This window comes from Pinus tabuliformis, chromosome 2_1 (genome assembly GCF_031772625.1).
Source record: "Pinus tabuliformis cultivar Carrire ecotype Pingquan chromosome 2_1, CPIR1, whole genome shotgun sequence".
Lineage (NCBI taxonomy): Eukaryota > Viridiplantae > Streptophyta > Pinopsida > Pinales > Pinaceae > Pinus > Pinus tabuliformis.
This window is the reverse complement of record NC_142299.1, coordinates 180507422-180643593: the sequence shown is the minus strand read 5'-3', so window position 1 is coordinate 180643593 and position 136172 is coordinate 180507422. Positions and strand designations below refer to the sequence as shown.

The 136172-nt window shown below is 40.0% G+C and overlaps 3 protein-coding genes across 3 annotated transcripts; all 3 read right to left on the bottom strand.

The window, feature by feature from the left end:
* Positions 1-22717: 22717 nt before the first annotated feature.
* LOC149199307 (uncharacterized) lies at positions 22718-25230 on the bottom strand. The gene is made up of 4 exons (XM_089402376.1): positions 25095-25230; positions 24356-24964; positions 23687-24250; positions 22718-23473 (listed from the first exon to the last, which is right to left on the bottom strand). Exons 1-4 carry the CDS (start codon positions 25158-25160, stop codon positions 22895-22897), a joined length of 1818 nt encoding a protein of 605 aa, XP_089258502.1. The 5' UTR covers positions 25161-25230; the 3' UTR covers positions 22718-22894.
* Positions 25231-26191: 961 nt separating this feature from the next.
* Positions 26192-120451, bottom strand: LOC149199305 (uncharacterized). The gene is made up of 6 exons (XM_089402375.1): positions 119357-120451; positions 119146-119253; positions 118709-119019; positions 27647-27804; positions 26567-27561; positions 26192-26480 (listed from the first exon to the last, which is right to left on the bottom strand). The coding sequence occupies exons 1-6, from the start codon at positions 120275-120277 to the stop codon at positions 26202-26204; spliced, it is 2772 nt and encodes a 923-aa protein (XP_089258501.1). The 5' UTR covers positions 120278-120451; the 3' UTR covers positions 26192-26201.
* LOC149199306 (uncharacterized) lies at positions 93668-94999 on the bottom strand. The gene is made up of 2 exons (XM_089399385.1): positions 94594-94999; positions 93668-94433 (listed from the first exon to the last, which is right to left on the bottom strand). Exons 1-2 carry the CDS (start codon positions 94949-94951, stop codon positions 93796-93798), a joined length of 996 nt encoding a protein of 331 aa, XP_089255511.1. The 5' UTR covers positions 94952-94999; the 3' UTR covers positions 93668-93795.
* Positions 120452-136172: the final 15721 nt, after the last annotated feature.

Genomic DNA, 136172 nt, shown 5'->3' with positions numbered 1-136172 from the left:
AGAAAATACTCATGGAAATTACGACATAAAAGATTGGAGGAATCCAATAGTGGAAGATTACAATCACTCCTTGCATCAATTAGAAGAGCATAAGTTCTCCTAAGAAATATTATATCTCCAAAATGTTCGTAGCAAAAAGGTCCTGGCGAATGTGTCATGAGGGTGTATTTATAGAGTGAGGGTGACTCATGGCCTACCCTTGACTCTTGAGCTTCCTCATGACTCTTCATCTACCCGATGACCCTTGGTCTCCCTCATGACCTTTCGTATTCCAAAAATGTCTTATTCTACCAAAGTACATACATCACAAAAATAAGCTATTAACCTAATTCATCAATTTAACAATAGCAAGTTCTGGGATGTCTAGATTGAGTTGTTTTGTCAAATAGGTGTGCCATAGGTTGTATTCTGCTACGATGGGAGTGATCTGCGATTGGTCTTCATCATGTCTATGTAGGCACTCGAGTGCATCTGGGATGAGGGTGGTCCATTTGGCATTCACCTGGTTATTCAAGGTCACCATTTTGGTGTAAATCCTTACTGGTTCTATGTGACATAATGTGTGATATTTTCTTTGGTGACTGGAATTTCCTTTGCACATGCTGCATGTTTATATGTATCCACAAAAACCTGTACTTCCTTTGAGATATCTTCTTGCCTCCTCACTTTCCCTACTTCTCCGATAGAAGGAATGCCATGAAGTTGGATCATATATTCTAGGCCACTGAAAAGATTCCTATAGGAAGCTAATACCCTGTCCACATCTTTGGTCAATTTGTCTTTCGATTGAATCTTGATGTGGAGTTGAACCTTGGCATTCTTCATGGTGATCCAATCTTTCTTAGGGACCACCGTTGGTGCTCCTAGGTACTTAGCAGACCATTCATGTATTTTATCTAGAGCAATCATAACCTCCTTTAGGATTGTGACTCATTCCTTTATGTGAGCTTGTATTGCCAAGATTGGGGCCACTATGTGATGCAGTTTAGACATATCTTCATAGACCATCGCCATGGCTTCCCCAAGGGTATCAACTTCTGCTTTGATCATTGCCTAAAATTCTATTGTGCTTGAGTGAACTAAACAGAGAGCTGCATTCTCTTCCTCTACTCTCTTTCTCTCTTGCTTTGCAGCGATGGCCATTTGTTCAGACGCGTAAAGCCTATTCTAAAGGTCTATGATCTTCCTACTCATCCAGGCTGCATTGTGTTCTATTTCAGCAACGAAAGTTGTCCCGGCTGAGGCGATCATTTCTGAGTTCACTGTGATGTTGGGCACAATCTCCTTGGCCATGGTGACTGATAAGGGCTCAGTTGGATTCCTGGTAGAATACTTTTTCCTTTCTTGCACAATTTTGAGGCTGACTTCGTCGAAGGTGAGCCTTGTGAGATCTAGGACCTCCTCTTCTTTTCCTTCCGAGAACCCCAGTTATTGCAAGGGAAGGTGCCCGCCAGTGAGGGGAGTAGAAGGAGGCACATCCAATGGAGGCATCTCACTTCACTCTGTATCTAGCTCGGCTGTTTTACTAGTCTCTCCTTGCTCGATTCCCCTAGTTTCCTTTTCTTTGCTCTTCCTTAGTTCTTCCTCCTGCTTCTTTCTTTCTTGATCTGCGAGTGCTTGTTGCCTCTTGAGCTCGTCTTCCATATTTTTTAACTCCTGCTCCAATATATTTTTCTCCTCTTCTTCCCTAGCCTTGCGCTCCTCCTCCTGTTTTTTCTTCTTTGCCTCTTCTTGAACCCTTCTTTCCTCCTGCAACTTTTCTTGTAGTTTTTTCTCCTTTTCCTTCTCTTCTTGTCGCCTCCTCTTCTCGATTTGGCCTTGCTCACTAGAATCTTGAGACTTTTTGATCTCTTGCTCTCTTCTTCTCTTAAGCTCCTGTTGTTTTCTTACCAGGGTGGCATTTCTCCATTCCAACGTTTCATTGACATCCTCTTCTTTGGGGTCGCTCAAAATATCTTCAACCTCTTTCCCCTTTTGCTTGTTGAATCCCCCCGTGGCGCTCTATGTCTCCTGCTATTTTTTCTTAATGGTGGAGGCTCTTTCTTTAAGATTAACATTTTCCTGGGAATCCTCAAGGAGCTCCTCATCTCTGGCTTGCTGCTCACTCGAACTAAGTTCCCTCGTGGCGTTATACCAATTCTTCACCCCATCTTCATGATCTTGTCTGGTGTGCGAATATAACCAACTGAACTTTGCTTTCTTGCAGTGATTGGCCATGACTCTCTCAGGATCACACATCCTATAGTTGAGACTTACGAAATGATTGCCCTTTAATGCTTCAGCCTCTGCTTCTACTTCTTTGAATTTTTCCACTACATATGCTCTAATGGTGAGAGGGAAGGCAGGCCATGGTTTCTTCTTTCCTTTGTTCAATACCTTTGAAAAGCCCTGTGTCATTTGGTAGCAGACTTCTCATAGGAGTGTCTTGTCCATTACGAACCTAGGTAGGGCATGGGGGGCTTTATGGGTATTGAACACTCTGATGAATGTTCCCTCTTGGATGGGGAACCAATGTGCCACCTTGATCACTGTCTCCATAGCCCTCTTTGACATGCATGGTGGTTCCTCACCAAATAGTAGTTGGTATAGCAGGGCGATAAAAGATTTTGAAATCACATATAATATACCTCTGTAGGTAGTGTCCCAGAAAACCTTGTAGTGGTGGTGCACGAGGTCAGTCGCTGATGTATCCCAATTATAGATCCAACCCTCAAATTGGCATCTTGTGTAGACAATGTCTAGGAGGTACAAAGCCATGTAAAATTTTGGAGGTTGTTCTGGTTGTGGGTGCTTAGCTGCAACTATTTTTGTTTTCAAAGACGAGGCCAGGATGTTTTCCCAATTGAAAATAGTTCCCCGTGTGGCGACATGCATGAGAGGCACCCAGGTGCCATAGAATACGTTGCAACCTGCCTTACCATACAAGCGGCACATCATAGCAGAAATTAATTGAAATTCCTTCCGTAACCCCTCTGTCTTGTATGTCTGATCTGATCTAACCCTGAACTTTGATGGGTCCTGCTACCACTCCCTCAGGATATCTTTGACTGGGGTTACGAAACCTTGGAGCCACTTGGTATTGAAGGTCTCCTGTTTCTCCAGGAGTCTGTAGTAGGTGGAAATGTCTGCAGAGGAGATTGCAGCCAAGGATGCTCTAGTATGGTCTCTTACCATCCATGAATCCGTATCTATATTTTGCAGGATCCAGTCAATAGTCTCTGTGCATGGCAAGATCGGCGGGGTGTGATGCTATCTGGTGCAGCCTCAACCTTTTGACATTTAGGTATATTGGGAAATCCTATTGGCTTTCCTCTATGGCTGGATTTGCAAACTCTTCGTAGATGTCGTACCAGGAGAGTTTCGTGGTTTTACTAATGTTGCAAGTTGTATCCCCATAGATGCGTGGCTCCTCGTCCTGGTAGATCTCCCATGAACTACTTCCTGAACCCCTGCGAGTGGCCTCAGTAGTTGGGGGAGCCATCTCATCTTCAAAGGAGGAGATGGATATGCACTCAAGGTCCACGTCACCTGGCATGTCAAAAATAAAATCCCACGATGAGAGCGACAGCATGAAAATCAAGTAAAAATTACCTAAATGAAATCAACTTTAAAAGTTGGCAAGAGGGTTTTCTAGCAGGTCGCAAAGGGAGCTAGGTCGCATGGTCGTGAGACAAAGAGTGTGACTTAGCATAAGAGTCGCAGGTTTCATAGTCACATGGTCGCACAGTCGCTAGGTCACATAGTAGCACAGTTGCTAGGTCACTGGTCGCTAGGTCACACAGTCACTAGGTCGTTAGGTCGCAAGGGTCGCTAGGTCGTAGGGGTCGCGCAGTCACTAGGTTGTGTGAAAAGTGGTATCACGACCGTGGGCCGTGCGACCTAGGTTTTGGGCAGGCCAAGGAGGAAGATTTGAGGCTTTGGGGAGGTCTGGACTTCTTCTGGGCCAGATGGCCAGGCCTACTAGAAAAGCAAGGATGATCAGGGTCGAAGAATTGTACTGAGGGGGTCAAGAAAGGTTGAATAGAGCCAGGGAAATTGCTTCTTTGGTTTGAGGTTAAAAACCTAAGCAAGAGGGGATAAAAATCCCTCTGAGGTGGAAGGTTGGGAAGGCACGAAATGACACATGGTTAAAAAAATGATTACCGGGAAGGTGAAAGGTCGCCTACCTGAAGAAAATACACGCGCACCCAAGTCGCAAGCTTCTTCATCTTTCGTGCGAACAAAGGAGTCATTACAATGAATGGGGTGACCTCCTTATTTATAGTTTTGGTCGCACGTGTGAAGTTCACATGGGTCTAAAGTGTGACCTTGCGACCTGGTGTTTGTGAGGTTGCAAGGGTCACATGGTTGCATCGAGGGGTAAGTGAGACCTATGTGACCTTTGCGACTTATGTGAACTTGCGACTTGGTGGTCGCGAGGTCGCAAGGGTCACATGGTCACATCGAGGGGTAAGTGCGACCTATGCGACCTTTGCGACCTTTGTGAATATGTGACCTTGTGACCTGGTGCTCGCGATGTCGCAAGGGTCACATTGTCGCATCGAGGGGTAAGTGCGACCTATGCGACTTGTGGGTCACAACAATCACAACAGTCACAAGTGTTTGACATAGTCGCATCCCGAAGTTGCGACTGACTTACTTAAACAGGATCTTGCGACTTAGCTTCACTTATCCAGAAAACTTAGGTTTTTATGGGGTTCTTCTGGTCTAGCGAACTTTTGAGTAGATCTCAAAGGTGCAGGAAGTCTTGCACGATACAGGGGCTCCAAAAATTTTAAGGATTTCAGAATTTTTGGAGGGGTTGTTGCAGCAGCTACAATAGGTTCATAATCCCTTGGGGTTTTAGCATTAATCCCTTGGGTTTATAATATCAATCCCATGGGTTTATTATTCCCTTTCCTTTATAATATCAATCATGGTCAACCATGGTCAAATGTCACATTATGACAAAGATTGTCTCAATATGAAAATCAACCATGGTTAACCATGGTCCAATGTCGCATTGTGACAAAGATTGTCTCGATATGAAAATCAATCATTGCCAAACATGATCAACCATGGTCGAACATCACATTGTGACAAGGATTGGCTCAATATGGAAATCAACCATGGTCAACCATGCTTATTTTAGGGTTTATAATATTTATCTTAGGGTTTATATACCTTGGGTTTATAATTTTAATCCCTTGGGTTTATTATTCTTGTAATGCCCTACTTGAAACTATCATGTTAATTTTGATTAGAGTTTAATTAACCTAAAAATATTGACTTATAACCAGCTTAGATCCGTTTAACACCAGATCTATCATGCACTGAGAGGAATCGAATCCCTCAAGGTGCAAACCTTCTTTTCGATGTGTAGAACTTGAGGAAAGGTTTTCACCTCTGTTGGCTTGTTGGGGCCTGACCCAGGTTTAGAAGTGTTTTAGCCAAACAAATCCTGCACTACTGGCCCTTTCGGCAACAATCCGCAGAGTGTAGACTGAAGTCTCACATGAGGTAGTATGGGAGGGTGCTGGAACCAGGTTTCCGCACCCTTGGGATGTCTTGATGTGGTCTGGATGGGGTCGTGAACCATTCTATGACCTCGCGCTACTTTGCACTGCTATCAGGCTTCCACGTAGATCTGTGCCTATGTGCTTTGTTATTAACGAGTTTATTATAGATCTGATGTACTCCTCAAGGTCTTTAAGCAAACAATTAATAGTAACCACCAGTGCGCACAATTATAGACATGCATAAATTCAGAATATAAGCAACAGATAGATTCGTGATAAAGCACACAATGATTCAGGAGTTATTATCTTTATTTATCTTCTCTTCAGTACAACCAGATCTGCCGTGCACACTCAACTGCAGGGGTCTGTGCACACAGCTGCGGACTCTACCAGGCCTCTGCACACACAGCTGCAGAGCCTCTATCTATCTACCAACACCCTTGACTCGGACTTACAGACGCAGAGAGAATATTGCCTTCACAAACCCATAACATTAAGATCCAAAAAAAAACTGACTTCTAACCTTAGAGCCTTGCTCTATTTATACATTCCCATGGTCCGCGGACCATGGGCAGGCCAACTCACTTTCTATTTTCTTACATTATTTTCAGGTGAACAACCCTTTGACTTGACTCATTACAATTCGTGCTCCGCACACCTTGCGGAGCCTTTACCATACTATTACCCAAAATTGTGGGCTTTGAGCCCCAAAACCATTACACGGGGCCTTCGCTACCCAACAGGCCCCCAACACAATCATCGTGACTCGTCGCGAGTCACTTGGCTGGTGCATCAATCTTCACATGGAGGTCATCCAGCAACTTCTGCACCTCGCTTATGCTCACCACAAAGTCTTCCACCATCTGCTTTACCCGTTCTATGCGAGCCACTGATGTATCAGTATCAGTTTCAGTTGCTTGTCCAGGTTCATATACTGCCTGCATGTGTGCTAACTTTCGCTCGATGGTGGTGGAAACCGCGAATGCCTCATCAAGCCAAGGTTGGATGTGTTCTTTAATCATTGCTTCCTTCTACCAAGTGGCATCAACTTGTATCTTGAGAGCCTGGGCCTCCCTCATCTTGGCCAAGCGCTGCGTAATAGCAACCGTCTACGCGGTCCCCCTGACATTATCATAGGCTAGTTGTAACTCCCTTGCTTCTGTTTCCAACCGCTGTAAGGTTGGGTCTTCCTGTAGTGAAGTGACCGTAATAAGTGACTGATCCAACAAGATGACGCATTCCTGCATGGCGCATGCTCTTTTTTCCTGCCCGGACTGAATGATGCCTTTCCGCTACTCTGTGACCTCTAGTGGTGTAGAGGGTTGTGATTTTAGTTTCAGTTCTGCGATCTGCAAGCTGAGGGCCAACTGGATCCTTTCTACTTCATCCTTTACTTCACAGGACCTACTGGCCAACTTGTGGATCCGTATGCTGTGTTGTTGGGAAAAGTATCTAATACGGAATGACCCTATCCCACTCTAAGGGTGATAGTACCTCAGCAACAACTGAATGCAAAGCTATTCAAGACTACTTCTTTATGAGATGAGAGAGAGAAGAGAAGGATGATCTACTAACCGTTATCTTGCGCTAATAGTCGATCCAATCCTCACTCCTTGCTGCTTGCTCCTAGCTCCTTGCTCTTTCACCGGCCCAGCTACACAAAGATCCTGTAAAAGCACAAGAAAAGGAAACTACAAGAAGCATACATCCATAACTGATTTAAGGATTAGAATAAATCAAATATACAAGCATCAATACGCCACAAAGATACATGCATATAGAAGAACCTCAAATACTTTATTAATGGAAGAAGTAAAGTTCTGAGAGTGTTACAACCATAATAGGCCCAATCCAGCAACACCTCCCAGCAGAAAGAAATCTCCTCTTCACCTCCTTCAAAGCAATCACCCAATAGTTCTATACACAAACCAACAGCACTTCCTTACTTGCACAAAATTCCAGCCCCCCTAGACCTCATGAGAGAGCTCTATATATAGGGTTTTGGAGAAAGGATGAGTCATCTTGAGACTGGCATGAAGCTGACTAGTGTCCTCTCCCACTTTAGTTAATCTTCAGTTCTTGAGTCCACTTGGAGATTCTTGCTTCCACTTGGAGATCAAGACCCTCTGACTCATCACAAGGCGAATTCCTTGACCCAAGTGTCAGTTTGGAAGCTTCCTGGGCAATTGACACCTTGCAGAATGACTGTGCCACTTGGCCAATCTCGCCCAGCGCAGGTAGCCTTCATTAGTTTTGACATTCAGCGCAGGTACAGAGTGGAGCAGTTGACATTCAGCGCAGATGCTCAGTGGAGCAGCTGACATGATCCAGAAATAGCCTGTTTTTGAGTGTTTTCAGGTGGAGAACTGATTTTCAGTGCTGTGGTTTGCTGACCTTGTTCCTCTAAGGGTAAGAACAACATGTTTAGGGACTTTGGATCCCTCATATTATTGACATTTCATGCTCCATGCTGTTAGGCACAAAAATGTCTATAACATGCTGATAGGTAAATCTGCTACAATCTCTAGCTCAAGGGCATGGCAACACGCTTCCCTGACAATTTTCTCCAACTGCCGATTTTGTGCAACCGCATCATCGCATTGTAGGCTTAACTGCTCAATGTTAATTCACTAATCACTGATTACCTACACCGTACATCCTTCCCTAGCGCAAAACTACTTTGTTACGCCGTCCTGAAGCTAGTATAAGCTCTCGTGGGGGAGGGCAGCCAAATTTAATCCAAGCCCCGTAAGCCGGCCTACGACATCTCTGTCCGCCGCATTGTCTGTTGTTAATGCTCCTACTGGGAGTGTGATAGCATTAGCCATTTTGGCCTACAACAGCTGCTCAGTTGCTGACATACCCGTAGCTCCATGGGTAGCGACTATTCCCGGCTATAGGGTCCGTGCTCCGAGTTCCTGCAGCTGCGCGCTGAGCGCCCCCAACACAGTCTTTTGCTCTGTCATGGCCTCGTCGAGCATTTCCCAAGTGACTTCGCGAACTATATCCCCTATGTCATATAGGTCACCTTCGGTTAATGTGATAAGTTCCCCCTCCAACTTGGATGCCTTGGTCTTCTTCCATGCCTTCGATCGTTCTGTCACATGTGGTCGTTTTAAGGGGGAACAGGTGGTGGATGGCACTCCTCCTTCCATCCCTGTATCCATTTCCAGCTCTGTGGTTACCTTCAGGCCGCTTTCAACCTCTGTCATAGCAGCCCCTCCTGTTGTCGCCTTGCATGTGGAAGCCTGCGCTGCCTCTCGGGACGCCCGTACTTCCGCAGTGTCCTGTTCGTTTCTCTTTTGTTGTGATAAGCACTTGGCCTCAGCATTCTGTTTTTGAATGGTGATCTCATCGCGTCCCACCGCATCTGGTCCATGCCACTCTGGTGGCCAAGTATCCAACACCACAAAAATAGCCTTGTCGATGGCAATGAAGGGAAGTGTGGTCCATGTCTTCTCTGGATCCTTGCATGCCCGAATGTATACATGGTGCATATCCACCTTAAACTCGGCTACGTTCTTCACACTGTCATATACCTCGGTAGATAGACGGGGTTGTTGGTTGATACACTGTCATATGCTCGCGTCCATCAGTATACAGAAAATCTTGACTTCTCAGATTCTTGCGGCATCCCTCGTCGCCTAGAGTGACGTGTATCTTGCGGCCTCTGGCCAATCCTGGTCCAGGGAAGGAAACTGACTATCCTCGGGTAATTCACTTGTAACCAATAGGATGGATAAAAGCAACCATGCATAGTGGAAGGTCTTACCCTCCTCCTGGGCCTCCCTGCAGTTGGTCAGGAATTTGTCACAGAGGAATTGCACCCAATTGAAGCATTCCCCTTCTGCGCATTGCTCAGCTAACACGATGACTACTGCTAGGACCTCGTTGCCTCGGCATTTCCTCATCACTTTTCCTGCCAGCAATTGCGTAGCAATGCGAACCGCTTTATCCTGAATACTATCAATAGTATAACCTCTCTGTTTTTTCTCCAATTTGTATTTCTTTCTCAAGGCTTCCGTCATCATCAATTCGCCACTCATACCAACTATTTCCGCGGGGTCCCTTCCTTCATAGGGAAGCTGAGAGATCTTATGAATGAGCTCCACCATGATGGGGATGGGTTTGTCTATCCATAAGTACCCATCATATACCAGACATAGTAGTTTCCTGATGACCAATATTGTAAAGGGGGGCCGATGAAAATGTGGAATTGATAGGAGGCAGAGCAGCACATCCTCCTCCACCTTTCGCAGCCATTCCTGCGGTTGTAGTGGCGTAACAACCCCCTTCGTGCTTTTCTCCATCAGTTCACTGGTTTCCAAATGGAGAAACTTCTCAGTATCCAGAAGGTCCCAATCTTCAAATTTCATAGTAGGGATGTGGCCGATCTCCGTTCCTTTGAACATAACCCCTTTAGGGAGAGCCGGGGTAATGAGTATGTTTTCAACGACATCCAAATCTTTAGGTACCTTGGCCCTCCCTTTCCTTGGAGGAACATACTTAGGCCACTTTGCTGGAGCCCGTACTGGCTGGATATCTTCTTCCATCTCTTCTTCTGGTTCTATTTCTTCGACAAAGGTCGGAGGATCCTCTTCCTCTTCATTGCTCTCAATAGTAACGGTTTTTCCTTTTTCCTCCATTGACAATTTGTCAAATCACGGATTTCATGGAGACATCCGGACTGGTCCTGCTATCTGTAGGTTCTTCTTGGTCCGCGGCATCCAAGGTGATTTAGGGATCTCAGCTATACTCCCATCCTGTGGCAGAGGGTTTTGCGTCGCCTCCTTGGTTATGGCTGACATCTTAATTAGGGTCTCCTGCATATCCTTCGGCAATGCTTTAAACCACGGACTTTCTCTCAAGTGTGCCTCATCCATCTTGTTCATGTTTGCTTGATAACAGCATGACGTAATATGCAAGGTGCTAAGGGTTATTTGGGGACAAGCCATCTGTGCTTTATATGCATCTTTGAATTTAAATTCAACCGTTCCCTCCATTCGTGAATCATTAATGTGATTTTGGAGGCAAATCCATTCAGCCCTGTGTCTTAATGGCCCGTCGCCTGCTCCTCAGTGTCTTAAATGGGACATCTTGTCATGAACAGTATCTGCAACAGTCACCTTCCATCCTTCCCATGTGGCAGCGCAATCCCTAGTACGCGAACACATTCTATGCTTCCTACTGGCCCTGCGTGCCACATCCGAATCACGCACCCTTCCTACAAACTTCTTTATAGTCTCGCGCCATCTTCCAACTGTGTGGAGCATTGAGACTATGCCTCCTACATATAGTCAGGTGGTCACACCCCTCGTGCGAGACTTCCTCTTCCCTACTAGCCCAGGCTATGGGCACCCCTCACGTACCTTTGAGTCAAGTAGCGCGTCGCGTTCTGTGCTCCTTCGTTCAGTAGGGTGCGGGCACAACCATGATAGCAAGGTGATAGCTCGTTCTCGTATAGTAGGAGGGTTGACCAGGTCCGATCCCATTATTCTCACATTTGCGCAGCCTGTTTGTGCAACTCCGATTTTTATTTTGGCAATTTCTTTGTCCAGCCTCGCACTTTTCCTCCTTAGCCTTGCTCCTTCTTCCTCAAGTTTGCAAAGTCTCAAGCTGTCGTGCCGAATGGATTCCTGCAACTGCCGGATCCCTTTGTTCAGGTCCTCTCGTTCAGTTCGAACTGCAGGGGCAGTGGTCATGGAAATTTTCTTCACTTTCCTGGTTTCATCGCGTCTGACCGCGGGTAGAGTTATCTTCGCACACCCTGTTTTGTTTATGGTCTTATTGGCCCAGCGAACCCCTCTCACGTGCAAATTCTATTGGGGCGATGGTTGTACAGCATACATCCGTACCCTCCGTAGTAGGCGGGTGCCTGAACCGCTTCGTCATGGCTGCCTTGGCTGCGGTCACCGCAGAGATCCTCCAACCCGTACATGCATCCACCTTCAACCTTTGCGCCCATTCCTCCTCATCTTCCTAGGTGCACACCACACTGGTGTGATTATCGCACGTAGCACTCCCTTCGGTGCACCCTGCTGCTTTCGCTCTATGAGTGAAGTTCCACAGTGGTTGGCAAAGTCCTCCTCATTTGTTGTGCCATCGTCCACTGATCACTTTCTTACCTCGGTTGTCATGCGTCGCAGTGATCTAATCATCATGTTATAATTGAGCATTGTGACTTTGTGCAATCATTTCTGCCACCGTTTTATCTCCTCATCTGAATTCGATGTGTAGGAACTATCGTGCTCCCATGAGACTTTGTCGTCCGTTGTGGGATTCACCCAATCTTGGTCTTGCGCTGTTATCTGGTAGATGCAGACTAGTTCATCGTCGCTGTCCTCGTCGTGGACCGGTTCGGTGTAGTGCACTCCTTCGGCTAGGTCCAGTGGAACGATAACATGGAGTGACTTTTCTCGAATGTCATCTTTCGTCTTTTTAAGTTGATGACCCCATTCATGTCGATGGCCCAATCTATTCCTAGCACTGCAGGGTATGGATTACTATCATCAACAATTTCTATTACCTCAAAGTCTGTCTGTGTACTTACACCTTCAATGTCTACTGTCACCCCTTGCAATCTTCCCATCGGTAAGATCTTTTGCTGGTTGGCCATCCGTAGTTGAATAAGAGACCACTGTAGGGCGGGCCTACCCATGCATTCCCACGTTTGCTTAGGCAATACATTCGCATCTGACCCAAAATCCAGGATGACCTGATCCATCTCATACTCACCGATTTGTGTTGTCATTCACATTTCCCGCCCAATGCATAGAGCATGTTTTCCCATTTTCCGGATTATGCGTGGCTCCCCTGATCCTGCGCACCTAGTGATCAACTCTTGTAGTCCTTTAACTACCTTATTATCGCGTAGCAGCTTCATACATGTCTCTAAAAAGGTAGTAAGCATAGAGGGATCCATTCCCGGCTCAATTGGATCCCTACTACCTGGAGTAGAGACTTCCATGAAGCTCTTCTGAGCTTCCTTAGATGTCCCCTTCACATGTTCCTTCCCAAAGTCAGGTTCCTTTTTAGGAGCATCGCGACCCTTCACATCTTCTCCGGGCTATTTCCTCACCTCTCCCCCTGTAGTTGCACCGCTCCTCAGTACCATGTTTATGCTAGGATCCTCTTCGCGTGGTTCAGACCTCATTATTTGGATATTTTGAGTTGGAGTAGGCTGTAGTACCCCCTTTTCATGCATTTGGGCAATCAACGTCGGGAAATCTACCATTTCATGGTCAAACTTCTCACAGTATGGACACGATACTCTCGTCAAGTTAGTACAATCTTGAGCGTAGTGCCCCGGCCCTCCATAATTATAACAAATCAGTTGTCTGTGCCCTCGTCTAGGTCCCATTCCTCCCCTTCCTTGTTCGCGTCCTTTGAATCCACTGTGTGGCCCCGCGGTTGGGTCGAAACCCTGCGTCTCAGTCTACATTCGGTAGGCTGGGGTCCTCTCCATCATTAGCTCGTAGCTTCGACAAGTTCACTCGTCGTGACCCACTGATCTACAAAAGTTGCAATACAGCTGTTGCGGGGTCTAGGTATACTTTTGCAACAGGTGACAGTTGTTTGTTGTGTGCTTTCCTCCTACTTGACAAATCACGCACTAGAGTGTGGGCACCGCACTTGGCCCTGCTTGTACCTCCAGTCTTAATGGCATCGGCCCTCCTCCCGCCAGATAGTTTGCGAATACGGGGCAGTGATCCTTGTCGTGACCTTGGCCTTTGCATTTGATACACCACACTTCTTCACATGCCTCCAGTTGGGGCACCCTATCTTGCTTCAAACTTTGCATCTCCAAGCATAGGTTTTGTAGTTGCGCATGGATTTGCTGAACTCCCAACCCCGGATCCTGTATTGGAGTTTCATGCAACCTCATCGTTGTCTCTAATGCTTCAGCTTGGGTTGAGATCTTTTGTTGTGACAACGTCGTCCTCAGATGTGGTGTCAAAGACGCCACAAACCACGCGTAGTGCTATGCATCTGTCAGCGTCATGTTAGCCTCGCAGATTGTACTCTTATATCTCTGATCCAGATCCCACGGGGTTTCACCAGGTAGCATCACGATCTCCTTGAACCCGATGATCAACTGCGTCTCTGATTTTGGCCAGATAAATTCTTTGTTCAATGCATCCTGGATCACTGTTATTCCTGCATTCAGGTGATTGCTGGAGTACTTTATATACCACGTCAACGGGCAATCCTGTAGCGCACTTACCAGAGTGGCCCTTTTGATGTTATCATCTGTAACACCTTGGGCTTCCCATACAGCCTTTACCACAAACCAGAACTGATCTGGTTCCTCATTTCCTACGCCTCTAAATACAGGAAACTTAATTGCACTTGCCATTCCAACCCTCGGTAGTGGCAGAGGTGGGGTAGGTGAAGATGGTTTTGATGTAGGTGAAGTAGGTGATGGCGTGGATGGCGGTGGTATTAGTGGAATGCACTGCTTTATCAATCGAACTGCGCTTCTTGGAGAGAACCCTGCGAGCTCCTCCTCGCTTTCTCGTGAAAGTGAAATTAGAGGGTTGTTTTCTAATCCTTCGGTCCCTCGGTAGCCTCTTTCACTCCTCGTTACCCCAGACATCAATGGATGTGCATAACTCGTTTTTCACATAACATCATTTTAATCCAAGTATTCAACAATTTAATGTACTTACCCCGCGGTCCTTGGAGAAAGCACCTTTCTGCTTTACTGTAACTCACAGTTGTGTCTATTGCGAATTCGGTGATAAACACTCCTATTATTCGATCCAACTAGTGATCTACTGCCCATGCGATTTTATCTTCAAATGCTTCCAGCCTACGCACCAACTCTAGAGTCCATGCGATGGGTTGATCTAGTCTGCACCTTCCCTAACTACCAGCTAGCCTCACGATCCACTCATACAGTTCTGTCGAGAAGGACGCGAAGAAGATCTCGTGGATCTCTGTGTATATGTAGCAATCCAGCCACCTTTCCTCAGATATTCGCGGATTTCTGTTTTCCTGTACCATGAACTCGTGAAGCTTCTGATCCAACCAATCTTCAAGTTCTTTCTTTGTAGGGTTCCAGTGTTCCGACATCAGACATCCCTTAGGCAGATCCCGGTCCCGAAAAAGGAACCATTTGTTGGCTTATTGGGGCCTGACCCAGGTTTATAAGTGTTTTAGCCGAACAAATCCTGCACTACCAGCCCTTTCAGCAACAATCTGCGGAGCGCGGACTGAAGTCTCACCTGAGGTAGTACGGGAGGGTGGTGGAACCAGGTTTCCGCACCCTTGGGATGTCTTGATGTGGTCTGGATGGGGTCGTGAACTGTTCTGTGCCCTCACGCTACTTTGCACTGCTATCAGGCTTCCGCGTAGATCCACGCCTATGTGCTTTGTTATTAACGAGTTTATTATAGATCTAATCTACTCCTCAAGGTCTTTAAGCAAACATTTAACAGTAACCACCAGTGCGCGCAATTATAAACATGCATAAATTCAGAATATAAGCAACAGATAGATTCGCGATAAAGCACACAATGATTCACGAATTCTTATCTTTATTTATCTTCTCTTGAGTACAACCAGATCCGCCCTACGCACTTAGCTGTAGGGGTCCACACACATAGCTGCAGACTCTACCAAGCCTTTGCACACACAGCTATAGAGCCTCTATCTATCTACCAACACCCTTGACTCGTACTTACAGACACAGAGAGAATATTGCCTTCACAAACCCATAACACTAAGATCCAAAACAAAAACTGACTTCTAACCTTAGAGCCTTGCTCTATTTATACATTCCCATGGTCTGTGGACCATGGGCAGGCTGACTCACTTTCTATTTTCTTACATTATTTTCGGGTAGACAACCCTTTGACTTGACTCATTACAATTCGTGCTCCGCGCACCTTGCGGAGCCTTTACCATACTATTACCCAAAATTGTGGGATTTGAGCCCCAAAACCGTAACGCGGGGCCTCTGCTACCCAACAACCTCGAGGGATTTGATCCCTCTCGATGCATGATAGATACGATTTTAGATGGATCTAAGCTGGTTCCAGTTGAGGGCAACAATGTCACATTTTTAGATTATCATTATTATGTATATTCCTAAGATAAAATTAAAAGTTCACAATATGTTTTCTTTTCTTGGAATGACCATATCATTCTCTTCTTTATTTTGGTATGTGTGTACGTCTGTGTTTGGATACTTTGAGTGGTTTGTGTCTTTGTGTTTGGATTTGGATGGTAATGTTTGTGAATTTTACAGTTGTTGTATTATAATCTTATATGTGTATGTAATTGTTTATTAGTAACTAGTTGGTGATGAAGAAGGGAGACAATCTTGTCAATAGTTTGCAAGAGGATTAATATTGCACATCTATTTCATTTAATTTTAGGTATCACAACTTTTGACAACTAATTAATTCTAACAGTGTTCCTCCAAAAATTACAAAATATATCTTGAAGGGTAGTTTTAATAATTTACTACATCAAGATTACTCTTGAAATAATTTTTTTCTTTGTTTATGATTGAAATAATTTATTTCCTTCAAGGATATTTTGATGATTTTTTTTTATCTATAGTTTATTTTGCAAAGTCAAGAAATAATGTATTTTTGATTTTTTTTAATGGGTGGCCAAATTTATAAAAAATTACATTATTTGTTTCTCCAAACAATTATCACAACTCCTTCAAGAATATTTTGATTTGTTTTGATGTTTATAAATATACATTTTCCTCTTATAAATATTTTGAATACATTGTTGTATGCAATTACTCTATTAGTAATTTTGAATATATTTTGAATATACGTAATTGTCTATTAGTAATTAGTTGGTGATGAAGAAGGGAGACGATCTTGTCAAGGATTAATTTGCACTTTGCAGGAGGATTTATTATGCATGTCTTTTTCATTTTAATTCTAGGTATCACAACTTTTGACAGCTAATTATTTCTTAATAGTGTCCCTCTACGTATTACTAAATATATCTTGAAAAATATTTTTTTTAATAATCTACAACCTCAATCTTAACAACATCTAATGCATATAATGCAAACAATCAAATAGGATTAGAAAACAAAATCTACACTGAAATCAATGCATCTAATGAAAGAAATCAAATGAGATTAGAAATCAACATCTACACTGAAATCAATGCATCTAGTGCAAGAAATCAAATAGAATTAGAAATCCACATCTACATTGAAATCCATGCATCTAGTGCAAGCAGTCAAATAGGATTAGAAATCCACATCTACACTTAAATCCATGCATCTAGTTCAAGCAATGAAATAGGATTAGAAATCCACGTCTACACTGAAATCAATGCATCTAGTGAAAGCAATCAAATATAATTAGAAACCAACATCTACACTGAAATCAATGCATATAGTGCAAGAAATCAGATAGGATTAGAAATCAACATTTACACTGAAATCAATGCATATAGTGCAAGAAATCAGATAGGATTAGAAATCAACATTTACACTGAAATCAATGCATCTAGTGCAAGAAATCTTCTTCCCTCTCCCCCCATCCATCTAATCTTGAAAAATATTTTTAATAATTTATAGTCTCAAGATTAACAACATATAATCCATCTAATGCAAGAAATCAAATAGGATTAGAAAACATCTACATTGAAATCAATACATATAATGCAAGTAATCAAATAAGATCAGAAACCAACATCTACATTGAAATCAATACATCTAGTGCAAGCAATCAAATATAATTAGAAATCAACATCTACACTAAAATAAATGCATCTAGCACAAGCAATCAAATAGATTAGAAATCACCATCTACACTGAAATAAATGCATCTAGAGAAAGCAATCAAATAGGATTAGAAATCAACATCTAAACTGAAATCAATGCATCTAGTGCAGGCAATCAAATATAATTAGAAATCAACATCTAAACTTAAATCAATGCATCTAGTGCAAACAATCAAATAGGATTATAAATTGTCATCTACACTGAAATCAATACATATAGTACAATAAATATTATTCCCTCTCTCCCCCCTCCATATATATCTATATATCCCTCCATCTCCCCTTCTTTGTCTCTCTATCTCACCCCCAAACATACACACACACTCTCTCCATATCTATCTATCTCTCCCTCCCTCTCTCTATCTCTCTCTTCTTCCCTCTCTTCACCTCCCATATATATCTCTATCTCCTCTATCTCTCCTTTGTCTCTCTATGTCACCCCCAAAACATACACATGCTTTCTCCATATCTATATATCTCTCCCTCCCTCTTCCTCTCCCTCTCTCTTCCCTTCACTCTCTCTCCCCCTCATCTCTCTCTCTTCCCTCCTGCTCTCCTCTCTCTCTCTCTATCTCCCTTATCACTCCCTCTCTCTCTCTCTCCACATTTCTCTCTCTAGGTATTTCTTCTTACATCCCTCTCTCTTTCCCTCCAACTCCATCTCTCTCTCCCTCCCTGTCTCCTTCTCTCTTCCTTCATCTCTCTCCCTTTCTCTCTCACCTCCCTCTGCCTCTCTCTCTCTCTTCACCCTCCAACCTTGTCACTATCTCCCTCCCTCTCTCCTTCTCTCTCCTTCTCTTCCCCCTTCCTTCCATATCTCCTTCTTTGTCTCTCTATCTCACCCCAAAACATACACACTCTCTCTACATCTTTCCCTTGTCACCCCCCCTCTCTCTCTCCACTCTTCTCTCTCTATGTCTTTCACCTTCATTTTATCTCCATATCTCCCTTGTCACTCCCTCTATCTCTCCACCTCTATCACTTTATGTCTTTGTTCTTCCCTACATAAATACATCTAGAGTTAATATATATCATGATATATTAATATATATTATAATATAACAAATTGAATATCATATTAAATTTAATATTGTATTAATCCAAAGTTATTAAATTTAATAATATTAATATTAGATTTAATAATGTTTTTTATGGCATGATAACAAAAATTATAATAAAACTACATCAAATTAATAATTTCAAATATTAGAACTTTGATGTGGAAATATTTATGTCTTTAAAGACTTTAATATATCCATAGGATATGGTTTTTCCCTCCAAAGATTCATTTTACAAATATTTAATCAAAAAAAATATTAAAAGGTTTTGGAGCAGGATTTTCGATTCTTTTTGTTGAATTAACCTTTTTCCTTTGATTTAAGAGATGTTATTAGCTTTAGTAAATCTGAGTAAATATGTTTAATATTTTACCTAATTTACAATTTTAATGTGGTAAATTTTTTTGTTAAAGGTAAATTTATGATCCATTGAAATTCACGTATATGATAAAAGAACTATTAAATGCATGAGATAATTTATTATCCATTCAAATTATATATAATAATACATAGTTATATTTTAATAATTAATCTTAGTCCATTAATAAGATTAAAAAGTTATATATAATTTAATGTTCAAGTTAATGTTTTGGCCGACATTAGTAAAAAATATTTTTATTATTTTTTTAGGACGTGACATACTTACACATCAGGGTCATATTGGGCTGTAGAATGTGCCTCTAGGTTCAATTATTAAGTAATACCTACACTTGTGAATCTATAACTTTATTTTACTAATATGATTTATTATTATTTATTATTATTCAATTATTAATCAATTCCCAATGTGTCTTCTCAAATTTACTTTTGGATAAGATATGGTTTTCTCCAATTTATTTCTAAATTAAATACTCATATTTCAATTCTTAAGGTGTCTTCTCAATGTTACTTTTGGATAGGATATGGTCTTCTCCAATTTATTTCTCAATTAAATATTTGTATTTCAATTCTCAAGGTGTCTCCTCAAATTTATTTTGGGATAATATATGGAAAGGAAAGTCAAGGTCATTAAATAAAAGGATGGGGGGTATTCATGGCATTAATGGTATTTGGTTCAAGTGGATGAGAGAAAGAGAAGGAGGATGAGAGGAGAAGGGGGATCTTTGTTCTTTATTTTGGCATTGGAGGATTTTATTTGGAGGAGGAAGGTAAAGAAGGAGAAGGAAGAGAATAAAGAGAAAAATGAGAGAACTTAAACTTGGATCTATTTGGAGAGTGGTGGTTTTAACTTGGACACACTACAACTGGTTGGACTTGGACTCAGAGGGCTAGGGAACCTATGGACATTCTCTGGGCTAGGAAATCATTCCTAGTTGGCTAGGAGGTAAATTTGATTAAGTAGCCCAACATGAGAATCCTAACAGAGTCAAGAGCATCCCAACAAAGTCATCGAATCAAGTATTCTTCATTTAGTCACTTTATTTATGTAAATTGTTAAAAGTTATGCATGTTGTAGAATTAAAATAATATATGTTCATGCTTATGATGTTTTATAAACCTGAAATTTTCCTTGTTCTAAAATTTTGTGAAATTTATTTGATTGTTCTCAAAATTTGGGAAATTTAATTGAATGATTATATCAATAGTTAAAGGCCCTATGGTTGGGTCCTCACAATTCCCTTGGGTTTATAATATCAATCCCTTGGGTTTATTAATCTAAGAGTTCATATTCCTAGGGTATAATATTATTCACTTAGGTTTATAATCTCAACCACTCATAGCCAACCATGGTCAAATGTCACATTGTGACAAATATTGTCTCAATATTAGAATCAACCATGGTCAACCATGGTCCAATGTCACATTGTGACAAAGATTCTCTCGATTTTAAAATAAATCATGGTCAGCCATGGTCGAACGTCACATTGGGACAGGGATTGTCTCAATATGAAAATTAAACATGGTCAACCAGGGCCAACCATGTTTATTTTAGGGTTCATGTTCATAGGGTTTAATATTATTCCCTTGGTTTTATAATATTAATATGAAGGGACTATAATAATTATCCATTGGGTTTAATATTATTCCCTTCCATTTATAATATTACTCCTTAAGGTTTATACTATAAATCCTTTGGGTTTAATATTTATTAATATATAATAATATATTAATATTTATTAATACAATATTTTCTTAATAAATAATTAATATATTAATACTTAATATTAGGTTTTATACTATAGGTTTTATAATTACGACTTTTAATATTGGCTTTGACATCATGGTTTATAATATTAAGTTTATAATATAGCATATATGAAAATCAACCATGGTAAAACATGGTCAATGATGTTTATTTTAGGGTTTATATACCTACGGCTATAATATTAATCCCTTGGGTTTATTATTCCCTTGGGTTTATAATATTAATCTGTTGGTTTTATTAATCTATGGGTCCATTTTCCTTGGGTTTATAATACCTTGGGATTTTAGAATTAATCCCTTGGGTTTATAATATCAATCCCTTGGTCCAACGTTACATTATGACAACCATGGTCATCCATGGTCAACCATGGCCCAACATCACATTGTGACAAATATTGTCTCAATATGAAAATCAACCATGGTCAACCAATTTCCAACGTCGCATTGTGCCAAATGTTGTCTCAATATGAAAATCAATCATGGTCAACCATAGTCCAACGTCGCATTGTGACAAAGATTATGTCAATATGAAAATCAACTGTTTATTATTTCCCTGGGTTTATTATTCCCTTGGGTTTATAATATTAATCCCTTGGGTTTATTAATCTAAGGGTTCATATTCCTAGGGTATAACATTTTTCATAGGATTTATAATATTAATCTTTGGGTTTAATATAAATCCATTGGGTTTATAATCATGGCCAACCATAGTCCAACGTCACAATGTGACAAGGATTTTTTCAATATGAAAAGCAACCATGTTCCAACGTTGCATTGTGACAAATATTGTCTCAATATGAAAATCAATCATCATCAACCATGATTGCTTTAGGGTTTATAATGTTTATCTTAGGGTTTATATACCTTGAGTTTATATTATTGATCCCTTGGGTTTAATATTATTTCCTTGGGTTTATAATCCCTTGGGTTTATTAATCTAAGGGTTCATATTCGTAGGGTGTAATGTTATTCATAAATTTTTTAATATTCATAGGGAAAAATAAATCTTATTCATATTCTATTATCAAACTTATGTATCACTTTTGTAATGATGATTTATAAGAATAAAAAAAAATTGTGATAATGTCCCCTTTATAGAATACTCTTCTAATCAAATTTGATTAGTTAAGAACTAATAAACATCTTTGAGACAATTTAGGCCATTTTTTGGGTGAATTTTGAACAATTATGTATCAACAAAAACATCTTGAAAGTCTTTTGTCTAGCCTAGGGTGATGGTAGAGATGTGATTCATAAAGACATGCCTTTATCTTAGTTTGATAATAATAGTGAACTCATGTTCTTATTAAAAAAAATCAATTGCTTAAGTGCCCTAATAAGAAAGCCTTATTGGAAATATAGTTCAATTCTTAGTGATCAACACAACATTGAAATTTTGGGTTCCAAGAGGAAATGGAAAACTTTCTAAATGACACATACTTCCTTTTGAATTGTTTTATAATTCCTTTAAATTGCATTTAGCTTCCTATTAACATAAGATTATCAATATTATTAGGATGCAATTTTGTTAATATATTCCAATAGCAGTATTAGATTTATTTATCTAGATAAGAAATATCATGCTTCATGCCGGATAGATTAAAATATGCCCTTTCATAGGTTTTTGCTTCAAGGTTTCAATGGTGGTATAATATGGTCTAGTCCATTGAATCTTTACCCCTTTTATTAAAAGGAGAACTACTCGTTGGGAGATGTGGCCATAGCCTCATATTAACTTATGACAGTAGTTTGTGTATAAAAAAACTATAGATACATAAAACATATGTTGGCGTAGGATGTGATATAAGCAAAGGCACCCTAAGGAGTAGTGAAGTTCATTCTGTACATCTTTCATGAGAAACCAATAGTTAATTTTTCTTGGATAATACATTGGAATATATAAGATCTTAAAACATGTAACTCTTTAGGTTATCCATGTTGGGAAAAGGCTAATTGTCATTCTGATACAACTAGTTAAAAATATGGAAATCAATGCATAATTTAAAAAATTTTATTCTTTTTTCCATAGTTTAAAACTAGTTTGGGATTAATGGGTATTTGGTTTGCTTGAATAGATTTATGTCTTATTTCAAAGAAATAATGTGTTTGATTATGATTCTCTTATACTTTTAACTCGCCACAACACATCCTTGAATTAACAATAAAAATTAATGATAAGAAAGAATGTTATTATAGTGAAAAAATGAGAAAACATATTGAAAATAATAAATAAAATGTAGCTCATTTATAATACATAGCATTAAATACATCATCTTTGTTCACAATACTGACCTTCCTAGCCTTTTACAATGTCAAAATTATAGTGAGCTCGGGAGGCTTCTCTCCAAGCTTTTTGAGCATAGGAATAAAATCTTAAATAAAAATAAATAATTTGTTTCTTTAGGTCCGATAGACCAAAGTTTGGTCTCAGCGGACATCATCATCATCATCATCATCTAACTCAAACAATGCTTGTTCTTTTTCCTCCTTGGAGCCCTTGATTAAGACTTGCATCAATCTCTTGGCTTTCTCTTCCATACTCTCTGAATATAGGGAAATCATATCTTGCCCATTTTCTATAATTATTTCCCCATCTTTATCTATTAATATCATCCATGGAATGTAATAATCAATAGAGTTAAAGATTCTTTTCAGCTTGGCATTGTCATCTCTTTTAGACACTTCTTCTTTTAAAGAATGAAAGTGTGTCCAAAATCTTATAGCCTCATGTTCCAATAAATTTAACAAAGGCATCTCCTCCATCTCAACTTTTAGCATTTCAGGATTTTGCAGTGGACAATGTTGAACATAAGTGGCATCGGTGAGGTTTGATGTTTTTGTCTCTTTGAAGTCAAATCCAGTGATATAAATTATATGAATGTCATCAATAAACTCTATTAACACATTCCTTAAAAAAAATGTAAACTCCTTCATAGATATCCCTTTTTCAGAGCCATCTCCACCAAATAAGCATATCATTTTTTGTTGAAGCAATACCTCTTTTACCTTTCAAAATAAGGAAAAAAAATTAATCTTAAAACAATAATAAATCATCTATTTAAATTTTTTTAACTTATTATTTTTAATAATAATATTAAAAAAACAAATATAAATTAAATACTAATCTTTAATTTATCATCCCCTCCCCCACAAAAAAATTATATAACAAGACAACCTTTAATCTATCAAAATTTAAACAAACAATGATGGACTACTCACCTTATGCCATACGCTTTCTTGATTGTAGAAAAGAAGCTCTAAAGCAGACGTAGTCTCCATTTGAGACCACTCTTCCTCCTCTAATTCTTTAATTCTGTCCACGGTAAAGGGATAAGCCTTTGGCCCCCACCTATCTAGCAAAGGCAGTACAGGTTTATCAGCTGTAAAGACTTTCCCATTTGGTTCTATTACCGTGATTATACTCATGTACATTATTGCATACTCCTCTTCCCATAATTCCCATCCTTGGTCCGGTAGACTCCCTTTAATGAGGAAATACTTCACTGCTCTGCTTAACATCCATGGATTTTGAAGGACCAACCACGGAGCATCTCCTGAGAACTGCTCAAACATCTCCAATTTTATATTTGTATTTGGGTGCACAAGTGGAATTGATATAACTTCTAAATTCAATGCCTCTTTCTTTGTGTTATACAGTTCCATCAAAGACCCCAAACGAATATCATAACAGATGTCAAGAGGCCTGATGTCTAACAAAATCCTTTTTCCTTTCAATTCTTCCACTCCGCAGCTACAAGGTTTGGAGTTTTCATTTGAAGCGCCCTACAATTATCAATGTCAACAAAATAAAGTAGAGAGAGTCAATAATATGACGCGAAAATTCTGTTTTAAAAAAATATATATATAACAAAAGTCAGAACTTAATACCTTCTTTCGAAAGATGTGAGCGCTTTCCCCCTTTCCAGTCGGAAACAATTCTCTTAACAACTCTATATTACTCTCTCCACTTCTTGCTTCAAGTTCCTTCAACCTCTCGTAACTTCTACACTCACCCAACAAAAATTCCTCCACTTCACGGCCTGTCAAAGGTTTCCAGCAAGGACGATAATCCTTCTCGTCTCCCGCCATCTTCGTTCTCATCTCAAAATAAGCGTTCAGATCATCTCGAGATACTCCTCGCCGTAGATCTGCAACATATAACACAGAGAGCACTTTCCCGAACACAGCAACAGTGCGATCGTCCCCCTTCCTATGGCCCACAATTTTACCCTTGACTTTCATTGGCAACTCATTAAAATTGTTGCCCATATAAATTATTTCAAATTTTGTTTGTATTTCATCTATCGTTTCTTCAAATAAAGGCCACGGGAAATCGTAATCAAAATCGTCATGGAAATCAAAGATGACAAGAAAGAGGGAGTCTGCAGAAAGATGGTGAGACAGATGGAATGGCTCTCCTTCTCCATTACTGAGAAGGCTGTCGAATTCTGTTAACAACTCCTTTTCTAGAGTCGCCTTCCGGTCCTCTGACAAATCCTGAACAGAAATCTGAAATCAGTACAACGTAAAAACGATACAAAATCTATATTCATTTTAAAAGTTCACATAAAATACATGCAATAACACGATCGGTATATCAATATGGATGGATGGATGTTATGTTAACCTGTCCTGTCAACACTGTTAATGGATTTCCTTCTCTTTCAATTTCTCCCCATCTCTTCACCAACATTTCGCTTTGCTGCGATGTTTACCAACTGTAATGTTTTTATCTTCACCACCTTGTCCATCTCTTTCCCTTCCAACGAGACGCAATCTTCTAGATATAATCGTCGCAATGAGGCAAGACACTGAAAACAATCAGGGAGTGCTTTCAAACTGTGGCACCCACTCAAGTCTAAAACTTCCAAGGAGTCGAGGCAGTGGAAGTCATTACACAAATCTTCAAGGTTTTTGCACCCCCTTAAATCCAGGTCCCTTAAATTTACTAATTCTCCAAATCTGTCTGGAAGCTTCTTTAAATTGCTACACTGCTTCAATGAAAGATCCCTGATAAAGGAGAGGTTGCAGAACCCATTAGGTAGTTCTTTTAAGCTTGAACAGCCTGACATATCCAGTGAGGAGGCCAACGACTTCAGCTCTCCAATGCTTTCTGGAATACTTCTTAATTGGCTGCATTCCTCCAAATCTAATTCAGCAAGTGATGTTAAGTTTCCTAAACCATGAGGGAGATCTAGTAACCTTTCGCAATAGGATAGATCCAATAATTTCAATGCTGTGAGTTTCTCAAAATTACTAGGAAGCACTTGTAGATTCTCGCAACCCTGCAAATTGAGTTTTTGCAGAGAAATCAATGATCCAAAATCTTCAGGCAATTGCATTATACTCGAACAGTACTCCATTCTGATTACTCTTAAAGATTGGAGCTTTGAAATTGAGGCTGGTAACTCCTGTATAGATGTGCAATTTGAAAGTGTGAGTTCTTGCAAACCACGTACTAGATCACCCAGGTCTTCCGGCAATTTTTTCAACGCTACAAAGTGGGTCAATCTAAGTATCCGCAAATTCCCGAGATGCTGAAGATCTCCGGAAGAGATTTCGAAGGCATGAGAATGTGACCTTCCATCAAACTCCATGTACCTAACACTCGACGGAATCTGCAAATTATTTGTGACAAACATAATCAAATTGAACCATTAAAAATAATAAAACTATCTCACACACGAATTCATTTTTTGAAGAAAATTGAGGAAAGAGATATTGGACTAAATATTTAAAAGAGACTTGCCTCGAGAAAATTCAAATCCCTTGGTTCATACTTCAAATATTTCAATCCCTTTGACTGGGACACATCAAAGGGAAGATGGGGAACTGCAGCTTGTAGAAAAACCAACTCTTTAAATGTTTGACTACATTTGCCCTCTAATTTTATCAAGTTCCCCAATGCAAGAACTCTTATCGAACTGCACAACAACTCCAATTTTGATGCTGATATATCTAATAGATCTTTATTATTTTCGCTCAGCCATATACCTTTGATCTCTGGAATTTTCTGCATGATATTATTAAACAGAATTGAGTAGTTATCATAATGATAGAGACATATTATGGAACAAAATTAATTTCATGATTTGATACCTTCTTATTTAGCAGCTCCTCAACTTTCTTTCCACTGGTGAATGTGAATCTCACTCCCTCTGTCTTTTTTAGACCGATTGACAAAATGACATCGTGTACAACAACAACCCCATTTGTGCCTCTGCTGACAAGTGATCTATTTTCCAGCATTTTCAATTCAATCTCTCCCACAATATCTGCCACTGTGTCCCAGTCCCATCCTTTAAAAAAGGAGCAAATGTCCAGAAATGGATCTCTGGATATCTCAGGGAGATAGTCGTATGCAAATAGGTAGGAGTCTATTTTCCCAATTTCAGTGTCCCATTTTTCTTTCTCTTTCATCAATATTCTGTAAGCTTTTTGCTTATCCTCTTCTCCTCGTATGAATCCTCCTACCAGTTCCAAAAGTTTTGGAATTCCGCCATATGACTGTACAATCTGATTCAATTGGGTAGATTTTAGTTGGTTGTCTTTGTCATCCGTTCCAGCATAGATTTCTCTCCCCAAAAGCTGCATAGCTTCTGTGTGATGAAGGCCTTTCGTAGCATAGGGTATTGTTTCCACTTTTAACCCTCTGCGCACATCTCTATCACGTGCAGTGAGAAGCAGCCTCACCTTCTTGGCCTTTTCCATATCCTTGGGCAAAAGCTGCCCAAGCTCCTCTTGCCCCAAAACATTATCTATGTAGATAAACGCGGGCACTTTCTCTAACATCCTGCCCACTTCTCGCTGTCCATCCTGCCAACTTCTAATAACTGGAACCTTCTCTCCTTGTTCCATCAAATCTTCTAAGATCAATCTCTGCAACTTAACTATCTTTGGCGTTGAATCGATATTTTCGAAGAGTTGAACTTTAGAATATTTACATCCTTTAATGTCAGCGAACGAAAAGACGGCATCTGCAAGGGTGGTCTTACCTATTCCGCCGAATCCATGCACTATAATTGCAATGGCTTTTTTGTCACTTGCCAATTCCAAAAGATCGATAATTTCTTTTACCGACTCCTCTATTCCAACTGTTTCAACGGCATTAATCATCAGATGCATGTTTGTGGGAAGAACGAATTTAAAATAAACAAATTATTTCAATCATATATTCACCTGCATGATCCGGATATCCTCTGGAGAGAGGGGCTTTCTCGCGGCCAATGGCATCTAAAATACAAATACCCATCTGGGTATTAATTTGCCTGTACATACCATCTATGTCTCGTCTAAAATTATCCAGATCCTCCTTGTTTACTGGGGCTTTGAAAAACCTGTAATAAGTCAAGGAAAGTCCATTAAAACACTGGATTCTGCCTATTGGACATGGTCATCCATTAATTATGGAACACGTGGACTTTTTTTTTATAGATGACGTGATGTAAATTTTAATGATGAGTAAAGGTTTGAGTTGTAATGTGCAGGTTATTGTATTATAATTTTTTGAGCAGGTTTGTCTCTATCAAATATTTTCGTATAACATTTTATATTTTTAAGTTTTATATTAATAAATTATTATTTTTTTATCATTATAAAATGTAGTGTTCCAAAACGTGGAGTATTAAGAAATGGATTATGTGATTAGTCTGGAAAACCACTCAAGAACCTGATGGATAACGAAAGCTTGAAATCTTTTTTTTTCAAATTTATTTAAATAATAAAAAATAATTTAATTCACAAAATTAAAATTAAAAGTTTATTTTTTTAATATTTTATATTAACAAATAATAATTATTTTTTTTAATATTTTATATTAACAAATAATAAATGAAGTGTGAAGTTGTTTAGTGATAGAGTAAATTGGTTGGGAGATAAAAATCTCGGGATTTTTTGTCCTAAAAAGTTTGATGGTAAGAGTGTTTGAATTTTGTTTTTGAGGGTGGAAATAGATTCAGCACCATCAAAAATCCTAAAACACCCAAAATGTTGAAGCTTGAAATTTGTACTTGGCATTTCCAAAAAAATTACCCTATTTTACCAAAATCTGGCCTAAAAAGCCATTGTTTTCTAGGCCAATTTACTTCATTTTTAGACTACTTTATTTATTTAATACATTGTTTTTTCTTTTCATGTTAATTATAGTTTTTTATTTTTATTATTTTTTAAATTTCTAATCCACAAATATTCACTCAAATCATTATTTTAGTTTTTTACTTTTATGTTATCTTTTGAGTAATATTTTTGTTCCTTATTTTCAATTTAAATATAGTTTTTTACTTTTATGTTATTTTTTGAGTAATATTTTTGTTCCTTATTTTCAATTTAAATATCTTTTATCAATCATTACTTTATTTTTAATAATTGTTCTCAATAAGCTAATGTGGATTTTCATAGTTGTTCATATTGTTAGAGATTTTTGGGACTAAAATTGTGATATAGAATATGAAGAAATATAACCATTGATGAAAAAATAATTTTGAAGAGATAAAATTCAAAGGAGGGTCAATGGTCAAAGTGTTAATTTTCACATTGCTCTATGTCGTTTCAATTACTTTTAGCCCAATTCAATTCTTCAATTAGCAATCTTTTCAATAAGAATTAATCTTTCCAATCATTAACAGTAATTGAACATAGAACAACAAATGCAATGATAAAGGAGACAATCAACACATCAACAAGAGACATCAGGTTTGGTCAAAGACTAGGGGAAAACCCCACAAGGGGGAAAACCCTTTGAAAATTATTCTTCTATTATATTGTCATAAAATGTTCAACAAAGAGTACAATGAGCCCTATACAAAATCATCTAACAAAATAACCAATAACATTCAAAATTATGTTTCGAGCATCAATATATATCAAACACAACTTTTCTAGTTTGCAGTCAAATTTAGCCCTAAAGCCCAACCGCATGGAGGAAGAGGTGTGCATGCGGCTAGGACCTTCCAATTGCACCCTTGGGCCTGTTAGCCTGCAGTTATAGCCGAAAATTTCCTTTGACGAGCCTGCAGTGGTGACCGAAAACCCTAGAACATGTGCGAGCTTCAGACCCTGTATTTTTGGACCTATGTGAACCTCTTTCGTCAACCCAACCTTAGACCTGTGCAAACAAATCAATGAAGAAGAGAAGAAGATGATGCTTGGTGATGTCCAAATGAGCTTGAGGTCACTTTTATTTATAGGCTTCCAAGGGTGACCAATTTCCTGTTAGGGCCGACCTATCCAAATGTGCATATGTGGGATTTTCTTCATAAGAACACTTTCCCTGGTCCAAATTGAGTGCTTCAATAGTAAAAAATGGTCCTCTCGAAAAGAGGAATCTAATCCCATGGTTGGAATTTATCACTAAGTTGCAAAATTAACACTCCCTCTCAGCGAGGGACAAGTCCAAATTGAGTGCTTCAATAGTAAAAAATGGTCCTCTCAAAAAGAGGAATCTAGTCCCATGGTTGGAATTTATCACTAAGTTGCAAAATTAACACTCCCTCTCAGCTAGGGACAAATTCCAACTGCATCATGTCATGTGTATCACGTCGTCATATCATGTCCCATCTCTGCTCAACTCTATCTGCTGAAACATTATCAAATATGAAAAAGAAAAATTTGGGAGCATTAGCTACCACTCTCTATAACGTTAGAGAGCATATCGCAATCTGAGAACAATATCAAGGAGCACATCTCAACTTGAAACTACATCGAGGAACATATCTCAATCCTGAATCGCATGGGGGAGAAAAACACCTTCAACCCCATATCTAGCTATAGGTGATATAGGGGAGCACATCTCAACCCATCCTATTGCCAACTGATATTCCCAACAATGACCCTCAAGGGTCATGTAGTATAACACCTGCATCATAATCAACTTGGGTTGTACACCCCAAAGTACACTCTCAACCCATTGGCTAAATACGGAGTAGTAATCCCAACAAGCCTAGTTTGTGGGTATGATGCTAACTGGGGTATATTATGCAAAGACCAAGATAGGGCAGAAACAACTCTAGCCCTATGTAACAGATAGGGGAGCAACATATACGAACCTTTTGTCCAAAGATCCCTCAACCCTAGGAGCCCTCTATCTCAATTCCTCACACTAGGAGCTCAGGCAGCGGGGAAGAGTCAGCTCGGTGTTCTTGATCAGTGATGCCCCTTATCAGAAGGGGTCATATCCATTAGTCCAAGCTACTCTCTGAAGACCAAGAACTTCCCTTTCAGAAAAGCCTTGGTGAGAATATCTACAATCTACTCATTTGTCGATATATGATGGTGTCTAATGGCTCCTCTATGCACCATGTCTCGAATGTAATGATATTGAATCTCTATGTGCTTGGACTTGTCATGAAATACATGATTATTTGTGAGAAATATCCCACTCTTGTTGTTGCAATATATCATTGTAGTGTCTAGGACCTGCTCATATAGCTCTCCAAAGAGCTTCCTCAACCAAACTGCTTTGTAGCTAGCCATGCTAGCGGCAATGTACTCTGCCTCGACGGGTACTCAATGCTACAAAATTTTGCTTCCTGCTCATCCTAGATACCATGGAAGATCCAAGACTAAAACAACATCCAGATGTACTCTTCATGTCGACAATGTTTCCTTCCTAGTCAACATTGATATATCCATGAAATCGAACATCTTTGGCAAAATATCTCAAACCAAGGGTGATCATCCCATGCAAATATCTCAAAATGTGTTTGACAGTGATCCAATGTGCATGGAGAGGCTCGGTCATGAATTGACACAATTTGTTTACTGCATAGCATATATCTAGATGGATGTTCACTAAGAACATCAAAGCCCTAATCAATTGTCTATACTTGAATGGATTCACCAAATTAGGTCCTGCAGCTTCTCCACATAATTTCTTGAAATTCATTTCCATCGGTGTGGGAAAGGACTTGCATTTTGTCATTCCAAATCTCTCCAACAGCTTCATGACATATTTTCCTTGTGAAAGGAAAATCTCACCATGCCTTTGCCACACCTCAAGGCCTAGAAAGTAGTGCATGAGTCCAAATTCCTTCATCTCGAATTCAAAGGCTAGCTCCCTCTTACACTCTATCATTAGGGGCTCACTACCTATCAAGAATATATCGTCAACATATAAAACCAAAATCAACGACATACTTTGGACTACTTTGAAGTATAGGTTGGGATCAACATTGCTTCTTGTGAATCCCAGCTTCACCAAATAATTGTCTATGTGGGTGTACCATGCTTTGGGGGCTTGTTTCAAACCATACAATGCCTTCTTCAACTTGAAAACATGTGTCTTTCGATCCTCTACTTCAAATCCTTGTGGCTTATCAATGTACAATTCTTCCTGTAACATGCCATGGAGGAATGTTGTCTTCACGTCCATTTGATGAAGGCTCCATCCTTGACTAGCAGCAAGAGAAACTATCAAACGAATGGTTGTATATTGAGCCACAAGTGAAAATATATAATCATAATCTTCTCCCTCTTTCTGGGAGAATCCTCAGGCTACGAACCTTGCTTTATATTTCTCAATGCTGCCATCAACTCCATGTTTAATCTTGAATAACCACTTTGAAGTCACCACGTATTTCCCATCCAATATCAACACAACATCCCATACATCATTCTTCATAATTTATTCATATTCTTTGGCCATAGCATCCTTCCAAACTTTTTCTTTCATGGCTTCTTCAAAGGTGGTAGGTTCGACTTGAATCATAATACTCATGGCTGCAACATATCCCGGGTATCTGCATGGATTCTTCCTTTCTCTAAATGATATTTGAACGAGAACTCATCTTTCATCATCATGTAATCTATCATGGAGCCAAAGTGGCCTTTTCCTGGAAGAAAGATCACATGGAGGATCTAAGGGGTCCATGGGCTCCATGGGATCATCAAAAATATTTGTCTCAGATTCAGGCACGAAAGGACCATCTAGAATATCCATATCATCATTCTTCTTCTCAAGAGGAGGAGTCGAAGGAAGGTCCCTTACTTTCCTAAGGGAAACATCTTCATTGAATGTTACATCCCTACTAATTTCAACCTTCCTTTTGTTGAACGGTAACTAGTTTCGGTATTTGTCAATGTAATTTTGATCTTTGTACTTGTCAAGAAAAAGAATTACTATTTTTATAAATTATATGAATGAGTTTCTTGCTCATTCCATAGGTCTAGGAAAGTCAAAGAGTCAAAAGAAAATTGAAGAGCTCTTCATGAGACTATGTGTAATGTATATGGGACAAACCGAATGTCTAGAAAAACCCTCCAAGACAAGCACAATCCTCAGGATGAAGTTGGCTACCAAATGAACTAAATAAAAGTCATGTCAGACTGCAAATAGAGACACATATGTTCACACTGACAGGTTGGCTTAATATGTGGGTCAAACCACTATAAATAGGCGTGTAAGTTCAGAATTAAAGTCAATAAATTTCAGACATCTCTCTGCAAGTCAGATCTCTGAAATCTCGGACAAGTATAGGGGTCTGCAATCCACATTATAGAAGGACACATTTTCGGATGTCTCTGAAACAGTCTCAGTGTAGGAAGATCTAGGTGTAGGAAGATCTCGGTGCAGGAAGAATACTATCACAGTCTTAGTGGATATCAACAGTCTTTGCATATATGTGATGAGAAGGATCTTAGTATTACTGTCTCAGCATGGTTAAGGATCACGATGATCCCACAGTAGAACACACAGTGTCGGCATATTTGTTATGAAGAGGATGATACACTCTTGACATACTCACAGTCAAAGTCTCATTGTAATGATAAGAACCTCGGTGATCCTATAGTAATGTTCTCTGTCTTGGCATACATTCTAAGTACAACTATACTCTCATAGAAGTAATCATGTAAATATAGTCATGATCTCGATGAAGACAAGGTTAGAGACCTAGTTGACATGGTGATGATCTCAGTGAAGGTGCAGCAATCATCTAGTTGAAGGTGCAGCAATGGTACTACTGTAATGCAATAATGATGACCTTAGTGAAATAGCAGTGATGAAGATGATCTCAGTAGTAACAAAGGAAGAGGATTGGTGTCTTGGTCTTGGAGTGGCATAGAGGGTGAAGTATAATGGTCTTGGTGTTTGTCAATTAGAATCTCTATAAGAAGAATTATGTGCGGGTTTTTCTCTCCAAGAGGGAGAGATTTTGGACTTGGCAGAATGCCTACTTCTTGTGTTCTTGTCTCTTTGTTTTGGTAGTAGTTTGATGAAGTAAACACACACACTCAGAATAAGAAGAAGATTAAGATAAGATAAATAGTAAAATCATTTCACAAATTGTTATCAAGTATAGAAGAATCTATCTAATGCTAACTTCCCTAGATTCTTCAACACCTTTGACCAAGAATATATATTCTAAAATCTTTAGAATTTTCACAATATCCAACAAATGTACCTTTTCTTCCCATGGCTTCCAGCTTGTTTCTTTTGTCCTTTGGCACATGGAAATATATATGGCATCTAAAGATATGGAGATGGCCAACATCAGGCTTGACACTTGTGAACACTTCTTCAGGGGTCTTGTTGTCCAATGCTTTATGAGGCACCCTATTTTGAACCTATACAGAAACATTTGTTGCTTCTCCCCAAAGGAACTTTGGCAAATTTTGATCGTGGAGCATGGCATGAGCAGCTTCTACAATAGACCTGTTCTTTCTTTCAACTACTCCATTTTGTTCAGGAGTATAAGGAACAATTGTATCTTTCTTGATATCTTCCTTCTTGCAATAATTGATGAACTCATTCGAAATGTACTCTCCACCATTGTCAAACCTGAATATCTTGATTTTCTTCCCTGTTGATTTTCGACCAAAGCTTTGAACTCATTGAACATTTTGAAGGCTTCATCCTTGTGCTTCAAATAATATATGCATGTCTTTCTTGAGAAGTCATCGATGAAGGTGATGTAGTAGAGATTTCCACCAATAGAATGTAAAGGCATCAAACCACATATGATCTGAAATTGGAGGAGAACTTCTCCTTCCTAAAAAGTGATCATTCTTCTTGACGTTTTGCAAGGAAAAAATGAGTCTTATGAAAAAACAGATTTTCAAACGTATCTTCAAGGACTATAAGTTAGTTTTTCATGTAAACTTAAAACATAAGCAACATCTCATCTAACTCATATAGGCATTCATGAAGAGAAACAACAAAGAATTTGGTGATGGAGTTCACCCCTCTTGGGCTACATCTTTGGGCTTGCCAACATAACTAGGCCACTCCATATATTCAGTGAAAAAAGTACATAAAGTTTGCTAATAAAACAAGTGGTTATTTTCCCCTTCAAGGAAATTTTCTACTGCAAAGAACTCTTACTATAAACAGCATGACAACCTACAGTCAGTCATGAAACCATCAACAATAAAAAGTGTCTCCTACAAAGACCTTGTACTCCATCTGAAAATGAGCATACATGAGCATACAAGCACTTCAATTCCACATTGAAATAAAGAATAAAGATTTCCTCAACAAGACATAGTGAGAAAATAATAAATGAGTTGAACCCTGCAAGTAGCAGTTGCTGCAGTAAACATCTGAAGGTAAGAAAACCCGTACAAGGCCTTTCCCATGGTCAAACACCTTCAAGAACTGCTCCAAAACATTGATTGATCCATACATCCATGGACTTTAACCTGCAAAAATTCTCTTAGATGTGCTCCAATCAGCAAATAGAGGTCACCATTGGATCCATAATGTCCCAAAACCCCTATCTGGACTCTTCTTGAGCTCCAAAAGGCCAAAAAATCACCAAGTTATGGCTCCAACAAGCTCTGAAAACTCCTTCTCTGTTATCCATCCTACAAAATGGATAAACAATATAATAGTGCTACGATTTCTCCATGTTTTCCATTGTGGAGATGACCATTTCGCCCATCGAAGGTGCAATTTTTTAGATAATTAAATTGCCAATAACACTTAAGTGAAAAAACTATGGCCACATGGGCCATGCGACTGGGGGATGGGGTTAACCGCCCGCCCCCGCTAGTCTAACCCCTTAAAATTTGGGGTTGTGGTCTTATTAGTGCTCACAGGGCCAAGGACTGAGCCAACAACCCGCCCTTACTGCTGAGCCCCCTCTTCCATGGCGTTGCGATCAAGTTGGTGGCCATATGGCCTAGGGCTAGCCCCCATTCAAACTCCCCACTGGTGAGCACTCTGCCAAGGTTCTATGGCACCCATACAACCAGAGACTAGGGATATCCCAAACCCCTTCTCTGCTGAGCTCACTCCAATATACCGACGAGGTCATATGCAAGTCACCGTGACAAGGGCTAGAGTTAATCTTAAGCCCTTTTCCATTGAGCTCTACTTCGGTGCACCTGTGGTCATGTGGTTGGTTGGTGACTAGGGACTGGGGCTAGTTCCTGATCCCCAACCCTTTTGTGCCATGGTCATATGGATAGCAGACGACTAGGGGTCAAGGTTGACCGCCTAGCCCCTCCTCCCATATATGCGCTTCATAAATCTTAAATAGGTTTGAGGCCCTTATGGGGGTAAGAATCACCCTTGTGGTGCAGTGGCAAGGTGCTAGGCTACTAGATGTAAGGTCGCATCCTCAAATCCTACCCATCCTGTCTGGCCCATACCAAAATTTTGGCCAACCGTGGGGTGCCATGTGGCAGCCTCTAGTTGGGCCACATGGCACACCCTAATTAGTCCACCACACACAAATCGACCTAATAAAATTTTACCAATACGAGGCTGCCACTTGGCATGATCTCATTGGTTCATACATGCCAAGTCAACTGATGATGTCAACAGTACGATAGCCTAGTCAGCTTCCCAGTCAGCAAACTTGCTAATTTTTTAGCTATTGGGACAAATGATTAGGACACGATAACATGAGCATACGATATCTGATTGAGGTGAAATGATTGTTGTTGGATTCATAACAACAAACATTTAGACTTGATGTCAATTTCGAAAAAATTTGGGCACTTTAATTTTTGAGCTAAAATTTGATCACTGGATCATACCTCCCCACTAGAAACTTTTGGACTCCAATATTTTACTTCTCCTAGTAAATAAAAGGAGGTTGAAAATCAAAACTTACCCAAAACTCAATCCATAATGCTTTGTTTTCAATTGGTGCCCTTCAAGCTCCAATGAAGGTACTTTACCTATCTTTTTCGTGAATACCTACCATCTTGTCAAGAATCAAGGCAAAATTCTTATTGTTGATGTAGGAACAAAAGCACAAATGAGTGGAATATGAATATTCTCTTTAAACCCATATTTCATGGCTCAAACAACTTCATTCTGAAGTTCCTTTGTTGAAGACAAACTTGACTTTCCATCTTGGAAATCATAAGCAATACAATGCCTATCATGCATTGATTCAAATTTTCTTTAATGTGCCCAAACTGAGCTTGTACAAAAAAGTACACTGCTGCAAAAATTCAATGACATAATTGGCTTTTCTTGCAAAAGCATAGTCATCTTATATAATCTTAAACAAATATTCTATTCACAACAAGTTTCACCTTGAACACTTGCATTGGTGAGTACATGACAAACTTGTAGACAAACTCGGACAACAAACATTGTACATTCCAAAAGCCTTGAAACATTTGGACTTATAAACAAGACAACTACATAACATGTCAATGAAAAATACATACTTGTTGTTCATAGTGATTATTCTTGTTCACTTTATCAAGTACCCAAAACAGGTAATGACAACAACAAGCTTTTACAATTTACAAAGCAACAAACTATACAAACAATCTACCCAATCTTTTCCTCTTCTAGGCTTATGGGTTCTCTTTTTGCATCTACTTTTCTTTGAAGGTTTCCTTAGGAATGCTGCAAGTCCTCTTTGCCACTTCTTTCTTCCCTTGCATTGGTTTGCATAATCTCTTTATCCTTCTTGGAACGAAGCTCTAGATGTAGTTTCCAACATCAATCATTCCCATGCCCATGCATCTTACAATGGGTATAAAAGTATTTTATCTTGCTTGTAGACAAGGAAGTCCTCAAATGTGAAGGAGATTCATCAGGCTTGATGCCAAGAATATAATCCATTCTTTTGACCATTACCATGTGTTTCTCACAAACAACCACAAAATGGTCAAATGCATCACACAAAGTGCAAGGATACATGTTCCACAAATAGTCAAAATTACCAACATTTGGAAAACACCAATGAAATTTATACCTTTCCATTGGGCTACAACTTTGACGATCTGGACCGGACGATGCAGGAAAGGTCATTTAAAGCATTCATCTCTCTTAGGAGACAAATGAACATTGTCACCATGATCTTGGTGTGACATATCATCCTCTGATGATTGATTTTCCTCAAACCATTTATAGCATTCTCCAAACTCTCTTTGACCATATCCCAATCCTTGATATTTTGGTATCTCTTGTACCATGATTGGATTGGTGATCCTTTGGCCATTGATGTCAAGGCCTCCTCCTTCATAACCCATTTTAGATAGAAGCTTCATACCAATGCCTCTAGTATGTTGTTCAAATGTTGCAAAAGAGTTTCTATGAGAATAAATAGAAGGATTTGAACTTAAGATGCATATTACCTCCTTGAAATTTCCATCTACCTTTTCTGCTTCATATGATGATGATGACTTTGTAGATGACTCTAGCCACCCACTCTTACCAAATGACATATGATGAGAATCTATGATATGCTTACAAAATGCACATGCATCATTTTCCTCATATAGTTCATAACCTCTATTTGAACCATGCTCACACATTGGCTTCGCATTGAAAGTTTCCTTTACTGTCACGGGAGTGGAAATTTCAGCAACTTGTTCCTCAAGCACTTGTTGCAACTGAAGGCATAGATGCCTCTTCTCCTCTTAATCAATTTCAAGCATTCTTCTCAATTCAATGTTCTCCATTCGAAGAGCCAAATTCATCTCCTCTATCTCTTTGAGACCCTTCTTTCCCATTAAACAAGCTCTGAAAAATATTTTCGTGTTATCCGTCCTACAAAATGGATAAACAGTCTAACAATGCTATAATTTTTCCCTTTTTTCCACCATGGAGGTGACAATTTCTCCCGCCAAAGGTGCAATTTGTTAGATAATTAAATTGCCAAATAACCCTTAAGTACGAAAACTATGGCCACATGGGCCATGCAGCCGAGGGTCGGGGATAACCACCCACCCCCGCTGGTCTAGCCCCTTAAAATTCAGGGTCGTGGTCTTATTAGCGCCCACGGGGCTGACGGCAAGGCCAACGGCCAACCCTTACCGCCGAGCCACCTCTGCCATGGCGTTGCCCTCATGTTTGTGGCCTTATGACCTGGGGCTAGTCCCCATTCAAACTCCCCACCGGTGAGTGCTCCACCAAGGTTCTATGGTGCCCATATGATTGGAGCCTAGGGCTATCCCAAGCCCCTTCTCCACTGAGCTCCACTCTGGTATACCGACGAGGTCATATGCAAGTCCCTGTGACCGGGGCTAGGGCTAATCTTAAGCCCATTTTCATTGAGCTCTACTCTAGTGCGCCTGTGGTTGTGGTTGGTTGGTGACTAGGGATCGGGGATGGTCCCCAAGCCCCAACCATTTTGAACCATGGTCATATGGAGAGCAGGCAACCGGGGTTCGGGGCTGACCATCAAGCCCCTCCTTCCATATATGTGCTTCATAAACCATAAATAAGTCTGAGACCCTTATGGGGGTAAGAATCACCCTTGTGGCGCACTGTCAAGGTACTAGGCTACTGGATGTAAGATCACAGGTTTGAATCCTGCCTAGCCTATCTGACCCATTCCAAAATTTTGGCCCACTGTGGGGTGCCATGTGGCGATCTCTGGTTGGGCCATGTGGCACACCCTAATTGGTCCACCACACAAAATGACGCAATAAAAATGAACCAATTCGACCAATACAAGGTTGTCACTTAGCATGCTCTCATTGGTCCATACCTTACAATTCAACTGATGATGTCAGCAGTATGGTAGCCCAGTCAGCCACCCAATCAGAAAACCTGTTAATTTTTTAACTATTGGGCCGAACGATCAGAACACGATAACTTGAGCATACGATATCGCATTGAGATGAAATGATTATTGTTGGATTCAGAACAATGAACACTTTAAATTGATGTTGATTTAGAAACATTCTAGGCACATTAATTTTGAGTTAAAATTTTATCACTGGATCAACATATGTTAGAATGAATGAGATGGTGCATGTCATTTTTCTTGTTCTCACTAGAGGGGAATGGTCCCCTTGTCTTCTTTCCACTGGCACAAACTATAAATAATCCATCATGTTGGCTTGAAAATTAGGAATACCATAAACCAATTTATTCAATTTCAAAAGAACGTCATAATGTAAATGTGTCAATATTTGGTGCCATAACTTACGTAGATAATTAGTATCATGGACCAATGCTATAAGAGGTCTTCCAGTGACTCTGTAGAGTCCTTCAAATATTTATCCCAATGTAAATGCATCTCTCATGGGTGATCCAACAAGCCAAGTAAGAACATTTCCCCTGATGAAGGAAATCCTCATCCCTTTGTCTTCCAAAGCAGATATTTATACCAAATTCTTCTTCAATCCTAGCACATACATTAAATCATGGAGCACAACAGATTCCCAGACTCCAAAAGGAATTTGACGGACCCAAAGCCTTTCATGGAATGAGTGGAGTTTTCTCCAAGAATAATTTTCAAATTTGACTCCCTCTCTACCAAATCAGAGAGAACTTCCTTATACCCAGAGAAATGATGAGTGGCCCCACTATCAACCAACCAACTATCCCATGAATCCAAAGGTGAGGAACTATTAAGGGAAGAAATAAGAATATATTTAGATTGATTGCCTACATTACTTTCATACCTAGAGAATCTTGACTTCTTTTGAGGATGACGATATTCTTCATGATAACATAGAGTATCTCTTCTTCTTCTTTAATCTCATCCATTGTGATCATTCCTTTGGTCATCTCTTCTTCTTCGATCATCAAACCCGTTGTTGTTGCTTCTAGTGTTGTATCGTGGACCCTTGTTCTTTTTGAGGCAATCTCGAGCATAATGACCTTTCTTGTGACAATTATTGTATTCAATGTGAGATGTCGCTCTATCATTCCTTCTCTTTGCATTTCAAGGAGGAGGTTTTCTTGAATTTGATTGACCTCATTTTCCTTTCCTCTTCTTGTTTTGAGTGACGAATGTAGCGGGCTCTCCCTCTTCATGTTTTTGAATCCTTCCTCTTGATATCATCCTTGATTCTTCTTGACTGAGCTTTCCAACAATCTCATCAAATGATGAGAAGACATTTTTTTTGCTTATGGTAGTAATGAATGTTTCCTGAATGGGAGGGAGACCTCTAAGAGTTATAATCACCAATTTCCTATCAGGCACAGTTTCCCCGAATCTTTGCAATTGATCTCTAAGATGAGATATCCTCATAATGTAGGATTGCACAAACTCTCCTTTTTTCATATTCATGTCTTTGAGTTGATCTTTCAAGGAGATGATTTCATTCAAATTATTAACTTCATACATGCCATCTATTTTATCATACATTTCCTTAGACTTTCTCAAATTTTCAACATATGTAAGAAGACTATCTTGTGAACCATTAGCTATAATTTGATTTTCTTTTGACTCACCTTTCTTGTGATTTTTCTTGGCAGTAGCAGAAGCATTTTCCAAAGGCTCGGGTACTTTTCCTTGAATGTATTCCAAAACATCATTGTTATCAGATATGATATCCAACCTAATCTTCCATGCAACAAAGTTAGATGAGTCACCCAACTTCTTATGTTCCTTGAATAAAGAGGAAGACATCTTGACTGTTGAGAAATCTAGGGCATTCAATGTTAACAATTTCTCTTGATAAATGCTTATGATATGTTTTTACTTCTTAACTTATGATCTTTCTTTATTATCTTCTTAGTGTGTTCTTTTCATCAAGACAATTACCAATAAATAAAGACAAGTGACGCAGTATATAGGCTTCTCTATACAGGGCCAAAACCTCTCACCACTTGAGAGGAAAACCTGATAAAATTCTTCTTCTAGATATTCAATTGATAAGTACCAAGACCATGACACAAACCCTTGACTATTGTATTCTCCCAAGAACCTTGTCACCCACCTTGATTTTCTGCCTCTTCCTTCCTTTTCCTTTCCTCCTAGAGAAACTCAGTCTCTATATCTTATATTGCACCTTCACAACTTCCCTAAAGAATGTTGGTCTCTAGGTCTTCTAGAGAGAACCCCGGACTCTAATTTGATCACTTAGTAGAGTCTCTATCTTTCTGCCCCAGAAGAATTTCACTACCTTAACTTCGTACTGCCCAGAATAATCTGCTGCCCAGACTTCACACTTCCCAGAAGAATCTGTTGCCCAGACTTCGCACTGCCCAGAAGAATCTGTTGCCCAGACTTTGCACTTCCCAGAAGAATCTGCTACCCAGACTTCGCACTTCGCAGAAGAATATTTTCTATACCCAAAATATGATGTCCCAGAAGAATCTTTGCACTTCTATTTTCTGCTCCTTCACTCTCCTTTTTGCCCTCTTTCTTTTGCCTTCTCTTCGCACTTTTCTAGTGAATGCTTGTCTGAATTGTTTGTCTCCAAATGAGGCCGAGTAGGGTTATTTATACCCTTCTTTGTTGTCCTTTAGGTTGACTTGACAACTTGAGTTTAGGCTGACTTCATCTTGCAGTTTCTTCATGGTTTGTAGGCTGACTTGAAGGGGTTTGGTGACAAGTTCTTGGAGGATACTTTACATAGATAATATTGACCTATTACAAAGTGTAACATGATTTCATTTACATGAAAATGACTCTTTTATGTCTAGATGAATAAACCCTAAAGACTCTCAATGGGAGTTTTGACTCAAAACCAAAATCCCTTGCTCATGAAACCCTTGAAGCAAGTCAACATAATAATTACATTTTTCTTATTTACATTTCTTTACATATAATTACATGTCATTATGAAGACGAAACCTAATTACACTTTTCAAAATTGACTTGATTAGATAGGCTCCTTAAACTTTTCAAAGATGATTGCTTCAATGCTTGTCTCCTTTTGGGCTTGTCCTTCACCTTAGCTCTGAAACCATGTTAATTTTCACACTACTCTATGTTGTTTCAATTACTTTTAGCCCAATTCAATTCTTCAATTAGCAATCTTTTCAATAACAATTAATACTTCCAAACATCAACAGTAATTGAAGATAGAACAATAAAAGCAATGATAAAGGAGACAACAAACACATCAACAAGAGACACCAGGTTTAGTCAAAGACCAGGGAAAATCCCCACAAGGGGAAAACCCTTTGAAAAATCTTCTTCTATTAGATTTGTTAAAGAATCTAGGGCAATAAGGTATAGTAGGATTCTTTGTTACTTGATAAAAATTTGTGGAGTCTTGTTACTTTTTAGTGTTAGCTTAATCTTCTTCTTCTTATTATTAATGCATGTGTGTGTACTTCATCAAACTGCTACCAAAACATAAGAACAAGAGCACAAGATGTTGGCTCTCTGCCAGGGCCAAAAACTCTCTTCTCTTGAGAAGAAAACCCTTCGATAAGTTTTCTCTTATTGAAGCTTCTTTCTTGATCAATGCCAAACCCTATACCCTTAACTAGAAGAACCTCTAAGCACAAGTCAGCTCCTTCCTTTCCTATGCACTATGTTTCCCCGGCACTTTGTCTACCTCCTTCTAGCACTTCATTCCCCGGCACTTCATCCTTCTTCTAGAACTTCGTTCTTCCTTCCACTGTAAGTAGATATTCTAGAAGAGATACTTTTACTTAGTGATATCCTTCACCTAAGGATACTCATTCCTTCTCTTGATCATCCGAGTTCCTTCTTGGTGTATGGTGGAAGGCTTAGTGTGACAGCAATGCAGCCCTAATTCTCGCACGTGTGGGAGGTACCCTAGAGAATTAGGGTCCTTTTTCCTTTTCTAGAGATATAGGCTTCTTCGCTTGACTTGGGAGGCCTGATAGGCCTAATTTCAAACACAACCAACACTAATTCATGAAATGTTTGATCCTGTTGTTATACCCGTAGACTTATCGACCTCTTATTCGCATGTGTGACTATTTCTAGCCTTAGAAACAATCCTCTTCACTTCGTCCTTCTTCCTCCTTCCTTCACTTGTCTTGGAGACCCTTTAGGCTTATGTTCTTATACCAAATAATGAAGTTTTTGTGACTGTAATAGAGGGTTTCTATGACAGCAAAGAGACCCTCTCCTTCTTCACACATGTGACTGTCTTTTAGCCCTAGAACAAACTTCCAAGGCTTTGGTATTTCTTCCTCCTTTTTCGCTATACTTGTAGACCCTTTATTCATCCCTTCTTCACCCTTTTTCTCGGCTACCTTCGTTGATTTCAAAGAGATGGATGGCATTATTGTGGAGTGGATAGCCTCTATCTATAGAGGATTGTCCCTCCCTTTGGGATGACTAGAAGACAGTTTGTAGGCCGACTTGTTGTCTTACTTAGGATGGCTTCTTTGGTGGTGTAACATGCTTGAATGAGCTTCTTTGGTGGTGCCTTTGCATAGGAGGAGACTTGAATTTGCTTGGAGGTATTCTCTTGACTTTAGTACATATTCATACATGGTGTAACATGCCCTTAAGGCCTTCAAAATTTCCTTTTGACTATTTGACTCACCTATAGCACTTAACATGTGCTAGACCTACTTTAATGAGCAAGAAACCCATTGACATATATTATAAAAATAATATTTCTTTTCTTGAATAAGTACAAATATCAAAAGTACATTTATGAAGATCGAACCTAGTTACATTTCCTTCAATAAGATTGTCATAAAATGTTCACCAAAGAGTACAATGAGCCCAATACAAAATCATCTAGAAAAATAACCCATTAACATTCAGAAATATGTTCCCGAAATCAATATATATCAGAGACAACTTTTCTAGTCTACGATCAACTACAGTCAACTATGGTTAGATGTCAAATTTAGCCCTAGATCCCAACCGCATGGAGGAAGAGGTGTGCATGCGGCTGGGACCTTCAAGCCACACCCTTGAACTTGCTAGCCTGTGCTTATAGCTAAAAATTTCCTTTGAGAAGCTTGCGGTTGTGACCCAAAACTCTACAACACGTGCGAGCTTCGGACCCTATATTTTCAGACCTATGCAAACCTCTTTCCTCGACCCAGCTTAAATATGTGTAAACCAATCAATGAAGAAGAGAAGAAGATGATGCTTGGTGATGTCCAAATGAGCTTGATGTCACTTGTATTTATAAGCTTCCAAGGGTGACAAATTTCTTGTTAGGGCCGACCTGTCCAAATGTGCATATATCACATTTTCTTGATAAGTACTGTTATAGACATTTTTGGGCACTGCAACCCCAAGCATAAATGTCCATAAACCAAGGGCTCCTAAGTCCCTAAAGGTGTTTTTCCAACCCCTAAAAGAACAAGGTCAACTGATTACAGCTTCTCCTAGAAGTTCTCAATGAAAAACTACTCAGAACTGGTCAAAACTGGACCATTTCACCTGCTCCATAGGCAAAGTGCATTGCATCTCACCTAAATACACACAGTAGGTGCGTTGCATTTCGAAAATCCCTTCTATGGGGTGCGATGGGCGAGAAAGGACAAATGGCAATGTTAATCCGCGAGGTGGAGAAGCATGGAATCTTCAAGAAACTTCTCCTGTGACACTTGCCTCTCTGAATTCGACCAGGGATGAGTAAGAGATCATCAATTTCCAAGTGGAAGCAAGAACTATCAGAGGGAAGACACTAATCAAATCTCAAAAGTTGACTCACCTCCCTTGCAGACATCTATATATGGATCCCTCATCCCAGAGATCCAGGGGGCTGGAATTTTGTAGCTTGTAAGGAAGTGCTGCCGGTTTATTGGTGCAATATCATAGTGTTTGGTGATCTAAGCTTTTAATGAGGTGAAGAAGGGCTTCTTGCTGAGAGGATGATGCTGGGTCAGAACAATTGGTTGTAACTCTCTTGGCTCTTTCTTGATTATCAATAAAGCTATTCAAGTTTTCCTCCATACTCTTGTGTGATTTATGTTTTATGCATTTGTATGGTCAATTTACATCTGATCCTAGATTGTTTATGATAATAGATCTATGTTCTTGTATAGTGTTATGCTTCTTTGATTCTACAGGTACTCTGTGAAGCTGGGTGTACAAGAAAGCAAGTAGAAAAGGACTATTCGGAAGAGATAGGAATCGAGCAAGGAGCCAAGCGCAAGATAGAGGTTGGTCTCCTTTATTCTTCTCTCATCTAACTCTCATAAAGGAAAACGAAAGTAGTTTTACTTTGTTTGTTTCTAAGGTAGCTACCAGCCTTAGTGGGATTAGCAATTCTGCATAGACACTTTTTCTTATAACAAAATGGCGACTCCACTGGGGAACGAGTAGATTGATTGTTTATCTACATTTGTTTACTTTATAAACTTATAGACGGAGCCTGAAGTCAAGCCAGCTAGCCTTCGAACTGCACTTGCTTTGCAATTGCAAAGTAGATCAACGCTGCTTCAGTCAATCTCTGGGTTTTTTTTATGAATTAAACAATTGATTTACAAGCTTTCTAATTGCCCTCGTGGTGGCTCTAGTAACCTCCTTAGATCTACCCGTGTGATTGGTTTACTAATTACCACTTGCTCGGCCAAAATCCCTGAACTGAACTGCAAACTGTGACCCGGAACCCAATCAAAGTCTCGTCCCTGGTTCAGCGCACTGTCTGTTCTGTGAACTTCAAATGCAGCGCACTTCACGAGTGTAGCAGGTGCGTTGCATTTCAGTTTCACTGTGTTACAGGTGCGCTGATCAGACTAGGCCTTGTTCCTAAAATTTGGTTTCTGTGTTCATTCTTTTCAGTTCTATTCATGAATTTTGCTGCCTGTAGTCAGTACACCTCTGTTTGAAACCCATTTCCTTACTGATATTCCGCCTCCATTGTGCAAAGAACTATAAATGTTTTTATGTATTTTTTGAGTCATTTTCAGTTCTCCTTTACAAAGAAGTAGTGTAATTGTATTGTCGTTTCTTGATTTGAAAGTGTCGCAAGTGTCGTTTTCACTCATAGAAGAGATCTGATTGTTCTTGATAGTCGATTACATTGTTACTCCTGTATTGGATCTGAATTAGTAGTTTTCCTAGAGTCAAAAGCAAGTTTTCATTTCCAAATCGCAAAGTGTTGTCATTGTCTTCATTTTGATTTTGAAAAGAAGCTTGTTAGTAATTATCGCTTTGAAAATAATTCAGATTTGTGCATTAGCATTCTTTTTATCATTCACATATTAAGAAGGCTGAAAACAAATACATGCATGTGCATTTGCATTTAGACTGTTTGATTGGTTTGATTTAGGACAATGCATATAGTGTGTGCTCTTTGCTCTTTGTTGAAAGAATACTGTCTCTCTTTCCTTAGTAGCTAGGATTTTCATGGCATAAAGAAGATAAAACGATTGTTTGTCATCTTAGATTGCATTTTAGGAATTGTACATATACATCACGCGGTGAACCTGAAAGGAAAATTTCTTAAGCAAGATCAACTATAAAATAAATTTAATGAATCTAACAACGCTTTGGAACCTAACGCACAACATCTAGAATTCTAGGCTAGAGACGTATTCCGGCGTTGTAAAGCCTGGCAACTATTGTTTTCACTGTTGGTTGGGTGATTCCTCCACTTTGAGACGATAAGTGCCAGTACGGACTTGTGCTCCCACATACCGTTGAGTATATTTTGGGAGACCACAATAGGCTTAATCCTTTATCCATAGGAAGTCGTGTCTGTCGCCCTATCGATCGCAATGCACTGAACACAGCATTCGAGAAGATTGACTGTCGTACTGTAAAAAGTATTCTCCAGTTTTGCGATTGGTTTGGTAATCCCTCTGTCTAGATTTCCAGAGCAGTCCCTTTCATTCCTTTTCAGACTCCTTAACGGAAAAGGTCCATCTGAGCACTTGTCACTTCAGGCTCATTAAAAATCGAAGGCGACTAGAGTCATCTTTTGTTTTTTCTCGACTCTTTAAAATTGAAAAAACAAGTTGTGTCAAAGCATCTAAAATTTATTTTAAACGGAATATTCATCACCTTTCCTACGTTGGTCTTAGGTTGAAGAAAATGGAGTCCACCAACCAAGGAGTTCCCCTTGGAGGAAATCCTAGTCCCTTCTCCTCTTGGGGAGATGTTGGTGCACCCTATATGGCCACATTGTCGCTTCCAGGATTGACAATCGGCTTGCCCGTATGGCTTTTCTCAACCTCCGTCGTTTAGAACACCGCAATTCCTGAACAATCGAGTCAGCAACTAGACGATGCCAAAGTTACCCCCCAACCTTCTACTTCATCCAACTCTTCCTCTCCTCCTTCCTCTTCGCTTAATGGAGCTGTTAAAGCCCAAAATCAAGTACCTGAGAAGAAGAAGGAAAAGAAGAAGAAAGAGAAGAAGAAGAAGAAGGAGCCAAAGGCGAAAAGGGGTAACCAAGTATCGTCTAGCGAAAATCCACACACTTCACTGACCAGGCCTAAATCGCCATGTGTCATTTGCAAAGGAGACCACTTTCATCGAGATTGCCCCTGCATCCCTCGAATCTTAAGGGACTGGTCTCCTCGTTTGCACAATCCGGTGTCGTCAACCTCTGATGATCATGTTGAAAATACACCATCAACTAGTGAAAGTGAAGCCCCAGGACAAAAAGGAAAATATAAATTTCCTTGTAAACTGTGCGAAGGAGATCATGCGGTCCACCATTTTCCCTTCTTAGACGAGGCTAAATGAGTTTTGGACGATCGTCCGATTTCACCGTTACGACTTCCTCCTGGATATAAAAAAACTCTTGCCGATTCTGTCACTAGTTGAAAATCTGGCTGGCACGCCCTTGTGGTCGGCCGAAGTATCTATCATTGAAGAAAAACCATCTGAATCCACACCAGACGAGAGTCAAAAGGTTGAGGCGGTAGTGAAACTGGTCTTGCCTTCAGAGGTTCCGTCTTCAGATGATACAATCACCGAAGAGAAGAAGGATGACACCATCCAAATTCTTTTCGTAAGCATAGACTCTGATGAACTTGGGGGCAATTTACCCATTCCTTTACCGCAGGAAGGAATTTCATCAGAGTCGTACCTGGCCATCTATTCGGTCCCACCTCCAAGCAACCTAGTTGTCTCCTTCGACTGGAATCAACTAGGCAGACCCCTTTTACCGGCTAGTGTACCATTTCGAATCATTACTCAAATATATAGAATGGTCATGGCCGGTACCATCATAGATGAAGGGGATTCTGTGAGTATCCTTTCCTCGACTGCTTTGAAAGCGCTTGGTTCGCCATCGCTTTTGCCTGAGATGAGAAATCTAACAGGCTTTGACAAAGGAACCAGTCGACCGTTAGGGATCCTTCCCAAGGTGCCCATAACATTGAGAGGGAAAACCGTTCACATGAACGTAATGGTAGTCCAAGGACCCCTGGATTATAATCTACTCCTTGGACGCGACTATATTTATTGCATGGGAGCCATTGTCTCATCACTCTTTAGAGTAATGTGTTTTCCACACGAAGGAAGAGTGGTCAAGCTCGTAGACCAACTTTCATTCCCCGGTTCACGCATAGCAAATAGTCATATACCATCCCTGAATGGTCTTTTCACGCAAGGAATGTCTCATCAATCCCCAGTCCGTCCTCCTGATGAGCGCGAGTGATTCGGAGGACATGACTGAAACCCAGGGGGCATGCACCCTGGTCTGCTTCGGCAGGAAAACTTCAGGTATAGGGTAGGTTTCCGCGAGAGATAAATGACTAGTCTGACACTCCCATCCATAATTGGAAAAGGGGGTTAGACTGGAATAAGTTTCCCTCGTCAAAGTTATGTGAGTGGAGGCGTCTGCGCCACCTGCCTTTGTCTATTTCGGTAGACATCGCCGAAGAAGTGTTTTGTTTGCGGTGCAGATAGAACAATCTTTGGTAACTTGGAAGAGGTAGGCCTTTACTGGAAAAACAAATGTTTTGTCTGCGAAATTGCGGGGTAACCTTCAAACTCTATTTTATACCTGGGGGCATGCAAACCTTTTGGCATGCAAGCGAAGAGCGACCATTTATTTTTTAAATTTGTAGGTCCTCTAACCCTTTAAACTCGTAGGATTGGTCGTTTCCTAACTTGCATAAAGAAAGGATCCAGAGCGAGGTTTAAGCTTCGGAAAAATGGCATCTTAGATGAGACATCCCTATTACACGACTGGATCGAGCAGTTTTAACACGGACTTCATGTTCGTTAAAAAATAAGCATAAGCAATGAGCAAATGTTTCCCCCAGCGTTTAAGCTCATTAAAAATGAACCAATTTCCGGTAAATAACCATCGTGAATGTAGTACTTCAGCCTTTGAAGCCTTGGTCGTGTTCTCATGCCAATCATTCACCTCCACTTGATTGTTTACCCCTTTTGAGGAACAACTGCGAAGAGTGATCCTATTAGCCATCCTTGTAACACTGCCGTGATTTGAAAATTCCAAACCTTACCTGGAATCAGCTGCTACCCAAATTTATCACTCGTTCCTCAAAGACGAGTCTCCTTTAAGCTCTTTTCAATTGACTCGTAAAATATGAAAAGATTGCCAAGCCATTGGCCTCTCCAGCTCGTTAAAGTGACCGGAAGTGCTATCCCTCCTTTAGATTTTAATCATTTTGGACCTGAGGGATCATTACACAAAAAGATCGAGCGCTTGTTTTTTTCGGCTCGCTAAAAGTACCGAAAATTCATCCCTTCTGTATTGTTTTATACTTTTTCGGACCTAAGGGATTAGATGATGAAAAAGGATTTTTTGGAGTTTCCTTTACGTCCCTTTTCAGACTCTCTAAAATTGAAAAGGACCGAGTTATCTTTGTCATTAAACTCGTTAAAACCTAATAGCGACAAACTTGTCCATAACAGACAAGAACGAGTTTCACTATCGCTGGGCTCATTAAAACATAGCGATGGGTTTGCACGAAGGGAAAATTATAAAACAAGCATATGTTATCCTCCTCAAGCTTGACAAAAATAAAGAGGTACTGGTCAGCAATGACTGGGGAAAAATTGGGAAGAAAACTTGAAGAAACTTTGTTGGTAGCAAGTCGCTCTTGAACATGACACTTTCACTCCGCATCCAAGTCGGGTTAGGTTGTTCCATTCACCGGTCACATCACCATGGTCCCATCACACCATCCACATTTGGGGTTAATGTTGCCAATCCATCATGTCAGTGTCGCCGATATGTTTAAGAGAAGTCACTCAGAGAATTCACCTGTGTCTTGCCCGCTGCAATACATTCACGCTCCATTCTTTCATGACCGCCACCCTGAACCTTATATCACCAGATCGTTTTCACCTCCATTAAAATCATTTGCTCCATTCCGTGTCATTGATGTGGGATTCATTAAGGCCCTCCTATGACGGATCACTTCTTGTCAACATCAGCTCATTATCCAAGAAGTCGATCTAGGAATACCCCTTTCAGTACTTTGAAGCTTGCATGCCTCAATGGCAAGTTTCTCACTTCCGGCGACAAGTTTACATCAATGGCCTTCGACCGAAAGATTTTGCGTGGTGTTCGATGCCAAGTCCTCTATTCACACCATGTGAATTGTACTATAGTACCTTGAGGGTCATCATCATTATCGGTGATTCCTCTCACGCCTGTTAACAGCTTACATCATTGGCTGGTAATCAAGCAATGTCTTTCCATGTTCGACTCCAGAACATCTCTGACATGGATTGACTTCTACTTTGAGTGAAGATCGAACGAGATTGAAGACCCCAGATCTAGTTTCATCCATCCGGGCTGCGATATATATTCAGGAAAATAAAGACATCAAATGTACATCATTGTTGCACAGATAATCATCCAATCTATGGGATGATGGCTCTACCAGAATCATCAGTCTACACTCAGACGATTGTCTGTCTCATGTACATGAAAATGAATTTATAAAGCTGAGCATGGGAATGCCCGCCTCAACTAGATCATGAAAATATTATGAAGATAATGTATTGTATTGTATCTTATTACAAGTCTCCTTCCAGCTTGAAAGAACTTCGGATCCTCATGATAAAGCATTTCACCCGACATCAAAAAATATTAACGATTTCATGCTTTAGGGGGCAACTGTTATAGACATTTTTTGGAACTGCAACCCCAAGCATAAATGTCCATAAACCAAGGGCTCCTAAGTCCCTAAAGGTGTTGTTCCAACCCCTAAAAGAACAAGGTCAACTGATTACAGCTTCTCCCAGAAGTTCTCCTTGAAAAACTACTCATAATTGGTTAAAACTGGACCATTTCACCTGCTCCATAGGCAAAGTGCGTTGCATCTCACCTAAATACACACAGTAGGTGTGTTGCATTTCAAAAATCCCTTCTATGGGGTGCGATGGGCGAGAAAGGACAAATGGCAGTGTCAATCCGCAAGGTGGAGAAGCATGCAATCTTCCAGAAACTTCTCCTGTGACACTTGCCTCTCTGAATTCGACCAGGGATGAGTAAGAGATCATCAATCTCCAAGTGGAAGCAAGAACTATCAGAGGGAAGACACTAATCAAATCTCAAAAGCTGACTCACCTCCCTTGCAGACATCTATATATGGATCCCTCATCCCAGAGATCCAGGGGCTGGAATTTTGTATCTTGTAAGGAAGTGCTGCTGGTTTATTGGTGCAATATCATAGTGTTGGGTGATCTAAGCTTTTCATGAGGTGAAGAAGGGCTTCTTGCTGAGAGGATGATGCTGGGTCAGAACAATTGGTTGTAACTCTCTTGGCTCTTTCTTGATTATCAATAAAGCTATTCAAGTTTTCCTCCATACTCTTGTGTGATTTATGTTTTATGCATTTGTATGGTCAATTTACATCTGATCCTAGATTGTTTATGATAATAGATCTATGTTCTCGTATAGTGTTATGCTGCTTTGATTCTATAGGTAATCTGTGAAGCTGAGTGTACACGAAAGCAAGTAGCAAAGGACTATTCGGAAGAGAGAGGAATCGAGCAAGGAGCCAAGCGCAAGACAGAGGTTGGTCTCCTTTATTCTTCTCTCATCTATCTCTCATAAAGGAAACCGAAAGTAGTTTTACTTTGTTTGTTTCTAAGGTAGCTACCAGCCTTAGTGGGATTAGCAGTTCTGCATAGACACTTTTCCCTGTAACAAGTACACATTCCCTTGTCCAAATTGAGTGCTTCAATAGTAAAAATCAGTCCTCTTGAAAAGCGGAATCTAGTCCCATGGTTGGAATTTTTCACTAAGATGTCAAATTAACACAAAGGGCTTAAAGAACCCAATAATGAGGCGAAGAATAAAATAATACTAAAAGACAAAAAATAGGGAGGGGAGAGAATATTAAGACGGTTAGTGTGGGCTAACGAGGGCGATGGGGGTTAAATAAATTGTGGGTGGAATCATAAAAATTAAAAAGATTAAAAAGTTAAAATTTAAAATTTAATATAAAATAAGAGGGGGACAAAAAATAGATAGATAGGGGAGGGGAAATAAAATTGAATCTAAAATAAGAGGAGGGGAACAAAATATAGATACAAAGGGTATGAGAGAGAGGGAGGAGCCAAATTAGAGAATAGAAAAGATGGGGGGATTTAAAAGTTTTAAAGAAGTACAATAAGTTAGGGAATGAGAGAGGTGTAAATAAAAAAGGGAAGGTAGGGAAGAGAGATAAAACTTTGAAAATTAATAAAAATGGTGGTGGGGGATTGAAAGATAGGGGGAGTCAGAGAAAGGAAGAGAGATTGAAAACCAGAAAAATCAAGAAAAAAAGGAGGGTGGATTATAATAAATATCATTTGATAAGATGATGGATGGTAGGCTTCCATGATTTTCTTATCCTGAAACCATCTTCTCTATTAAAATTAAGAGGGTTATTTTCTGTTTCAAGAGCTTCCCAAATAAAGCAAGAGTTATGGAAAGGAACATATGCTAATATTTTGATTTGATCTAAACAAATGAGATGCTTAGAATGAAAAGAGTGATCTACAATAGATTAACGCCCCCCAAACCCCAATATTTAAGGGAAACCCAAAATTTATAAATGTAGTGTTCCCCTTCAACCTATTTTTAGTGCAATCAGAGCCCCTATCCATGCCATTGACCATTATTTGGCCAAAAAAATCCAACCCTTTGTTGGAACTACCCCTTCATTTATCAAAGATTCGGTTGATTTCATTCAAAAAAATAAGAACATTCAAATTGACAAACAAGACCTTTTGGTTAGTTTTTATGTAGTCTCTTTGTTCACTAAAATATTTTTTCCTAAAGCCAACAACTTGATATCTAAGCTTGTTGAATCTGAAACCCTTAACCTCATTCATCTTTGTCTCTCATCCACTTTATTCTCTTTTAAAAATCCTATTATGATTAGATGGAAGGTACAACTATGGGCTCCTCTTTATCCCCTATCATCGTTAATATTTATATGGAATGTTTTAAAACCTTGGGCTTAAACTCCTGACATCAAAAACCTAAATGTTGGTATTGATTCATAGATGACACCTTCGTCATTTAGTACCATGGCCTTCTTGCACTTCATGCCTTTCTTTCCCACCTTAACATCATTTCCCCTCATATTTAACTCACCATGGAGATCAAATCTGATAATTCCCTTCCCTTCTTAGATGTCCTAGTAACCTACCTTATCGATGGATCTCATTCCCACCAAGATTATAGAAGAAACACCCATACTAAATTCTATCTTTACACCCAATCCCATCACCACCCTTCCCAAAAGTCAGTTGTTCTTAAAACCCTAATCTCGCGGACCTACAAAATGTATGCTTCTTAATTCCTAAATAAGATAAAATATCATATTACCCAAGCTTTCAAAGCCAATGGTTATTCAACCTCTCAAATTAATATTTTTTTTGAGTTTCCAATAACCCTAGATCCAAAGATCCCTCCTCCTCTCCACCTAATGATCTCATTAGCCTTTTAGACATAAAAGGTACCAAAAATCTTATTTCTAAGATGTTATTCAAGAGAAATATTAAAACTTCCTTTAAACCTCAAAAAACCCTTAAGCAATGTTTTTGGTTAGCCAAGGATAAATCAGATTCAATGCAAGGTTCAGGGGTTTACCAGAATCCTTGTTCTTATGGGAAATATTACATTGGCTAGATTGGTCATTCATTCAAAGCTCGTCTTAAAGAGCGCATGGCTAACACTACCCATAATCATATCTCTAAGTCATCCATTTCAAAGCACTCTTTTCATTCTAAGCATCTCATTTTTTTTTATCAAATCAAAACCTTGTTTTGGCTAGTTCTAGGTTGGTCCTAGGACAAAAACCCCGGGGTGACATTTGAGTGGTGGATCCATCCAGGATTCACAAGTGGGCTTCAATGTCTTAGAGTAGTCATCGTTGAGCATTCGTACATTCTATTGGTAGGGACTTCAGTATGTCTTGTATGAGCATGTATCTTGTTTTCAATTGTTAATATAAACAAGAGGTTGCATTTTCATATCCCTTTGGTGTTCGTTGTTTTTATTGCAAGAATTTTTATTAGAACACTCTAGTGTGCCAAATCTATTGGAATTTAACTATTTGGGATCTTACAGTGGTATCAGAGTTGTGCATCCTACTAGCCTAAGGGGTTTTAATTTGTGAGATTGGAAATTTTGTCATAACTTCAGTGGGATTTCTTCTCTCTCTAGCTAGCATCCTCCATCTTCGGTGGTACTCGATATCACCCAAGTTGGAATCTTATTCTTAGTTAATTTTTGAGGTGTTCCTACCACTGGTTGAAGACCTGATCTATCTTTACAGAGGGTTTAAGGGCACTGGATATCTTGCTAACTCCATTTGGGGGGTACAAAAGGTGACTGTCAGATCCATAATATGTTGTGTTGAGAAATCATGTCGAGAGCGCATGCATATGGGTGAAGGAGGTCACACGATCATAGAATCTCAGAGGACAGAGGATTTGTTGGGAAGTAGATCCACACCATTTGATAATTGGTCATGGTGACTGGATCGAGAATGGGAAACAATATTCGAGTTACAAATAAAAATTACAATCTCTTGCGGCTACATACAGTGTGGAGAGCATCTGTCTTATTCCTAACTCAACATTGAAACTATTCATATATCGGGTAGGCGACAGTCACCATGGATTGAAGGTCGAGAAGTGCCTTTTCCAACCCATTGAGTGAGATCAACGGGACCTAGCATTGGGATAAAGCTAATGATATAGTTTCTACATCCATGTGCTCGAAATAAATCAATGAGTATGGTGGGCATGGTTTTATCTTTTATAACTCTGACCTCCCTCTTATAATTCTAAGGGATTTGATCTGGTCAAAATTTAGATCGACTGACATAGTGACAGTTGTATGCTACCCAAAATTATTGTAAACTACTAGAAATAGGTTGCTAATCTGCTAAATCTAGTGAGTTGTTGGGGCCTTTGTTTTCAGAGATATTAAGATGTTTTGGAGAAGTCAAAAGGGTGGTGAGAAGTAGTGGAAATGGTCATTAGAGAGTTGTGGAAACAACAGTCAGGGAAAAGGGAAGGAACTTGTGGAAGGCTAGTAGTTGTATACGGGTGGCGGGAACAAGCAAATATAGTTGAGTGGGAAAAGAGCAAGGGAAACAGAGGAATGAAGAAAGTCGAGCAATGGAGAAGGAATTGGCAGTTCAGGTTGGTGCGTAGAGAGAAGAAAGAAGAAGATAAAAGGCATGAAGGAGAACCTATAAGGGTTGTTTGTTGTGTCGTGACTGTTATGGTGGATATTTCTCCTCCTATGTAGTGGAGTGATGAGAGAAACTCTGTGTCTATCGTTTCGTAACCTTGTATTCTACCTTTTTAGATTTCTGGATGTTGATGAATAGGCCTTGACCCTGATGTGATGTACTTACCTTACATATTAATGAGGAAGACTGCTATTGGGATCATAGTGTGTTACCTATGCATTATTCAGGTTCTTTAACATCTATATGTATACACATGTTTAAGTATTTTTTCTGGTACAACATATACAGCCTGTTGTGATCTGACTTCTTTTTAGAATGACTCTATGTTCTCTTCTCTCTATTCTTTGATATGATTTTCCTTGATGTTGGATTCCAACCCTCATCTAACTAAGGTTGTAGCACGCCTCGGGTGAGACTCCTTACCCTTTCCAAGCATGGTGAAAATGTCAGCATTGTGCTAGACTATAGCGGAGCCTTGTTAGCCCCTGCACCTGAACCCAAGGTTTCGACCCTGTTGTTATTTCTGTGCCAACTAATTGTTCTGTTGCTAGGACCCAAAATTCAAAAAGGGGATTCGAAATATCAACGATTTTTAAGAACGAATTAAAAAACTGGTGGGATGAGCAAGTGGACTAGTTTGTTTCTCAGCAAGCTCAACTCCACCGACAAACTATTAGGAAGTTGAAGGAGGAAATCCTATATTCGGAGCTAGCTAGCGATCAGTAAGAGATCTTCTGGTGCAAGTTATTAGAAGAAATTTACAATTGGTTGTAGAGATTGCAGGTGAAAGGGAAGTACAGTGAACAAAACCTATCTCATTGCACCTGGACTCAAGTGGATCTCACTGTGCTACATCATCTTGATACAGATCTGACAAGAGCAGTATATTTCTGGGTATAGACCATGTTGAAAGGTTATATTATTGAATTTTCAGTAGAAATCCATCAGTCGTTTTTGAAAGCTAAAGTTGTGTTCCAATCAGGGTTGTGAGGGAAGCTGCTAAAATAGGTTGGCCTTTGGATCAAGGTTTTAAATGTGGAATAGGGCTTGCTAGTGTTCCAAAACCTGAGCATGGCAGTGTAAACACCTAGTACTAGGGGAAGGACCTAAAGGGAGGGATTCTACTGAGGAACTATGAGATTGTCACGAGGATGGACGCAGATGAATTACGAAATGCCAGGGATATAAGAGTGCAAAGGAGAGCACGGATAGTGGAGAAATGGCAAGAAAGGGCCATACAGACAATTAAAAGGTGATAGAAGGGATTGCACCAAGTAGGAGCAGTGTTGAGAGATTTGGAAGAAGGAGAAAGTATGGAAGGAAGCTTACTAGGAGGGGTGAAGACAGTCACAACTATAGTGGGTCTAGAAGGTGATAGGGACCCACCCCCGCGAGTGGAGATGGATATGTTGGATGAAAAGGACCACGTGGTCTTGGAGGAAAGCCTAGAAGATGACATGCATTTTGCTATACAGAGACTGTTTGTTGAAGATGATGCTTCCAAAGGAATCAATGATATACCTCCCTGAAGCTTAGGTAGCACCTCCCCCAACCTTCCCCTGGTACTCTATAACAATCCTCACAAGTTCCTATCGAAGTTAATAAAAAATTATAAGAGTTCATAGTGTGCATGTTAATTACAAAGATAGTACTAGTAGAAGTGGAACTAGTAGTAGTGGTACGAGTTTACAAGGATCTTTGCAACCTAGATTGCAAGGATTTGTGCTCTTAGCATGCACTCAGTCAAAAATGGTGAGATCATTCACAAGGTATCCTGAGTTCTCTAGTAGGTTGAACGAAGACATAGAACAACACTGGTATCTATGTGAGGCTGTCTCGAAGGCCCACCAAGTGCTGGATAATGTAAAGTTAATCGAATTTTAGACCACACTTAGGGAAAGGGCCTTGAGATGGTTCATAAAATGGTTAGAGTTACACCATAACCCAACTGTGAATGACATTAAAAGAGAATTTGTACAAAAATTTAAACTTCCACAAACTGATCAACAAGGATTATCGGAGCTATCGGAGATAAACTAGCGAGAGGGAGAGACTACACGGGAGATGATCCAAAGATTTAAGGATGCAATCGTAAACTAAGTTACCCGATAGATCAAAATAACCAAAGGGAGTGATTTATCAAAGCATTATTTCCTCTCACCTGTACACCATTGACACAACAAAAGATTGATACACTACAAGATGATCTTGAGCAAGCAACTCGGATCGAAGTTATGGCAGGATACCCGCATGAGTACCAGGGGGAGAGATATCACATGATCCACCTATTTTGGTTCTCCAACATTAAATTGCAAGTCTTACAGAGAAGTTGAAGGACCTACAACCAACCCACCTAGTGCGCCCAAATGTATGGTGTACAAACTTCTTAGTGGAAGGTCATGTTGCTACAAAATGTCCAAGGTTGTGAGGCGCAAGTACCATGTCTACACCAGTAGGAGCACCTGGGCCTACACCCGCAGCAAGAGTCACGCAAATAGGATTGTAAGATTTGTATCTTGGGAGCAACCAACCAGAGTACTGTGAGGTATGCAAGGGGTATGGACAACCCCTTTTCTATGCTCGATACTACAAAAATACTCCAATGTTCCAAATAAAAATTACTGTGAATTATGTGCTTCAACAACTCACCACACCGACTAGTGTAGGGCATTGGTTTCTCTAGCTTATAGGTTAGACCGCTCAACCTACTAAGTCAACAAGACTTCTTGAGGGGAGCGAGGAGGAGGAGGAACAAGGGGAGGAAGGGTAGGAGGCATATGTCCAGTTCGTTGTTGCAACTGTGATCAAGAAGGGCATGTTGCGTAGGATTTTCGACTACTAAGAAGACCATAGTGCTTTGAGTGCAGGGTCAACGTGCATAAAATAGAAGAATGTCTGGAACTAAGTGCAAGATGGGAAGAGTAGAAACAATAGAGGGGAGTGAATTTAATTAATGCATAACCTAGGGTATCAGAGGCATCCCCCCTATCAAATATTAATATAGTTACATGAGGAGGAAAAAGGACTGGGGCTGATCAAGGAGCCACGAGCCAACCCATGATTATCAGACTGGCCTCCCTAAAGCGATCATATGACCTTGAGCAATAGAAGAAGTATTACAAGGAAGCCACAAAATTTTTCGACAATCTAACTGGAGGTACAAGGTTAAAGAACGAGCAGCTAGAATTGCGTAATGCTAAGAGCCTGGAATTTTCACAGTGTGTAACAGTCCAACCCATCGAAGACTGGTTCAGATTATTTTTGTAGATTGTGAACGATGACCAGATGTTGGGGATGTAGCAGTGGTAAAGACCCATTCCAATTTTGAAGTAATAGACATCGTGGGAGACAAGGACCCATACCCAATGTTTCTCGGGATAGACTGGGCATTTGAAAACTATGCTATAATTGACTTGAAGAAAGAACTGATGACTTTCAACGTAGAAGGGGTTAGGGTGATTCAGCCCCTAGACCCATATCAGGGATTGAGACTAATGGAACCAACAGATGAAAGAGAAGAGCCAGGGATGTTAGATCAACTATACAAACCAACAACAACAAGAAGGGAGGACTACATTAACCCAATGGCTGAAGGGTCTATGAGCTGGCAGAGAATTCAAAATTCATAAGTTGGCTCAGAGGTTGCTTGGGATGATTGGAAGCAGAGTGGTTATGAGATCAACATAGGACGTTGTGTCGCAATCTTTTGAGTCAATTGCATAGGCACTGAGGTAAAAGGCTTCCCTATATTTAATGGTACAAACTTAATAAATTCATTTCTCAACAATATTGATGCAACTGTTATTGAAGAACATAAAGTACCGATACTAAATGTCACGTTACAAGAGACACTGGTAAGATGGTGGGGAGTTCACCACAACTACCTCCAAGAATGGGAAAAGATCAAAATAGCCATGAAAGTAAGATTCAAACAAGTGGCGTACATGGGGGACTCTAACCCTCGACAACATTTGAAAATTTGTAAGGAAAGATGGAAGTGGGAAGGAGTTCTAAAGGAGTCCTAGGTGCATGGTTTTATACATACCTTGGGAACATTTACAAAATCTTGGTATGCACAAGAATAAATAAGGAGACAAATGGGGAACTGGGATAGTTTTGTTGATCAGTTTGTCAGCAATTTTTGTTTCTTAGACAACGACAGGAGGCTAACTGAGGCATTGTAGGTTGTCAAGCGGATTCTACTCACAATGGGTTAGCTAATGGATGGGTGCATAAAATAGAATACCTTCAAGCATATCTATAATTTAGGGTATCATGAAGCAATGGCTTGTGGAAAGGTGGACAAAGAGTTGGGTGAGGATGATCTGGAGGAATTACGACATTTTTCATTCCACGAAACAAAATGGGAAAGAGAAGTCAAGGATGGACCTGTAATCGATGTGCCACACTTACTCCCACTGAATTTGTGGAAGCATAACATCGAGAATGATGAAAAACCAAAGCTATCCTCGATTGGAGGTTATTGGGATGAACAAACTACAAAAGAAATTTTCTACCTCCTGATGGAGGACTTGTTCCCTTTGTTAGTTGCATAACTGAAAGGAATTAAAGGAGACATATGGGAGATGGAAATTGTGATAAAACCATATGAAAATATAGTAAAGCATCGATCTTATAGACTAAACCCAAGAGTTTAGGAGAAAGTGAAGAAAGAGATAGAAAAAATGCTAGCAGTAGGGCTTATATTTCTAGTGGATGAGGCAGAATGGGTGAGTCTGATTGTGATACAAAACAAGAAAGATGTTACATAAATATGAGTCTATGTGGACTACTGTAGCTTGAACAATGCTTTTGTGCATGACCTATGAAGTTCTAGATAATGTGGCGGGGAATGAAGCCTACTCCTTTATAGACAGATTTTCTGGCTATCACCAAGTTAGAATCGCCGAGGAGGATAAAAGGAAAACTAAATTTACTACATAATGGGGATCCTATGCCTATCATGTTATGCCATTCGATCTCAAGAATGCACCTTCAGTGTTCTCGAGAATTGTAATTGCCACCTTTAGAGATTATATCCACAGGTTCCTAGAGGTCTATATGGATGACTAGACGGTATATAGACTGCTAAAGAAACACTCCAGTTTTCTCTGGATCGTGTTTGACTGATGTAGACAGCTACAAATATCATTTAATTTGAAGAAATGCATATTTGCAGTCTTGTTTGGCACACTTTTGGGCCACATAGTATGCACAGAAGGAGTGTGCATCGATCCTGCTAAGGTCACAGTGATAGTGAATATGGACCTACCCGCAAGTGTAAAGCATCTTAAATCCACTTTGGGACATACCGGGTACTACAAGAGATTTATCCGCAACTACACATCTATTACAGCACCGATGGAGAAACTACTGAGGAAGGTTGAGCAATTTATATGGTTGGAGGAGTGTCAAGTTGCACTCAACATATTGAAAGAAAAATTAGTAAGTGCATTGATTATGGTCTACCCTGAGTAGAAAAAATAGTTCCATGTCCACATTGATGCATCAAGCATTGCTCTGGGAGTTGTTCTGGCTCAACCAGGGGAAGGGAGCCTCGACCACCCAATTTGTTTTGCCAGCAGAAAGTTATCCACAACAGAAAAGAACTATACCACGACTGAGCGAGAGGCATTGGCGATGATATATTCACTTCAAAAATTCAGATGCTACTTGTTGGGAGGTCCATTTAAATTTTTTACTGACCATTCTGCTTTGAAATATTTAGTGAGCAAACCAGTGCTTGAAGGAATAATTTGTAGGTGCCTGTTGTGTTGAGAAATCTAGGGCATGAATAGTTAAAATATTTCTCTACTTGATAATTTTTTGTGATACAATTTTACTTCTTAGCTTATAGTCTTTTCTTTGTTATGTTATTATTGCGTTATTTTCATCAAGACAATTACCAATATGCAAAATAAAAGACAAGTGACATAGTATGTAGGCTTGACAGCTAGGGCCAAAACCTTTCACCACTTGAGAAGAAAACCCGATCAAAATTCTTCTTCTAGATCTTCAATTGATGAGTACCAAGACCATGACAAAGACCCTTAACTCTAGTCAAGAACCTTGTCACTAACCTTGATGCTCTGCCTCTTCCCTTTCTTGACTTTCTTCTTGATCTCGAACTACTCTCCTTGGCTCCTTCTAGATAAACTCGGTCTCTATTTTTCACACTGCTTCTTCTCGACTTCTCCTAGAGAATCTCGATCTCTATGATATTACTTGCTTCCTCTAGAGAATCTCAATCTCTAGCCTTGATCTCTATCTTGGTTACCCAGAACAAGCATCCAGAAGAACCCTTTCTTCACTGACTCTAAAAGAAACCTTCCTCTGTAATCCCCAGAAGTTACTCTCCTTCACTTACCCCAAAAGATACCTTCTTCGCTATGCCAAGAAAAATCCTCCTTCACTATGCCCAGAAGAATCTGATCTTCACACTTCTCTTTGTAGCCTCTTTTTCGCACTACTTATCCACCTCTTCTTCGCACTTCTGCTTGACCTTTTCTTCATACTTCTGCTTGTCCTATTCTTTTCACTTTTTCTTGTAGAGTTTTTTTGCTCCTAAGTGAGGTTGAGTGTGGCTATATATACACCTTTCCTCATGTCCTTTAGGCCGACATGATCATAAGTGGTTAGGCCGACTTCTTCAAGCAAGTTCTTCCATTGTTGTAGGCCGACTTGAAGAGGATAAGTGACTAGGTCTTGGAGGATACTTTACATAGACAAGTTTCACCTTTTATAAACTCTAACATGACTTCATTACATTACAATGACTCTAACATTTTATGAATAGATGAAAAATAATTCCTAAAGACTCTCAATGGGAGTCTTGACTCAAGAATAAAATCTCTTGCTCATGAAACCCATGAAACAAGTAATACAATAATTTTATTTTTCTCTTTTACATCTTATTACATAAAATCATAATTACATGTCATTATGAAGACCGAACCTAGTTACTCTTTTCAACACGCCCTCTTAACTTGGGAGGTATTCATAATGGCACTTGGACTTTCTCAATCTGAAGAATTTCTCAACAGAAGAATTCGAATTGGTAACTTATTTGTATATCATCATATCAACTAGCATTGTTACATAGCAAGGCCTTGACTAGCAGCTCCAACTCTCCACAAGATCTAAGCTCAATGATGGCGAGACCAATGATTAATAGACACTCTCATCATTGTCTCTCTCGGAACATCCCCTACCTGGGTACTCAGGGTGTGTTCCATGAGGACTATTTTTATCTTAGATTGTTGATCTTGTTTTGTATGATTAGTTTTGTTGTGCTAATAACAATTATAGATTTATAAACATGTGCTTGCTTCTTTCCTTTTGTGCTGAGGTTTTGTTATTTGTTGGTGCTTACAAATAGGTAAATTTCCTTAAGTTAAACAAGACATTCATGAGAAAAATAGCTTCAAAAACTAATAATGAACAAAAAACATGTACAGTGTAGAAAACCATCAAAGAGACACATTAACACAGTGTTTTGATGAAGGAGTTCACCCTCATGGGCTACATCTCCTTGGTCCAGCTTCCATGGCTTGGGCCTCTGTATTAGCTCAATGTGGAAAAAATGTTATTTACAAAGCTCTATGGCTCATGATACCTGCACCAATGTGTTCAAAATGTCCAAATTAGCCAAAAATGACTATTGGATCTCTGAACACTGACTCTAGTTGCTCTGAGTATGACCCCCTTCCCTGGTGGCTCTAGGCTTCCCTCAACTTCCCTATGGAAAAATCACATGTAGAAGTCTTGTATTGCATTTGAAACCTATACCAATGAGTTTAGAATGTATAAATCATCCAAAATTGACTATTCGTTTTCGAAAATTGGTCGAATATTGAGCAAGATATGCTTCATTTAAGTTTTTCCTAGGAAACCCCGTTAAATCTGGAGAGACTCTAGTTAAGTCCGCCAAGTTTGGTGGTGGTTCCAGATTTGGTGGCTTCGCCATAAAGGCCGCCAACTTTAATTACAGATTAATTAGGCTTAAACGTGATTAGGGGTGCATTAAGAGCGCTTATGGTTGGCGCTGGCCCATGGTCTTAGCGTATGGTTATATGGTGTGGGGGTTGGCCCCGCAGGGCTGGCTCCCTCCGCTCCCGTCGTCCGCATTTGCTATGGCTTAAATAAAACATCATGCCACTGTTTAACAAACACAGTGCTTGGTGCAATGGTTTGCACTGGAGTTTGGGAGGGGGAGGTCATGAGTTTAGACCCGCCCTCTGCCCATCCCATATACATTTTGCTATATAATAACATTGCCTTAAATATTTCGATGCCTTGAATTATATAGCTCGGACTTATGTGATATGCGGATTTAGGATTTGAATTAATATTAAATATATATATATATATATATATATATATATATATATATATATATATATATATATATATATATATAATATAATATATATTTAAAAACCATATAATATAAAATAAAATTATATATGTAATTAAATAACTAAAAAAATCAAATTCCACCTTCGAGGCCAATTAGGTAGTTTATCCTTCAGACAATAAAATTGGCGAATCCTGAAGTGACACTTGTCATAGCCCCATTGGGCGAAAACTGAAGAAGATTCCCCTTTCTGACTAGACTGCCATGTCATCATTTTGTCCTATTCTGCATTTTTTTAAGTTATCTAAGAAAACAAACAACAGGCCTTTTCTCCTTCATCCGGACTCCGTTTTTAGTGAAACAAATTGTGTTGCGATTGTCTTGACGAGACAAACACAGTCATATAGTTTTCGCGCCAATATGAGAACTTTGATTTTTGAGATAAATATTGAGCACCTGATCAACTGCCCGCCCTCAAAGAATATCAGTCCTCCACGACTACTCTCCTATTGTATGCCCTATCTCATCCTCAAAGAGTATCGGATGCCAAATAATTACCCAATCCTCCATTGTGTCTTCCCAGGTGAAGACCAAAATGATGTGTCTATCTCTCCCTCTCAGATAGGGAGGACATCTTCCAATAAAGGAATGTAATCATTCCTACAAAAGGAATGTACCTAAGCTCCCTCTTGGCTTAGGAATTTCCAAGTTTCTTCCAAGTAAGAAACTTTCTAGGCTCCCTCTTAATTAGGGACCTACAATAGCTTCTCAGGTGGAGATGTTGGGACAAGCAACTGCTTGAAGAAATCCTCTTTTCTTTGATGTCATAAATTTATTTTGTCATGGAGCCTTCATCTTTTGGGGACGTCTACATACAGCACAGACCATCCATCGCTTTCATCCATGAGTTAGTCGTGTCCTTATTTCATCAGAAAGTCATCCCTCATTTTTTCATTTAGCTTTGCTTCGTGTAATGTTGTTTTCTTTATGCCATATTTTCTGGAAGGATCTTATATCCTTCAATATGTTCTTATTGGAATTCATCCACAGATCTTCCCTTTGGAATTCCTACAGAAGCCCATCAAGATATTAGTTCAAAAATAAGAAATGAACACTTAAATAAAAATTACCTTTATGATGGTCTTTCTTCATGGCATCTTCCTTTAGGTATCAGCATCTTGCATACATGTTGACACATTTCCCAAAGATATTCATTGTCAAGGGTCTCCATCCTTTTCCAACTCTTATCAGAGTCTTCATGCCTTTCTAGGAGATATTCCAGTCAATTCTTTCTTGGTCTCAGATGTTGAAAGCCTTCTACCTTTGTTGCATATTTTACGATCTCTTCCTTTCTTTTCACACACTTCATTCTCAGGAGCTTCCAATCAGAGTTCCTTAATTATAGTCAGCTCCTTTATGATTCATATGAGAACATATTATGTCGATTTCATCTAGTGTGACTTAAGACTTGCTTCAATATTTCGGAGGAGGAGATCCCTTCTTTTGATCATGTTTCCCAAGATGGAAATAGTGATCCATATTATTTGCAACCATATGACGTGGCTTTCATAATTCTTGCCATCCAGAATTCTTGTAGCAGCTTCATTTGAATGAAATAACTTTATCCTTTAGACATGCTTCTTCGTTATGTCATCATACCATCATCCCTTGAATTCCATGATTTGGAATTCTTGATGAAGCATTTGCTTTCTTTTTAGATCGGTGAATCCTCTGATAAGGATTCCATCGAAGAAACTTGAGGATCTTTCATATCCTCACCCAGCATATGTTTCTTCATTGATTATTGTACGATGATCCCAAACGATGATGACCTCTATTTCTTTCTATAAGTATTATTTGAGATTTCAATGAGGTTTCCAAGGGCTCTTATTCTTTGTACTCAATAGAATTTCTTCTAGACATTATTTGTGACAAGCTATTATATCTAATGCTTCTATCATGATGTTATTTTCTAATCTGATGCATCCTATCTTATTCACATTGTTTTCTATCCATAAATTACAAATAGAAAGTACCTTCTAGTGAAGAAGATCATCTCAGTCATAATGGAGATATTTTGCTTCTTCCTTCTTAAGCTTCATTGTCTCAGGTTCTTTCACTTCCTCTGTAATATGGGATTCTTCCCTATCCCACTTGTCCTTATTATGTTTAGGAAAATATCTTCTACAGTGCCCAATTTATTTACATCCATAACATCTTATCTTAGCCATGTTCTTCTTTTTCTTTGAAGGACCAAACATTCCAAATTTCCCTTTTCCTTTTGTTACTAATTGATCCCTTCTATTTGATATTTTGTTTCTTTCTCTCTTCAACCTGTATTCTTCTTCCTTGCAGAGATACCATGATTTGATGAATGGGATAACTTCCTCTTCCTTAGTAGATATGAGGTTACCTTGTTCATCTGTCAATGCATTTAGAATAACGAAGATCATTTCTTTATCAGGTACCATCTCTCCTAGATCCTGCAATTGACCCTTTATTTGAGATGCTTTTGATGTGAAAATTCCTAGACTCTGAAGGAACCCCTACTGCAGCAAATCTGAATCTACGTCACCTACTTGATTTTAAATTACATTCATCAAGTTATTCTTCTGAATACTAAAGAAAATTACTTTTGTAGCCTACACTAATTAAATATTTGATCTCATGGAACAAAAAATAGAGCAAAGACCAAGATACATAGGACACACTTATTTTTGGACACAATAGTCCCCGGAAAAACCCAATGCAGGAAAACTAGTGCAACAGTTCTAAGGGTTTATTATTATGCAGGAGAAATATCTGAATACAAATCTAGGATGCTCATCTAGCAATCCTTTACAAAGAAAATACTGGTGGAAAATCTGAGTGATTTTTACCTCACTTCATCCTGCAGAATTTCGGCTGATCCGACACAAGACTGGCTAACCCCAGCTATTTCTGTGTTGGCTCTGCGACAGCCTTGCATCACCTTCTCTGCCCTCTGTGTCAGCTCTCTCGGATATTCCAATAGTTCCTGGTAGTTTCAGTTGTTCCGGCAATTCTGGATTCTGTGTGATACGCAACTTTTCTGTGTCAACTCTCCTGACTACTACGTTGCCTCTCTGTCAGATTTCCCAGCTGTTTCGGTAGTTCCTAGCAGTTCAAGCAGTTCCCTACAGTTTCGGTTGTTCCGACAGTTCTAGATTCTCCGTGACAGACAGCTTTTCTGCGTCAGCTCTCCCGGCTACTACATTTCCTCTCTGCAATCTCTCTCTACTTATTTGGTTGTATTCTCCGGAAAGTCCTTCTCCCGGATTCTCACTTCCCCTCAGCTGCAAGATGTCCCCATTTGATTTCCCTCTTGAGAACTTCTCAACTCAGAAAATCGATTTCCTCAATATTTCTGTGTGTGTTTCCAAATGAACCCCAAGCCTCCATTTTATACTTTTCTTGTTAAGTCTTCAATGGCAAAGATTAAGTCTCTAATCAACGATTAAGATTAAAACATGACTTGATCCGCCTTCTATATCATTCTCACCCATATTTTTATTAATACCCATTAATATTTTAATTTCCCTAAGTTTAGATTTATGGATCCCATTAAAACTATTAATTATTTTAATAAAATACAATTCCGTGGAATTTCACCAAACGGTTTCTGGGGTCTTTAGAAATCATGTGCCTTAGCCTCTCCACCAATTTTCAAGGCTAGAGAAACTTTGATGCTACAAAAAACTAACATTTGAAAGGCATGATGATATCCCTTCATCCTTTGACACCTTTAATTTATATAGATCAGATCTAAGTGATATGGTCTTTTCATCGTGATTTCAGAGAAAAGTTCTACCAGCTTATCATATATTTGTTTAGATTTCTCCAACTCAGCTACATTGGAAATGAGAGAATCTTTGATAGATTCCTTAAGAATATTTTGAGCCTTTAGATCCCTTTCTGTGTATCCAGATAATGCTTGTTCTTCGGATGGCTTGGAGAAAGAGGCAGCAGTTTGGCACACACACCAAGGCAGCACTTCAGCAAATCCGAACAGCATAAAGAACAAGCAGAAAAAGGCAGTTTTGTGAGCAAAATAGTGAAAAAAAATATTTTTTCAGCACGAATATCGAGGAGGCGATTTTCTGCACTTTTTCCGAGGGCTGTCCGTACAAGTCCGTACGGCCGTCCGTACAGTCCGTACAGTCCGTACGGTCCGTACATCCGTACGTCCGTACAGTCCGTACATCCGTACGGTCCGTACAGCTCTTCCAGCATTTTTCAGATTGTCGTTTGGGCTGAAAACAGATAAGTTTTGCTTGCTGGAAAATTTCTGTTTTGCTGATTTTTTTGCTGAAAAATTTTCTCTGTAAAAGGCATTTTCCAGAAATAAAGAAGAGCTCTCAAACTGGTTTTCCCCAAGAGTTGTAGGGGGTTTTTCCAGGGTCAAGTTGACCAAAAATCACTGAGTTTAAATGTGTTTTAATGGCTGTTTTAATTGCTGATTTTTTATTTCTGCAATTTCCAGCACTCTGAAAAAATTTCCAGAATTTGTGTTTTCAGCAATATTTATTTTTTCAGTCTGTTAAATGTATGGCTATGGGAATGGGCATTTAACTATATGGGAGAAATAAGGTGAAACTGAAAACCGGGGTGGGAAACAGAAAATTTTTAACATGGTATCAGAGCCTGAGTGCTGAAGGGCAGTTTGGGACAGCAAAAGAGAAAAAATACAGCTGCTGATTTTTTCACTCAGAAAATTCCAGCAAGCTGATTTTTCATAAACAGCAGTTTTATCTTTACCACAGCAGTGCTATTTTTCAGTTTTAGGACAGCAAGATGTCATTGGGATTGAGGGTGGAGGATAGGTTGGATGGGCATACAAATTACAGCGTTTGGAAGGAGAGAATGCAGAGTATCTTTGAGGAGGCAGAAGTCTGGGATATCATGGTGCATACAGCACAACACCCTGTTGTTGTGCCTACTGATGCTACTCAGTTGGCAGCTTATAATAGAAAGAACAACAAGGGTAAGAGGTTGATTCTAGACGGAATCAAAGACCATTGCATTCCTCATGTGAGAGGAAAGAGCAATGCCCATGAGATGTGGACAGCATTGTCCAATCTCTACCAGAGTACCAATGAGAACCGGAAGATGGTCCTGAAGGAGAAGCTGAAGAACATTAAGATGGGGAATGATAGTGCAGCTGGATATCTCACAAAGATTACCAATGTGAGAGATGAGTTGGCAGCGATTGGAGAGGCCATTCCATCCACTGAGTTGGTGCGTATTGCAGTGAATGGCCTCCCCCGTTCATGGTTGAACTTTGCTGATGGGGTTTGTGCACGTGAGACCCTTCCCACATGGGAGAGGTTTTGGGATGATTGTATACAGACAGAGATCAGGAAAGGACAGCTTGGGGCAGCCAAGCCAGTTGAGCAGGATGAGGACGTAGCACTGGTGGCAGGAGGCAAGAAAGGCAAAGGGAAGAAGCAGGCTTCCACAAGCGGTGGTGGAGGCAAAGGCAAAGGTAAAGGTAAACAGGGTAACTCACAAAAGGACTATTCCAAAGTGAAGTGTTGGAATTGTCAGAAGATGGGACACTATGCAGTTGTGTGTCCGGAGAAGAAGAAGAAGAAGGGGAAGACCCAGGATGTGGCAGCGTCAGCTGAGATTGAGGACTTTGCAGGTCGTTTTGACCGGGAGTTTGCGTTCACTACATGTGAGTCCTCTAGTGCAGGATCACCTGCCACACAGGTTCAGAGGGAGCATGCTTTTCCCTCGATTAGCGGAGCATCTACAGGTATCTGGTATGTGGACAGTGGGGCTTCACGTCACATGACAGGAGTCCGGGAGTACTTCTCAGAGCTTTCAGAGAGTGGCACTGATATTGAGGTAGTACTCGGTGATGACAGAGTTGTTAGAGCAGTCGGGGTGGGGACAGTGACATTTCAGAGGGAGTCCAAACCTCCCTTGAAGGTGTCAGAGGTTCTTTATGTGCCAGGGATGAGGAAGAACCTCATATCCGTCTCAGCGTTGGAGGACAGAGGATATGAGGTACTGTTCAGGGAAGGACAGGTGTTGATGTATCCCAGGGGCTCTCCAGCTGATTCAGCTAGAGTGATAGGTGTACGCCATGCAAAGGTGTACAAGTTTGCATTCCAGCCCCCTTTGGCATTGAGCTGTAGTACCGACAGCAGAGCTAGCAGTTCTGAGCTATGTGAGATTTGGCACCGCAGGATGGGGCACATGTCTCATGGAGCCTTGAGGACATTGCGGGAGATCACTACAGGTGTGCCAGATTTCAGTACTGATCACCATGATACTTGCAGAGGTTGTGCGATGGGCAAGTTTGCCAAATCCCCTTTTCCCAGCAGTGACAGCAGAGCGACGGGGATACTTGATTTGATTCATTCCGATGTGAGCGGTCGGATGTCTCATGTTTCCTTGAGTGGATATGAGTACTATGTCTTATTCATTGATGATCACTCCAGGAGGACCTGGATTTATTTCTTGAAGACCAAGAGTGAGGTCTTCAAGCGGTTTCAGGAGTTCAGAGCTCTTGTGGAGACTCAGACAGGTCGAAAGATCAAGTCCCTGAGGTCGGACAATGGAGGAGAGTACACCCTTGGAGAGTTTGTTGACTATTGTGCAGAGGCAGGCATTAGGAGGGAGTTCACTGTTCCTTACAACCCCCAGCAGAACGGGGTTGCGGAGAGGAAGAACAGATCCATCATAGGGGCTGCCAAAGCCATGTTATATGATCAGGGGTTGCCATTGTTCTTGTGGGCAGAGGCCTGCAACACAGCTGTTTACTTGCAGAACAGGAGTCCGCATCGTGCCTTGGGGCACATGACTCCGGAGGAGGCTTTCTTTGGGAAGAAGCCTGATCTTGGTCATCTTCATATCCTTGGATGCATTACATACTCCTATATACCCAAGGAGGAGAGGACCAAACTAGAGCCCACCGCAGAGAAGGGTATCTTTGTGGGCTACAGTGAGACCTCAAAGGCCTTTCGGATTTACATTCCTGCACAGAGGAAAGTTGTTGTCAGACGGGATGTGAAGTTCGAGGAGGACAGGGCCTTTAGGAGGTCACGGGAGTTAGAGTATCTGGATCAGCCAGACCCTCAGCAGCAGTTGAGTCAGTCGCAGGGATCCAGTGGGCAGGGATCAGGAGGATCCGGAGGTACATCTATGAGGATGTCAGGTCCATCAGTGAGCAGTGGCTCGCCGAGCCAGAGGGGTGGTGCTCCGGGCAGCATACAGAGCAGTTCACAGAGCAGTTCACTAGGGAGTCCACTGATGGACAGTTCACACGGTACCTCAGCTTCTACAGGTTCAGGTGCAGGCAGGAGGACAGCAGACAGACAGTCAGGAGTTCAGGCTACTGATGGGGATGAGGAGGAGGAGTTTCATTCTCCTATGGGAGAAGCATGCTCAGGGAAGAGGAAGCCCAAGTGGCTTCAGGACACCTTGAGAGATGCCACATCTGTTGCTGAGCCGAAGAGGCCGGTCAGAGAGAGTAGACCACCTGAGAGATTTTGTAGCTATATGGCGATGGTTACCAACATCCTTGACTCTGAGCCTTCTAGCTATGAGGAGGCAGCTAGCCAGCAGGTCTGGAGAGAGGCCATGCAGGAGGAGTATTCTTCTATCATGAAGAATGATGTTTGGGAGGTGGTGCCGAGGCCTGAGGGCAAATCCGTGGTTACTTCCAGATGGCTTTACAAGGTAAAGCATGCTGCAGATGGCAGCATTGAGAAATTCAAAGCAAGGTTTGTGGCTAGAGGGTTCTCCCAGGTAGAGGGAGTTGATTATGAGGAGACCTTCGCTCCCGTGGCTCGATATACTTCGATCCGCTCCATTATATCGATAGCAGCAGAGATGGGTTGGAAGATCCACCAGATGGATGTGAAGACCGCATTTCTCAATGGCTTCATACAGGAGGAGGTGTACATTGAGCAGCCACAGGGCTTTGAGGTGCATGGGAAGGAGTCCCATGTGTGCAGATTGAAGAAGGCCCTTTATGGCCTGAAGCAAGCTCCCAGAGCTTGGTACTCCAGGATAGATGCATACTTGCAGGGGATGGGTTTCACAAAGAGTGAGGCAGATCCGAACCTTTACTTTATTGTGATTGGTGAGGAGCCTCTCATTCTGGTGCTGTATGTGGATGACTTGATCATTACAGGTGCAGAGAGACTCATAGAGCACTGTAAGAGAGATCTTGCAGCGGAGTTTGAGATGAAGGACATCGGCTTGATGCATTACTTTTTGGGTTTGGAGGTGTGGCAGGAGGAGGGGCATTTCTTCCTGGGGCAGGGGAAGTATATTGTGGACATCCTTAGCAGATTCCACATGGAGGATTGTAGACCCATGTCGACACCGATGATCACCAACTGGAAGAAGCTTCATGCTTCGGATTCCGAGTTGGTGGATCCCACATTGTACAGGCAGCTGATTGGTTCCTTGATGTATTTGGTCAACACCAGACCAGATATCTGTTTTGCAGTCAACACGATGAGTCAGTTTATGTGTGAGCCTAGGAAGGTTCACTGGGTGGCTGCAAAACACATTTTGCGGTACTTGCAGGGGACAGTGGATTATGGTCTGGACTACAGGCAGGGAGATGGAGTGAGATTGGCAGGATACACTGATTCTGATTGGGCAGGTTGTGCTTCTGATAGGAAGAGCACTTCAGGGTGTTGTTTTGGGTTGGGTTCAGCAGTAGTGTCATGGTTCAGCCGGAAGCAGCAGTCAGTAGCACTGAGTTCAGCGGAAGCAGAGTATATGGCAGCCAGTCTAGCTAGTTGTGAGGCCATCTGGCTTCGCAAGATGTTGTTTGGCTTATTTGGTCAGCCGTTGAGACCTTCAGTGATTTACTGTGATAATCAGAGTTGCATTAAACTCACGGAGAATCCAGTATTTCATGACAGGTCAAAGCATATCGGGATCAGATATCATTTCATCAGAGACCATGTTCAGAAGGGAGCTGTAAAGCTTGAGTATATTTCCACTGATGAGCAGGTTGCAGATATTCTTACCAAAGCCTTACCACGGGGCAAGCATGTCTACTTCAGAGACAAGATGGGTGTGGTGAGGAACACCTTCCTCGGTAAGAGGGAGTGTTGAAATTTGGTACCGGAGGACAGGTGGTTCCCTAAGGCTTTGATCTTTGGCCTAGGGAAAAGTGTCCAAAAGAATTTAATTTTTCTCCTAAAGTAACTTTATAATTTTTATAAAGTTAAATCTAATTTGAAAGTGACTTTAAGTGATAAAGTTACTAAGTCTAATTTTAAAGTGACTTTATAAAGTCAATGAAAAATTAGAAAGGAAAAGTGACTTTGGAAATAAATGACTAAGTGGGTCTTTATTAAAGTGGGGTGAATTAAAAAATAGAAAGTGAGATTTAAATGAGCATTTAATCTCAGCCATTGATCTAAATTTTTTTTCAGCCATTGGATTTAGGGATCACCCAAAAGTCATTTAGGGTTGGGTTAAGGGAGGAAAAGGTGGAAAAAGATCATTCATTCTTTCATGAGCAGATTGGGAGAAGGAGAGCAAGAGAGCAAGGGAGATTTCTGGACAAGGAGGAGAAAGAGGCAGCAGTTTGGCACACACACCAAGGCAGCACTTCAGCAAATCCGAACAGCATAAAGAACAAGCAGAAAAAGGCAGTTTTGTGAGCAAAATAGTGAAAAAAAATATTTTTTCAGCACGAATATCGAGGAGGCGATTTTCTGCACTTTTTCCGAGGGCTGTCCGTACAAGTCCGTACGGCCGTCCGTACAGTCCGTACAGTCCGTACGGTCCGTACATCCGTACGTCCGTACAGTCCGTACATCCGTACGGTCCGTACAGCTCTTCCAGCATTTTTCAGATTGTCGTTTGGGCTGAAAACAGATAAGTTTTGCTTGCTGGAAAATTTCTGTTTTGCTGATTTTTTTGCTGAAAAATTTTCTCTGTAAAAGGCATTTTCCAGAAATAAAGAAGAGCTCTCAAACTGGTTTTCCCCAAGAGTTGTAGGGGGTTTTTCCAGGGTCAAGTTGACCAAAAATCACTGAGTTTAAATGTGTTTTAATGGCTGTTTTAATTGCTGATTTTTTATTTCTGCAATTTCCAGCACTCTGAAAAAATTTCCAGAATTTGTGTTTTCAGCAATATTTATTTTTTCAGTCTGTTAAATGTATGGCTATGGGAATGGGCATTTAACTATATGGGAGAAATAAGGTGAAACTGAAAACCGGGGTGGGAAACAGAAAATTTTTAACACTATGTCTATCCCTTTTTTCCATACAAAGAAATTTGATGTCCCAACCAGCTTATGGTTCTCCTTGAAACATGAAGTCATTTTTACTAGATTAGATTATAAGAAAAAGGTACTTATTTGTGAAGAAATAATCTTCAACAAACTTGTTGCTTCAGATGATCCTTTTTAAGAAGGTTCTTACTTCGATGAGGGAAGACTGCCTTCTTTAGGATGATATTTTTCCAAAAGAGATCCTTGCTTTAATAAAGATAAGATTTCCTTTCGATCTACGCTTCCTTAGATTTGAAGAGCTTCCACTCCTTTGGTGATGTATGAGTGATGATCTCGGAAGTGCTTCTAGGGTTTCGATCTTTCTTCCTGCTTCCTTCTTGAAGATAATTTCAAGACTCTTGCTAGAGTATATTTCTTCGATCTAGGCTTTTGGTAGATCTTTATTTCTTGCTTGGTGTTATTTGGCTTGCTTTGATCCTTCTTTGAAGCTCGATTCTCGTGTGTCTACTTGCTTGAATGCCCCTTCTTAACTTCAGCACCTAAGATCTGATACCATGTTGAGAAATATAGGGCATGAATAGTTAAAAGATTTCTCTACTTGATAATTGCTTGTGATATACTTTTACTTCTTAGCTTATAGTCTTTTCTTTGTTATGTTATTATTGTGTTCTTCTCATCAAGAAAATTACCAATATGCACAATAAAAGACAAGTGACACAGTATGTATGCTTGATAGCCAGGGCCAAAACCTCTCACCTCTTGAGAGGAAAACCCGATCAAAATTCTCCTTCTAGATCTTTAATTGATGAGTACCAAGACCATGAAAAATACCATTGATTCTAGTATTGTCTCAAGAACCTTGTCACTAATCTTGATGCTCTACCTCTTCCCTTTCTAGACTTTCTTCTTGATCTCGAGCTGCTCTCCTCGACTCCTTCTAGAGAAACTCAGTCTCTATTCTCCACACTGCATCTTCTCAACTTCTCCTAGAGAATATCGGTCTTTATGATCTTACTTGATTCTTCTAGAGAAACTTGGTCTCTAGTCTTGATCTCTATCTCAGTTACCCAGAACAATTATCTAGAAGAACCCTTTCTTTGTTGACCCTAAAAGAAACCTTCCTTTGTAATCCCCAGAAGTAACTCTTCTTCATTGACCCCAGAAGAAACCTTCTTCGCTATGCCCAGAGGAATCCTCCTTCGCTATGCCTAGAAGATTATTTTCTTCACACTTCTCTATGTAGCCTCTTTTTCACACTACTTCTCCAACTCTTCTTCACACTTCTGCTTGACCCCTTCTTCGTACTTCTACTTGTCCTCTTCTTTTAACTTTTTCTTGTCAAGTTTTTCTGCTCCTAAGTAAGGCCAGGTGTGGCTATATATACACATTTCCTCATGTCCTTTAGGCTAACATGATCACAAGTGGTTAGGCTGACTTCTTCTAGTAATTTCTTCCATCGTTGTAGGCCGACTTGAAGAGGATAAGTGACAAGGTCTTGGAGGATACTTTACATAGACAAGTTTGACCTTTTACAAAGTGTAACATGACTTCATTACATGACAATGACTCTTAACATTTTATGACTAGATGACAAATAATTCCTAAAGACTCTCAATGGGAGTCTTAACTCAAGAATAAAATCTCAAGCTCATGAAACCCATGAAGCAAGTAATACAATAATTTTATTTTTCTCTTTTACATCTCATTACATAAAATCATAATTACATGTCATTATGAAGACCAAACCTAGTTACACTTTTAAACATGTTGTTATTCTAGGAATTCACTTTTGAGGTAATTGTTAAGCCCAAACGATTGAATGTGGGACCTGATCATCTCTCACGGTTGGAATCAGAAGAAAGTGGAGGATCCCTGCATGATCAACTACTAGACGCAGATATGTTCTGGATTGAAGTAGTACCATATTACCTAGAAGACATTGCAGCCTTCTTAGCTACAGGAAAATTTCCAGATGAATACACAACTACACAAAAGAGACATATGGTCGTATGAATTGTGGATTATCAATTGATAGCGGGGAAACTGTATAAACTAGGCTTTGATCACATGTTGCGCAAATGTGTCCTTCACCATGAGAGACATGATGTACTATGGGAATTTCATTCAAGAGTTGCGGGTGGCCAAGTTGGAGGAAAAACTACCACAAGGAAAGTGTTGCAGGTAGAACTATGGTGGCCAATGGTTTTCAAAGATGCGAAAGAATACGCCAGAGGTTGCGATGTGTGCCAAAGGGTTGGAAGGCCCTCACACCAAGATGAAATACCATTGCAACCAGTACATGCACTGTAGATATTTTAGAAATGGGCAGTCATTTTCATTGGGCCTATCAATCTGTCAGCACATCACGCTCATGCCAAGTATATAATCACTGCAACAAAGTACCTCACCAGATGGGCAGAAGCAACAGTGGTAAAGGATTGTACTACAGATACTGCTACCAGGTTCATATTTGAGAATATCATATCTAGATTTGAGTGCCCAAGGCATCTCACTAGTGATCAGGGGACCCACTTCATAAATGAAATGGTTTCCTCACTTCAAAATTTCGTGATAAAATGCCACAAATGTAGAAATTTCACCTGTAGAACAAACCGATATATGCAATGTCCTAGAGCATAATACTTGTTCTACTTCTACAAAACATTAAGCGGAAGCATAATCGAATTCATGAGCAACATCAAGTAGAAACATGCATAACTGATCAAGATAAATCAATCACACATAACACAAGATATATCTAGGGGAAACCACCAGCATAAAACCCCAACACTGTATTATCAATCAAATGGAAATCCTCTTCAACATACAAAAAGAATAAGCTCAATAGCTATCCTGCTCTCTATATACTTTGATGATCTTCAATCAGAAGATGAAAATCATGGACTACCTAGGCCTCAATATATAGGCCACAAGTCCTCCAATCTCCTATAATAGATCCTTCTCCATGCAAGGAATACTTATTAGAAATATCCAAGCATTTGATAGTACATTGTCCCACATCTGATCTCAACTGGGTCTCTGACAGAAATGACATGCAACAGTTATCCATTAGTGAATTCTTAGTTATCTAAAATAATATTTGTCACATGCATGCAAGCATTAACAAACTATATTTTATTATTTTAACAACTTGTTAAAATAATCTAACTGGACTTGACTAGTTAGAACTAATCAACTAATTCTCTCATTATAGAACTCATACTTATTCCCTCAATCAGTGGAGGAAATTAAGGATAAATTCCTCAATCAGTGGGACAACTCATGTGCATGCTCACAAAGACTTCAAATTCGAATTTCCTTAACTAATTAACTCAACTGAATTAATTAATTAATATTTCCAACTGCTGTTAAGACCAAAATTGATTTTACTTCCTATAGAAAGACTATGGACTGTTATAAATAGGAAGGGACCTAGAAATGCTCTTTTTAGAACTTTCTATTTTTAGCAATTTCACCTCTCACCCAATGTGGCCAATGACCTCACTGGCCAAACTGCTATTTTAGACATGCTATTTTTAGCAGGTCTATTTTTAGCACATTCTAAATTGAACATTTCTTGTTGCACATTTTTCAACACTCCCTCTCAACAAGAAAGGATTTCTCTCGAACCCGATCCTGTAACTCTGGAATGTTCTGCATGCAACACATCTACCGAGTCCACTTGCTCCAACAACACTTGGAACAAAAACACTCCCAACTGACCACTCTATTGGCTAGGAACATACTCTGATGCTGAAGCTCTACCTACTGCTGACAAGTGCTCCCTCTCTAACATTTGCGCTACTGCAACATCTCCATGCATCTCACACCATTGCACACCACTCTGTGCCACCTAGCACTATGCAAAACACTTGTGCCTCTCGCATTGCTGCAGCCTGCTAGCTATGTGTTTTCCTGGGATTCACTACACTATAGCTCTCTCTGCCGCTCCATCCGCATCTATCTCTACCTAATCAGTCAATTCCTGCTACTCCACATCGGGGCTACCGTAGCAAAGTCTCATCCAAGAGGTTGGGTACCTCAAGGATCCTACCCCTCCTCCTTAGGATGATCACTCTATATCACCCTACCTCCTACCTGGAGGTATGGCTGCATGTGATCCCCCTGCCTACTTGGCTCGAAGTTTCCCCCTACTGGAGGTCTCTGCATGAGTAGATGTCTCTACTCGATCTCCTCTCAGCTTCCCCTGTTGTGGCTGCTCCACAACCTCCTGCACCAATCATGGCTCCTCCACAATTGTCTAAGACTTCTTCTGGCTCTGCATGTTGAGAGGAAATTTACTCTCCCTCTCAACCACCAAGTATCTAACCTTTTCCTTGCTCCTAAGGCTTTGCATGCATCTTGTACCTCAAGTGCATACAGGTTCTTGGCTGGCACACCAATCTATTTCCACTTTCCCGCCGTCACAAAATTTTCTGGAAAAAGAGTTGATTTTAAATCAGCGATATCTCCCTCATCCGAACTCCAATTCAGCTGATTTGTTTTTTGATTTTGGGTATTCTTCCGCAAGGAATCCAAATCTGCTATTTGTTTCTAAAATTTTTTTACAGAAACTTTTAGATCTGCTCTGCAAACTCTCAGCCCAAAACTCAAAATTTGAAATCTCCTAACAGTATACTGTTCTTACTCGATCACCTGTGCTCTGATACCATGTAGAAATTTCACTTGTAGAACAAACCGATATATGCAATGTCCTAAAGCATAATACTTGTTCTACTTCTACAAAACATTAAGCGGAAGAATAATTGAATTCATGAGCAACATCAAGTAGAAACATGCATAACTGATCAAGAGAAATCAATCACACATAACAAAAGATATATCTAGGGGAAAGCACCAGCATAAAACCCCAACATTGTATTATCAATCAAGTGGAAATCCTCTTCAACATATAAAAAGAATCAACTCAATAGCTATCTTGCTCTCTCTATACTCTGATGATCTTCAATCAGAAGATGAAAATCATGGACTACCTAGGCCTCAATATATAGGCCACAAGTCCTCCAATCTTCTATAATAGATCCTTCTCCATGCAAGGAATACTTACTAGAAATATCCAAGCATCTAATAGTACACTGTCCCACATCTGATCTCAACTAGGTCTTTGACTGAACTGACATGCAACAGTTATCCATGAGCGAATTCTCAGTTATCTAAAATAATAGTTGTCACATGCATGCAAGCATTAACAAACTATATTTTAATATTTTAACAACTTGTTATAATAATCTAACTGGACTTGACTAGTTAGAACTAAGTCAACTGATTCTCTCATTATAGAACTCATACTTATTCCCTCAATCAATGGAGGAAATTAAGGACAAATTCCTCAATCAGTGGGACAACTCATATGCATGCTCACAAAGACTTCAAATTTGAATTTCCTTAACTAATTAACTCAACTGAATTAATTAATTAGTATTTCCAACTGCTATTAAGACCAAAATTAATTTTACTTCCTATAGATAGACTAGGGACTGCTATAAATAGGAAGGGACCCAAAAATGCTATTTTTAGAACTTTCTATTTTTAGTAGTTTCACCTCTCACCCAATGTGGCCAATGACCTCACTGGCCAAACTGCTATTTTTAGACATGCTATTTTTAGTAGGTCTATTTTTAGCACATTCTAAATTTAACATTTCTTGTTGCACATTTTTCAACAACAAAAGCAGCCCAAACCACCCCCAAGCCAATGGTACAGTAGAAGCCTTCAAAAAGATATTGGAGAAGGGTTTAACCAAGATATGCTCAACAAATTAGGATGATTAGTACGAGAGAGTGCCAGAAACTCTATGGACATATCAGACAACTGTGAAGCAGTTACACAAGAATACACGTTTCCATCTTGTGTACAGACGAGAAGCTATGGTGTCAGCTGAATTTTCTATTCACAACCTTTTCATTACCCAGGCCACTCATATGATAGACGAGGAATCAATTCATGAGCGGCTAGATGAACTCGTGGAGCTCGATGAGGCAAGGTTTATGGCAGATTTCCACCAAATGGTCGAGAAGCAAAGGGAGAAGACATGGCATGACCAACATATTAAAAGGAAATCATTCAGAGTCAGCGGGCATGTTCTGCTATACGACAGCAAGTTCTTGAAGTTTATTGGAAAACTACAAATGCATTGGTTAGGATAGTTTGTTGTTGCGGAGGTAAGGGAGTCATGAGCAATCAAGCTTGCCCAACTAGATGAGGTATTTCTACCAGGTTGGGTGAATAGTGCATGCATGAAACCTTTCCAAAAATCAAACAATGTTACTCAGAATTGATGGGATCTCCAAAAGGAGACCATAGGTAGGTGTAGGTAAGAGTCGATAGGAGTCATTCATTTGTGTCATCATTAGCCGCGTCCGTCAATTTTTTTTTCCTCTGATCAATCAGTCCTTTACATTTCCAAATAAAAATTCAGCCAAGTCAGTCCCAATTGCGGTTCTGTTAAGTTTAGGCAACAATGGTATGTTTTAGTCTTCAATAGTTCAGCAGAGAGAGATAGTACAATTTACAAATTTTGATAATTTATAACAGCAGCAAAAGAGCCCTAACCAGAAAAGTCAATGCTAGTCAACAGGGCAGATTTGACCTCCAAAATAGCTCAGTCAAACCCAGTCAACTCGGCCTCCAATAGTCCTCTGAATCATCCCAAAATAGTCCCAAAAATCACATTCAAACTTGGTCAATGCAAAAGTCAAACCTGCAGTCAATTCTCTGCAGTCAACGTTGGTCAAACAGTACGAAATGCCTCGATTTCTATGCCCAAAAATGCGGCCTACCCAAACAGAGATTTCCCTCAAAAAAACACAGTCAAATAGGCCAATGCTGGTCAAAACCCTTCCTAAAATTTGGTCAATGTTGGTCAACGCCCAAAACAGAAGATGACTATCTTCTTCTTCGCACGTGTGGAGAGGCTGCCCAGAAATCCATACCCAATCATGTGAGGAGAGAGAGGTGTGTGAGAAGTGAAGTGTGTCCAAATGAGGATGAGGCGTGATGTATTTATACGCAAACATTGAGGATGAATAGACGTGATTGTTGGGCTTCTAAACCTACATGAGTTTGCTAGCCGATCTTGACAATTTGTCCATAATCAAAATAAATTCACAACTTAATTTGTACATGTCAAAATGGGATGATCTTTAGATCAATCCTACACCTCTCAGAGAGAGGAATCCAAGAAAAATATCAGGGGTCAGAAAAAAGATGACCCATGTGGATTTTGGCCCGAGTTGCCAATTTTAACATTATTCCACCACACCACAACTGGTTGTGGTTGGGGGGGGAGGTGGGGTCACACGTGTTAAGAGTCCTTTATGTAATAATTAGACAATAATGTTGGTGTCAACCTAGATTCCCATTAAATCTTTCCCATTATAGCAATAATTAATTCCTAAATGTCTTCCATCACTATAACATAATTACCCATCAACTCCACCTTTCCTTTTCCAGAATTGTTTCATTCGAGTCAAGTCCAACTCAGTCGATGGTAGGATTAACACGATTGAGTATGCATAGGGAAATTTGTTGTAGTAATTAGTTAGGAGGTCTCATCAGAAATGTCGTGTTGAGTTGGTCTACTTAATTTTCATGGCAATGTCGAATTCCTCAAAGTCTGAAGCCAAGGTGGTAGATTCGTTTCATTTGCAGTTTGGTTCTAATTTTTGTTGTTTTAGGATTAGATATCAGCCCCCTGTAATTTGCATTTATTAGCGTTGCTTTGAGCTGACGAATAAAATTGTATATGTTCCAGAGTTTGGGTTGGATGAAAGAATTGGAGTAAGGGAGTCGCTTTACGGAAAGTATGACAAGGTCAGGCCAGTTGAGAATGATCTTTCAAACTCATTCCAATTTCCGACCATGAAACGCGATGTCTACAAAAATTTAGTCACAAAGGAAGACGAGAGTGAAACAATCAAAGTCAAAATTGATTTCAGAGGAATCCAATGGTCCACCTTACTAAATTTGAGAAGTTTACTGGTGTTTGGGATGACTCTAGCAGCGATGCAATGTACAAAGTTATTGGTCAGCAGAATGCATGGAGGATCACTTTGGCTCAACAAAGAATACCCAATTCATGCAATAGAGATTCAAAAGCTCACAAGGTTGTTAGCAAGAGGAGACGCAGTTTCAACCGCATTCCATATGACTTCCAAGAGAGTGAAGAAGACAGGGGATGACGACTGCTACACCAAGAATGATGCTAAGAGAGGAGGAAAGGGAGCACGCGTAGATTTGATCAACTCCCCAAAAATCAAGTTCACTTGCTACATTATTGTGAGGAAGTTGATGCGTCACTTCTCCAAGAATGAGTGCACGTTGAATATGATTTCAGTCACAGAGCATTGCGCAGTAGGCTCCCAGCTAAATTGGTGTGCTTTTCTCCTCCAGGAGATGTTCGAAGCATGTGAAGATGTCTACAAGTGGTCCACCCATTTTATTTATGGTTATCTTGTTGTTGCTATGGCAATGTGAAAATATTTCCCACCAGAGGGTCGAGTGATAGATTCCATCACAGAAGACTAGCCTTTGGTCCTAAGGTACGCACCTTAGAGAACTTCGAGGGACCCAAGCAACAAGGAGATAAATGAGGCTTCGTTTAGTAGATGGTACATAAAAATGTTGGCAGTAATCAGGGCTGCGAAACAGATTCCCAGGTCCCTACTTGATGAATATTCGACAGAGATTTATTTCAGTATTAGTCATGGGAGCACCTGGGTGAGGCAACACTACGTTCACACCCATACTTTCCAGATGTGGCCTCAGAAGTTTATGTTATCAGTTAAATCTTTCCACATAGAGGTCAGTTCGTTGCCAGGAATCGCAGGGGAGATTCGGGAAGGTAAACACATATATTTCTTTGACAGGATGGTACCTCAAGAAATACCAGGAGAGGTAGTTGCGGATTCCAAGAAATGCCTCACCAAGGAGGAGATACAACCAGTCATAAAACTGTTGAAGAATCAAATGAGCTCCTTGAAAGAAACCATCGCCAACATGGGGATCTCAGCGGGTTCAGTTTCCAAATTTCCTGAGTTTCAAGTTTAATACAACAAGGTCCTTTGAGTACTTCCCCTTTAGTTGTTGCAATGTTGGTAGTAGGACCTCATTCACAGTCCAACCCCACCATCCCAAAACCCCGTAAGTCAAAAGCTAAAAAACCTCCAGTCGAGACCAAAAGCAGAAATCGACCCCGGCCAGTCACATTGTCTACCTCACCATTGAAGAGCCCCAATCCAATACTTCCTCGCCCATCATTGAATAAATTCCACCCTCCACTTTAGTTGTGACATCTAGCTCATGCAAATCGTCATCGCATACTCCATCCACATCCGCTACCCTCTCAAACACTATACCCTCTAGGACACTATTGGGCACGAAGATGAAAAATTAAGTTGATTCCGTTATCCAATCCATCATAGAAGTCCCCAACAGAGAACTCGTCACCGCTTCCATGATGTATTTATTGCTAGAGTCGGGTCCACTACTAAGCACAAGACCCATCATTACCCAGTCACTCACCACCACTATCAACCCAGTGTCACTACCACTTCATATGTTTCCTCCAGTTACACCACTCCCCGTCTCCATAAAAATCACTCCCCCATTGGTTGAATCGTCACAACAGGCCATCTCTCCCCACATACACTCGGAAAAGTCAATCACCAGTGGGGAACCCTTGCAGAGTCGGTTCCCATATCCATCAACTATGCACCAGGATGATCTTCAGGGTTGGTCCTTAGCCCAATTCTTCACCTTTATTCAGCAAGCCGCACAAAAGGCCGCAGCGCTACTAATTTTAGGTATGTTCTATGCTAGAGCAATTTATTTCAATTTCTTTTCCACATTAGCAACCACATCAACATAAAGTAAACTGCAGATAGAACATAAATATAAATCGCATAAGACAAGCCAAGACAAGAGGACACAAGATGTGGCGCTAGCCAGGGACAAACCCCAATGTGGGGAAACCCTTGATCAATTCTTCTTTTATGTTCTTCAAAGTTCAGCAGAGAAAGTGAGAGAGATAGTACATTTACAATAGAAGTCAATCACTTTGACTTTTGATATCAGCATGAGATTAGTTGAAGACATATTGCTTCAATTGATTCTCTAAGGTGACTCGTTCACTTATCATAGTGCTGCATCTCGTCTATTTGCTACACATTACCGTGTGACACCTTGTTATACTGTCACATGTGCTGAACCTTGATGACTGAGCTGCTCTCATCTTCATGCTGCTCATCATGCTGCATCTTCCATGGTCTTATTCATCATCAAGCTGCCCATGCTTATGATATCATTCATCATTATGCTGCCCATGTTCATATCATCATGCATCATTATGCTACCCATGCTCATATCATCATGCTACTTATTATGTTTCCCATGATCTCGTACATCATGCTGCCTTCCTTTGGAGACAGAAGCTTCCTCTGTTTCGGCAATTCCCGGTAATTCTAGCTTTTCCGGAAGTTCCGGATTTTCCAGCATTTCTGGCATTTCCCGCTTTTCCGTCTTTTCCATCTTTTCTGGCTTTTCCGGTATTTCTGGCTTTTTCGGCGTTTTCGGCTTTTCCAGCAGTTCCAGCTTTTTCGGCTTTTCTGGCTTTTCTAGCTTTTTTGGCTTTTCCAATGTTTCCGAATTTTTTGGAAGTTCCGGCTTTTCCGGCAGTAATGGCTTTTCCGGCAGTTCTAGCTTCTCCGGCTTTTCCAGCTTTTCAGTCTTTTCTGGCTTTTTCGGCAGTTCCAACTTTTCCAGTTTTTCCAGCTATTCTAAATTTTCTAGCAGTTTTGGCTTTTCCGACTTTTCCGACAGTTCCGGCTTTTCTGACTTTTCCGGCTTTTCCTTAGGATCTCTCCTCCTACTAAAACCCAAAGACAAGTAGAGAGAGGAAGAGATCCAAGTGTGTGTATAAATGACATGAAGTTCTCTTCTATTTATACTAAAATGTAGAGGTTGAATAGACATGATTGTTGGGCTTCTGAGCCTACATAAGTTGCTGGCCGACTTAACAATTTGTCCATAACATAAATAAATTCATAACTTCATAAATACTTATCAGAATTGGATGATATTTAGATAAATCCTACACCTCTCAATGAGAGGGATCCAATAAAAATATAAGCTTCGATAAATAATATGACCCACATGGAGTTTGGCCCTAGTTTCAAATTTTAACACTCCCTCTCAACTAGGGAGAACTCCATCTATTGATCCATATGTCCAACTGTACTATCTCTACTATCAGTGCCCTGCACTGCTCTGCTCAACTCTACTAGCTCTGCACTTCTCTACTCAGCTCTGTTGGCTCTGTTCTGCTCTGTTGGCTCTGTTGGCTCTGCTCTGCTTTGCTCAGCTCTGCTAGCTCTGCTCTACTCAGCTCTGTTGGCTCTGCTCTACTCTTCTCAGCTCTGCTGGGTCTACTCTGATCTACTCAGCTCTGCTAGCTCTACTCTACTCTGCTCAACTCTGCTGGCTCTGCTCTGCTCAACTTAGCTCTGCTGAACCATGAAGAAGAAGAATTGGTCGAGAATGTGTCATACCATTCTCCACTGACCCAAAGTCAGTCTCAAAGTGCGTACCACTGGTCCCAGACCAGTCCTCAACTGACCTGAAGTCATTGTCATAGTAGGTACAAATCCTACCACTAGTCCCAGACCAGTACTCTACTGACTTGGAGTCAGTCTCAGAGTATGCACCACTGGTCCCAGACCAGTCGTCAACCAACCCGAAGTCAGTGTCATAGTGGGTACAACTCCTACCACTGATCCCAGACCAGTATTATTGATCCTAGTTCAATGAAGGTCATCCTAGCATAAGGAGTACGGTAGATACAGTGATGCATCCATCAGTACTACTATGGTCCCTATCCTCATTTCCCTGCTCATTGATCAGATGAGAGGTACTTCCCATGAGTCCCAAACTACATGGGTAGGATGCCTCGATAGGAGAACTTAATCAATCTTATCCTCACAGGAGAACTAATCATCCTGCTACACAATCGCCATGGAGAACACATCATCCAGGCCTCACAGGAGAACTAATCATCCTGCTACACAATTTTCATGGAGAACACATCATCCAAACCTCACAGGAGAACTAATCATCCTTCTACACAATCGTCATGGAGAACACATCATCCAGACCTCACAGGAGAATTAATCATCCTGCTACACAATCGTCATGGAGAACACATCATCTAGACCTCACAGGAGAATTAATCATCCTGCTACACAATCATCATGGAGAACACATCATCCAGACCTCACAGGAGAATTAATCATCCTGCTACACAGGAGAGCGAATCATCTTGTCCCACAAGAGAGTGAATCATCTTGTCCCACAAGAGAGCGAATCATCTTGTTCACAGGAGAGCGAATCATCCTGTCCACAGGAGAGCAAATCATCTTGTCCCACAAGAGAGCGAATCATCTTGTCCCACAAGAGAGCGAATCATCTTGTCCACAGGAGAGTGAATCATCCTGTCCACAGGAGAGCGAATCATCCTGTCCCAATGCGCACCACCAGGGGAGGGTGAGTCACCCTGTGGTCGTATGTTGCTCCAGTAAGAACCACAAGCCCCTAGAGCTCAATGTATACAACATGCAAGACCCTTGTATGAGGGTCTCTTGATGACTCCAAGTCATTCGGGAAAATCAAAAATTTGATATTCCCCCAGGGCTTAGACAAAGTGTAGCGACCTGTACATCATCTCATAGCGATGAAGCTTCCTTGCTCATAGACTTAACATATCCCAGATAAGGTAGTATCTGATGTCTATCTACTGGAGAAATCATCGAATGCGAGATTCTTCAATAATTGAATCCCACCTCTGGTTGTCACAGAGAATCACAATGCTACAAACAGCTCACTTGAAGAGCTTCCCCAAACAGGCAGCTTCATACGAGATCATACTCGTAGATATGTATCTGGTCTCAACGGTGCTTATAACAACCGACTTATTCTTCCTGCTCATCCATAATATCGAAGCAGAATCCAAAGAGAAATAGCACTAATAAATGCTCTATTGATCCTCCACACTGCCTGCCCAATCAGCATTCGAATAATCATGCAGTTTCATATTTCCGACAGTGTATCTCAATCCATGAGAGATTGTGCCCCGAAGACATCTCAGAAGATTCTTGGCACCAATCCAGTGAGGTTCAACCAAATATGAGCTCACCATGCTAACTGCAAAACATATGCCTGGACAGAAGTTCACCAAGAACATCAACGTGAATGAGTTTATGAGATTCAGAGGCATTTCCCAAATCTGGTCTGACATCACTACCATATAACTTCTGAAAGTTAAGATCCTCGAGGTAGTCACAGGCTTGCAGTTCACCATTCCACATTTGGAATCCAACTCCCTCTTACTTCTGCAAATGAGAGGGTCTGCACCTGTTAAAAGTAGGTCGTCCTCATAAGGTGCTGGTATGAGAGTTCTATCATCCACAACCTTCGGATGGTTTGGATCCATTTCAATCCTAGTGAATCTCAGCTTTATTAGACAGCTATCGATCCTTTCACACTATGCCCGGGGTGTTTTGCTTCAAGCCATAGAGGGCTTTCTTCCACCTGCATATGCGAGATTCCTGATTATCAATCTCAGACCCCTTGGGTTGTTCCAAACCTGTGGACCTGCTACATGAGGGGAATGGTCCCCTTGTAAGATTTTCCTTAGGTACATCTCAGACATGTACTTTCATCCTCCTTTTGAATTCAGACATCCCTGTCACCATCTAACTCACAGACCTTCGGTGCTATGTGACAATGGACATGGTCCCCAGTGGACTTCCTGCAATTTGATACAACCCTGAACTCAAAAACATCTTTGAAAATTCTATTTCCAAACACATACCTTTCCATCGATGAGTGCCACCCTGAAACCTTTGACTTCCATTTCCGAGATGGACACCAGGTACTTCTTGCGATCAGGTACATAAAAGTGATTCAGGGTTCCTTGCTTTCTTTAAAGAGTCGACCATTTCCTTGATGACTTGCATTACCTTCGGACACTCCTTCGCATAATGGTTGAACTTATTGCAACCAAGGCATCCGCCATTCCTTCCACCCTTAGATCCAAACTTCCCAATGAAGTGATCCTTAGATGGGCCATCAGAAACTTCCGCTACGCCATTTTGATAATATGTTTTGCTTCAACTTCACCCTTTGTGAACTTAGAAGAGAGATGTGGAACCCATTGATCCTTTTGTCTTGTCCCTATTGTCTTTGGTGATTGCTCTTTCACTCTTGCTTGGGCATTGTCTTCACCTCAGCTCCGATACCATGTTAATTTTAGGTATGTTCTATGCTAGAGAAATTTATTTCAATTTCTTTTCCACATTAGCAATCACATCAGCATAAAGTAAACTACAGATAGAACATAAATATAAATCACAGAAGACAAGCCAAGACAAGAGGACACAAGATGTGGCGCTAGCCAGGGACAAACCCCAATGTGGGGAAACCCTTGATCAATTCTTCTTTTATGTTCTTCAAAGTTCAGTAGAGAAAGTGAGAGAGATAGTACATTTACAATAGAAGTCAATCACTTTGACTTTTGATATCGGCATGAGATCAGTTGAAGACATATTGCTTCAATTGATTCTCTAAGGTGACTTGTTCACCTATCATAGTGCTGCATCTCATCTATTTGCTACACATTACCGTGTGACACCTTGTTGTACTGTCACATGTGTTGAACCTTGATGACTGAGTTGCTCTCATCTTCATGCTGCATCTTCCATGGTCTTATTCATCATCAAGCTGCCCATGCTCATATCATCATGCTACTTATTATGCTACCCATGATTTCATACATCATGCTGCCTTCCTTCGGAGACAGATGCTCCGGTTATTTTGGCAGTTGTCGGTAGTTCCGGCTTTTCTGGCAATTTCGGCTTTTCCGATAATTCCAACAGTTCTGGCATTTCCGGTTTTTCCGGCTTTTCTTGCTTTTTCAGTATTTCCAGATTTTCCAGTGTTTCCGGATTTTCCAGCAGTTCTGGCTTTTCCGGCTTTTTTGGCATTTCCAGATTTTTCGGCGTTTCCGGCATTTTCGGCTTTTCCGATGTTTCCGACTTTTCCGGCAGTTTTAGCTTTTTCAGCAATTTCGAATTTTTGGCTTTTCCAACAGTTCCAGCTTTTCTGGCTATTTCTGCTTTTCCAGCAGTTCCAGCGTTTCCGGCTATTCCAGCTTTTCAGGAAGTTCCAGCTTTTCTGACTTTTCCTGCAGTTCTGACTTTTCCGACTTTTCCTTAGGATCTCTATTCCTACTAAAACCCAAAGACAAGTAGAGAAAGGAAGAGATCCAAGTGTGTGTAGAAATGACTTGAAGTCCTCTTCTATTTATACTAAAACGTAGAGGTTGAATAGACATGATTGTTGGGCTTCTGAGCCTACATAAGTTGCTGGCCGACTTAACAATTTGTCCATAACATAAATAAATTCATAACTTCATAAATACTTATCAGAATCGAATGATCTTTAGATCAATCCTACACCTCTCAATGGGAGGGATCCAATAAAAATATCAGCTACCATAAATAATATGACCCACATGGAGTTTGGCCCTAGTTGCCAATTTTAACAGCTGCACAATGATCTAACTGTCGACCATGAGCAACAACAACAAAAAATTGTTTCCCTCATAGCCGAACGTGATCAGCTCTGCCAAGATAAACAACAACTCCAGGGGTAGCTAGAGAAGATCCCACAAAATTCCAGGTACTGTGGCCTTCCATTTCTGATGTTGTGACTAATGCCCCAGAACATTTTTCAATTTGCACACTGGTCGAATGTTGCAACCATATCCAGACTACATGCCATGACTTAATCTCTACCAATCAGGAACTCAAGTAAACCCTTGCAGCCACAAGAAGTGCATTGCCGGACCCTACAACAACATATGCCAATGAGATAGAACAAAATATAAACGTCACAACCACCTCAAGGATTCCATTGTAAATGTCGCAAATGATGCCTACACCCTCCTACAACAAGTTCATGACTGGTCAGGAAGCCTTGCGAAGAAAAACCAACCAGTCTACCCACTCCATGACCGAGTCAATGAGCTCATCACCGATTCTAGGAACACTAAATACAAAGAATAGAGGAAAACACTCAGGGCATAGATAGACGTTTTGGAGGAATGAATTTAACATATCGAAGATGAATCAGCGAGGACAAAGAAAATACTCTAGGATCTTCGTCCCCCAGTTCAAGAACACCTAGAGACACTGTAACAACTAACCGAGGATATGGAAACACATTGGACTTCCTTGTTGATGCCCGACCAACCCACCCGACATCCAATGCAACATCTGAATTCCTCAGTCAGGCAGCTGCAATCACAAAGGTCTGGCAGACATTGTTCAATGACTGCACTCAATTCCGCCAGGTTGTCCCTAAATTGGGGCTTCATTTAAAGAGACCAACCAAGAGGAAGCACTAGAGAAATAAGCAGCACCACCAGCGCCAACAGAAGCAACAACACCACCAACAGAAGCATCAGCAACAACACCACCAGCAAGAGCATCAACAACACTGACGATGCCAAAGAAAGATTGACTCGGGACCTATTGGGGCCTTTGTTTTTGGAGAAATTGAGAAGTTTTGGAGAAGTCAAAAGGCTAGTGACAAGTGGCGGAAATGGTCTTTAAAGATATGTGGAAACAACAATCGAGGAAAGGGGAAGGAACTTGTGAAAGACAAGCATTTGCGGAGGGGTGGTGGGAAGAAGCAGATACAACCGAGCAAGAAAAGATCAAGGGAAGCTGAGGAATGAAGACAATCGAGAAAGGAAGAATGAACTGGAAGTTCAGGCTGGCATGCAAAGAGAAGAAAGAAGAAGATAAAAGGCAAAAAGGAGAACTGAGAAGGGTTGGTTGTTATGTCGTGACTGCTATGGTGGATACTACTCTTCCTGTGTAGTGGAGCGATGAGAGAAGCTTTGTGCCTATCCTTTCATAACCTTGTATTCTACCTTGTTAGAGTTATGGATGTTGAGGAATAGGCCTTGAGCCTGATGTAATGTATTTACCTTGCATATTAATGAGGAAGACTGCTATTGGGATCATAATGTGTTACCTGTGTGTTATTCGGGTTCTTTAAAAATTTTATGCATGCACATGTTTAAGTAGTCTTTCTGTTACAACATATACAACTTGTTGTGATCCGACTTCCTTGTAGAATGACTCTATGTTATATGCTCTCTATTCTTTGATATGGTTTTCCTTGATGTTGGATTCTAATCCTCATCTAACTAAAGTTGTGGCATGCCTCTGGTGAGACTCCTTACCCTTTCCAGGTAAGGTGAAAATGTCAGTGTTGTGTTAAACTACAACGGAGCCTTGTTGGCCCCTATGCCTGAACCCAGGGTCTCGACCCTGTTTTCATTTCTACGTGAACATGAGCCAACTAGAGCCAAGCCATGGAGCAGAAGTTCAGGTGTGTTCTTTGTGCCTCATTGAAGATCCGTGGGAGAGAAAGTCATTACTAAGACCATACATGTTTGCAAAATCGTGAACATCACTAAGAAGTAGGACACCATCTATTGAGATCATGGTAGGACAGATCAGTACATGGCAAAGATATTGTGATATCTAACCACATCTTATTGGATTGCAAGGGTTGTGGTCACTACCCTGTGGGCGGTGATCATCTGAGCAGCAGGTCTACTAACCAAGAGCGATGGGTGCATCATTTAGCTGAGAGAAGATCACAAGTTCGTGAGCCATTTGTAGTAAATCAAGGTGCACAGGAGTGCCATGCAGAGAGGTCGAAGCCATCAGGGGTTGGCAGTTGCATTGGGTTGCAAAGAATGGAGGGAGCATTCATAAACCACTTACTTGTGAGGGAAGTGTTAGACATTCATTCATGTTGTCGAATAACCAAGCTTGATCCCCTCTCAACGTGCAAATGAGCTAAATAAATCTAGACCATTCATGGTTGACCATTGTTGGTTGGTGTAGTGACATTGTTAACTAACTGATGTAGTTTATGATTTTGGCATATTCAAAATTATTGCAAACCATTTATCATTTAATTAAAAATGATTCCATCCATATTGCTCAATATATGCCTACTTGGATTAAAGGTTTCCAACGATGTTTAACAAGCTCTAAGTAATTGATCAAGGTGGACACACTTGGGATGACGACAGTTTGTTTGCAACATAAGAGTGTGTCGTGGACAAAAAGTGCACAGTTAACGGACCTGATCTAGAACACCGAGAGATAACACTACCCAAGGTGATGAGAAAAATCACAAAAAGGGTCGATTCCTTGTAGTATATTCATGGAAGTTCTGGCACCAGTCAAATAGGGGATCAAATTGCAGACATCCTCAATCTCGCAAAAAATCAAATTGGGACAGCACTATACATCCACTTTGTGAACAAAGAAAGATGATATATGAGGATAGTAGCATCTCTCCTACACATGAAACTCATCACCACCTATTCCACATGTGTTTTGATGGGAACTGTTAGAGCCTGGATCCACCTCAGGCTGAAGGGAGGCAATCCTAGGGTAACTACAAACCATGCTTAACCTGGTAGCTAGCCCTACCAGGTCGGGAAAGGGCTCTCTCCTTGTCAATCTCTGTTAGGATAGTTGCAATTATGACCTGAGATGATTGAAAAAAGGTTTGAACCAATGTTTTACAACTCGGACTCAGACTCGGACTCGGCCGAGGATTGACTCTGACTCGGACTCCGACTCGGCAATGACTCGGCCGGCTCGATTTCAATGACTCGGTCGTTGTAAAAAATACATTAAATATTTATTTTTTTTATAAAAAAACATAATTTTAAATATTTTAAACATAATTTTAAAGATTTTCATTCAAGTTTCCAAACACACAACATTATAATATACATGGAGGACAACATATGATCAAAGTAGGCTCATGAACCAATCCATTATATCAAAATGGTACCCAATGGCAATAGTAAATACATAGTCAACTGTAGTCTGTCATACATGATCAAAGACTCAAGAGTCAAAACAAAATACAAATAACCAAGGAGGCTAGTAGCTACTGCCAGAGGAGCCAAGATCATCTCGACCAATCTCTGGATCATCATCATCAGAGTCAGACAAGGGGCCCCATGGCTCCTCCTCATCATCATCGTCTCCAACTGCAACTGTAGAAGTGGTGCCAGTACCACTAGGCTGTGCAGCAGATGCAAGCTGAGATAGAGTACAAATGCGGCTGCGCTTCTGTCGTGGCTGAGCAGAGGAAGGCGAAGCACCTACAACTGGAGTCCTACTAGCTGGCTGTGAGACTGAGGCTGGTGGATTGGGATCTGCATTCAACTGAACATGCTGCAGTGGATCAAGTTCATCAAGATCCTCATCAGGATCAAACTCTGGTAGACGACTCTCCACTACCCAATCTGATGTTGGATCAATGTCTTCCAACACAATGGGATCTGAATCAGGTCTTTTGTTCAACAATTGGTTCCGTCTGAGCCGAAGGTTGTATTGGACAAAAACTAGATCATTCAACCGTTTTTGCTCCAAACGGTTTCTCTTCTTTGTGTGAATCGTCTCAAAGACAGACCAATTGCGCTCACACCCAGATGCACTGCAAGTTTGACTCAAAATACGAATTGCAAACCTTTGCAATTCAGGGCACTGGCCACCAAAGGCCTCCCACCATTGTGCTGCAAAAAACATAGGAGTGTAATGAATTATGAGTTAGATGAAGGCTGAAGCTCAACAAAATTACAAATTATATCTAACTTTCAAATTATAAATGATTTAACAAACTTTAATAAAAAACGTAAAACCATTAAGAAATTGAAAATTGAAATTTTTGTTTACCTGGCTCATCTGCTTCTCTTGCAATCTTTGCTAGGTTCTTCCCAAAGGTACCTGTTGCATTGCTGAAGGATGTGACCTGCTGATGTATCAGCAGCTGATCAGACTCCGATGGGACCATGCGCTCAATGCAATCAACCAGTCCATCTCTGACCTCCCCCCTCAAAGCTCCTGACTCCTTAGCTTTATAATGATACCGTGGGTTCAAAAAATACCCAGCTGCATGTATAGGGCGATGGAGTTGATTGTTCCATCTTTCATCAATGATTGCCCAAATGGGCCCATACTTTGCCACTCTATCCTTGTATGCTGTCTTTATTTGCTCCTTTGCTTGATCCATAGCCTCATAAATGAAGCCCATAGCCAACCTTTCCCCATCCACCAACCGCAACACCTTAACTAGTGGCTCAGCAAGCTTCACAATCTCTGCTGCCTTTCTCCAAAAAGTTTCATCATGGACTTTCCTTTCCAATTCTCTGCCTTCTGGTTTGTTAGACCAACTGCTTTGATTCCATTCATCACTGGAAAACATCTTTTGCAAGTTTCTATGTTGGGAAAGCACAGATTGCAATGTCAAAAAATGTGTAGCAAATCTAGTGATGGCAGGCCTAATAATATCCTTGCCTCCAGTGTGTTTCCTCATGAGACTCAAAACCAGTGTATGATTGTAGATAAATTTTGTTATGCTTTTGGCATTATCTACAGTGTTTCTGACCCAATCTAATTTTCCAATATCCTCAAGCATGAGGTCTATGCAATGTGCAGCGCATGGGGTCCAAAAGATGGTCTTGTGTTTTTCCTCTAACAGTCTACCAGCAAGAACATAGTTAGAGGCATTGTCTGTGATGATTTGAACAACATTAGCCACCCCCACATCCTGAATAACCTCATCCAATAGCTGAAACAACAAGTGGCCATGTTTTACCTTATCATATGCATCAACTGATTTTAAAAACATGGTTCCCTGTGGGCAGAAGACAAGAAAGTTTATGATGGTACGGTTTCTTTGATCAGTCCATCCATCTGACATGATGGTACACCCTGTTCTTGCCCATGATTCCTTGAAATCTTGCAAATACTCATTAATTGATTGAATTTCTTTCTACAAACGAAACCCCCTTAGCTCTTGCATAGTAGGGCCTTTGAAGCCTTTTCCAGCAGCATGTATGGCCTCAAACATAGGCTCATAATATGGTGAACGAGCAGCATTAAAGGGGATATCAGCATCATACCACCATCTAGCTATGTAGTCACAAGCAGTCTCCCTCAATTCTTTCTTCCAATGGTCATCTAAAGTGGGCTGAGCAAGACCTTTACTAATACTAACTTCAGGACCATGTGCATCTGATGGAGAGGAGCCTGAGTGAGTGAAAAAACTTTTGATAGTCCCATCACCCTTCATTCTACCCTTTCCCTTATCTTGAACAGAAGCAAAAGAGGGAGGAACATAACGGAAAGGGTTTGATGCATCAGTTTGAGGGATAGAGGAAGAACCCTCAAACTCATAGTGGGGGTTGGCAGCCATCATTCTTTGTATCTCCCTCTTCCTCCCAATTTCAGCCTGTATCTCTTTTTGCCTAGTCTTTTCTTCTTTAAATTTTTCAAAGCTTTCCAGCAAATTCTTTCTAATCTCCCCAATTTGATCAGAGGGACATGGAGTAATATTGCCTTTAATCCCTGCCAAGTGTTGTTTCAGCCTATGAATCCCCCCAGGACCTGACTTAATTTTCCTATGGCAAAACTTGCAACACATCTCACTATCAACCATTTCAACATATGCCCAAGCAGGATCTTTTGCTCTAGGTGCCATTTTTTGACTAGGAAAACAATCTGAAAATGAAAAATAAAATAAAAAATTGATTCAATGTTCATTTATTTGACTAAAAACACTCTCTAAGTTATCTTGATATGCACCTAAAATTTACTAAGTAAAAACAGATTTATAGAGGTGGAAAAAAATACCTCCAGGCACAAACTGCCTCCTCAAGCTTGCTCCAAGAATCAGCTCCTCAATGCTGCTCCAATTGGCTGCCCAAGAAGCTCCTCACTCCAGCTACAATGCTCCTCCAAGACTCCTCACTGCTGCTCCAAATGGCTGCCCAAGAAGCTCCTCACTCCAGCTACAATGCTCCTCCAAGACTCCTCACTGCTGCTCCAAAACAAGCTCAAGAACTGCTCACTAACTCTCAAAGAAGACTCTCACTCAAATGCATAAGACTGTTGTGAGTGAAATGAGAGCATTTGGCTGTCTTAAATAGAGTTTGGGAGGGGGAAATGGACCCCAAAAGCATTTAACAATATTCCATTACCCTTTGGAATCCACAAACCCTATTTACCTTTAACAAAAAACATCAAAAAAGTGATTTAAAAACCTGTTTAATGCTGCCCAGCCACGGATTCATTGACTCGGCCGAGTCAATACGGACCCGGCCGGGTTGACCGAGTCAGCTATGACTCGGCCGAGTCATTGGATGACTCGGCCGAGTCATAGCTGACTCGGTCAGCTGAGCCGAGTCATGGGCCGAGTCACAGTTTTGGCAATGGAAACGGACCGAAACGGCCGTTTCGGAGTCAACCCGGCCGTTTCGTAAAACACTGGTTTGAACAAGCCAGTGGATATATGACATGAGGGAAACTGAAATGAAACCACTACCATCAGTGGATCCATGACCTAATGGAATGCAACTGATTGAATGAGACACCTAATATGCATGCGAGAAAGAGCAATTTTGATTGCTGATGGTAGTGTGAAGATACTAACACTAACAGGAACCAATACCAATATTTAATTACTTTTCTAGACGACTTTAAGTTGGGTGTTTAGTCATCAGCGCAGGGGATTAAGTAGACACCCACATTGACCAGTCTTTGTGGCTCGGGTTCAAATATCAAGTAACAGATTCTTCGAGAATGGAAGGAATGGAGGAGGTCCATTGGCATTGGAAGGAGGAACTCAAGTAATGGTGGAAAATCCCAAATGAGCTAGGAAGTCAAACTGTATCAAGGGCCATAAGGAATATAATACTGGTAGGAAAATAGGTTGTGAAATTTGCTGGGAATTTTATCTCAGATATTGAAATTTGATAGGATATTATTATGAAAAAGAATAAAAGGTGGAAAAATCATTTTATTCCTAGCTATTATCTTACAAGTCTATGGGCTAAATTGGAAGTAAAATGATTGACAGAATGTTGATATAATCTTCCTATATTTACCTGCTTTGGTATGTGAGAAGATGAGTCATCTTGAAGAGACCTTGGAAAACACTCAAAAACTTCTTGATGAACTAGTGAGAATATATGGTCCTTTACACATCAATACCTCCTTAGACAAAAATGATGGTCAAAGAATTAGAACATTCTCAAAAAGAGTCCATGTCATTCAGCAGCCCAAGCACCCATGGAAAGTGAAGGAAGGACATGGAAGAGGAGCTAAGCTCTCTGCACTTGGATCTGAATTGCAACAAACAAAGTTAGTCATATACCTTCATAAGTTGGAGGAATTAGACGCATGTATGTCCAGGGTGGGGCAGCCAGAATGGAAGAAACTTAGTTGGGCTATCAAACCATCCCTGCGTGCATTAATACAACCCAAACTCTGGGAATATCCTTGTGAAGAGGCCCAGCTCACAGTTTCTTCTTATCTCAACAGGATCATAGCTTTAACATCACCACTACTGCCTTACAATAATGATATCATGAGAGAGATATTGTAGTTGATAGTAGAATCCCTTCAAGGGTTGAACAACATCATGCTTCCTACCTTTCAGAAGCAGTGCAAAATCTTAGAACTCATGGCAGAATTCAGCTTTGGCACATTCATGTTGAGTCTGGAATGTGAGGACTTAATCTTCCAAGTGTTCCAGGAATTTTACACCAGCATTACATCAACTCATCCAGATTGTGTCAAAACAAGCATGCAAAATATTGGGTCTCTATTCTTAGAAGGAGATGCTAACATCAGCAAGATATTAAGATCCAAATTGCTGACAATTTGGAGGAAGGAACCAAAGGTATCACCAATTTCCTATGATCTAGTTGAGAAGTTGGTCAGGAAAAACATAAAATTTCTCAGAAGGGTGCTGACTAGGAAGGAGTTGAGAAGGATTGATGGAGGCAAGAAAAAAAACTGCAGAAAGGATGAACTAAGGAGGATATGACTATGCTTTATCTGCAAAGGACCTTGGGCCTTTAACCATTCATGTCTAGGTGATAGGAAGGAGGCAACATAGATAGAAAAAGAGGAGATTCCTTTAGATCGTGGGGAGTCTTTTGTATTTGGGTCTATTCATTTTCAAGATGGTGAGTAGCAACACGATATTATTCAAGGAGACTTGCATGACAAGCATTTGGAAGTATATGAGGAAATTCTACCTAATGGTATTGATGAGGTAGACTCCTATACAGCTGAGTCCATAGGTCTCCAGGGGGGATGTCCATAAAGAATATGAACAGTCAAGTATAAATAGTAGTCCACCAGTGCATTTATGTTCGACAATTGGAGAGGATGAACAACATATTGTCTTCATAGATGGAGGAGACAAGGGAAATTTGAGTAAGGAACTAGTAGTAGTGAACCAACATGATGAGCATGATCATTAGGAGCAGCATGATGAAATAATGTGCAAAATGAACCATTCCTAGAGAGTCAATCAAAGGCTCAAGTTGAAGTTGTGGTCATTAGGCATTCGGTGCAGACAAGAATATAGACATTCATCAGGGCATTAGAATCACCAATAGAGAACTTTAAGGGAAAGATCATGCATTTCAAGACACATCTTATGATGTTGAAGCAGAGAGTTTGGATAGCCCAAGACATTATCTTACAGGAAAATAGAAAAATTGAGGAGCTCATAGGGGTATGTGTCGGGTCAGTGACCAAGTTGTCTAGTGTAGAGGAATCTCTCAAGACCCTCACAAGGCTACAAGAGGAATACAGTTAGGAATTCCAAAGCAGCCCTCTACAGGAGTACATAGATAAAGCTCGCAACACTACCAACCTGCCTTTATACATTGGGGAGATTAGGGAAAAATTATCCAAATGGATCATGTTGGATGACCGAGTGGAGCAACATGAGTTGAGCAACTGGCAACGTCAACATAGTAGACTTATTCCATGTGCAAACATTCATGCATTAGATCCTTCACACGGGATGGATTGCCGAGAAATTATGAGTTGGAACTCTATTGATGGGTAGATTCCTATGAGGATACCCATAACCAAGGGCATATTGCAGCTTGGGCCCTTAGGCATGCGTAATGATGGAGGGTTGAGATGGTATCATAACCCACAGGTCCCAGGACTTAGGTGGCATTGGGATCTAGGTGAATCTATTGAGGGCACGATTGGTCAAATAATTGTTTGGGATCTAGGGATCGAAGAATCCATTCAAGATCATTTAGCATAGAGGCATGGGATAGCACTTAGGTTTGTATGGGATGTTGGTATTGGTATACATATGCTTTTGTTGTGGATAGAAGTGGATTGCTTAAGGGAAAGCAATCTTTGGGTGAGAGGATTTGTAATATTCCCTTTCTTGATATGGTCAAAGTGGACGGAATCTGCCCATGGTATTTACCGCGGTCTTCGCCAATGGTATTTTCCTTTGTTTTTCGAAGGAAAACAATAAAATAAGGTTTTTGGAGAGTCCATAAGGCCTATAAAAGGGATAAGGGACAAACATGGGATCATGGAGAGTTTGTCTATCTTATTGTGTTTTGTTCAAAACTTCACTTGGCCAGTTCTAAGTTGATCCTAGGATGAAAACCCTGTGGTGACATTTGTATGGTGGATCCATCTAGGATTCACAAGTGGGCTTTAGTCTCTTAGAGTAGTCGTTGTTGAGTAGTCGTGCATGCTATTGATAGTATGTCTTGTTTGAGCATGTATCTTGTTTTCATTTATTAATATAAATAAGAGGTTGCATCTTCATATCCCTTTGGTGTTCATTTTTTTTATTGCAAGAATTTTTATTAGAACATTCTAGTGTGCCAGATCTGTTGGAAATTTAATTGTTTGGGATCTTACAAGAAGTAACAATCTAGGAAGAGAGTCGAAGGCCAAATTGTTGAACTCAATGTTGATTTTGGGTAGCATCGGATGTGCTCTAGGCATCAAATTTTGTAGGGGGGCTTGGGAACATGTATTCCAAAGAACCCAGAAAGAGTTTTGGTAAATTCAACCCAGAGAAATTTTATTAAAATAATTAATATTTTTTAATGGGACCCTAAGTCTAAACTTAGGAAATTAAAAATATTAATGGGTATTAATCTAATTGTGGGTGTAACTTCTAGAAGAAGACAATGATCAAGCTAAAATGATCTTAGCCATTGATTAGCTTCTAATTTGGGTCGTTGAATGTCAACGAGAAGATTATTTAAGGGAGCTTGAGGGTCATTTGGAAAACACACCGAGAGATCAAGAGATTGAATTTATGAAGTGAGAAGTTCTTAGGAGGAAATTCTGATCGAGTAGATTTCTTTTAGTTGAGGGGAAGGGATAGTTGGGCTGGAGTATCTTCTCCAAAGCCTAGGATACCCAGCAGAGAGAGGCAGAGAGACACCATAGGGGTTGATGTTGAGCCAGAAGGTCCCATGCAGAGCTTGACATTGAGCCAAAAGGGCTCACATAGAGGCAGCTCAGTCACCCATGCAGAAGTCCGAGTTTTACAGAGGAGCTGACATTTCTGAGCCGGGAGGGCTGGAAACTACTCCAGAAGGCAAGACGTTTCCCAGTTGAACTGACACAGAGCCTCAGAGAGCTCCACACAGGCCCACACAGTTACTGCGCAAGGGAAGCGTAGTTCTAGCCAGGGACAGTTGATTCAGTGATCAAAACAGTCGGAATTGTCAGGTATAGTGAGGGAATCTCACTATTTTTTTTTACCGGATTATTTCTCTGTAACTAGATTGTTGGGAGGGAATCTAGAGTTGTATTCAGAACTACTTCTTAATAATAAAAAAACCCTTTGAGTTGTTGCATCGATTTTCCCGCATTGGGTTTTTCTGGGGACTTTTGTCCAAAAATAACAGTGTCATTTTTGTTGTATTTTTTTTCTTGCTCAGTCTCTTGTTTCTGCATAATAATTTAATTAAGTGAAGGTTGTAGTGTATGTATTACAAAATTTGTCGTAGGAAACTGCAAGTAATTTGTTTAAAGGAATTTAATAAATAGGAGTAATATCATCAGTTGCTGCAGTAGGAATTACGGTCAAGGAATTTTCAAACTCAACACATTCTTGGTTCACATGAGCACAACCTCAATAAATATGTCCAAAGCGATGGGAATTCCCTTTCTTGCTCCTACCCCTCCTCTGACATCCTCCAATTCGAATGGAAGGTCTGAAGAGGTGGAATCCTCCCAACAGGAGAAAAGAGCCTCCAGTTTGGCTCACCCAAAACCTAAAGCCAAGAAACAAAAGGTGGTCAGTGTTGACACCTAATCTTCATGATTGGGAATTTTATGTAAATAAATAAATTGGGAAGGTGAACAGTCATCGGGAGATGAACTGAACAATCACTCCCTATTGTATATAACAATGGGTTACCTATGGAATATACACGAATCAGTTTTTTCTGCCTTTGGAGAGTTACTGCCTGGCCTGACATGGTATCAGAGCCAGTTCTAAAAATAGTTGTAACTCCTGATCATTTCTGCCACTGCCTCTGTCCTGATCATTTCTGCCACTGCCTCTGTCCAGAGCGCTACTCTGCCTCTGCCTCTGTCGCTCTCTGAGCAGTCAGACCATGCCATAATTTCTTCCTCGCCCTCTCTGGTTAAGGTGGCACGCAGAACGTTGTCTACCTAACGCTGAGGCCGATATACCTGTGCGTTGAATTACCGTGGTGTGTTGTGCATTTGAAGGGCCATGACTGTCATGAATGGTAGATTCGATAAGCTGATACAACGAAGGAGAACGCTATTCTATGACGATTTTGAAGGGCCACATGAAGTTCCATCAGCGTCAATAGTCCTTCCTGTTGAATGGTAGATTCGATAAGCTGATACAACGAAGGAGACTAGTTGTAAAAGAATACGTGTCCATACTTGCAAGTACATCACCAGCATCGGGATATTGCAAGCTCTGAATGCCAGCACTACTGTCGCTCTGTTCAATTGCCATCGACGGCAGTACTCAAGTGTGACCTGGGTTCGATCCCCGACAACGGCGATTGTCGTTTTACCTTCCTGCGAACGCCTGTTCAATTACCATCAACGGCAAGTGGTATTATCGTTTTGAGTTTTGAATTCTCAGTGCTCACGGAAAGTGGTATTATCGTTTTGATGTTTGAAATCGTTTGCATTATCCTTGCATTTGCATTATCTTTATCGTTTTTTTTTATGTTTGAACTTGGGCATCAAGCATCTAATACCTGATGCAACCATAACATCGCCGCTACATTATGTAGAATTACTTGACCAGCAGTAGCATACATTATGTAGAATTACTTAACAGTCCTGAGTTCCAAGACTTGAAACTATGAACAACAACCGGTCTTTGGTGGAATAGGCTGACTCCCACCAACATTCACTCTGCCAGATTTGCCAGTGTTCAATGTTGGCTGATTTTCCATCCTTTTTTTTTATCTTTGATGCCATGGTCATAAATGTTTTTTCAACATTATTCTTTGCACTTGTCTCGAGAAAAGGAATCCCACTAAAAGAAAATGAAAGGGGAGGATATTTTATAAATTTTGGAGACATTTAAAAAAAACCAGAGTGCATAAAGAATTTGAAATCAGCAGAGTTGCCCTTTTGAGTACAACTTCATTGTATATCAGCAGAAAGTTTTTTTTATCAGCAGAAGTTTTTTATCAGCAGAAGTTTTTTATCAGTAGAAGTTTTTTTATCAGCAGAAGTTCTTTTTATCAGCAAAAGTTTTTTTTTTAATCAGCAGAAGTATTTTTTACAGAATGCATTCAATCATCTCTATGGTAGGAATAGTTCTCACTAGCAAGGAGAACTATCCTGAATGGTCCCGGATGATAAAACACACCCTCATCTTCAATGAGTTGTGGAAAGGAGTGTGTGTCGGAGAAGGAGACAATGACCCAGTGCATCCTACATCAGACAAAGAGCTCGCCATTTGGGAAAACAAGAACAGCAAAGCCTATGCATTAATCACAGCATCTATAAATGAAGAAGTAAGTCGCCATATTTCATCATATTCAACTGCCTTTGAAGCTTTACAAACGCTGAAAGAACTCTATGACTCACATTCTGCACTTGAAGTTGTTCAGCTCATGATTAAACTCTTCACTCTTGAACTGAAAAATAATGATCCTCTTGCTCTTGCATCTGAAGTAAAGTCTATAATGCATGATATTAAATCCACTAAGGTTGAGTTGGATATCCCTCTTATTGCTTTTCTCAAGGCACTCTATCCTACCTACTCCAATTATCTTGAGTCTTTACAAGCAAATGGAAATCTTAAAGATATAACCTTTGACTCTCTTGTGAAAAAGTTTGCTGAAAGAGGAAAAGCCTTTGGAAAGAAGACAGCTCCTGAATCTTCTAAAGAGACTGTGTGCCTTGCTCATAAAGAAAAGCATCCAGCTCAAGATTCTACAAGAGGAAGAGGTGGGTGAAGAGGAAGAGGAAGATACTTTAGAGGCAGGGGGGCCAGACATTCTCAAGGAGAAAAGGCAGATCTGCATTGCATTCGCTGCAAACGAAATGGATCACATGATGCTTCTACATGCAAGCTACCATGGGACAAAATTGAGCAGAAAAGAAACCAGCAGAAAGGTAAAACTGATGATACAGACAAAGGTAAAGCACCTGAATCCGCTCACTATATTGAGGCACAATGTAACATTGGAGTAAATGAAGATTTGTTTAATGCTTCACTTGCTTCTTCGAAAAATGATTGGTTGCTTGATTCAGGAGCAACCTGTCATATGACTCATAGAAAATATTTTTTTGAAGATTTCACTGACAATGTTGATGGAGCAGTATACTTTGCAGATCAGTCAAAAATCAAGCCATTAGGGCTTGGCACAATCAGGCTTAAACTGCCTGGTCTTCCAGACTTTCTTCTGGATCATGTTATATATCTCCCACAGCTCAAGAGAAACTTGTTGTCCTTGGTCCACATCCGCCAGCAAGGTCACTCCATTCATATGTTTGATGGCAAACTTGAGGTAAGAAAAGCATCTGACCACTCACTTGTCATGAGGGGAATAGAAGAAGAAAGACTTCTAAAACTGCAAGGAACCTCTGGTCATGCACAACATTTCTCATATATTACTCATCATGAAGAAGGTACACTTCCATCAAGTTTATTATGGCATGCTAGATTTGGACATTTAAACTATGACAGTCTCCGCTTATTGAAGAAAAATGGTGTTGCTGGTTTGCCTACAATTCCTAGGAAACATAAGCAATGTGATGCTTGCTTTCTAGGAAAGCATAGCAAACAGTCTTTTCATGATTCACATTCAAGAGCACATAGGAAGCTTGAACTCATTCATTCAGATTTATGTGGTCCAATGCCTGTTCCTTCTGCAAATGGAAATAAATATATCATGACATTTATTGATGATTACACCAGAATGTGTTGGGTTTATTTATTGAAGAACAAATCTGATGCTTTTCAAACATTCAAGAATTTTCATAAATGGATTGAAAATGATGCACAATCTCATATTGGGTCTATTCACAGTGATAATGGAAAAGAATATACATCAAATGAATTTGAACACTATCTTCGCCAACATGGGATCAAACATCAAACAACTGTGCCTTATAATCCCCAACAGAATGGTGTAGCTGAAAGAATGAATAGAACAATCTTGAATATGGTACGGTCCATGCTTTTCTTCAAAAATGTAAAGATAATTTTTTGGGCTGATGCTGTTCTATGTGCTGCATATATAAAGAATAGATGTCCATCTAATGCTATAAGAAACAAGACTCCTTATTAATTGTGGTATGGACATGTTCCTTCGATAAAACATCTCAGGATCTTTGGTTCCACCTGTTATGCTTTGATACCAAAGGTACATAGAAACAAACTTGGTGCTAGAAGTCGTAAGTGTATCTTCCTAGGGTATTCAAACACCTCTAAAGCATACCGCCTCTATGATGAAGTAAATAAAAAGTTTGTTGTATCTAGAGATGTCATTTTTCTTGAATCATCCAAATCTGACAATGTTGTTGAGCGGCAACTTGATTGCTTGGATAGATTCGCAAGAACGAAATCATTTCAAGAATTTGATAATCAGATTCCACATCTTGAAGGGGGGATTCCTATACTAGATAAACATGTGGAATCTTCTTCTGAAGAACAATTTCCCCTGCATGAAACTCCAACAACGGATGATGCTTTAAGTGATGTAATTGATATAATTGGGAGACTCAATCTTGATTCAGTCCCAACTCAATCAACAGAGCAGCCTGGACCATCTCAGAAAGGTCCCCCAAAGTGGCTGACAAAGACACTTGAAAGTGTTCATCTTGATGAAATTGGAAAAACAGGAACCAGAAATTCAAACCGACAAAATGGAGGTGATGTAGATGACTCTAATTCACCTGTTGATATGGAGGTTACTTATGATTGTGAATTGAACTTGTCTATAGATTTCGAACCAACTTCCTTCAAAGAAGCTGCTTCTCATGATGAATGGAAAGAAGCGATGCAAAAGGAGTATGATGCTCTCATAAAGAATGGCACTTGGAAGCTAGTTGATCCTCCATTTGGAACCAAACCAATTGGCTGCAAGTGGGTCTACAAGAACAAGTACAAAGCTGATGGCTCACTTGACAAGCACAAAGCTAGGCTTGTGGAAAAAGGTTTTGCACAGAAGGAAGGGGTCGATTATGAGGAAACTTTTGCCCCCACAGCAAAATGGGCCACCATCCGGACACTCTTTGCACTAGCAGCTCAGAACAGTTGGAAAGTCCATCAAATGGATGTAAAAACTGCATTCTTGAATGGAGATCTAAAAGAGAATGTTTTTATGTCCCAGCCTGAAGGATTTGCTGTGAAAGGACATGAACATAAAGTATGCAAACTTGTGAAGTCCTTGTATGGCCTCAAACAAGCACCGCGAGCCTGGTATGAAAAACTAACTGAGCATCTTCTGAAACTCAACTTCAATCATTTTGATCTTGATGATGCAACTTTGTTTGTCAAGAAAGTTGGCAAAACAGTTGTGTATCTTGTGGTATATGTAGATGATCTTTTAATGACAGGGAACAATGAAAGCTACATTGCATCCATAAAGAAGGAATTGGGGAAAAGTTTTGAAATGACTGATTTGGGCTATGTTCATTACTATCTTGGCATTGAAGTAACCCAACATCCAAAAGCCATATTTCTTTCTCAAAAGAAATACATTGGAGATTTGTTAAACAGATTTGGCATGACAGAATGCAATCCTCTTTCTCCTCCAATGGAACAAAACTTAAAGCTCACATCTATTGAAGGAAAGGAATTTGAGGATGCAACAAAGTATAGACAGCTTGTAGGAAGTCTCATCTACCTCACTACTACCCGACCAGACATTTCATTTACTATTGGAATCCTCTCCAGGTTCATGCAAAAGCCTTGTGAGGGACATTGGTCTGCTGCAAAAAGAGTTCTAAGGTACTTGAAGGGAACTCAAGACCTTGGAATCAAGTATACACAGGTGGACGACTTCAGCTTGATTGGATACTCTGATTCAGACTTCGATGGAGACAAAGAAACTAGGGTATCTACTTCAGGATATGCTATGAGTCTTGGATCAGGAGCTGTCTCCTGGAGATCACGCAAACAATCAGTTCCAGCAGATTCCACAACAGAAGCAGAATACATGGCAGCAGCTAAAGCAACGAAAGAAATTGTGTGGCTCAGGAAAATTCTTGAAGATTTGCAGGTAAAACAAGTACAATCAACTCCACTCATGATTGATAACACCTCTGCAATAAAGTTGGCCAAGAACCCAAAGTTCCATGATCGAACAAAGCATATCAATACTAAATATCATCTGATTCGACATCATGTTGAGGCCAAAACAATCCATCTCCGTCATTGTTCCACAAATGAGCAAATTGCAGACATCTTCACCAAAGCACTTGGAAGGGAAAAGCTTGAATGATTCAGAATGATGCTTGGACTCACCAACATCCCTTCAGATTAAGGGGAGGAATGTTGACACCTAATCTTCATGATTGGGAATTTTATGTAAATAAATAAATTGGGAAGGTGAACAGTCATCCGGAGATGAACTGAACAATCACTCCCTATTGTATATAACAATGGGTTACCTATGGAATATACACGAATCAGTTTTTTCTGCCTGTGGAGAGTTACTACATGGCCTGACAGTCAGCGCCCATAACTCTCTGGAACCAATAGGGCAGGCAACAGACTTAGCCAGTCAGTCTAGCATTGAGGGCATAACCAACGAAAAACCCTCATGAAGGGAGGTAGATTCCTACATTGGGAAAGCATTCATGGAATTGGAGCATCCCTCTTGTCTCCCTAAAGGATATGACAACCTCTTCCTCTACCTGGAGCAATAGGAACATGCTAGGAAGTAAAAGGCTTGGCAAGGCAAGTTTCCAAGGGAGAAAATGCATCTCACCTAGACCAAGACCAAGACCGATGAGGATAAGGAATAGCCCAAACATGCATGCTAAATTCCCTAGATAGACATTCTCAGAGTCTCAATTTTCTCAATTTTACATGTCATTTAGTTGCTCTTGTCTACTTAGTTTCAATTATGTTTACTTTGCTTTAATGTCATTCCATCACCATTATGGTTAATACCTCTTTGGGAGACCATCTAGCTTCCCTCTTGAGCTGATGGTCTCCCTAATTTTCTCCTCATTATATACATTTTTTTGTCTACAAGCAACTTCGAGGTACAAACTACTCTTGACCTCCATGATTGTATTTTATGTAAAATTTTGAAAATATACAAATATTACCCTGCTTACCCCTTAATTTCTTTTTTATTAAACTTATTTAAAATTTAAGATCAAAGATTTGACTCGTGAACAGTTGGGAAGATGACAATGAAGGTGAATAATTGATTTCAAGAGAGAAAAAACAGAGAGAGCCTTTGTTTCTGAACAAAAAAAGGCTCTGTTTCCTTTTGCGTTGTATCTAATTCCTGATCTGAATTGAAAAAATGATTCTTATGTTGTGGGTTGAATGATACTTTCTTTGGACTCTTACAGAAAAATTGTTAGGCTCACATGGAATGTAAACAACCATAAATGATAGAACAATGAAATGCATATATTATTGACACGATATACATTTATAATACATAGTGTGACCCTTGGATTCATATTCCAAGCGATCTCTTGGACTCCGGTGGTTGTTCACATTCCACACCAACCCATAGAGGATTAGGTGTCCGACATTTCCCCCCTTAATCTGAAGGGGTATGTATGAGTCCAAGAAGAGAGTTGTAATACAAAATGTGCAAAAATGCACGGGAGCACTAGGCTGAATGTGCTCTCTGAAATGTTGGTATAAGGAGGTGGTTTAAGGATGACCACCAACACTGGAATGCTTAGTGCAGTTCCCAGAACTCTTCCAAGTCTGGCAAGAAGCTAAAATATTCTGCAAGAGGAAGTGTCCCTAATTCTTTGGAGAGGGAGACCTTCAACCTGAAACAGGGAGGTCTACAACCTGCAATGGTTTAAGGATGACCACCAACTCTGGAATGCTTAATGCAATTCCTGGAACTCTTCCAAAATTAGCAAGAAGTTGAAGTCTTCTGCTAGGGGAAGTGTCCTCAATTCTTTGAAGAGATGTCTCAAGCCTGCAATAGATGGTTTAAGGTTGATCATCAGCCGAAGGCATGCTCATGGGCATCTTTGTCGCTGGCTACAACTCTAAATCTGGTATGGCAGGTTGTGGCTCAAGCTCGCTTGATGTGGCTTTGAAGCTTGTAGATGACCATCACTTCCCCCCTTGTCAAATACAAGGTGAGATGATGGAGAAAACTCAATTGCAATATTGTTCAATACTCTAGAACAAGTTCTGACATATGACTGTAATATCTTCTTGGTTGTTGAAGCCCATTGCCAAGAAGAGATCCATCCAAGATGAATCTCTTGCAGGAGGCTTGTTTTTGTAGCATCTATTTGAAGAATGAGTGATTTTATGACAGTGCTCACATGGATGAAGATCAAAACAGTGATCTTTCATATAGCCAACTCGGTCACAGTGTTGGCATTTAACAACTTTTGGTTGCAAATGTGGAGGAGTAGAATCTGGAACAACTGAAGGTGAACCATCATGAAGAAACCCAACGCTCTAAAATTTGATGGTCTTTGAGTAATCTGGAATATAAAAGGAAACTTCCTTATCATATCCAAGATATGTTCTGTGCTTATTGCTGATGAGTTCTTCCCAAGGTTTAATGATGGGTTTGGGACGGGCAGACTGAACTTCTACATCTGCATGAAAATATGATCTGGAACTGGGCACTAAATCAACCTCAACTTTATATTCTTGGTGTTGATGGGAGTCTGTCTCAATGTTCTGAATAGAAACAGGTTCAAAATGATGAATCCATTGTTGTAATTCTTCTTGCTTAAGTTGAGACTCCAACTACAAAAACTCAATATTTTCTTGTGCATTTTGCAAACATATTTGAATGTTAACAAGAGTGGTTTTGCTGATTTTGATAGTGTCACCTGTAGTATATTGTATCAAAGTTTCCAGGGACTCTAATAATTCATAAACTTTGGCCATTTTCCAAACAACTCAAGCTAAAGAAATGAAGGGTGTCGGCTTCAACCGATAATGCACCCGTTTACAATGTAAACAAATTGAGAATATTATTCAGTTTGGATTGATCTTCAAAATAAATGTGTCATTGATTTAATCAAAAATATCAAACTAAAATGTTGAATATAGCACCCCACACCAAGAAAAATTTCAACTATACCTCTAAGATTGCGAGAAGAGATAATGATACTATCATTACTTACTATGCAGTGTTTTCTAATGATAGAAAATATAACATATCCATGGTGAGGGGTTAAGAATTCTTTGAAGCTTCCTGAAAGTGATTGTTGGGCATGGGATCCCCCAAGGCAAGTTGGCCCCATCAAACCAACAGTGATACAAACACACTCGATTGGAGAAAATAGATCATACTTCACTCCCTTCCATCTGGTTCTTTAATTTTTATTTAGGTCGTGGTAATCTGCATTTAGGTCTAGCCAAAATCCGCAGCTTTCCCTTAGATCTTCTTGTTTTCTCCCCTGTCTTTGTGCAGCAATGGCGCTTCACACTGAGAAAACAGTGTCCGATGGACTTCGGGAGGTTGGAGATCGAGTTGGCTACAAAAATTCACACTGGAGCCGAGGGGCCGAGGTTCAAGGGAGAGGACCGAGTGGAAGGATCCCACAACTAACACACAAGAATGCAATGGGCGTAGAGGGAGTAAACAAAGATGTTGGGCATTGGGTTTTCTTAGTAGAGAGAATATTCATGGAGAGACATTAGTCTTCATTACATGGGAGCTCCAGATGTTAACCAACAACATTTAGGCATGGAATATTAAAAACGCATATGATAGTGTATGGAAGGTGGAGCGTTATACCAGAGTTAAAAACACAACATTATAGACTGGTGGCAGAGGACTGTGGTATGCAGGTAGAGGACTGGCGCTCAACTGTGGTATGCCTGCAGAGGACCAGGCGTTAACTGAAGACCATTGATATATATGGAATCAGCCTCCAAATTCAACTGCTCCAGCATGGGCACTTGCCAGACCAGAGACTTGAAAACCTCTCAACTGCAACATTGTCATCCGGTGTGAATACCACAACAACCGTTACTTTTATGATGCCTCTGGAATAACATGTGTAGCAAGCGCTATACCTACTGATTCTGGCATAAGATACGATTGCAGACTCCTATCTGTGGTAGTGTTCTAAAATTATGGGGGTCATGTTGCCTTTTCTCTGCTCACAACATTGTTGCTTGACAACATGTCTGGAAACAGATTGTTGGCATCTCAGAACTGTGATAAAAACCCCGCGGATTCATCTCATGATGAACACAAGTGGTCGCCTATAGTTTTAAAACATCAACGTTCTTTCAAAGACTAGATCAATGGTAGCATTGTGATGAGCAGCAACATTAATGATGTTGAGCTGATGATATCGGTCCCTGAAGAATTTTTGAGTAATGATGAAGAATCAATGAATGCCACCTCACAACTAGTTGAAGAAGAGCAACCAACTACGATTCAATATGAGCTCATTGGACTGCATAGCGACTTGGACTTGGATGCTGAACAATGCACGAGGGACAAGGAATTCAAAGGTTATCTTTGGAGGAGGCGCGAGATGAAATTCAGTGGGGACAGATGAGACCCTCAGATTCCCCCCCCATACATGTATATCAAGATGAGAATGGTACCTTGTGATCCAAGGACAACAGGAAATTGTGGGCTTTTCAAATGGTCGGCGTTACCTCCATTGCAGGGAAGCTTTTCTTTAACCAACTTTTCAGGATGCCTCCTAACAGTGGTCAGTGGGAAGAGGTATCGGTGGCGTAATGTTTTATACCTAAGTGGATATGAATTTGAAACTGATGCATTCAAGACTTTGAAGACGCCTTTTCCAGCCCAGGTACGCTTATGTATTCAGAAGGAATGCTTGACATTACTAGAGGAAAAATTCAAGGCTGCAATTAAAGATAATCACTATGGGAAAAGTAGCTGAAGGAAAGAGCCTGGGTGGTGGTAATAGAAAGATAGGCTTAGATGGCAGAGCCTTAAATTTGATGAGACCATAAATCAATTCCAAACCAAACTCAGATTGGAGCAGCTATGAACCAACTATGAACCATATGATATAATGAACATAAAGTGACATGAACCAGTGCTCACAATAATCTCAACGCATATATAAATATGACCCTCATATAAAACGAAATTTAATGCAGGAGTAACCTTCACATATAAACCTTGAACTTCAATTAACACACAGAGAAAGAACGTATATACCAGGATTTAGTGGGGAAGAGAGCCAAATTTAGGTCCTGTGTTCTAACGGGTGCAGATTTCAGAGAATCTAGATAATGCCTAGGTCTGGAAACAAACTCACAGAGAATGACCACAAAAAATAGTGGCTCAAATTGGAGCACGACAGGAATTCGCCTGCTCTGATACCATGTTAGGCTCACATGGAATGTAAACAACCATAAATGATAGAACAATGAATTTCATATATTATTGACATGATATACATTTATAGTACATGGTGTGACCCTTGTATTCATATTCCAAGTGGTCTCTTGGACTCCAGTGGTTGTTCACATTCCACACCAACCCATAGAGGATTAGGTGTCAAACAAAAACTTGTTAGAAGTGTTTCTTTTCTCCTTGTCTATTTAATTTATTAGATGTGATGTATGAATTATGTTAAAATTGGAAACTAGGGCCAAACTCCACATGGGTCATCTTATTTATGGCAGCTGATATTTTTCTTGGATTCCTCTCTCCGAGAGGTGTAGGATTGGTCAAGAGATCATCTGATTCTGACATGTACAAATGAAGTTATCAATTTATTTTCATTATGGACAAATTGTCAAGGTCATCCAACAAACTTATGTAGGCTCAGAAGCCCAACAGTCACGTCCATTCATCCTCAATGTTTGTTATAAATACATGATGCCTTAGCCTCATTTGGACACACTCATCTTCACACTTCTCTTTCTCTCTCTTCATTGATTGGGTGCGGATTTCTGGGCCTCTCTCTCTCCACACATCCAAAATTTTAGGAGGCCGAAATTTCAGGAGACCGAATTTTTGGACAGTTTGACCATGCGTTGACCAGTAGCATTGACATGTTTGACTGCGTTTTTGGGTGAGATATTTCTGTTTGGGCAGGCCGCATTTCTGGGCACAGAAATCAAGATCAAATGTTGACTTTGACCAGCATTCACTGCAGCTAGGGCTGACAGCAGAGTTGGTTGTTTGACCAGGTTTGACTGGACTATTTTGGGTTGTTTTGAGGGTTTATTCATCTTGTTGTTTGGAGGCCAAAGTTGACTGAAGTTGACCAAATTGTTGAGGGTCAAATCTTCCCTTTTGACCGGCATTGACTTTTCTCATTAGGGCTCTTTTACTGTTGTTACAAAATATCAAATTTGTAAATTGTACTATCTCTCTCTGCTGAACTATTGAAGACTATAAGAAGATTTGATCAAGGGTTTCCCCACATTGGGGTTTATCCCTGGCTGGTGCCACATCTTGTGTCCTCTTGTCTTGGCTTGTCTTCTATTGTTTATATTTATGTTCTACCTACATTTTACTATCATGTTGATGTGATTGCTAATCTAAATATTGATACTGGGCTATTAAAGAAATTGAATTAAAATTGCTCTAAAGCATAGAAAATACCATTTTGCTTAAAATTAACATGGTATCAGAGCTGAGGTGAAGACAAATCCCAAGCAAGAGTGAAAGAGAAATCACCAAAGACAGTTGGACAAGGACAAAAGGCTCAATGGGTTCCTCATCCTACTTCCCGGCTGAAGACAATCTCCATAATAAATCTAACTATCATGGATGGAAAATGTCTCTTGATTTGACCTTGGAAGAACAAGAAGTGATGGATTATGTGTAGGGTAAAATCCCTGAGCCTCCTTCAAATGCACCAGCTATTGCAAAGACCAGGTACAATAGCGATGAATTCAAAGCAAGGAAGATTACTAGGGATTTCATTGACAAGCGTTTGGTGGCCTACATCTCCGAATTGAATACCTCCAAGGAGATCTACAACATGTTGATCAACATGTTCAAGGTTAGTAATGCTAATCAAATTCTATTTCTCAAGAATAAGTTGAAAGATATTAAGAAGGGCAAGGACGAGGATATTCAATCATACTTCTTAAGGATCACTGAGATCAAGAATGATCTACTTTTGATTGGAGAAGTCATTCCTGACAGGGAACTTACTCTCACCACCCTTGGAGGACTCCCACTTGAGTGGTATGTATTTAGAACCACTATACTCAACAATGATCGAATTCCAGGGTTTGAAGAATTGATGTCAAGATGCATTCAAGAAGAAACAAGAATGGTGGAGCAAGAAATGCCTTCTATTAGAAGCAACCCCACTGCATTCTCCACTCATGCCAAAAGGAGAAATAATGCAGGGTCTAAAGGTCATTTCCATGGAAAGACTGGATCTAAGGGAGGAAGGAAGGGCAAGTGCGTTGTTTGCAATAAGTTTGGCCACTATGCAAGGGAGTGTCCAAATAGAAGGGACACATCACATGATGATGATCACAATCATTCCAGGGGTAACTTCAACAACAACAATCAAAGGAATGGCAGGTCCAATGGCAAGAGAAAAAGGAATGTGGGACATCAAGGAAATGGTTGACCCTCCAAGAGATCAAGGAACTCTAGGTATAAAGAATCCAATGTTGTTAACAATAAGCAAAAAGAGTACTATCTTATATCGGCCCTCTCCACTGCCTCTCCTCCGAACACTTTGGGAAATTGGCTGATTGATAGTGGTGCCTCAAGGCACTTCACCGTATACAAGGAAGCCCTCTCTAATCTGATAGAAAAGGAGACAAACTTGGAGATCATCCTTGGAGACGATGCCACCTATCTCATGAAGGGAGTAGAGAATGTTACCCTTCAATTGAATCAAGGTAACACTATTCATTTGCAAGAAGTACTATATGTACCCGATCTCAAGAAGAACCTGGTGTCCATTTCAGCAATGGAAGATAAAGGATTCAAGGTGGCTTTTATCGATGGAAAGGTACGTGTTTGGAAAAGAAATTTTAACGATGCTTTTAATCTTGTGTTTAGGGTTGACAATTTGTATCAAGTTGGAGGAAGTCCATTGGGAGCCATGTCTTGCGACACATCTCTACAATATGAACTATGGCACTAGATGTTTGCCCATCTTCATTATAAGGCCCTACCCAATGTGAGACAGATGGTGACAGGTATGCCCGAATTCAAAGTAGAGCATGAAGGTGTATATCAAGGATGTGCCAAAGGAAAATTTACAAGGGGGCCATTCCCCTCAAGTAATAGCAAGACCATAGACATATTACAGTTGATCCACTCTGACATATCTGGTACGATGCTCGTAAACTCTTTGGGAGAATATTTATATTATCTCACCTTTACGGATGATTATTCTCGCAAAACTTGGATCTACTTCTTGAAGAAGAAGGATGAAGTGTTCACCTAGTTCTGACACTTCAAAGCCTTTATCGAAAACCAATCCGAGAAGAAAATCAAGATATTGAGGACTGATAATGGGACCGAGTACGAATCCAATGAATTCCAAGCTTATTGCAGAGAAGCTGGCATTAAGAGGGAGACTACAACACCATACACTCCCGAGCAGAATGGTGTGGCTAAAAGGAAGAATCACACTATTGTAGAAGTTGTTCGTGCCATGCTTCATGATCAAGGGCTTCCGAAGTTCCTATGGGATGAAGTTGCAAATACTGTTGTGTATGTTCAAAACCAATGCCCTCATCAAGCATTGGACTCCAAGACTCTCGAAGAAATGTTCACTGGTAAGAAACCTGATGTCTCTCATTTTAAAATTTTTGGAAGTCCCGTATATTTTCATGTGCCGAAAGAGAAAAGAAGCAAATTGGGTGCATCTGGGAAGAAAGGAATCTTTGTGGGCTATAGTGAAAATTCTAAGGGATATAGAATTTATGTGGTTGGTCAAAGGGAAGTTGAGATAAGTCATGATGTCACCTTCGACAAAGATATGGCCCTTAGGAAGATCAACAACCTTCCTATCCCAAGGAAGGACAAAGAAGCTGACAACGAAAAACAGGGTGCAAAAGAAGATGAAACAATGCCAGATGTTGATGAACCTATGGATCCTATTGATCCTCCTCCTCAAGAGCCCTCCTCCTCCAAGAGGAGACCCTCATGGCTTAGGGAGACTCTCGAAGATGTCGAGAGACATATTGCACCAAGGGGGACCTTCCGTGAAAGCAAGAAACCAAACAGGTATCAAGGATACTTGACCATCATGAGCACTATTATTCAAAATGAGCCTTCATCATTTGAAGAATTCGTGAAGCAACAAGTATGGAAGGAGGCTATGGATGAAGAATACAAGTCAATTATGAAGAATGATGTCTGGGATGTGGTGCCTAGACCCGAGGACAAATCAGTTGTCACCTCTAAGTGGCTCTACAAAATCCAGCATGGAGCTGATGGAAGTGCAGAAAAGTTCAAGGCTCGCTTTGTTGCTCGAGGCTTCTCTCAAAAGGAAGGTGTAGATTACGATGAGATATTTGCACCTGTTGCCCGATACACCACCATTCGCTCGATCATAGCCCTTGCTTCCTCGCAAGGATGGAACCTACATTAGATGGATGTCAAGACCGCTTTCTTGCATGGTTCGATCAAAGAGGAAGTCTATGTGGAACAACCCAAGGGGTTTGAGGTTCATGACCGGGAATCTCATGTATGCAGGTTGAAGAAAGCTCTCTATGGATTGAAGCAAGCACCCCAAGCTTGGTATGAGAGGATCGATAACTATCTGATGAAGATGAGATTCACTAGAAGTGAAGCCAATCCGAACCTTTACTTTAAGGTTGAAAATGATAAACCTCTCATTCTGGTACTTTATTTGGATGACCTCTTTCTGACAGGTGTAGACCCTCTCATTCACAAATGTAAGAGGGAGTTGGCTTATGAATTTAAGATGAAGGACCTAGGATCGATGCACTACTTCTTAGGGTTGGAGGTCTTGCAAAAACCAAGTGAAATTTTCTTATCTCAAGGGAAATATGTTGTGAAGATATTGGAAAGATTTGGGATGGTGGACTGCAAGCCTGTGACTACCCCGATGGAACTTAACTTTAAGAAGTTATGTGGTAGTGCTGCTAGACCTGAATTGGGAAATGCTTCTGAGTATTGTTAACTCAGAGGAGCATTGATGTTCTTGGTGAACTCCTGTCCAGACATATGTTTTGCAGTTAACACATTGAGCCAATATATGGTTGAGCCTCATCATATACATTGGATTGGTGCCAAGAATCTTCTGATATATCTTCGGGGCACAATCACTCATGGATTGAGATACATTGCCGGAGATGTGAGGTTGCATGTTTATTTTGATGCTGATTAGGCTGACAGTGTGGTGGATCACAAGAGCACTTATGGATGTCATTTTTCTTTGGGTTCTGCTTTGATAACTTGGATGAGCAGGAAGAAGAAATCGGTTGCCTTGAGCACCGTTGAGGCCGAATACATAGCTGCTAGTATGGCCTCCTATGAAGCTGTCTAGTTGAGGAAGCTCTTCAGTGAGTTGTTTGGACATGTGTTGGATACCATGTGATCCTATGCGACAACCAGAGTGGGATCCGATTATCAGAGAATCCTGTGTTTCATGATCGCTCCAAGCATATAGATATCAGGTACCACTTTATCCAAGATATGGTACAACCAGGAGCAATAAGAGGTACAAACTATCCCTAACCTCCATGATTGTATTTTATGTAAATTTTTTAAAATATACAAATATTACCCTGCTTACCCCTTAAAAAATTTTTATTAAACTTATTTGAAATTTAAGATCAAAGATTTGACTCGTGAACAGTTGGGAAGATGGCAACGAAGGTGAATAACTGATTTCAAGAGAGAAAAAACAGAGAGTGCCTCTCTTTCTTAACAGAAAAAGGCTCAGTTTCCTTTTGCGTTGTATCTAATTCCTGATCTGAATTGAATAAACTATTCTTATGATCTGGGTTGAATGATACTTTCTTTGGACTATCACAGAAAAACTTGTTGGAAGTGTTTCTTTGCTCATTGTCTCTTTAATTTATTAGATGTGCTGTATGAATTAGGTAAGAAAACCTCTTTTAAGAGCTGCATTACCCTCTCTATTTCCACTTTTAGACAACCTATTACAGCTGCAGGCTCTTATTTATGTGTATGTTTGAAAAAGATTGTAACAGATTTGCTTTCCCAGAAGATAGCATATTCACATCGAGTTCTTTGTTTTGGTTAATTTGCAGGTTCTGGAGTATTTGATTGTTTGCTTTTATAACAGAGTTGTGGGGCTTTCATCAGGGGGCCTCTGCTATATGTGCATATCAAAATAAACCGTCACACAAATAAATAGATTAGAATGTTGATTTACTCACTTGGAATATTTTGACGAGTCAATCTGATAACAGCACCTGGTGCAGCCTTCAATTATCAATTCGGTTGCCTCTTTGATTAGATTGTGCATTCCTTCATCTTCATTCAACTGACGGCGTTCTTTAAATTGTCTGACAACTTTGGCCAGAAAAAACATTTCCTTCAGAAGACGTAGGCACTCAGCTTTATTGACTTTAACTTCTTCGAGCCTCTCCAAGATATTCTCTACCACAAGAAGACCTGCAGTAACCAACTGTGCCGTTCCCAGACCTTCAACAGCTGTCTTGATCGCGTCCCGGGGAATAACACTTTTCTGAAATAAACATACAAGAAAAATTTAGGGGATGCACAACACAAACAAGAAGAATTTGAGCATATGAATAAAAGGGTTTGTAAATAAAACATTGTCAAATGATGAAGGTCCAAGTTTACTACGCACAACGACATTGATTCCCTCTGATATCAGCTTCTTTAATTTGAAGAATGTTTTGGTGGTAGTGGGCCAATATTGTTGAGCCCCTTTTGTTTGTGGCGGTTTTTCCCTTTCCTGGAACAAAATGAAACGGAATTTCATTCACGCTGTTTTATAAATCTGCAGGTCATGATGTCCATATAAAAATCACACAATATCTATAGCGATACGCTTTTACCTTGAGTCGCAAGCGTTCGGATATGCGCTCAATAAGGGCATCCAGATCCACGTCCACATTGTCTCCTTCAAGCCCAGCAGCATCTTTGTTTGTGTTGGTAATAGAAGAGGAGTGGGCTTCTCCAGGTTGAGTAGAGGAGGAGGCAACCGATTGTTGGGAGTGATGAATATCATCTGTCGCCATGGCCAACGTTGGAACGCGGGAAGAAGCGGAGGAGGTAGCAGTTTCTGGAACGGTGGAAGAGGAGGAGGGCATCCCTTGAAGAGAAGAGGAGTGGGCTTCTCCAGGTTGAGTAGAGGAGGAGGCAACCGATTGTTGGGAGTGATGAATATCATCTGTCGCCGTGGCCACCGTTGGAACGCGGGAAGAAGCGGAGGAGGTAGCAGTTTCTGGAACGGTGGAAGAGGAGGAGGGCATCCCTTGAAGAGAAGAGGAGTGGGCTTCTCCAGGTTGAGTAGAGGAGGAGGCAACCGATTGTTGGGAGTGACGAATATCATCTGTCGCCATGGCCACCGTTGGAACGCGGGAAGAAGCGGAGGAGATAGCAGAAGCGGAGGAGGTAGCAGTTTCTGGAACGGTGGAAGAGGAGGAGGCAGCACATGGTGGAGCTAATGGAATGGAAGAGGCACCACCTGATGGAGAAGAAGGCACCACCTCATCCTGCTTTACAACAACAGCGCAAGAGGCGTCTTGATGTGCAGAAGAAGATGAAAAGGACGGCTCGATACTCTTGCCTTGGGCACCAGAAGTTGACGATGATGGAGGGGTTTGGAGATGATGTCCTGTTGCTACCATTTCTGTCGGAGAAGGAGCGTTTGGGTCAACAGCTGCAGCAGAAGCATCTGGCAGGGCAGAGGGAGAAGGGGTGTTCCTCCCCGAAAAACAAGAAAAACAGGAGCAGCAGCTACTTCTCCTGGTCATTGTTGCTAGAACAAGGTAAGGTTGGAAGCTGAGGATGAGAATAGGAAAAACAAGGAACAATGAGAGTCGAAGAACTGAAATTTGAAAGCTAGCACTTCTCTGAATTCACTCAATCTAGTAGCTTGCAAAGTCAAGGAACGTGATCCCTTTCTACAAGTGACTTGATAGAAGAACATTTATTATGTGATTGATGTGAAGGCTTAATCTCCATAACCCAGAGATAGAAGTGGATGGAAGTCAGTCATCTCATCAGGCCTAAATGGAGATGTTGTGACGAACTCGGATTGTTTCATTGGTCTCTTGATTCAAACTTCATCACATTTAGGGATAATGTTCCAAACTCAATTTCTTGGTCAACTAAGCCAGAGATAGGTGAATTCACGACAAATTTGGGGGTGCAAAGCTTGGTTTGAAGATAACTTTGATGGTTGGAAGTTATGGTGGTGGAAGGTAATTGGGAAATCCAATGCTCCATTCAAAGTGAAACTTACTACTGGGTTGGATCTCAGTCAAAATTTTTTAACTCGGGATGTACTTATTAAGCATAGTTGGATTGGGCCCAACAGATGCCTTCTATGTAAATTTTAGGAAGAATCCTCATTGGATTTTTTTGTCCACTGTAGGTATGTATCTCAAATTATATATCTCATTTGGAGGGAATTCAATCCCAAAGTTATCTAGGATGGTTATGTTCTTACATATTCTATCAAATGTTGGTTATCGGATAAGTTGGTAAGATCCTTTACCAACTAGCCATGCATTCTTTCAATTGTAGTTGGAAAGGTTGTAATTCAAGCCCTTTTAAGGAATTTGATCTTTCTCTTGAATCCTGTGAGACTAAGATCATCTCCCTCGCAAAATAATTTAAGTCTAAGCCAAAGAAAAAAAAATCCAAGGATGCCTCATATGTTAGAACTAGATTTTGACATTCCATGGGGATTTTTCGATGGGCCCTGTAAAGGCCACCTACGGTGTAGGTTTTGTACTATACTTCAACCACTTTCATTTTATGTCCTATACATTTTCCCTTGGTAGATGATCCAACAATGGGGCTAAGTTCATAACCCTTTCATTCCTCTGGGAAATAGCATACAAAAAAAAGAGATAAAAAAATATTTAAATAATGGTGATTCAAAATTGGTCATTGATTGTGCAATCCATAGAGCCTTAGTTAGCAATGTTAGTTTAGAATGTATTATGCATGATACACAATAGGCATCTCAATATTTTGAGTCGATTTATTACTACCATATCCTCCAAGAATTAGACGAGGAAGTTGATGCTTTGTCCAAATAGGCTCTTTATTTGCCTACTAGATCTATTGGACTTTGGGAATTTAGTGATGGGTTTGAGGTAAAGTCCATGGAGACCTTTCTCTGATTCATTTTAACAGTATTAGTCTATTATATAAGTTAAAGGGAATTTTATTTTTTTGTTTGAAGGGAAGTATGAAATGGACATAGACATATATGGTGAAAGCCAATCATTTTTTGATGATTTTATTACACATTAGATTGTACACATTCAATAAATGAATATATATGATATTTTTCCTTGAGAAAATAAAAAAGATACTCAAACATTCTTTATTTATTTTTAAATCAAAGATACAATTTTTTCGTTAAATTATTAATAAGTTTTTAAAGGAGTATTTTATTATCATCTGATGAGTGTGTTGCTAGTTATTTCCATTGATCTCAAGTTCAGGCGGAGCCTATTGATTATATTAGTAATGTGCTAAGCTTATGATGTCATTGATGTCTTGGTTACTTACTAAGTAGCTTATATTTGAAGGCATTTTTCCTATAGGTACCTTGTTCAAAAGACCATGAAAATTTCTTGGTTGGATAACCCTCTTAGAGAGCTTTCCAATGATATATGGAACTTAGTCCAGCTCCCTAATAATAAAGAGAAAACTTAAGTATGAAGTGATGGATTGTAGAAAGACCTGGTTCAAGTTTCGATGGGTCAATGGATATCTTGTCATCCGTCCATATGGGGGTTAAGCAAAGATGAGAACCAAGAATATGACCATTTATTCAAATTCATCTAGCCATCCAGACCCATCCAAAGGCACCAAGACATTTGGGCTTATGAGAGTACAATAAGGAAACCACTTATGAAAATAATACTTTGACCACTAAGTAAATGTGCATGTATGGTGGTAGATATGGTTTATAGTTGTTATCTCCTACCTTCTCTGGTATCTCAAGGGACCATATCTAACCTCTCCATGTCTAGTTTTTTCAATTCAAAAGCTTTATACTTTGAGGGACTTGATGGGCGGAGAGATTGCCTTTTGATTGATATTATGCTAGTGCGCTCTTGTCCAACCAATACTTTTATCAAAATTCGAAAATATCGTTAATGTGATTTTCTTATGTGAATATTTGTAGACTCAGAGATGCAGACTTTGTGTTTTCTGGTATGTATTGCGACAACATGATGGTCTTCCACGAGATGCGAAAAAGGCGCGAGGAAGCTTTGGGGGTCGTGTTCAATCACATCATTAGGGTGCCGAGATGTGAAAAAGGCCCGAGGAAATTGTTTCTAACGTATCTTGAATCAACTAAGATATGCATATTTTGTGACCTTTTGTCGTGTGTATTATCACAATAGGGAAAGACTCCATTTTCTCATCCAAGCCACGCAGATTTTCTGTATTACGACAAGGGAAAGACTCCATTTTCTCATCCAAGCCACGCAGATTTTCTGTATTACGACAAGCGATGCAGAGTTTTTGTGTTTTTTCTGTGTATTAAGACAATATGGTGGCTGCTGGTCTTCCACGAGATGGAAAAACTTTGGAAGTTTTATTACGGCAAGCGATGCAGATTTTTTGTGTTTTTTCTGTATTACGACAAGCGATGCAGATTTTTTGTGTTTTTTCTGTGTATTAAGACAATATGGTGGCTGCTGGTCTTCCACGAGATGGAAAAACTTTGGAAGTTTTATTACGATAAGCGATGCAGATTTTTTGTGTTTTTTCTGTGTATTAAGACAATATGGTGGCTGCTGGTCTTCCACGAGATGGAAAAACTTTAGAAGTTTTATTACGACAAGCGATGCAGATTTTTTGTGTTTTTTTCTGTGTATTAAGACAATATGGTGGCTGCTGGTCTTCCACGAGATGGAAAAACTTTGGAAGTTTGGACCGCCGAGATGAGAAGAAGGCGCAGGGAAAAACTTTGGAAGAATGTTTATGGGTCCTCTTCAATCTCATCTAAAATTAAAATTGGACGGTTGAACGGGTTGGGTGAACAGTCTTCAATGGCATCTAAAATTGGACGAATTGGACGTTTGAGCGAGTTGGGCGAAGAATCTTTAGGGGTCGTCTTCAATGACAGCTAAAATTGGACGTTTGAGCGAGTTGGGCGAAGAATCTTTAGGGGTCGTCTTCAATCAAAACATCTAAAATTGGATGAATTGGAGGATTGAGCGGGTTGGGCGCCAAGATGACAAGAAGGCTTATAAACTTTATTGAAATTACTTAATCGCATCCTGTGGGGTTGAGAGGAGTTTATGAACACCGACAGCAATTCTCTGGGGTTGAGAGGAGAGGATGTTAGCCTCTCTGAAAACAAACAACGTCCCTCTCACCCACTCAACTCTCAAAGTCTTTATTTGCCAAAGAAAATATTTGGCAGGTTAAATACAGACAACTCACCCGGGTTAACACCAGTGGGTAAGAGTCAAGACTATCGTTTTATATTAAATATAAGGAAAGAGTTTTTTTATTTATTTTAAATGTGGATATTAAGATTTTTTTGTTATATATTTTGTAATTTTTTTATATTAAATATTAATAAAAATATATAATTTTTAAGAAATATGAAATTTTTTAATTATAGTTACTTTTAGTATAATTGATATAGAGAGTTTATTTAAAAGAAATATTGAAATATTTTAGTGAAAATAAAAGTAAATTTTTGAAAAAAATAATTGAAAAGCAAGAGAATAAGGAGATGTAGATGTAGAAAAACAGATGTGCTGTTCCGTAATGGTGAACAAGAAAGTAGATAGACATCTGCAATTAGAAAAAGTTGTGCATAAAGATTTTACTATGTGAAAAAATATGTGAAAAAATCTTGTGGATGTACTAAAAAATATTTAAAAAAAGAAATTATGATAAATTCATAAAAGAAAAGAAAGTGAGAATTTTTCAAAACTTTGTTGCATGCGATCTAACTCTCCCATTAAAGAAAAAAGAAAAGAGGAAATGTCATGAGGGTAAGAAAGAGGTTGGTCTTCCCGTACCAAAGAAATATCACGATTGTGCAGCGTTCTTCATAGTAAAACAAATCAAATAGCATCGTGTTTTCACGTCGACTCTCCTTATATTTTATATACGGCATTTTCTGATGGTGGAAGAGAGCCTAATTTCCATTTCTCCTTTTATCGGTGGGCCTTTTGCAAATGACGGCCATTACGTACTCTTGTCCGGCGGCATCATCATCATCCCATGCCTGCTGTGTTATTATGCACTTACAGTTGATAAGGTGGATCCATCGATATTCAAAAGAATTCAATACATCTAATGCTTTGTCCGGGGGCATCATCATCATCCCATGGCTGCTGTGTTATTATGCATTGGTTGCCGGGACGTTATTCAAATGTCTACATACAGTTGATAAGGTGGATCCATCGATATTCAAAAGAAATCAATACATGTAATGCTTTGTTCCCACTTTTCACATGGAGTAAAAGTTGTCTTTATCTTTTGTCGGATTCTTTATCTTTTGTTGGATTCTTCAGAGTACGAAATAAATTGGAATATTGTAGTTTAAAGAAATCACAAATTAACTTAGAAAATAATGGAAATTTTTGCAAAATTATGATAAAATATGGTAAAATTTTTTGAAAATTTGGGTTATAGCTGTCAAACTTTAGGGTTTTGGGCGCCCCAGTTCTTGATGGTGCTTAATCTATTTCCACCATAAAAAAATGATTCAAACACTTGGATTTTTTGAATTTTTTTACCAAATACCGACAAAATATACCATCGCACTAATTTGTGGCCTCCATAGACAACGTTGGCCTCTATAGACAATGCCACAGAGTGGGGCAGCAAGACTTTTGTAATGCTTTGTTGCGGGACCTTCAACTGTAACTTGCCCTTCAACTGTAACTTGCCCTTGGGCAGTTGTATGGAAACAACAGCGTAATTTCCATACCACTTTTTTGACCTTCTAGTATATCTTTAGGTTGAGTTTTTGAAAATTAAGTTTAAAATTTATAAATTGCATAATTGTAGTGTCATGAAATTGTTTTAGTGTAAAAATTATTTATATATTAAAAACATATTTTAAATAATATAAATCACAATCTTGTGAAAATATTTATTCCATTGTAAAGGTAAAAATGTTTAGTGAATAGACTATTTTTTTTAAAGTTGATGCTATGGTGGAGCATAGTGGATATTTTGATCTTTTTGGCATTTTTTCACTCAATTTTACTCTAAATCTGGTAGTCATTCTTTAAAATGGTAAAATTCAGTTGTGTAACTCATTTGAGTGTGTGAATCTTTTAGGCTGAATCCATTTTATGTATTCAAAATCACATAATTAAGTTGCATTTAGCTAGATGTGGTTATGATTATGGACGTACATGAATGTAATGATACAATGTATTTTCAAATAAGATTGAGTATAATGATAAGAAGATACAACAAAAATAAGAAAATTGGAAAGAAAAAAATAGTTGAATAAAATATAGGTTATTTTACATTAGTGTGAAAAAAAGGTTAGTGAAGATAAGAGAATGAGATTTTATCAACTTAAGGTTAATATTTCAAAAAAATAAAATCTCTAATTACAAGGAAAACATTTACCTTGTTAATTTAAGTTAAGCTATTATTACTTCATACTAAAAAGAAGGATATGGAAAAATATATATAGAAGAATATAAAAGAATGCCTATGTTCACTTTGTAAACAAGAAGATGAAGATACATTGCACTTCATGATACATCTTCCTATATACAAAAAAAAGGGAGAAGAAAGAAAGAGAGAGAGAGCATAAGACACAATGCATTATGAAGATTTCAATGTTTTATATAGCTTGTTGAGTTTACTAACACAAAAAATACTAGTTATATTAAGAATGATTCAAAATGCCACTAAAACCTATTGCAAGTTGAGGCATCTTTGGAATAAGGAATGTAAAGGATATTATGCAAGTGGTGTTTATTTTTTAATTATTGGTCCCATGGACGATACAAAGTATTTGTGTTTCTAAGTAAAAGTATTTTATTGCATTCTTATGGCTGGTAATGCTTTGTTATTGGACTTCAAATGCTATTGCCCGTTGTGTGCAATTTGAACTATAAGATGTTAAAAAAAATTAGTGGATTTTCAAAATAGGTGCTACAGTTGATCAATTATCAAGGAATAATGGCTAAATTCCTTGTATTGTCATTTGACTTCAAGAATTAATTACATGGCTCTTATGATTGTGAACACTTGTGACAAATTAGTTGCACTCAAATTTATATTAGAAGATCTGGCCTCTAGGAGGTATACCAGCTAGAATCCTGATCCAAATCCCCCTATGGTTGTTTGTGATCTTGAAACATTACTTAGGAAGGAGGGGATTGTGGTGGAAAGTCAAGCACGTAATATCCCTCTTAGGAGATCTGTCTCTTTACCAGAAATTGATTCTCAAGTTCCTTTGTCTAACACCAGATTCTGCTCCTGTATTGCCGAAATACTAGTGGATTTATATGTTGTTAGTCCTTATACCCCACTTACAGAAAAAGAGTTCAGTCGAAATATTCTTCAACAGTTTAGTAAACTGAAAATTTTAGTTAATAAAGTCTAGAAAACTACTAAAAAGACAGTCTTGTCTCAAAAAACAGGCCCTTTACAAGCCAGTTCAATTTATGGTTCTGTCTTCACATCATTTTTGGGTCCTTCATCGTCTGTTTCAACATATATACATCCAGTTTTTCCATCATTTGTTGTTTCTGTCACACCGTCCGCTAGTCACCCAACTACTCAGGTAGTAGTCATGGCATCGAGATATGCCCCTCTCATTTTTCCTGCTCAACTTCATGATTTGCCTCTTAATTATGGTTAAAGGCTTCCAATATGATGGTACAGGAGAAGTTACTGCTAAGCAACGTATTGATAAGGTCAGTGATTTTGTAGATTTAGATGAAGTAGACCATAATGATGTTAATGGTTCTGTAGAAGTAGTACCGGACATCGCTTCTTCATTTTGTCCTTCGGTCAACGCTGGTTCTTGTGTGGCAATGTCAACCACCTACCCTTCAATTAGCTCAATTCGTTCACTAGTCGACACTGGTTTTTGAGTAACAATGTCCATAATGATGCCTCTAACTGTCCCAACAAATTTTAGGATCAGGGGAGAAGATTTTTCTTTTTCCATGCATCTAGGAGAATGGAATTTCCTTGCCCCTTTTGGCAAAGATGCAAGAAAAGGAGAGAGAGGAAAAATTTCATCAATTTCCATTCTCTTAATGCTTGTTGACACAGGCCCTCCTTCTTCTTCTATGTTCACGACTGTTCTATGCTTCCTTTTTCTCCTTCTGCCCGTGCTTCTTCCAAATTTTCCTTCTGCCCAGCAACCGACACTGGTTCTTGTGGAGCAGTGTCGACTGCGGCCCTTGTTTCTTCCAAAGGGTCCACATTCATTTGAGAAGGTGGTGTTGGTTATTTTGTGGCAGCACCACCTACATCTCCATCCAAAGGTTCTTTAACTACTTGGAGAGGTGGTGTTGGTTCTTGTCTGTCAGCACCACCTACATTTTCAACCAAAGGTTCTTCAACTACTTGGACAGGTGGTGCTGGTTCTTGTGTGTCGGCACCACCTACGTTTTCAACCAAAGGTTATTCAACTGCTTGGACAGGTGGTGTTGGTTCATGTGTGTCAGCACCACCTACATTTTCAACCAAAGGTTCTTCAATTGCTTGGACAGGTGATGTTTGTTCTTGTGTGTCAGCACCACCTGTAATTGCATCCAAGTGTGGTGATTCTCCTCTTAAATTGGCAATCGACGCTGGTTTTGACGGAGCAGCGTCGACGACACTCTCTTCTATCACCATTGTGTCTATTTCTATTGGGCCAACAAACGACGCTAGAACAACATCGTCTATGGCCTCTTCTTCTACTGCTAAGTCTTCTTCCTCCTCCCTTGCAGGCAACATACCCGCAAGTTCTTCCTCCGCTAGCTCGGTGAATTGTGTCCAAGGCATGAAGGTTTGAGACAGAGCATGCACCACCAATAATCTTACTAACACATGATTTGTAAGAACCGCTAATGGTTGTCAAGACCGGTGGGCAGACTGCGCCATTAAGTGAATGTTGCTCCATATAAAGTATGTCATGTCTAAAGAATGAACCTGCGCATGTCGAAACCAAAGACATGCAAGGAGTTTGAAATGGTATTTAAATAGTGTAGAATACTGACCTTCACACGTAACATACCTCATAATAAAATACGCCACCTCAGCCAATGGGTATGGTAGAGATTGACAATCATACTCCCTTCCTTTCTGGAATGTTGTCTCCCCAACCTACAAAAACAATTCCTAAAACTATAGTAGAGGAGACTTCCAAGAGAACCATTTATGACCTCCTCGCTGCAACCTGCTAACAATCGAAATAACTTCCTCCATGACAGAAATATCCAACCCACTAACTCTGGATTGATTTCCTTCTAGGTTTAATGAAAATTCAACTATGATAGCTTCGTCAAATCCTTGTAGCCTCTCAAAATACACATGCCATCCTGCATCCAAGAAGACTTGCCAAACATCTGCATTGCGTCGAACCTGCTCTGTGCTTTCTGGTTCATGTCTCACAGCTTGCACACTCATTCTGCAACAACTCTGTAACAACACTTTGGAGTGACATCACACTGCCGAGGAGGAGTGCCAACAGGTAGATTTGCATTGAGAGAGTTGTGATAGTGATGGGGTGCAGTGAGAGTGAAATCTGGGAGGGTAACAGTGAAATATGGAAAAATCCATGGCGGATAATGGTAATAATGAGTGGTAATTACTTCGTAGCATTGGAAAGTGTTGTTCATTATTACAATAGTACTAAATTCAAGTCCCGATGTATATGGGTAACCGTGTGAAGTATGGTGGAAATCATGGAGTGTACACACTTAGCACAAGGTTCAATAATGATAATAACAAGTCATTATTGTAATTTAATTATGGCATCTTTTTCATTAATTATAGTACCTCCCCCCAACTAAGGGATGACCGTCCTCAGCCATATCGAGTCATGTCAAATGAATTATCAATTCAAATCCATAAAGTTGATTGGAGATGTACCTGGTGACTTACCTTGGCAGAGTAACGACAACAGAGGAGTAACAACATCGGGGGAGTAACAACATCGAGGGAGTAATAGGACCTGAAGAGTAACAACACCAATTAAACACTTAGCCGAAATCACCATGGAGTAACAACACTGGAGGAGTAGTAACACCAGAGGAGTAACAACACTAGAGTGCTTAGAAAAAATCACCATCGCCATGGGTAACAACACCATAGGAGTAACAACATGGAGGAGTAACAACACCAGAGGAGTAACAAAACCAGAGGAGTAATAGCACCAGTGAAGTACTTAGACAAAACCACCATGATCATAGTAACAACATCGGAGGATTAACAACACCAGTGAAGTACTTAGACAAAATTGCCATGATCAGAGTAGCAACACCGGAGGAGTAAAAACACCAGTGAAGTACTTAGACAAAATTTCCATGACCAGAGTAACAACACCAGTGAAGTACTTAGACAAAATTGCCATGATCAGAGTAATAACACCTGTGAAGTACTTAGACAAAATTTCCATGATCAGAATAACAACACCGGAGGCGTAACAACACTAGTGAAGTACTTATACAAAATTTCCATGATTAGAGTAACAACACCGAAGGAGTAACAACACCAGTGGGATATCCATAGGAAAGATAATGATAGGGTAGTAACAACATTTTATTATATTAGATATATGGATAAATATTATTGATTTTGCTTTTTTTTTTTTTTTTTTTTAAATTAGGGGTGCATAGGAGTCTCTTGAGGCTGGACGGTGATATAATCTGAGGTGATGTCCATTCATGATAAGAGGAGTATGTGCCTCATCAATTGTTATAAGTATAATAGTGCAATTATCGAACATTGTGTCAACCTCATATGGTCCCATCCACCTCGAGTAGAGTTTTCCCTTAAAATCCTTGAATCGAGAATCATAGAGCAATGCCCAATCTCCTCTTTGAAATACCTTTTTCTTAATGAATTTATTGTGCCATTTAGTTTGTTGCTGCTGGATTGCAGCAGTATTTTGGATAAATACCAAACAAATTTAATCTAACTCATTCAACAGTTCCAGTCAGTGTTTCTGGGCTTCTGAAAGATCGAGACCTACTTCAAGGGCTATCCTGAGCGTAATAATTTCAAATTCCACTGGAAACAAAGGGGATTTCCCATATACAAGCTCATATGGTGAAAAACCTGTTGTGTTCAGCCATGTTGTTTTATACACCCACAGTGCCTGAGGAAGCTTCTCAGCCCAATTCTGGCGATGGTTCGCTACAGTATTTATAAGAATATTCTCTAGTACCTTGTTTGTGCTTTCAAATTGACAATTCGCTTGAGGGTGATATGGAGATGCTATCCTATGCTTGATTCCATACTTTTTCATAAGTCCTGCTATCAGATGTGATGGAAATTGTGCCTCTTCGTCTGAAACTCTCTCTCTAGGAGCTTCGTACGTGCAATAATTTCTTCAAATAAAGAGTTTGAAACAACATGTTCTATTGCTTTCACAATAGCATTGGCCTCTACCCACTTTGTCATGTAATCCTTACACACTAGAATGTGAACTTTTTGTTGTGAAGGTGGATTAAATGGCCCAACGAAATCTATAGCCCATTTTTCAAAGGGCTCAAGAGCTAGTTGGGGCTATAACGACATTTCATCTGCCCGACCATTCTGACCCATCCGCTAGAAACTATCGCATCCTCTAACATATTTCCTTGCATGACGAAAAATAGAAGGCCAATAGTATCCCATTTGTAACACCTTATGACCTGTTCGCTTATCTGTAAAATTTCCCCCACAAGGGCCATCATGAGAAGCTTGCAAGACATCATATATGTCATCACCACTTATGCAACGCCATATTTGATGGTCATATCCTGTGTAAAAGAGATATCCCTCCATCCATGAATAACGAGCACTATGATGGATAATCCTTTGATATTCTTTGTAAGGCAAGTGTTGAGGCACCTTTCTTGTAGCAAGATAGTTAGAAATATTTGCATACCACGTAGTGTGAGTATAAATTGCAAAAAGATGTTCATCTGGAAAACTGTCCTCTACAGGTGTACCTTCATCACTAGTATCCATCCTAGATAGGAAATATACAACTACATTATCTTTCCCTGGTTTATCTACAATGGTAATATCAAATTCTTGAATTAACAGTAACCATCTTATAACATGACAAGGGGTTATTTGTTTGTTCATCAAATACCTGATAGTTGTATGATCAATGTGCATGAAAGTAGGATACCTTGTGATATAATGCCAAAATTTATTAATAACATAAATGGAAACCAAGAACTCCTTTTCAGTTACGGTATAGTTTAATTCAGCAAGGGTCAAATTCTTGCTGACATAGTAAATTTCATATGGCTTCTTGTCCTCATGTTTCCCCAAAACCACCCCTATTGCTGTTTGAGAAGCATTAGTAGAGATGTGAAACAGGAGCTTCCATTCAAGACCATGTAATATTGGAGCCTTGTAGACTAGTTCTTTGATTTCTACAAAAGTTGCTTCACATTCACCAATCCACACAAATTCTGCATCCTTAGGTAGTAATTGAAAAAGTGGGAATGCTATTTTAGAAAAACATTCTATGAAATGCCTATAATAGCTAGCATAACCAATAAAGTTGTGTACCTGTGTCGGTGTCTTAGGCGTAGGAAATTTTAATATTACCTCTACCTTCACAGGATCAACTCGAATTCCTACAGCTGAAAGAAAGTGTCCCATCACTATTCCTTCTTTCATCATCATATGAAATTTGACTGTACAAAGAGAAACATGTGTTTTCTTACATATTTCAAGTACTTTCTCTACGTTTTTCAAAGTTTTTGTAAAGGAATCCCCATATGGGGTGAAGTCGTCCATGTAAATCTCAACACTATCATTAACTAGATCAGAGAAAATTCCTAATATTGCCCTTTGAAAGGTAGTAGGTGTGTTACAGAGGCCAAATGGAAGGACTCGGTAGGCAAAGGTTCCCCAAGGGCATGTGAAGGTAGTTTTTTCCTGATACTCAAGAGCCATTTGTATCTGATTGTATCCGCTAAACCCATCCTGAAAGGAGAAAAACTCCTTCCCCTGCTAATGTATCAAGAACTTGGCCAATAAAGGGTAAGGGAAAATGGTCTTTCTGAGTTGCGTTGTTTAATTCTCTGTAATCAACGCAAATCCACCACTTTCAATTCTTATTAGGAACAATGACCAGCGAGGAAATCCATTGAATGTCCGATATTGGATAAATAAAACTCACATCTAATAACTTCTGTAATTCATCTTTGACAATGTTTTCTAAGGCATGATTCATTCTTCTTTGTGGCTTCCTAATAGGTTGACATTCCTCTTTATTGTATATATGACGAGTACATAAATTAGTAGGGATTCCTTTCATATCTGTATACTTCCAAGCAAAGGCTTCTTTATGCTCTAGAAGCACTTCAGCAGCTGTTCAGATTGGGAGTGTGAAATTTCAAGATTAATAATCAATGTTTTCCCTGGTTCAATTTCTATAAGAACACTAATACGAGGTACAATTTCAAGAATGTTTTTTACTTCAGTTTCAGGTTCAATATCTTCCTGAACATTACAACTCATGAAAATTGCTAACAGCGGACGAGTTGATTCAGAAACAGAATCAAGACTACTGAGAAAGGTGCTAATGGTGTCGTCCTCCATTTCATCGCTAAAACAAAGAGCCTCGTTGATGGTAAGGATGGGTCTTATTAGCACTCAGTAATTTTTTGAGGTTGCAGAAGAAAATCACCAAGGTAATGGCAAACCAACTTTGGAAGATGAGATCTAGCCCTGCCAACTTCAGAGAGGGCTCTCTCTGTAAGATTTAACTTTGTTGGATTGAATATTAAGCTAGTTATGAAGTTTAAGGTTTGTTTTGTATTTGAGTGGTTAGTTGATAACTAGATTACCATTGGGCTATGGAGTTTGTTACATAAAATTTAGATTGATTGCAGTGTCTACAAATAGATCTCACAGAGTAGGGTAGCCAAATTGAATGGATTCTTTAAAGTCTGTGAAATGGAGAATAGATTAAGATTCACTTTAAATATAGAGCATTGTTACCTGAATTCTATATTTAAAGATCAGAAGAAAACATTGAAATTATTCGTAACCAGGAGTGTAGATTTAAACAAATTCTTCCCTTTACTTATCTCTTGAATAATTCAAGTTTTCAAAACAAATATGTGCTATGAAATGAGAAATATAAACACATAAGGCAGATAGATGCACTTGTTGGACACCTAATCCTAAGTGGGTTAGTGTGGAAGTCGAATGGACAAAAGGAGTCCAAGAGACCTTGGGATCTGAAACCCAAGAGTCACATATTTGTACTATAAATGTATATCTATTGTTAATAAAAAAATGTACTCACTGATTTATCTTTCCTAGTCTTTGCTGTCCATGTGTGTTTAACATGGTATCAGAGCCGCTTGTTTTTCTGTGGCCTGTTATGTGCATGTCAGTCCTCCACCTTTGCCCATAATTCTGTGTCTGAGCTGCCTTGAATAGCGCTGATGTGGTCTTCATTATCTCTGTCACTGTGTACGTTTTTGCTGGTAACGCTATCTCAGACTGACCACGCTATTTCATAAATGGTTGAATTCTCCATATGTTGGCTGCATTGTAATAAATGTGAGACTGTGCGCTGTCTGCATTCTATCCCTGAGGAGTCAGTCCACTGCCCCTCCACAGTCACTACCCATTAAACGCTGCCCTCTCTCACGCTGCTGGCCTCATAGACGTTTAGATTCTCCTGCGCTATACTAGGGACTGTGCATTTCTGCATTTCTGCTCTAATACAGTCCGGCCTGCTCTAATACAGAGATACCGTGTCAGCTATGCGTTTTAGGTGAATGAAGCAGTTGGCCTAACATGGAAAAGTTGCAACGAATATATGTTGAAGTCTCTTTTGATGCCTAAGCGAGGAGTTGATATGAGTCACTGAGTTTTTTAAAAACCATAAGTGTCCTTGTTACTCTTCCAGAGTGCTCACACGCCCAGTCTACAGTATTAACTTCGGAATCCATATATATCTATCCACAGTTCCTCCCATCAAAAACATTTCCTTCTTAGAAGCTACCAGAACTGGATTCTTGAGTCTGTTTGATTACATTCAAGGGCAGAATGCGGAACAAGCCAAGATGCCGATGACGGCCCCAGTGTTCACAGAAATCTTTCCGTCAAGAGGCCCCTTCTGCGAGTCTTCCTTTGTCGTCAGTTTCTACGTGCCGGAAAAATTCCAGGAAAAGCCACCGAATGGGATGTTGTCTATGCTGCGGTGAGAAGGAGCGGGAGGCATTGTGACTGAAGGTGCTCACGGTCTTGCGCAGCGGAAGCGTGAAGAGGCATTTCCTGACACGGAGTTCTAGGACAACCTGGGGGACAATGTCAAAGACAAGTTAACGAATTTGCTCCAGGACCACCATATTTTACTTTGAGAATGTTGCCGGTACACCTAAAGGGGTTTGGACAACTATATCTCGGTTTCTATATGATATTGAGCCTGAGTTTGTAGATTCTAAATATCTTTCTGTTTCTAGCAGAAAACCAAGCTTTGAATGATGCTGTTTTAAATGCGCGTTTTTAATTATTGCTCAGTTCAGAATGATAAAATCCCTGGTAGAATGCTTTGAGGTAGATAAGGGACGAAAGTCGACCACATAACCTGTGGAAGAACAGAGAGTCCACCAATTGTAATACAATCTTCCCAAAGCCTCCATATGCTAGCATTAAGCAGATTGTAATAGTTGAGAAAATTCAAAATTAGGTCTAAACCTACAGCGACAGAAGTGGCATCCGCATGTTGAGGAGGAGGAGCGAGAAGGGGAGTTTGAAGTTTCGAGTTGCGTGCACTTTAATTCAATAACTCCAGTCAGTCGGTCAATTTGTTTATTGTTTTGTGATCGAAGGCGGCGGTCTATACATGTCTTCATAATATAGGACTATGCGATTTGTGTTCTTAAAAAGACTCTACAGCATCATGAGTCACCTCTTCTATTCGATTCAAATTGGCTATCAAATATGTTGCATTGTTTACTGGCTTATATGCTGCTAGCAACTCTGCCTCTTGCTTTGAGTGTACATGTGACTTATGTGTGCCATGCGTGACTTGAATTCCAGTCGGATCTCCAGATTGCGAGCTTCAAAACCGATAGTCTATAGTCCTACTCTGACCATGGCTATTTGAGGACATAAAATGCTTGTGAAGAAGAGAACCCACAAGTATAATGTGCCTTGAAAGGTGGTCTTAGTTGTCCAGAAAATCGTTGAACTGCGAGTTACACTGAGTATTGGTTGAATCTGATCTATTAGTTCTTGGTGCTAGTGGTAGAGACCTGGCAGCTCTGATATTGACAGCTGATGGCAAAGATCTTGAAAATTCGTCTTGTTCCCTTATTAGAAAACTAACTAATCTGGGTGGCACTATTTCTTCAACTTTGTGAATTAGTGATTGTGCAACTGTTGCAGATATTGATCCCAACAATGGGACTCTTTCAGCTTGAATATTTTGATGAAGAGAAGTAGGATGTTCTGACATTTTAGTGTGTTCCCTGGCTGTAGCGGCAGAAGATT

Coding starts and splice junctions, on each gene's coding strand:
- LOC149199307 (XM_089402376.1), bottom strand. CDS start 25,160: ATGTTGGTGAAGAGATGGGGAGAAATTGAAAGAGAAGGAAATCCATTA. Junction 24,251..24,355: donor CTCACATCTTTCGAAAGAAG/GTATTAAGTTCT, acceptor TGATAATTGTAG/GGCGCTTCAAATGAAAACTC. Junction 23,474..23,686: donor AAGAAAGCGTATGGCATAAG/GTGAGTAGTCCA, acceptor TTATTTTGAAAG/GTAAAAGAGGTATTGCTTCA.
- LOC149199306 (XM_089399385.1), bottom strand. CDS start 94,951: ATGGGCTTCATTTATGAGGCTATGGATCAAGCAAAGGAGCAAATAAAG. Junction 94,434..94,593: donor AAGAGAAGCAGATGAGCCAG/GTAAACAAAAAT, acceptor TGTTTTTTGCAG/CACAATGGTGGGAGGCCTTT.
- LOC149199305 (XM_089402375.1), bottom strand. CDS start 120,277: ATGACCAGGAGAAGTAGCTGCTGCTCCTGTTTTTCTTGTTTTTCGGGG. Junction 119,020..119,145: donor CAGAGGGAATCAATGTCGTT/GTGCGTAGTAAA, acceptor TGTTTATTTCAG/AAAAGTGTTATTCCCCGGGA. Junction 27,805..118,708: donor GACTCGTCAAAATATTCCAA/GTGAGTAAATCA, acceptor GACTTATTACAG/GTTTTTCAAAGCCCCAGTAA.